The 106,296-nt window shown below is 34.7% G+C and overlaps 8 protein-coding genes across 12 annotated transcripts; 1 reads left to right on the forward strand and 7 right to left on the reverse strand.

The window, feature by feature from the left end:
- Window positions 1–33,621: 33,621 nt before the first annotated feature.
- On the reverse strand, window positions 33,622–39,992 carry LOC112327266 (leucine-rich repeat receptor protein kinase HPCA1-like). The gene is made up of 19 exons (XM_052451968.1): window positions 39,808–39,992; window positions 39,378–39,498; window positions 39,208–39,279; window positions 38,870–38,944; window positions 38,717–38,788; window positions 38,470–38,631; window positions 38,308–38,382; window positions 38,068–38,139; window positions 37,918–37,989; window positions 37,733–37,801; window positions 37,569–37,643; window positions 36,851–36,922; window positions 36,608–36,751; window positions 35,840–36,318; window positions 35,561–35,719; window positions 35,334–35,467; window positions 34,939–35,158; window positions 34,497–34,732; window positions 33,622–34,364 (listed from the first exon to the last, which is right to left on the reverse strand). The coding sequence occupies exons 1-19, from the start codon at window positions 39,878–39,880 to the stop codon at window positions 33,924–33,926; spliced, it is 2,823 nt and encodes a 940-aa protein (XP_052307928.1). The 5' UTR covers window positions 39,881–39,992; the 3' UTR covers window positions 33,622–33,923.
- A 10,756-nt stretch (window positions 39,993–50,748) lies between these two features.
- On the reverse strand, window positions 50,749–58,093 carry LOC18098395 (leucine-rich repeat receptor protein kinase HPCA1). The gene is made up of 19 exons (XM_006385054.3): window positions 57,842–58,093; window positions 57,251–57,371; window positions 57,079–57,150; window positions 56,698–56,772; window positions 56,536–56,607; window positions 56,277–56,438; window positions 56,098–56,172; window positions 55,815–55,886; window positions 55,655–55,726; window positions 55,474–55,542; window positions 55,296–55,370; window positions 54,269–54,340; window positions 54,000–54,137; window positions 53,390–53,868; window positions 53,132–53,290; window positions 52,919–53,055; window positions 52,112–52,331; window positions 51,655–51,899; window positions 50,749–51,404 (listed from the first exon to the last, which is right to left on the reverse strand). The coding sequence occupies exons 1-19, from the start codon at window positions 57,921–57,923 to the stop codon at window positions 50,925–50,927; spliced, it is 2,877 nt and encodes a 958-aa protein (XP_006385116.1). The 5' UTR covers window positions 57,924–58,093; the 3' UTR covers window positions 50,749–50,924.
- A 3,947-nt stretch (window positions 58,094–62,040) lies between these two features.
- On the reverse strand, window positions 62,041–68,397 carry LOC18098396 (leucine-rich repeat receptor protein kinase HPCA1). Its single transcript, XM_052451967.1, has 19 exons — window positions 67,848–68,397; window positions 67,561–67,681; window positions 67,398–67,469; window positions 67,165–67,239; window positions 66,989–67,060; window positions 66,669–66,830; window positions 66,494–66,568; window positions 66,278–66,349; window positions 66,133–66,204; window positions 65,978–66,046; window positions 65,763–65,837; window positions 65,538–65,609; window positions 65,269–65,403; window positions 64,651–65,132; window positions 64,364–64,510; window positions 64,151–64,287; window positions 63,721–63,940; window positions 63,271–63,503; window positions 62,041–62,806 (listed from the first exon to the last, which is right to left on the reverse strand). Exons 1-19 carry the CDS (start codon window positions 67,927–67,929, stop codon window positions 62,321–62,323), a joined length of 2,859 nt encoding a protein of 952 aa, XP_052307927.1. The 5' UTR covers window positions 67,930–68,397; the 3' UTR covers window positions 62,041–62,320.
- Window positions 68,398–70,465: 2,068 nt separating this feature from the next.
- On the reverse strand, window positions 70,466–74,031 carry LOC18098397 (glutathione S-transferase zeta class). 2 transcript variants are annotated; one of them, XM_006385056.3, is made up of 11 exons: window positions 73,884–74,031; window positions 73,674–73,770; window positions 73,514–73,570; window positions 73,306–73,391; window positions 73,136–73,207; window positions 72,780–72,833; window positions 72,581–72,656; window positions 72,027–72,088; window positions 71,700–71,759; window positions 71,072–71,203; window positions 70,466–70,719 (listed from the first exon to the last, which is right to left on the reverse strand). In XM_006385056.3, the coding sequence occupies exons 1-10, from the start codon at window positions 73,884–73,886 to the stop codon at window positions 71,093–71,095; spliced, it is 678 nt and encodes a 225-aa protein (XP_006385118.1). In that variant the 5' UTR covers window positions 73,887–74,031; the 3' UTR covers window positions 70,466–70,719; window positions 71,072–71,092. The 2 variants fall into 2 exon arrangements, with proteins under 2 accessions (XP_006385118.1, XP_024454573.1); XM_024598805.2 differs by lacking the exon at window positions 73,514–73,570.
- Window positions 74,032–81,064: 7,033 nt separating this feature from the next.
- Window positions 81,065–81,655, forward strand: LOC18098398 (F-box protein At5g07610). Its single transcript, XM_006385057.3, has one exon. It carries the CDS (start codon window positions 81,065–81,067, stop codon window positions 81,653–81,655), a length of 591 nt encoding a protein of 196 aa, XP_006385119.1.
- A 1,102-nt stretch (window positions 81,656–82,757) lies between these two features.
- LOC18098399 (putative kinase-like protein TMKL1) lies at window positions 82,758–85,467 on the reverse strand. The gene is given in 3 exon segments (XM_006385058.3): window positions 82,758–83,713; window positions 83,715–84,156; window positions 84,586–85,467. Coding segments are annotated over 3 exon segments (1,089 nt in total). The 5' UTR covers window positions 85,082–85,467; the 3' UTR covers window positions 82,758–83,562.
- Window positions 85,468–92,535: 7,068 nt separating this feature from the next.
- LOC18098400 (acid phosphatase 1) lies at window positions 92,536–95,303 on the reverse strand. Its single transcript, XM_006385059.3, has 3 exons — window positions 94,513–95,303; window positions 93,857–94,066; window positions 92,536–92,866 (listed from the first exon to the last, which is right to left on the reverse strand). The coding sequence occupies exons 1-3, from the start codon at window positions 94,908–94,910 to the stop codon at window positions 92,689–92,691; spliced, it is 786 nt and encodes a 261-aa protein (XP_006385121.1). The 5' UTR covers window positions 94,911–95,303; the 3' UTR covers window positions 92,536–92,688.
- A 2,049-nt stretch (window positions 95,304–97,352) lies between these two features.
- On the reverse strand, window positions 97,353–103,600 carry LOC18098401 (U-box domain-containing protein 35). 4 transcript variants are annotated; one of them, XM_024599955.2, is made up of 11 exons: window positions 102,964–103,600; window positions 102,396–102,728; window positions 102,060–102,270; window positions 101,649–101,770; window positions 101,429–101,550; window positions 100,987–101,186; window positions 100,436–100,752; window positions 99,834–99,935; window positions 99,017–99,445; window positions 97,948–98,700; window positions 97,353–97,848 (listed from the first exon to the last, which is right to left on the reverse strand). In XM_024599955.2, exons 3-11 carry the CDS (start codon window positions 102,268–102,270, stop codon window positions 97,636–97,638), a joined length of 2,469 nt encoding a protein of 822 aa, XP_024455723.1. In that variant the 5' UTR covers window positions 102,396–102,728; window positions 102,964–103,600; the 3' UTR covers window positions 97,353–97,635. The 4 variants fall into 4 exon arrangements, with proteins under 4 accessions (XP_024455723.1, XP_052308456.1, XP_024455722.1 ...); XM_052452496.1 differs by having other exon boundaries at window positions 102,396–102,811; XM_024599954.2 differs by lacking the exon at window positions 102,396–102,728 and having other exon boundaries at window positions 102,980–103,599.
- Window positions 103,601–106,296: the final 2,696 nt, after the last annotated feature.

Raw genomic sequence — 106,296 nt, forward strand, 5'->3', positions numbered from 1 at the left:
TGCATGATCTCATTAAAGGGAAAACGTTGTCTCAAAACATTTGCTCGAGCAAACCGATTAGGTGTGCATCATCATTCCAAATTCCTTCAAGCTCTTTTTGGTACTAGGTGTGACCTTTCATCATTTTCCTTAGTCAAGTGTTGTGGATTCTAGAAGGGGGACCTATGTTTCTAGGTCTGCAGATGCGTGCATAGATGTATAAGAAAATGTATGATATAATGCATGATTATGATAAGAACGTATTTGTATATTGGGTATGGATGCAGCCTTCTTGTGAACGAATAATAGCCACCACCTTATAAACATAGATTCTCTTGTCACATTGCTTTGCTAGGAGTACTGCCTTTCGAGTCATTTGCTTGAATCATATTCACCAAGAGACAGATTTTACATAAGAAGATGGGTCAACGCCCTTTTCATTAATGCTTCATAAGTTTATTACATTTAGAAATAAAAAGGAAATACAACATATTAATCCCTTTCCTCCACAAACTCTCTAGCCAAAAGTAAGAAGGCAAACCCGCGGTTCTCAATCTTCCCTAGAAAGGCATCGGTTTCAGCTAGGCTTCGGCAATAGCGAATGATGTCCGCTCCCACATTTCACGCATTGATTCTAATAATTCGAGCATGTGCAACAGCTTCATCCATTTGCTCATCTATCTTGGTCATCTTTTCTATGAGCAACATATTGGTTCTGTTCAAAGCAGTGTTATTGGCATCGATTTGATCCTTGTGTTTTTCCATTGCTGCTAGCTTCTCGTCTAAATACTTCACCTTTTCACGTTCCTTGTCAAGTTTTATCCTCATAACTTTTATCTCATTCTTCTTAACCCCTAATTCTGTTTCAACAGCCTCAAAACGTTTCCTTTTACTTTCTTCTTTTGCAATCCCCATCGAACGGGTTTCCAACTCCATATATTTCTTATTCAAATCCTCATACTTCCCAATCCTATCCATCAGTTCGAACTAGACTTGTGCAAATTTTTCTTGGAAATATTCTGCACTTCCTTGGCAATCGTTAAAGTCAATCTCCATTGCTTCAAGTTCAGAGCAACTTTGCATCCAATTCAAACTCATCCCTCTTAGCTCCTTCTCACTTCTTTCCCTAGCAATCTTCTCCTCACCTAGCTTTAACTCAAGCTTTGTTATTCGCGCATCTCTAGATTGTATTTGCTCATCTAGAAATGCTCTCCTTTTATCTTCTTTTAGCATCATTTCTTCCAACATTACCTTGTCTTTTCTGCTTTTTGCTCAACTCTGTCCGAAGTTTTTCCACTTGTCTTCTCAACTCCTCTTCATTATTGACCCTTTTCCTTTTAATAGGCTCTTCTACAGTTTGGGGAGATTTGACTCCTACACAAGGCATGGCTGAAGCTGCTAAGTCTCTCCATCTTGCATATCCTTCACTTGCACTTGGATCTTTTAAACCTTCTATCTCAACCAAAACCAGATGCTTCCAATCTTGTTTGATGATCTGCAAAACTTCTTGTGCAATGGGATCTTTGAACAAACCAAAGAACTGAGCAATTCCCATAGTCCTTGGAACAAACTACATGCCCCCAAGTTGCCTTACCACTAGGGCAGGAGCATAACTCACATAACCTGTAATCCCTACCAATGGCACCCAACATCTTTGTCCACAACTCATTAGGACTTCCACTGTCGTTACCCATGGGGCTCTCCACTTAAAATCACTATTAGGCAAACCTTCTAATTTGTCAAACCAACCTTGGTTGTCTAGATCTCCCCATTCTTTTTCTTCTACTAACTTCAGGGGTCTTTAGGTGAACCACCAAAAATTATTGAAGACAGGCTTTTTTGTTTCGATATGGCTAACCATCCAGATATACAACAACTGCGTGTAGCATCTCATTGCTCCATTTCTGGTCCTCCTACAATGATTAAGTGTCAAGATGGTTTCAGCTAAAATAGCAGCCACTGGATTGATTTGTGTATTCTCATACTTTACATAAGCAGCAGCGACCTCCAAACTCACTACACCCGTCTGACTTTGGAACAACATAAGGCCAAATATGCCCAAGGCAATCAATCTCTCTTTTTCTAATCCGGACTTCTTTTCCAGTTCAATTTCTAGCATCCTCCATTTCAGACCAGTAGCATTCTTTTCCAAAAACTTTTCCAAGTTGGAGATTCTGAGCAGTTTTGACAGTTCGGGGATGATCTTGTCAGATCTCAAAGGCAAATATATCCGATACAGATTGTTTGGAAACTCAGTCAACATCCCATATTCCTCCATAGTGGGACATAGATCTATGCTTCCAAAAGAAAAACACTGGTAGTCTGGATCCCAAAAATGAACTAAGGCTCGCACAGCTGGGCTTAAAACTTCTACCCTTGCGATTTCCACCAAACATCCATATTTCCTAAAAAATGCATCTTTATCCACATTCTGAAAATGAGTCGTTAACTTGTTGACCTCATTCATAATGCAATTCAGGTTCTTGATTGGTGACATCTTCTTAGCATCGCTTCTAAGGCAGTCTCCTTCAGTCAATTGTGACAGTTCAGAATTTTTCCCATACTCTATGATGGAAGATTTAGTGATGGTGGCCATTTCGTTCACAAGTCCTGCAATTCAAGATGCTTTAGGGTTAGACTTGTTTTGATGCAAAAGATATTATGGAGCATACAACCTAAGGATAGGTTCTAGTTCCTTTACGTGAGACATACGGTAGGTTTACTACTTGGTCTCTAAAAAAAGGTCTCTTGTTGTCCTAGTGATCGCCCTCGTAAAGGCAATATGGGGGTTCAACAGATAATGAGATGGCACATGTACCCATTACTATCAGTCTAAACACTCAGCAAAGAGTTGGGGTTTACACAAACTTAAACCTTGACTCAAGTCATAAGGCAAGCTGCTAGTTCCCCACTTAACTTAAAGTTAAATGTGTGTGCCCTCAAAAAGATAATAATAATAAAGTGATGCATGATTATACCATGTATGACAGAATGTAAAGATCCATGCTAAAGCTTTTAAACAAAGTATCATTCATGTAAGAAAACAAAAACCAATAACACATAGCATAAACAAAAAAATTACCAAGCCTAGTCCTAAGTCCCTAGTGGAGTCGCCATCCTGTCGCACGATCGCAGCGGAGTGCCGCGTCGCGGCGAACCCTCGATTGATTTTGGGGTCTTTGTTGTTGTTTGTGTAAAGGAGTCGCCACCTAGTATTTTGGTCACTAGGAACCCTTACTGGTCTTTCAGATATTCTAAGGCAAGGGACTGGTTGTGTAAAGGAAAGGTATTAGCACCCCTAGTACGCCCTACCTAAGGTAAGCTGCTTGGTGTTTGGTTTGCTTTATAATTGCTATGGTGTTGGTGTTTTCTAATCACATCAGTTTTCCTAGGTTTGATTCAAACTAAATTTATTAAGATAGAAATCCAAGGAGATTCCATGTGCTTTAAAAGCTTATTTTTCCCTTAGTATTTCAAGAGTTTGCGACTCGTAAATCGCAAGGAGGAGGGACAAAAATCTAAGGAAATTCATGACGCTTTAAAAGCATATTTTTGCCTTAGTGTTTCATACTCTCACGGCTCGTAAACCGTGGAGTAAAAAAATTGAAATGTCCTCGATTATAATCAAGGCTTCTTTCAAGGATGTGTGGTGACTTATTATTCCTAGAAAAATATTTTGGATATTAACCACTTGGGGTTTCTTTATCCAAATATTAACAGCGAATAATAACAAGTTATTCCCAATAATAGATGACTTCCCCCCAAAAAATAAGATTTTTGTATTTTTTGGAATATTGGCCAATACCCTTTGGAGTTTTACAAACATGTTGTAAAATCCAGAAATGCAAGAGAAATAATTTTTTATTGTGTTTAAGAAATCCATGCGAAAACACATTTTCAAAACTTCAAATATTTATTTTTTATATATAAAAAAAAACGTTCAAAACATGTTAGGGTATTGGCCGTATGCATGAAAACATTATATATATATATATATATATATATATATATATATATATATATATATATATATATTTGCCATCTTTGTGTTGAAAACCGGGTATTCTAAATGCGAGATTGATATTTTTTTTATAATAAAAAAAAATACAAACCTTAAAATAAATATGCTAGAAAATTATCAATCTCTCTCCCTTTCTTTTTTTGGAGAAAAAAAAAAGGATGAAACCAGTAGATCCAGTCGGGTCACTTGCCAAAGCAAGTGACCTTGGCAAGTGACCCGGCTGGACAAAAAAAAAAAACTCAGCTACTGTTCAAGTGAATTATAATTCACTTGAACAGTAAACATAAAAGGCATGCACAGTAGCTATGTAATTAAAATGCAAAGTGAAGAGAATGCATGGAAACTTACCTTGCGCTGAAACGGGCAAAGGCGATGGCGCTGAGACGACTGGACGCTGCTCATGAAGGAAGATCCGGCCTGCTGCTCTTGCTTATTGCTTCTCAAAGTGGCTGAGGAATTGCAACTGGTGATGACCGCGCCCATGCTGGTTCTTGCTCCCAGTGCAGAGAAGAAAACACAGCTACTGCTGGCGATAGGGAAGAGATATGGACGACTGGGATCAGCTGCTGGTGCAGAGACGAGACTGGTCGCCATCCTGGATTGCTGCTGCGGCTAGTACCTGCTCCTGGTGATTGAGGGGCTGCGAGTCAGCGATGGCTTCCGGAGCTGAAGACGACACCGCTGTTGAAGCTGGAGACGGCTGCGTACTGGTGCAGGACTCAGAGAAGAGCTGTCTGTTTGGAATGTTAAGCAAAGCTCCTGACGTACGCTGCTTGTGGCTCACGGTTTTGGCTGGTCTTAAGAGAAGTTGCCGGATCGTGGGGGAGAATCTGGTGGTGATGGGGAGAAGCCAAAAAGAAAAGAAGGAGAGGACGAGGCTTTGGTTTTCTTGTTGTTCGGGTGATAGAGGGAAGATGTGTTTCGGTTTTGAGAATGGAGATGGAAAGGGCAGTGTGCAGCTGAAGGTGGGTGGTCGAGAGAGAGTCTGAAAGTTTGTGTTGATGAGCGACTATGGGCTGTTTTTTAGACTGACGGGAAGGGAAAACTTTGCTGAGGGAAGGGGAAGGTCTGTGAAAAGAGAGATGGGGCTGTGAATTTAATGGGGTTCTTTGGTTTTGCAAGGGAAGAATGGAGATGGGGAACTAACAGAGAGGGGAGCTGCTGCGTTTTGGAGGAGAGATGGCGATGGTGGAACGACTGAGAGGGGAATGGGGGTTCTGGTGAAAGGGAGAGGGGACAGTGTATGGCCAGAGAGAGATCCTTCGTTTCCTCAAAGGGAGTGGCTGCTTCGTTGTTTTTATTTTTAAAAGATGAGCAGGGGCTACGACTTCTTTGCTAGAGAAATAGGGTTAGGGTTTTTCTGTGTTTCTCTCAATTTTTGTTTGTCTCTTTGCCCCTTGTAAATTTTTCTTCCCCTTATGCATATGGCTGGATATTTATTTATATAGAAAATCTCTATACGTTCTATTTAAAGAAATATTACAATAATTATTGCAGAGATTGTCTTCTATAACTAGTACCAACAAATCCTATATATATAGTATTTTTTATTGTAGTGATTATTTTCCATAACCAGCACGAATCAAATCATATATCTATGATATTGCAGTAATTATATATGATTCAGTAATTATCTCCTTGACATATTGCTTCCTTAACCCTGATGCTCTATGTTCTCGCCACATGTAAATCTTTATTTTTTTATTTTATTTTTATTTTTATTTTTTTATTTTTTTAAAAAATTATCAAAACATGGGTCAAATTTTGGGTAGCAACAAGTATCATCATCCTCTATAGCATCCAGTTCAATTTGATGCTCCTATTTTGTCCCTACAATTGATGCAGCTTCCCAGTTCCATGTACCATTCTCTGCAACTTTTACATCTCTAGCAATCACAACTTTGTTAGATTTCAAATCATAGATTTTACAAGCCTTAGATTTTGTGCTATAGTCTATAAGAATTCCCATAGTAGCCTTTTGATCAAGTTTTCTTCTCTTAACTTCAGGTTGCAAGACATAGCAAGGGCTGCCAAAAACTTTTAAATGATCAACATTGGGTTTAAAGCCATAACAGATTTTATAAGGAGTCTTATCTCCTAACACTCTTATGGGCATACGATTTAGAAGGTAGGATGATGTGTTTATTGTCTCTGCCCAGAATTTTAATGGCATTTTCTTCTCATATAGCAAGCATCTTGCCATTTCCATCAATGTTCAGTTTCTCCTCTCACTGACTCCATTCTGTTGTGGAGTGTAAGGCATTGTTAGCTGATGTTTGATCCCTTCTTTTGCCAAATACCCTTTAAATTTTCGAGAGGTAAACTCACCCCCATTATCAAATCTCAACATCTTCAGTTTGTTTCCTGTTTCTAGTTCAACTGTTGTCTTAAATCTTACAAACTCAGCAAACACATTAGCCTTAGATTTAAGAAAATAAACCCAGCAAAATGTACTATAGTCATTAACAAATAATATAAAGTACTTTGAACCATTCAAAGATTCCTTGTGCATCGGATCACACACATCTGTGTGTACCAGCTGGTGCTTTGATGATGCTCTAAATGCATTTATCAGGAAAAACAATTCTAGTCTGCTTTCCTAATTGACAAGCTTCACAAATATCATGTTGTTCTTGTATTTTGGTAAACCAGAAGCCATCTACAGATCAGCCATCCTTTTTAAGGTAGCATAATTGAAATGCCCCAATCTTTTATGCCATAAAACAGAATCGGTTCTATTAAAACTTCTTTTATGACACAAGTGTTAACACTCAAACAAGCTTCTTTCCAATCAATATTAAAACTTCTATTCATCATCTTAGCAGAGAGCAATAGTATTCCCATCTTGTCTCTAATATTGCACATTCCATCATTAAAAGATAATGAGTAGCCAGATTCCAGTAATTGTCCCACACTTACTAGATTCTGATTAATCTTAGGTACATAAAGCATATTTTTTAGAGTTTTTGTACCTGACATTGTTTCAACTTCAATCACCCCTTTGCCTTCAACCTTCACATACTCTTCATTGCCAGTTCTGACTTTGGACATGTAGCTTTTATCCAAATCCTTGAATAAACTCAAATCCGTAGTCATATGATTAGTGCAGCCACTATCAATAAGCCATGATGAATTGTTTACCACTGCTGTGTTGCACATCTGTTCTAATGTAGCCATGAATAAATGATCTTCCTTGGCTTTTGAATTTTCTGCAATATAAGCTTGTTTCACTGCTTCTGATTTGTTTTTACAGAACCTTTGGATATGACCAAATTGTTTGCAACTTCTGCATTGTGCATTCTTAAGTCAACACCAAGCTTCTAGATGATTTGTTTTCTGAAAGAATTTGCAAGGAGGGAAATGTTCTCTCTTTTCTTTCCCTCGAGTGATAATGTTTTTGCTGATCTGATGCTAATTATTTGATTGTCAACTTCTCCCTCTTTGTCTTTTTCCTTCTTGATTGTTCCTGTACAAATTCTTAGCTCGACTCTCCTTGGAAACTGCAACAAGAGCTCCTTCACTTGTTTCTTCTTATCTGTAAGCTTGCCTATGCTCTACCACTTGTAATGCATTAACCAATTCTTGAAGACTCATTTCTGAAAAATCTTTGAATCTTTCAAAGAGCAAATCTTATGCTCAAATTTCTCTGGTAGACTTACCAGAACCTTCTCCACTATTCTTGAATCCAGAAAATCTTCCCCCAAAAGTCTCACTTGATTCACAAGTTTTAAAATTTGAGATGAGAAGTCTTTGATGGTTTCAGTTTCCTTCATCTTTAAACCTTCAAACTGTCTTCTAAGGTTTAAAACCTGTATCTTTATTGACTTCTCCTCACCATGAAATTCTGCTTTAATTTATCCCATGTTTCTTTGGCAGATTTACACGCCATAATCCTTATGAAGATTTCTTCACTCACAGCATTATGAACACAGGTAAGAGCTTTGAATCGTTTTGCCTTTTCTTCATTAAAAAACTTCATTTGTGCAATCGTAGGATTGTTTCCTAGTGGAATTGGTTGTTTATCGCTCTCCACTATCTCCCATAAGTCAAAAGCTTTGAGATAAGTTTCCATTTTCACAGCCCACACACCGAAATTTTGCCTTGTGAACACTGGTGTCTTTGCTGGAAAATTTACAGAATCCATTTCTTAACAAAAAAAAAACTCACTTAATCTCTTGTGTTTCACTCACAATCCCTTCAAAGAAAACTGCTTTGATTTAACCTCACTAATCTCTCGTGTTTCACTCACAATCCCATCTAAGATCAATAAATTTCTCTGATACCAAATGTTGATAATAGGTATATAAAGAACTGAATGTTGATGATAACCAAAAAAACAAAGAACAAAGAACTTGCAGCAAAGAACAAAGAGCAGAATGTTTTCATACGTTACTTCCATCCCTTAGCTTTTATTTATAGATGAAATCAATCACAACAAAATTAAGAAACGTAACTAACATAAACTTCTTCATTTAAAGAGCTATGTAACTTATTCTAAATAAGTTTCAAATCTAAAGAAGTAAAAACTGACTAAACAACATCAAGATAATGATGTTACTAATGGATAGACATTGATGAAAGATAACCTCCAGCTAATATATTAATTTCAGCTTTGGTGCCATAACTTCAACATCAATAATAGCCGCTCAAACATCATCTTAGATCTCATACATTGTGATTTATGGGGACCAACACCTATAGCTTCCATTTCAGGATATCGATATTACATCATTTTTATCAATGATCACTCGCGCTTCACTTGGTTTTATCCATTGAAGAACAAAGCTGATTTTTATCCCACTTTCATCCAATTTCAAACCTTGGTTGAAAATCAGTTCTCATCAAAAATAAAAATATTTCAAAGTGATGGGGGGGTGAATTCACGAGTGCAATCTTTAAGTCTCATCTCATTAAATGTGGCATTCATCATCAAATTTCTTGTCCTTATACACCATCTCAAAATGGCAGAGCCGACAGGAAACATAGACACCTCACTGAAACAGGTCTCACAATGCTTTTTCATGCTAATTCTCCTTTTCATTTTCGTTTTTAGGTTGAAGCCTTTAGTACAGCCGTATACATCATAAATCGCTTGCCTAAACCTGTCATAAATGAACTATCTCCATTTGAAATTCTGTATGGTAAGACTCCTTCTTATGTTATGTTTCACACATTTGGCTGCTTGTGCTTTCCATATTTACATGATTATGCTAAACATAAATTTGAACCACGCAGTCTTCCTTGTATCTTTCTTGGATACAATACTTCCTATAAAGGATTCCAATGTTTAGATCCTATATCACATCGAGTTTTTGTCACCATGTATGCACGATTTAATGAAACAGTATTTCCATTTTTATCTTCTAATATGCAGCCTTCTTCAGCTCTTTCAGATTTCATTTTCTTTCATGATCCCTGTGTATCGAACTCTTCCTTGTCTGGCTTTAATTCTTCTGCAGATTCTCAATCCTCACAACACACATCTGAGTCTCCGCAATGTAAATCTTGTGCCTTAGAGTTGGACAATTCTCATGTGTCAGCACTGCCTCTACCTTCTCCAAATACTTCCTCAATTGAAGTTATATCAGATATGCCGCCTCCATCAAATCTGCGCTCCTCAACTCAGAACTCTCATTCTATGATCACTCATGAGAAAGCTGGTATCTCCAAAACTAAGCATTCCAATTATGTTTGTTAAGTTCCGTCCTATCCTTTGCTATACTCTCTTATAGTAACGAAGGAACCAAAGGGATTCAAAAATGCTGCTAAAATTCCAGAATGGCTTGCTGCCATGAATGAAGAAATTCATGCTCTCCAACTCAATCAAACATGGGATTTAGTTCAAAGACCATCTGCCAAAAATGTTGCTGGCTCCAAATAGGTCTTTCGTACTATTTATCATTTGGATGGAATTGTTGATAAGCTCAATTCTCGCCTTATTGCTAAAGGCTAAACACAACTCTATGGTCTTCATTTTAATGATACATTCAGCCTAATAGTTCGCACATCCACAGTCAGACTCGTCCTCTCTATCTCAGTTTCTTGTGGCTGGATCATACATCAACTAGATGTTAAAAATGCTTTCTTACATGGTATACTACGAGAAAAGGTTTATATAGAGCAACCACTAGGATATATTGATGCCTTTTACTATTGACCAAGAATGACTCTAGAAGTAAAATAAAATCTCAGGAGAGTCTGAGTTTGTTTATAGTATCAGAGTTTGTTTACTGTTACTATTTTAATGGCTATCTTTTATTCTATGTAACAGAAAATTAGATATGCTTGGAGAATATCTTGCAATTTTGTTTTTCCTTATTGTATAAATAATCGTGTTGAATTCAATAAAGTAATTGTTCTGCTGCAGCTACAATAAGAAAGTTTTGTTTTCTCTTCAATATATATAACAAATTGGTATCAGAGCTTATTTTCTTGAGGGACTTATGAGATTGAGAGATCCTAAACACAACCTTCAAACACTTGTGAGATTGAGAGAGCCTAAACACAACCTTCAAATACTTTTCATCTAAACACAACATAACCAATATGAACTCAAAAATGCCATTTATTGCAGTGGCACCTCCAGTATTTGATGGGATCAATTATCAAGTATGGGCTATTAGAATGGAAGCCCATCTTGATGCTAATGATCTATGGGAAGCAGTTGAACAAGTATATGAAGTGCCAACTCTATCAGACAATCCAACTGTCGCATAAATAAAAAATCACAGAGAGAAGAAGCAGAGAACATCGAAAGCAAAAGCAACTCTGTTTGCAGCAGTCTCACCCACCATTTTTTACATAATAATGACTCTAAAAACAGCAAAGGAAATTTGGGATTTTCTGAAAGGAGAATACAAAGGAAAAGAGAGAATTAAAGGGATGTAGGTGCTCAACTTAATCCGAGAATTTGAGTTACAAAAGATGAAAGAATAAAAAACAATCAAGGAATATTCTATCTTAGTATTATTAACAATATAAAACTCCTTAGCACTGATTTTTCTGATTCTAGAATTGTTCAAAAAATTCTAGTAACAATTCCAAAGAAGTTTGAGACGACAATCTCATCTTTAGAAAATTCTAAAGATTTGTCAAGCATTACCTTGGTAGAGTTGTTGAATGCACTACAAGCACAAGAGCAAAGGAGGCTGATGAGGCAAGAAAAAACTGTAGAGGATGCATTCTTTGTCAAATCCCAAAATAACAATGATGGTAAGAATAGAAAAAAACAGAACAACAAGTTTGGAGGCTCTGCATTCAACACCAGAAACAATAAGACCAGCAATACTCAAAGCTTTCCACCCTGCCCTCACTGGAAAAAAAACAATCATCCTCAGAATAAATGTTGGTAGAGACCTGATGCACGTTGTTTTAAGTGTGGTCAGTTAGGGCACATGGAAAAGATATGCAAGACTCAACAACAACAAACTGAAGCCAAGGTTGCCGATGATCAACATCAGGAGGAGCATATATTTGTGGTATCATGTTTAGCCACAAATAAATTCACAGAAAACTGGCTCATCAACAACAATTGTACAAATCATATGACTCATGATGGAAAGCTCTTCACAGAGCTTGATAGAAATGTTATTTCCAAAGTTAAGATTGGAAATGGAACTCACCTGAAAGTCGAAGGCAAAGGAACAGTAACTATTGAAACACACTCACGTTTTAAATTAATTTCAAATGTACTATATGTTTATGAAATTCATCAAAACTTGTTAAGTGTTTCTCAACTGCTAGACATAGGTTATAAAGTGTTGTTTGAAGATAAAAGTTGTGTGATTGAAGATGTTGAGGGCATAAAATTCTTCAATATTCAAATGAAAGGCAAAAGTTTTGTACTGGATTTTAAAGAAGAGCTGGTTGTTGTACACAAAGAAGTCAATAATTCAATGCTTTGGCATAAGAGAATGGGGCATTATTGTTATGAAGCATTATTTTTCATGGAAAAGAACAACATGGTGAAAGGCTTGCCTAAATTAGGAAAAGATTTTCCTATATGTGCTGCCTGTCAATATGGAAAGCTGTCAAGACTTCCATTTCAACAAAGCAAAGCCTGGAGATCTACACAGAAGTTGCAATTAATTCACATAGATGTTGGAGGACCAATGAACCCATCATCTCTAAATGGAAGTAAGTACTATGTTTCCTTCATTGATGATTATTCCTGAATGTGTTGGATTTACTTTATGAAATTCAAAGCGGAAGTTGCTAATATATTTGGAAAATTCAAAGCTTGGATTGAAACTCAAAGCAACTACAAAATTCAGGTAATCAGATCCGATAATGGAAGTGAATACACTTCTGAAAAATTTAACAGATTTTGTGAAGATGCAGGCATTGAACACCAGCTAACAGCACCATATTCTCCACAACAAAACGGTGTTGTGGAAAGAAAAAACAGGACAGTGATGGAGATGACTAGATGTTTGCTTTATGATAAAGGACTATCCAAGAAATTCTGGGATGAGGCAACTAATACATTAGTATTCTTGTTGAATAGATTGTCAACAAAAGCCTTGCAGACAAGGACTCCATTTGAAGCCTAGTTTGGCTACAAACCAAAGCTAATTAATCTGAAGATATTTGGTTGTTTATGTTTCTCTTATATTCCTCAAAATAAAAGAGACAAACTGGACAAGAAGGCTGAAGCTGGGATTTTTGTAGGCTACAGTGCTGTTGCAAAAGCCTACAGAATCTACATACCTCAAAGAAACAAAGTAATCATCAGCAAGGATGTTCAGTTTTTAAAATCTAACAGCTGGGATTGGAAGGATGAAAAGCAGATTGAAGATCAAAATCAGAAGAATGAAATAGATGATGAACTTGTGAAAGGAACTAGAACTCTTGCTTACATCTATCAAAGATGCAATGTTGCTGCAATAGAACCTGCAAATTATGAAGAAGCTGCAACTGAGCAAAAATGGTTAGATGCAATGGAGGAGCTAAAGACGATTGAAAAGAGTCAAACGTGGGAATTGGTGGACAGAGCTCAACAAAAAAAAAGCCATAGAAGTCAAATGGATTTTTAGAATCAAATTGAATTCTAATGGTTCTGTGAAATAAATGCAAGGCAAGGCAGGTTGTCAAGGGATATGCTCAGATGTTTGGGGTGGAATTTTCTGAAACATTCGCTCCAGTTGCAAGGATAGATATAATAAGAATGTTGTTGGCACTTGCTGCACAAAAAGGCTGGACTTTACATCAAATGGATGTCAAGTCAATTTTTTTGAATGGTTACTTAGAGGAAGAAATCTTTGTTGAATGACCTGAAGGTATTTCTATTGCAGGACAAGAGAATCAGGTATATCAACTAAAAAAAGCCTTATATGGCTTAAAGTAGGCTCCAAAAAGTTGGTACAGCAGGATTGATGCTTACTTGCAGAACTTAGGCTTTATAAGAAGTCTAAGTGAATCTATTCTTTACATTAAAGGAGCTGAAGGACAGATACTTGTTGTATCTCTTTATGTTGATGATTTACTAATAATAGAAAGCTGTAGAGAGCAAATTGACAAGTTCAAATAAGAGATGAAGTCTGTTTTTTAAATGACAAACCTTGGAGGGATGACATTCTTTCTTGGCATGCAAATATTTCAAAAAAAAATGAAATATTCTTGTGTTAGCACAAATATGCAAAGGAAATTCTCAAGAAGTTCAACATGGAACAATGCAAGCCTACTACAACACCAATTAATCAAAAGGAGAAGTTCTACAAGGAGATGGAGCTGGAAAAGTGGATGAAAAGCTATACAAAAGCCTAATAGGTTGCCTAATGTATTTGACAATAACAAAACCAGACATCATACATGTTGTAAGTCTATTATCTAGATATATGCATTGTGCAAGTGAAATTCATTTTGAAGCAGCAAAGAGAATCCTCAGGTACATAAAAGGCATAGCTAATTATGGGATCAAATTCAGTCAAGTTGAAAAATTCAATCTTCATGGCTACTCTAACAGTGACTGGGCAGGAAACATTAATGACATGAGAAGCACCTCTGGTTATTACTTTAGCTTCAATTCAGGTGTTTTTTCATGGAGCTCAAAGAAACAAGAAATTGTTGCTCAATCTACAGCAGAAGCTGAATACGTTGTTGTTACTGCCTCCGCAAACCAAGCAGTTTGGATTAGGAAACTACTAAAAGATTTGAATCTGAAGCAAAATGAAAGCACACAACTGTTTGTGGACAACCAAGCTGCAATATCAATCTCAAATAATCCAGTATTTCATGGTAGAACAAAACATTTCAAGATTAAAATTTTCTTTCTAAGAGAAGTTCAACAAGAAGGGGAACTGAAGCTGCTTTACTGCAAAACGGAGGAACAACATGCAGACATCTTAACAAAAGCACTTCCCAAGCTCAAGTTTGAGTATTTGAGACAGAAGTTAGGAGTTTACAGCTTCAGAGTCAATGAGGAGAATTGTTGATCAAGAATGACTCTAGAAGCAAAATAAAATCTCAGTAGAATTGAGTTTGTTTACAGTATCAGAGTTTGTTGCTATTTTAATGGCTATCTTTTATTTTATGTAACAGAAAATCAGATATGTTTTGAGAATATCTTGCAATTCTGTTTTTCCTTATTATATAAATAATCATATTGAATTCAATAACATATGTGTTCTTTTGCAACTACAATAAGAAAGTTTTGTTCTCTCTTCAATATATACAACACTTACCCACATCATGTTTGTTGTCTCAAAAAGGCAATTTATGGCTTGAAACAAGCCCCAATAGCATGGTTTCATCGATTCACCACATTCTTACTCACTATTGGTTTTAGTTGTTGCAAATCAGATTCTGGCCTATTTGTTCATTCATCGGCCAATGATATTCTTTATGTGATGTTTTGTATTAAAAAGATAGGAAATGGCAACAAAACCCTTGGAGGCTTAAAGAGTAAGTATAATTAAATGAGGGGTAGTGTGGTAATTGAACAATAGTTGATAAATATAAATAGAAAGAAAAAAAAGATCTGAATATTTTGAGAGAGAACCGGCAGGAGTGAAGGGAGAAGAAAAGGGGAAGAAGAAGAAGAGAAAAGAGGGAAATTAGAAGAGAAATAGAAAGGAATTGAAGAAATAAGTAGTAAGATTTAGGTTGTTAAATGTATAAATGTATGTTAATTGAACTTTAATTTCAGTTTTGATGAATGTTAGGGTTTTGAAAATTTATGTTTTTGGGTTTATTGATGAATTAAATTGAATGTTATGGGTTGATTATTATGGGTAATTGATTATTTAGTTGATTATGGAAGATTGTAGATAAAAATGATGATTTTGAGTTATGATTTTGTTTGAAAGGTGAATTTGTGTTAGAAATCAGGAAAGAACAGTGGGTTTTCTGTTGAAATTCTGGGTTGGAGGTTGAAGATGACAAAATTTCGGTTTGGTCCCTCAATTTTGGAAAATTACAGTTTAGTCCCCAAACTTTGGAAAATTATAGATTGGTCCCTGGAGTATATTCCGAGATTCTGGACAGAATAAAAGATGAATTATGGACAGAATTCCAGTATAGTTATGAATTTTTAACACTTTCAATTTGGTCCTCCAATTTGACAAAAATTACCATTTGACCCTAAAAATTTGGAAAAATTCTAGAATGGTCCCTGGAGTATAATGAGATATTCTGGACAGAATTGAAAATTAATTATGGTAATAATTTCAGTATAGTCATGGATTTATGATATTTTTAGTTTGGTCCTTCAATTTGACAAAAATTACAATTTGACACTAAAAAATTGAAAAAATTCTAGAATGGTCCCTGAAGCATAATGAGATATTTTGGACAGAATTGAGGATTAATTATGGTCATAATTTCAGTATAGTCATGGATTTATGATATTTTTAGTTTGGTCCTTCAATTGGACAAAGTTACAATTTGACCCTTAAAAATATGATAAATTCAGATTGGTCCCTAACTATAATATTACCTTTTGCATATTGGTTTGATGAATAATTGAGGGTTATTTAGTGAATTATTACTAATTTTATTATTTATTTTTATTATGGAATAGATTTCGGGAAAACCGTTAAATTTTGGGTTTTTGGGAAAATTGACTAGTTAGTTTAAAAACATATAGGGTTATGGAATACACTCTTAGATAAGTGTATTAAATAGGTTATATGTTCTTTTGGGTCATTCTTGAATATGTCTCATTTGTATTCAGATAATCCTGATATTCTACCGGCGGGTCATTAGTAGGATTTCCATCGGTATCTGCTTTTGAGTGTGACACAATCAAAGAGTTGATGTCTTATCTCAAGTGCAGGAGTGTCGAAGTAATAAATAACTCGACAAGACCAGGGTCGAACCACAGGGAGGTCAATTATATAAATTACAAATAAAGAGAAAGATTTGAAGAGAATAATAACAGAAAAGGAGTTGAAGAGAGTTTTGGGATGTTTTATTAGTGTAAGGATTAAACAATGATAAAACAGATGTCAAAATTAGAGGATTCACTAATGGTATTTCAAATAAATATAATATAAACTCTTTTTATTACTCAATTGGAAACCACACACAAAAGAGGTTCCAATCGGATGATTTATCGTTATTAGCTCATTATAAATTATTAACATGATCATATTAATCATCTTATCTAAATAACACCATACTTATAAATATCATCAGGCATTCATGTTGCTAGCTTATGTTAACAACAAATCAAGTTCCTATCATAACAACGATGTCGGCCGAAAACTATGAAGGATCAAGCATTTGATGTACCAAGTGTTATACAACACAAATCTAGATTAACCATTTAACAAGCAAGGTATTAAGAATTAGTAAGATAAAAAGATAAGACATGCTAATAACAATTTTTCTTGGATATAAACATTAAAGTCCATGTTGAGTTTATATTATACCTATTCTAACACCATTAGTGAAACCTTTTCACCTTGACATAATTAACTTAGCTAGACATAATGAAGAAGAAAAACATAAATAAACAATACAAGAACATAAACATGATATAAGTTAACTAAGTATAGGAAAGGAAATGAAAAAGCATAAACAAGAGATTAATATAGCATGAAAGAAAACTTGAACATTACAAAGATATAAAGAGAGAAAGCAAGAACATGATTTTGATCTGAAAAATAATATGACTAAATACATGGCAAATGCCTCCTTTTATAGGCTAAGATTCAGAACTATTGATTGGCAGGCAACTATTGATTTGGTGGCTGGTTCTTGACATTGTTGGCTGCTGGTTCTTGATATTGTTGGCAGATTTTTGATATTGTTGGCTGGCCAAAATGTCATTGCTAACATCAGAATTTGAGCCCTTTGTTCCATGAAAGCTGTGGGAAATTGTCTCAGCTTTCCAACAAAAAAAACCAGAGCTCATTTGGACTTCTAGAACTCAAGATATGAGCTGAAAACCGAACAGTGTTTGAGCTGCAAGACAGGTTCCAACTTCTCCGTTGTTGCTAAGATTTGAACTTGTAAATGGCAGAATTGAGTCTTGAACTCTTCATGAAAGTTTTAGGTCTATGTCTTATCTTTCCATCCATATAAAGTGGACCTAAATCCGAGTTCTACAACTCCAGTTATGATCAAATAACCGAATGGTGTTCCAGTTTGAAATTGAACCAGCATCTCTTCTCTTAGCCTAGTCCTCTTTTTGTCTCTTCACTTTCAATAGTTAATCACATCAATCAATCCTTTGAATTGTGAGATATACCTGCATTCAAAACAAGCATTTACCATAAATTAAAGATATATTATATTATTAGACTTGTTATTATAAAACATGCTTTAGTTAGGGAATTTAACGATACTTTAGTGCAATATGATGATATAAAGCCTTAATGAGAATGCACTTTTAAGTACTAATCACACCCCCCCCCAACCAGCTTATTACTAGTCCCTAGTAATCAAAGTGTTAAAATATAAAAACAATTTGCAAGTTCCACAAAGCAAGGTATTCATCATTTAACTTCCATTAATCTATCCAAATAAATAAACTCTCATTAAATTTATATATCTGCTTCATGCTTCTTAAACAAGATATTAATAAACCTTCTTTTTGTGCTCAATAAATCAAAACATAGCTATGGAGCTTTTCATGGAAGAAAACAAAATTTTGTTCTAATGTTTAAGGTTAACTTCCTTGGGTTGGGATTATTATCTCTTTTTTTTTAAAAAAAAAGCAAGAATTTATAACACAATGTATCTTGAACCCATGTAACGAGCTTTTAGCTAATAACTCCCAGACCAGTTGGTCTTAGGGCATCAGGTGTTGAGACACCCCTACGAGCTTAGTAACTCGGGTTGCAGATACTGATACGTAGATAGTGCAATGTTTGATTCCCTTAAAATTTTCTCCGTAACCCATGTAACAAGCACTGGGCCAATAGCTCCCAAGTCAGTTGACTTTAGGGTACTAGGTGTTAAAACACCCCTTCGGGCTTAATTGCTTAAGTCAAGGAGGCTACAAAACCAAACTTATCTACTTTTTTATTTATTCAATTTGTTTTTGTTTTTTTTTTTTGTTTTGTTTTTTTTTGCAAATTATATACTATCCATTTCCCTTAGTTGTTACCTTTAACAAAAGAACATGAATAATGTAATAATCCAATATGCAACCCACAATCATATGTTAAAGTGTGTGTGTGAAAATGAAGGTTTAGGAATACTTGTTAACTGAGTATATCAGCAGAATCAAGTGATAGCAATGCGAGAGTTTGTGAACCTGAATATTTCAAGAAGTATTATGATAGACCTTGTTAAGAATGTTTACTAAGATGCGTCTCAAGAGTCACTAAAGTTCATCCTTTACTCTGCCATCCTAGTAACAACAGGTTTGCAAATGGTTGTAATAATAGAAAACACAGTTAGTTAATTTTTTTTTTAATATCAACTACTACCCTCTCCCCCCAACCAAAACGAGACATTGTCCTCAATGTTCTAAGGCAGAAAGATAGAGTATAGAAGACATCACCTGAAACAGCGACTATTGACAAACCTGAAACACACTTAAACAAATATAAGAAAGAACAAAACACAAATATTATGTGATTAATAAAACCAAAAGACACAAGTTTTCACAAACTAAGGCTCAAATCCAATCTAAGCTTTTTACGACGTTCCGTGATTGACCAATTGAGTCGACTCATAAAGGAATCAACTACAGGGATGAAAGATTGAAGTTCATCAATCAATTGTTCAGCAGTAGCAGTAGAGATGAGGATTTGTCATGCTAAAAATGTTAGAAATTGTTGTTCCACAGCATGATCAAGAAAAGACAGTAAAGTATTATAAAAACCATTAACATTTAGCAAACCTATAGGTTTCTGGTGAATGTTCAGCTGAGCCCAAGAGGAAATATGAAATATCTCTTCTAAAGTGCCCAGACCACCTGGTAAAGCAATAAAGGCATCAGCATAGTTAAACATTACAGACAGTCGTTCAGACATTGTGGAGACCTGTAGTTCCTCTTCGATTGTTTTTCCAATGATGTCCCCTTCGGCTAAAGCTGTGGGGATGACCCCCAAAACTTGACTGCCTCCTAAAAATGCAGCAATTGAAACACCCCTCATTAACCCAAGGTTGCCTCCCCCATACACTAAATGAATCTTTTGCTCAGCTAGTACCCGACCAAGATGATATGCTGATTCTAAAAACTCTTTTTCTTTCCCAGGACTGGATCCACCAAAAACACAAATATTTTTTATTTTAGGAACATAGGAACCTGCCATGTCTACACACTTCTATATTTGTTGAATGAATGGGTTGAGTAGAAATGATGGGAAGGAAGAGAAGATTTTATAGATGAGAAATTAAAAATGCAATCATACCACCTATATGTAGGCTAGCTGGAGTCTCACTCTCTCTCTCTCTCTCTCTCTCTCTCTTGTTTTTTTTTTAAAAAAAAAACATGTGTATGTACAAGCAGTTGTGATTGTGGCTCACATCTTCCCTTGGTTTTGCGTCCAAGAATGACTTAAACGCCCTCTATGGGTCGGGGATAGGCTTCCCATCCAGTTTTCTTAAAAACTGACAAACAGGGTCTTTTTTAGTCAAATTCCCAAGACTAAGTCGATCATGTTCTTTATGAAAATGAGGCCATAAATCATGAATTACACGATGCACATCTCCACTAGGATGCGTCTCAAGAGTTAATAAAAGATTATCTAAAGACTCCTTACTCAGACCATCCTTAATGAATTGTATTTTATCTTCACGGTTTATAGATACCATTCCTGAAGAACGACATTTTGCATTACAAGTCCATCTGGCACATCGGTGACAGACTTTCAGTCGTTTTGCACGATGTTTCCTTGCAAAAGTGCTTTTACCTGTCCCAGGCATGTATGAAATAAAAGTATTGGAAGACTCACCAGATAATCGGACCTTTGCTTCAATTAGCCAGCGAATATCTTCAGGAATTCCATGGTTCATTAACAACCTCAATCTTTCACACCTAGCATGGTAAATTTTTGTAATCGCATTTTGAGGCAGAGCGGGAAAATACTTTTTTAATGTTTCAAGAGTGGTGTCCATTTTTCAAAAGAGAAGTGTAGAAGAGATGCAAAGAAAAGAGAAGGAACAAGGAATTGAACAAATATATACATAGATATCAGTTATCATGGGAAACTGAAAGAACCGACTTAAGAGTCACGGAGTACCGTTATCCGCAATTTGACCAGGGTTGGAGAAAGACTAGCAAAACAAGAGTCACACCAAAAAGAAACACAAAAACAATGTGAGAAAAACAAAATAATCAACCTTTATATACAGGATCATTCAAACCAATGGATTCATTTTCACTAGGAAAATTATCAAAGTAAGCTTTCAAGCGATGTCCATTTACCTTAAAAACATTTTCATTCTTTGGATTCTCAATATCAAGGGCCCCACAAGGATACACATGTTTCACAATAAATGGACCGCTCCATCTTGATCTTAGCTTTCCAGGAAATAAATGGAGTCGAGAATTATAAAGCAAAACTTTTTGACCAACATCAAATGTTTTTCTCAAGATTCTCTTATCATGAAACTCTTTGATTCTTGCTTTATGAATTTTTGAATTTTCATATGCATCATTTCTTATTTCCTCAAGCTCATTTATTTGCAACTTACGTAGATGGCTAGCATCATCCAGGTTTGAATTGAAAGCTTTAATAGCCCAATAAGCTTTGTGTTCAAGTTCCACAGGCAAATGACAAGGTTTTCCATAAACCAACCTATAAGGTGACATACCTAATGATGTTTTCAAAGCAGTGCGATAAGCCCAAAGTGCATCATTAAGTCTTAAAGACCAGTCCTTCCGATTAGGGTTCACTGTTTTTTCCAAGATTTGTTTGATCTCCCTATTAGCAAGTTCTACTTGTCCATTTGTTTGAGGGTGATAAGGGGTGGCAACTTTGTGTGTGATTCCATATTTCTTCATTAAAAACTCAAATGGCTTGTTACAGAAATGTGTTCCACCATCACTTATCATGACCCGAGGGATTCCAAATTGACTCAAAATATTTTCTTTCAAAAACTTGATCACTGTTTTATGATCATTGTTACGACTTGGAATTGCCTCTATCCATTTTGAAACATAGTCTATTGCGACTAATATGTACACAAAACCAAATGATGGAGGAAATGGACCCATAAAATCTATACCCCAACAGTCAAAGATTTCAATGACAAGAATAGTATTTAAAGGCATCATGTGACGTTTTGAAATAGATCCTAGCTTTTGACAATTTTCACAAGTTTTGCAGAATGCATGCGTGTCTTTGAACATGGTGGGCCAATAAAATCCACATTGTAAGATTTTTGCAGTTGTCTTTCTTGATGAGAAATGACCACCACATGCCTCAGAATGACAAAATTTAATGACACTACTTACCTCATTGTCGGGAATGCATCTTTGAAATATTTGATCAGGACAATATTTGAATAAGTAAGGGTCATCCCAATAAAAGTTCTTCACTTCGTTCAAGAACTTTCTTTTATCTTGGGTACTCCAATGAGCTGGCAAATATCCTGAAACAAGAAAATTAACAATATTAGCAAACCAAGGCATCGTAGAGACAGAAAGTAAAGATTCATCAGGAAAGTAGTCATTGATTGGTGTGATGTCAGATCTCGAATCAGTTCTCAATCTTGACAAATGATCCGCGATAATATTTTCGATGCCTTTCTTATCCTTGATTGGGATATCGAATTCTTGAAGTAACAAAATCCACCGTACCAATCTAGCCTTAGAATCCTTCTTAGAAAGAAGATATTTCAACGTTGTATGATCGCTAAAAACAATAACAGGTGAGCCAACAAGATAAGATCTGAATTTTTCACATGCAAATTCTACTGCAAGTAATTCCTTTTCAGTGGTAGTGTAATTCATTTGAGCACTATTTAAAGTTTTACTTGCATAGTAAATCACATAGGGTTTCTTATCTTTTCTTTGTCCTAAAATAGCACCCACGGCATAATCACTAGCATCACACATTATTTCAAAAGGTAATGACCAATCAGGAGGTTGAATGACAGGAGCAGAAGTAAGCAAGTTTTTAAGTTTAACAAAGGCTTCTTCACAATGTTCAGTCCATTTAAAAACATTATCCTTTGTTAAAAGGTTACACAATGGCTTAGATATTACACTAAAATCTTTGATGAACCTTCTATAAAAACCAGCATGTCCTAAGAATGATCTAACATTTTTAACAGATTTTGGTGTTGGCAAGTTGGCAATTAACTCGATTTTAGATTTGTCAACCTCAATTCCTATTGATGAAACAATGTGACCAAGTACAATGTCGTTTGTTACCATAAAATGACATTTTTCCCAATTCAGCACAAGATTCTTCTCTTCACACCTGTTCAAAACCTTTTCCAAGTTAGTTAAACAATCATCAAATGAATCACCAAAAACAGAAAAATCATCCATAAAAATCTCAAGAAAACGTTCAACCATATCACTGAATATGCTGAGCATGCATCTTTGAAATGTGGTTGGTGCATTACATAATCCAAACGGCATCCTACAGTATGCAAATGTACCAAATGGACATGTGAAAGTAGTTTTCTTTTGATCTTCAAATGCAATTTCAATTTGGTTATTACCTGAATAGCCATATAGAAAACAATAAAATTCATGACCTGCAACTCTTTCTAGAATTTGATCCATGAAAGGTAAAGGAAAATGATCTTTTCTAGTCATTGAATTAAGTTTCCTATAGTCAATGCACATGCGCCAACCAGTAATAGTCCTAGTTGGAATTAACTCATTCTTCTCATTTGTTATCACAGTAACTCCAGACTTTTTAGGTACAACTTGGGTAGGACTTACCCATTTGCTGTCAGAAATAGGATAAATGATTCCATTATCTAGAAGCTTAATGACTTCATTCCTCACTACTTCTTTCATGTTAGGATTAAGCCTTCGTTGCATTTCTCTAGAGGGTTTAGCATTTTCCTCCAAATAAATCTTGTGTGTGCAAATCAAAGGACTAATTCCTTTTATGTCAGCTATGGTCCATCCTAATGCATTTTTCTGCATTTTCAGAGTTTGTAATAACTTACCTTCTTGATGAACATTAAGTTTGGAAGAAATTATTACTGGAAAAGTTTTATTTTCTCCTAAAAATGAGTATTTGAGATTAAATGGTAATGGCTTCAAATCGGGTTTTGGTGGATGAACACTTGAAGGTATGGACTCAATTGATCGTGGTGGCAATTCCTTAATTTTTGGTCTCCAACTATTTGCCTTTGATTCTTCCTGAAAATAAACCATTTGCAAATCTTCAGATTCATTAAACTCAGTTTCACTGGAAGAATTTTCAAATTGATCATAAATTAAATTTTCAATAAAATCTACTTCCTATAAATCATTATCATCTCCAGGTTGCTTGCAAATGTTAAAAACATTCATCTCCAATGTCATGTTTCCAAAAGATAACTTCATCACTCCATTCCTACAATTAATCAATGCATTAGAAGTTGCAAGAAATGGACGTCCTAAAATAACAGGAATTGAATTGCATGCTTCAACAGGTTGTGTATCCAAGACAATAAAATCCACAGGAAAGATGAATTTATCAACTTGTACTAACACATCTTCAACTATTCCTCTAGGCACTTTTATAGATCTATCAGCAAGTAAAAGAGTTACAGAAGTAGGTTTTAACTCACCTAAATTGAGACTTTGAAAAACCGAATATAGAAGTAAATTCACACTAGCTCCAAGATCAAGTAAAGCTCTATCAATTTTATGTTCTCCAATAAAGCAAGAAATTGTAGGACAACCAGGGTCTTTATATTTCAAAGCATTATCGTTCTGAAGAATGGCACTTACTTGTTCGGCTAAAAAGGCTTTCTTTTTCACATTCAGTTTTCTCTTCACAGTGCACAGATCTTTCAAAAATTTAGCATAAAACGGTACCTGTTTAATAGCATCTAACAAAGGTATATTGATCCTTACCTGTTTGAAAGTTTCAAAGATTTCAGAATTGTGATTGACTTTTCTTTGTTTGGTCATGGCATGAGGAAATGGAAGTGCTGGTGGGGAATCAGTCTCCTCCTTGCAATGTTCAAGTTCAACCATTTCCTTACCCTCAGAGACTAACTTATCTTCTTTCTCACAAGGTTCAAGAACGAGTTTTTCAATAACTTTACCACTGCAGAGAGTAGTGACTGATTTGACTTGATCCATATGTTGGCTTCCGGAACTGCTTGCACTTGAATTGTATTGCCCTTTGGGATTTTGCTGGGGTTGAGATGGAAACTTACCTTTCTCCTGAAAACTAAGAGCAGATGTGAACTTTGCAAGAGTATCTTTTAGATCTGCCATGGTTTGAGCATTTTGAGTGTTAATTGTCTCTTGATTTTCAATGAATGCATGCAGTGTTTCCTCAAGATTTCTTCTAGGAGGGGGAACATAAAGAGGTGCATATCCATGAGAATTTTGAAAATTATGTTGTGCTTGAAATGGTGGCTGTGAAGTTTGTGCATTATTGTTACCACTCTTCCAACTGAAATTTGGGTGATTTCTCCAACCAGGGTTATACGTTTGCGAGTATGGGTTATGACTTGGCCTTTGGAAACTATTTAAAGCATTGGCTTGTTCATGGAGACATTCCTTAAAAGAAGGCAAAGTTGGACAATCATTGGTTGAGTGTTTATTAGTTTCACAAATTTGACACACAATTTCTTGAACAGATTTTAATTGTCCACTCTTTTTTAATTCTAGTGCCTCGACTTTTCTAGCTAAAGATGCAAATTTAGCTTGGAGGTCATGATCTTCCCTAAGGTTGTACATGCCTCCATTAGATGTATGAGGTTGAGTTTTACCTGGTGCCTCACACGTACCTGTGGTGTCCTAATTTTGAGCATTTTCAGCTAGCAAGTCTAGGTACTCCATTGCTTCATCAGGGTCTTTATCTTCAAAAGTTCCATTGCACATCAATTCCACCATTTGCCTATCTTTAGGTGTTAACCCTTCATAAAATTGTGAGACCAATCTCCATGTTTCAAAACCATGAAGAGGACAGGTATTAAGCAAGTCTTTATATCTATCCCAACACTTGTAAAATGTTTCTCCTGGTTTTTGAGTGAAAGTGGTGATTTGTCTTTTGAAAGAATTTGTTCTGTGAGACGGAACAAACTTCTTTAAAAACTGTTGTTGCATTTCATCCCAAGCACGAATGGATCCTGACCTAATATTTTGTAGCCATGTTTTAGCTTTATCTTTTAATGAAAAAGGAAAAAGCTTTAATCTGATGGTGTTCATGCTACAATTTTAAGTCATTATAGGTGTTACAAACTTCTTCAAATTCTCTTAAATACAAGTATGGATTTTCTAATTCTAAGCTATGAAAAGTGGGTAAAAGTTGAATAATACCTGGCTTAAAATTAAAATGAGAAGCATCAGGAGGAAAAACTATACATGATGGTGCACTTGTTCTTGTTGGATTCATGTGATCTTTAAGTGTTCTCACACGATTATTCTCATTATTCTCATTATGAATTGACTGGTTATCTTCTTCGGCCATGTTTTCTAAAGAAAATGAGGATTTCCTAGAAAGTCTACCACTTAATGTACGTGTCCAAACTCTCATGCAAGTGCAAAAGAAAAGAAAAGAAAAAGAAAAAGAAAAAGAAAAAGAACAAAAATTAGAAAAACAAATAAAAGTAAAAAACAAAAGAAAATAAAAGAAATATAAAATTTATACAATACTTACCTCCCCGGCAACGGCGCCAAAAACTTAACACGATCAAAGAGTTGATGTCTTATCCCAAGTGCAGGAGTGTCGAAGTAATAAATAACTCGGCAAGACCGGGGTCGAACCACAGGGAGGTCAATTATATAAATTACAAATAAAGAGAAAGATTTGAAGAGAATAATAACAGAAAAGGAGTTGAAGAGAGTTTTGGGATGTGATATTGGTGTAAGGATTAAACAATGATAAAACAGATGTCAAAGTTAGAGGATTCACTAATGGTATTTCAAATAAATATAATATAAACTCTGTTTATTACTCAATTGGAAACCACACACAAAGGAGGTTCCAATCGGATGATTTATCGTTATTAGCTCATTATAAATTATTAACATGATCATATTAATCATCTTATCTAAATAACATCATACTTATAATTATCATCAGACATTCATGTTGCTAGCTTATGTTAACAACAAATCAAGTTCCTATCATAACAACGATGTCGGCCGAAAACTATGAAGGATCAAGCATTTGATGTACCAAGTGTTATACAACAAAAATCTAGATTAACCATTTAACAAGCAAGGTATTAAGAATTAGTAAGATAAAAAGATAAGACATGCTAATAACAATTTTTCTTGGATATAAACATTAAAGTCCATGTTGAGTTTATATTATACCTATTCTAACACCATTAGTGAAACCTTTTCACCTTGACATAATTAACTTAGCTAAACATAATGAAAAAGCAAAACATAAATAAACAATACAAGAACATAAACATGATATAAGTTAACTAAGTATAGGAAAGGAAATGAAAAGGCATAAACAAGAGATTAATATAGCATGAAAGAAAACTTGAACATTACAAAGATATAAAGAGAGAAAGCAAGAACATGATTTTGATCTGAAAAATAATATGACTAAATACATGGCAAATGCCTCTTTTATAGGCTAAGATTCAGAACTATTGATTGGCAGGCAAATATTGATTTGGTGGCTGGTTTTTGACAATGTTGGCTGCTGGTTCTTAACATTGTTGGCTGCTGGTTCTTGATATTGTTGGTAGATTTTTGATATTGTTGGCTGCTGGTTCTTGATATTGTTGGCAGATTTTTGATATTGTTGGCTGGCCAAAACATCATTGCTAACATCAGAATTTGAGCCCTTTGTTCCATGAAAGTTGTGGACAATTGTCTCAGCTTTCCAACAAAAAAAACCAGAGCTCATTTGGACTTCTAGAACTCAAGATATGAGCTGAAAACCGAACAGTGTTTGAGCTGCAAGACAGGTTCCAACTTCTCCGTTGTTGCTAAGATTTGAACTTGCAAATGGCAGAATTGAGTCTTGAGCTCTTCATGAAATTTTTAGGTCTATGTCTTATCTTTCCATCCATATAAAGTAGACCTAAATCCGAGTTCTACAACTCCAGTTATGATCAAATAACCGAATTGTGTTCCAGTTTGGAATTGAACCAACATCTCTTCTCTTAGCCTAGTCCTCTTTTTCTCTCTTCACTTTCAATAGTTAATCACATCAATCAATCCTTTGAATTGTGAGATATACCTGCATTCAAAACAAGCATTTACCATAAATTAAAGATATATTATATTATTAGACTTGTTATTATAAAACATGCTTTAGTTAGGGAATTTAACGATACTTTAGTGCAATATGATGATATAAAGCCTTAATGAGAATGCACTTTTAAGTACTAATCAGAGTGCTGTTTGCTTTTAAGTCAAGTGAGTGGATAATTTTCCATATGCATGAGAAATATTATAAATAGTTGATTTGTTAATATGAATTGGATCATGCTTCTTGATAATATATATGTTGATTATTATTCTTATTATGATAAAGCATGATCAATTGTTGAATCTGGATTCTTGATATGAACCAGTATATATTTTGAATTGACTTCTGGATTGATAGCTCCTCATTTGATTGATGTCATGAATTGAGCCTTGAGATATGAATATGTCTGTTTGATTATGATTATGAACCTATGGTATGTCAGTCAGAATACCCATGCTAACAGGGTAGTGTTAGTCTTTGTGCACATTGTATCTGAACCCTAGTTGGTCGGGGGAGTCACCAACCTGTGTGGACTGATCATCCCACAGTACGGAGCCTCATGCTCATTGCATTTTGATTTTCTAACGAGCTTTACCTTCTGATATTCTTGTTATGGCCTATTTGAGAAACTTTCCTATAAGAACCTAGAGCCATACTTGTATATATATTTCTCATTGTTTTATTACCTCGTGTGTGTATATTAAACGTTATCTACTCACTGAGTTGTTGAACTCACCCTCTCATTATTTATCATTTTCAGGCTTATAGCTTGATAGCAGGTTACTTTTGTTGGACCTTCAGAACTTGCTCTTTTGGTTGTAATTTGTACATTTTCCTTTATGTCTAGTTAGTGCTCCTAAACTATGAAATTATATTAACTCTTGTATTAAGACAATTAAATTATTTTATGAAGTTAGTTTGTTGTTAATGCTGCGTTGAACTCTGATTGACTTATTTAAAGGATAAGTTTGTATGTAAGTTTGGGTTCGCATAGGTATGGAAACTTGGAGGGGAACCTTGCCTATGTGCCGGTCATGGATCCAGGAATCGGGTCATGACAAACTTGGTATCAGAGCTTTAGGTTAAAGAAACATTAGTATAGTTAATTTCATAATAAGTGGAGCATTAGGATATGTATCGTTTTATTTGTTGTTTTTGAAATTTTAAATTCTCATCAAGCATGTCTTCTTCCTTGTGATTGATATGCTTTCCTATAATTCTGTGATAATGATCATGTTATTGTTCTAGAATGACTTAAGTGCTCTAATTTCTTAGAGGATATGCCAAGGAATAGACATAAAATTGATACTATTAGAGTAAATGACAATAAAGATGTCCATATTGTGAAGTTTAGAAATGCAAGGTATAGGAGGCGGGGCAGTACATCCGCACCTCAACATATTCTTATTGTTAGCTCTTTTAAAGCAAAAATATTATTTAATACAAGTGCAACTCATTCGTTTATGTCTTTATATTTTGCCATGAGGCTAGATAAGCAACCAACTCTGTTAAGATCCCCCATTTCAATTTCTACTCCCCTTGATGAATTAGTGTTGGTGAAGTATGTGTATCCGGATTGTGGAATAGAGATTGGAGATAGGATCTTTATAAGAGATTTAAATGTCTTAGATATGGTTGATTTTGATGTGATTTTGGGAATGGATTGGTTGGCAAAGCATAGGGCTTTGGTAAATTATTGGGGTAAGAAAATAATGTTTGATTTAGATGAAGAAGTTGGGTTGGTATTTCAAGGAGATAAGATTGGGTCTCCATCAATTATGTTGTCGGCTCTCTCGAGGAAAATAGCCCGAAAAGGGGTACAGTGCTACCTAGCATATATAGTGGATATAGAGAAAGAAATTCCTCAATTAGACCAAGTCCCTATAGTTAGGGAGTTTATTGATGTCTTTCCCGATGACTTACTTAGATTGCCTCCATATAAGGAAATTGAGTTTTGTATTGATTTGGTTCTGAGTACCGAACCAATATCAATGGCACCATATAGAATGGCGCCAGCAGAATTGAGGGAGCTAAAGGAGCAACTGCAGGATTTGTTGGATAAAAAGTTCATCCGACCGAGTGTGTCCCCTTGGGGAGCCCCGGTATTGTTTGTGAAGAAGAAAGATGGGTCATTGAGGTTGTGTATAGATTATAGGCAACTGAATCGGGTGACAGTTCGAAATAGATACCCACTCCCTCGCATAGATGATTTGTTTGACTAGTTGCAGGGAGCTCAATTCTTTTCTAAGATCGATCTTCGATCTAGGTATCATCAGTTGAGGATAAGAGAGGAGCACATTTTGAAGACAGCTTTTAGAACTCGGTATGGTCATTATAAGTTCTTAGTGATGTCTTTTAGATTGACGAATGCACCAGCATCTTTTATGGATTTGATGAATAGAGTGTTTGGACAGTTTATTGATTGATTTGTGATAGTTTTTATTGATGATATTTTGGTGTATTCGAGGTCTAGAGAGGAGCATGAGCAGCACTTGAGAATGGTGCTTCAAACTCTGCGAGATCATCAGTTGTATGGCAAGTTCTCAAAGAGTGAGTTTTGGTTGGAGAGTGTAGCATTTCTTGTGCATGTAGTGTCAAGGAATGGGATTGAGGTTGATCCTCAAAAGATTGAAGTAGTTAAGCAGTGGCTTAGGCCTACTTCGGTGACAGAGATTGGAAGTTTCTTAGGTTTGGCCGACTACTATCGGAGGTTTGTAGAGAACTTTTCTCGGATTTCTGCACCATTGACTAAGTTAACGCAGAAAAATATTAAGTTTCAGTGGTCTGAAGCTTGTGAGAAAAGTTTCTTAGAGTTGAAAGAGAGATTGACTACAACACCTATTCTAGTGGTACCATCAGGTTCTGGTGGTTACACAGTGTATTGTGATGCTTCGAGAGTGGGGTTAGGATGTGTTCTAATGCAGCATGGCAAGGTTATTGCCTATGCTTCACGGCAGCTGAAGAAGCATGAACAGAACTATCCTACACATGATTTAGGGATGGCGGCTGTAATTTTTGCCTTGAAGATTTGGAGACACTACTTGTATGGTGAAACTTATGAGATCTTCACAGATCACAAGAGTTTGAAATATATCTTTCAGCAGAGGGATCTAAATCTGAGGCGGAGGAGATGGATGGAACTGCTGAAGGATTATGATTGTACCATACAGTACCACCCGGGTAGGGCAAATGTAGTTGCTGATGCTTTAAGTAGAAAATCATCAAGGAGCTTAGCTTATATTCAGGAGGTACGAAGACCTCTGATTAGGGAGTTGCATGAGTTAGTAGATGAAGGAGTCAGATTTGATCTTAGTGAAGCTGGAGCAATGATTGCTCACTTTCAGGTTAAGTCAAATTTGTTTGATAAGATAAAAACAGCTCAGAAGAAAGATGATTCACTACTCAGGATCAAAAATGAGGTTGAGCAGGGTAAGGCTGCAGGTTTTGTGATAGGTGATGATGATGTGCTGAGATATAGGGATAGGCTTTATGTACCTGATGTAGATGATCTAAAGATAGAATTGATGGTAGAGGCACATCAGACAGTTTACACAATGCATTCAGGTTCCACCAAGATGTATAAAGACCTTAAGGTGTGTTATTGGTGGAATAGGATGAAGGCTGATATAGCAGATTTTGTTTCTAGGTGTTTGACCTGTCAGAGGGTAAAGGGTGAACACCAGAAACCTCCTGGATTGTTGCAACCATTTTTTATTCCGGAATGGAAGTGGGAAAGGATCACAATGGACTTTGTGACAGGATTGCCTAGGAGTCAGGAGGGTTATGATTCAATTTGGGTGATTGTTGACAGGTTGACAAAATCAGCCCATTTTCTGCCAGTTAAGATTAGTTATGGATATGCAAAATTAGCAGAATTGTTTATTAGTGAGATTGTACGGTTGCATGAAGTGTCAATCTCGATAGTGTCAGATAGAGGTCCACAGTTTACATCGCGGTTTTAGGTGAAATTCCAAAAAGCTATGGGTACTAAAGTGCAGTTGAGTATAGCTTTTCACCCTCAGACCGATGGTCAGTCTGACAAGACTATTCAGATCTTGGAGGATATGTTAAGGGCTTGTGTCATGGATTTTGGAGTTAGTTGGAGTAAGTTCCTACCATTAGTGGAATTTGCTTACAACAATAGTTATCAGGCTAGCATAGAGATGGCACCTTATGAGGCTTTGTATGGTTGGAAGTGTAGATCACCAGTTTGTTGGTTTGAGGTTGGTGAGAAGAGGCTAATGGGACTAGAGTTGATTCAGATTACCTCAGAGAAGATAGAGGTAATTAGAAATAAGCTTAAAACAGCTCAGAGCAGACAAAAGAGTTACGCGGATAAAAGAAGGCGTGACTTAGAGTTTTTAGTGGGTGATTGTGTGTTCTTAAAAGTATCACCGACCAAAGGAGTATTCAGGTTTGGGAAGAAAGGCAAGTTGAGTCCTCGATTCATTGGACCGTATGAGATTCTGGAGAGAGTTGAGGCAGTTGCTTATAGGTTAGTATTACCACCAAACTTGTCTACTTATAGTTTATTGCAGAAAACATGAATATCATGATAATTTTGTATTTAAAGATGGAATTGGGCTTTTCAATGACTATGTTGTTCTGTATAATAGAAAACTTTTAATGCAGTACAATGCACATATAAATGTTGAGATATGCTGTCAATCACTGTTGATCAAATATCTATTCAAATACGCCAGCAAGGAGCTTGATAGATGTAGAATGGTGCTTCAGAATGAAACTAATGATGAAATACATGCATATCGTAATTGTCGATTTATCTGCTCCTATGAAGATGTTTGATGTCTTTTCCAATTTCCAATTTATTCAAGAACCCCTACAATTGAAAGGCTTCAAGGTCATATATTTGCCTTCTCAGCAAAATGTTATCTTCTCAAGCAACAACTCTCTTTGTCCTGTTCTTAGAAGGTCAGGTATCAATAAAACAATGCTTACTGAATGGTTTGACTGCAACAAAAAATATGCTCATGCACGAGAGCTTTACTAATCACAATTTCCAAGCAAATATGTATGGGATGGCGGGCTGAAAGAGTGGGTTGTCATATCAAGGAGGTTTAGCCTTGGACGTATAACATATGTGCATCCTGCTGCTGGGGAACTTTATTTTTTAAGAATACTTCTAAACCATGTGAAAGGGCCTACAGGGCTTGATGATTTTAAAAACGTTGGCGGCATTGTTTGTCCAACATTTCAGCTTGTTTGCAAGGCATTGGGTCTTTTAGATGACGACAAAGAATGGTCCAAAGCTTAGTGATCTCATTCGACGTCAGTGTTTCTCAGAGGCTTCCATTCTTTGACAACACTCTAGACATAGTTCATTCGATGCATGTTCTGAGCAACTGGATTCCAGATGCGATGTTGGAATTCACACTCTATGATATATACAGAGTGTTGAGGCCAGGGGGACTCTTCTGGCTTGATCGCTTCTTCTGCCTGGGATCACAGCTGAATCAAACATACGTTCCAATGTTGGATCGTGTTGGATTCAGGAACCTAAGGTGGAACGCTGGCATGAAGCTTGAACGAGGGATTGACAAAAACGAGTGGTATTTCTCTGCCCTGTTGGAGAAACCAATGACCTGAGCAACAATTTTTAACACCATCAAATCATGCAATGCAATGCACATGCATGCAGTTTAGGAAGTATTTAGTTTACAAATTTTATTTTTTTATTCAGTTTATACCTATGATTAGTATAAATAAGGTTGTCTAAATGAAATATTTTAGATGTTTCCCCATAGCTATGATATTCATGGTTTTTAAGGGTTTCGACTTTGTAATAAATTCTGTTATTCAGCGTCGTGATAATAATAATTATAATATTCACAACTTAAAAGATTGGATACAGGACACAGAAAATGCTCATCATTTTACTCTCCTTTGATTCAAGTGAGAGGTCGAATCAAGAGAAATAGATCAATAAGTTCAACTGGCATAAGTTTAATTTCTAACATAATTAATGCAAGAGCACACAGGATTTCTTTCACCCAACATACAAAGGTTTTGCTAAATATATATTCACAAGTAGTTGACTCTTACAAATCTGATGCACCTCACGCGGCAAACATCGCAAGAAAATATTGTAAAACCCAGTACCGAAGCAACTTCTCATCTTTCCCAGCTAAACAATGCTCATCATGGTTCTAGACTCAAGATAATGAAAGCTCTTCTTCCTTCAAGGATGGTGGAAACTCGTCCTGGCTTGCTTCCTCAAAACTAGCTGAAGTGGATTCTGCTTCAGCATTGGGGTTTGAACCAGCAAGATGCAAGATATTCTCAATCTCTTTCACCACTTCACCCATTGTTGGCCTGTCACTTCCTTTCTCTTGTACACATTTCATTGCCAGATCCACTATCTTATCTAGACCTTTCGGCTTCGTGTCTAAACCAATGCTTGGGTCAAGAAGTTCATGAAGGTTATATAGATCTTTTTTTCTATCCAATGAGCTACTTACCTCCGCTACAAGGTATTTCCCTCGCTCTAAAGGCTTTCTTCCACTTACTAGTTCCAGCAACACAACTCCAAAGCCATAGACATCACTCTTCTCAGTCAAGAGCAGGGTCTTCTGATATTCTGGATCTATATAACCCTAAGCAGAAAATATAGTAATCTTGTCAATTGTAACCCTTGATATATAATGGCTTTAATCATAGACCAGCCGGCGACCTGCATTTAATGAAACTAGATAGTCTTAAATTAATGATGTTTTGGAGGTACTGACCATTGTCCCTTTAACTTGAGTGCTAGCAAGAATAAGCTCACTATTGTCCATAGGCTTGGAAAGACCAAAATCACCAACTTTAGCATTTAAGCATTCATCCAGTAATATGTTAGCTGATTTTACGTCCCTGTGGATAATACGAGGGTTGACAAGCTCGTGCAAGTAGGCAAGACCTCTTGCTGCACCAAGAGCCACATTAAGTCTCCTCCTCCAATCCAGCCAGATCCCGCTCAAACCTGCTTACATGAGAAGAGGATATATAATTGTGTAGACTTACTACAACTATAGAATGCGTGTGCTTATTTTCGGAACAAAGGCACCAAAGGGTTGTCTCCATTGGATGCGAGAGTTGTCATGAAAAACTCAATGCTTGTAAGATTGAAAGGTTCCATGCGATTCATGAAGCATCTTGTTGAATCATTTATAGGTGCCAGTGCAATACCTGATAGGCTGTCCCTGAGACTACCATTGCGAACAAACTCATAAATTAGCATCTGTTCACCTCTCTCAAAGCAAAACCCAACAAGGTTTACAACATTTTTATGATGAACTCTCGATAAAACTTCTATCTCTGCGTTGAATTCAAGCCCACCTTGCACCGATCCTTGACGACATCGTTTGACGGCAAACAGTTGTCCAGTAGGAAGCATCCCTCTATAAACCTGTACACAAAAATGTTGAAAGGTTACTTTCAAATACTCATTCTTAAGGTTTGGTATTCCATGCCAGCTCAGAAGTTAGATAGTTCGAAGGCAAATTGTAACCAGCAACACCCACAATCATTGTTTATGCAAATGAAACCACCATGGCAGGACAGGAAATGAGGGAGAGACTTGCCATTCCGTAACCCCCTAACCCAATATGATTGGCTTCCGAAAAATTATTCGTGCACTTCGTAATCTCATTAAAAGAGAAGCATCTGGCTCCCTTCAACTGAGGAACGCTGTTACTGTTCCTTGAATCCAAGTATGCTGCAATTTGGCAAAATGAAGAAAAAGAAATAAACACAATTTTCAATGATGAATGGGAAAATATCAGGTCTAAAAACTAGAACCTTAAAGTACCAAAATAATTCTTCTGTTCACTGGCTCTTTCTCTTCTGTTCTTCTGACGATAAGCACATACCCCTGCAAGAAGCAATAGTAGCAGGAAAGAGGCTCCTCCAGCCGCAGCCCCAATGATCCTTCCAGTGCTTGATAACTCTTTTGACATCGTAGGTTTTCCTGCATGACAAAGAGGGAGGGAGGGAGGGAGGGAGGGAGGGAGGGAGGAGGATGTGTCATCAGAAGAAAGAAAGAACAATGCAAACCAATCTCTCACTTGTGCATGAAATGTGTAAGTACCATCGAAGTATGGATATGCAGAACCCTTAAAATATGTAGGTCCAAAGATATCTGAATTCTCATAAGTCTGAAGGGTTAGCACAAATCCAATATCAGAAATCGTAGCTGTGTTAAAATGATTTTGGCCCGACGGAAACATAGATAAATTTGACTCAAGATACCCAAACGAATCCTTCGCTGGAAAATTTACATCAACTGAATCCACAGGAAGTTGATGGAACTTGAAGGAACGCATCAGAGACTCTTCTTCCAGATGTACATAATAAGTTGAGTTTCTTGACTCTAAAAATGGAGGTTTGAAGACTAGTACTCCCCTGTATGGATACGAGCATTTGCAATTGGGACTGGAAATCTGGTCTGAAATGCAGTGGAGGGGAACACATTTCTCTGGTAGCCTCGTATACGAAGAATTGGCTTGAGGAACTGTGCAGTAATTTTCTGTTGCTTCTGGATGCTCACAAACTGGGTTACCCACAAGTCTGCAAAATATAACACATCAAACACTCTTATGCAGGCAAGTTGTATAGCACATCTCCTCAGGATTTAACTTTTCCCACTACTATCGTTGTCACATTTTAGCAGTCAAGTGGACAAAATTAAGGAAAAAAGAATTACAGAGACATCTCAAAAGTTTGAAGATATTATAAAAACTTTTGTACGAAAAATGCCGTTAACGTTTGATATATATTGAAGGGATGATTTTCTGTAATATCCGAGAGGGACTATTGTAATTCATCCAAAAAACAGGAGGAGGAGAATGCCTCTTACATTACATCCACGTTATTCCTTCGTTCTGGTGTTTCTGAATAGAATGAAGAAATGAGATTGTTTCGCATATCAATGACTTTCAGTTGGCTGCTAGAGCTTGTTGCAATATCCAATGTGCCATTGAGCTGGTTGTTCCTTAGAATCCTGTAACCATTTGTGAATTTAGATATCCATCAGTTTCCATGAGATGAAAGAATCTATCAATATCCATGAAGTTGAAGAAACAAGGAGAAGGATGCTCACAAAGTCTGTAAACTAGGAAGATCGAAGAGTGTAGGAGGAATCCGACCTTCAAGTCCAGTGTTTTCCATCATTCTGTTATTCACAGGAAGTGAAGAAAGCTTCACTATGTTGACAGCGTGAAAAATCATAAATTGTAAACTTTTATACACAGGAATGCATAGTCAATAAGAGGTTCCATGGACAAAAATGTCTCTGTCAAAAAACCCAATGACTGCTTCATATAACACTTGCTAAACATGGAGACAATTATAATCTAGCATGTAAAGTCATGATGCCTGAGCAAAATTTTAAGGGCTAATTTTAAAGTGGGATGGTGGAAAGGGTTTGTGATTCTTGAGAGAAAACAGTTTAGTTAAGGCTTCATTGAGCTGGTCGAGTGTGTGTGACGACAGAGAGAAAAGTGTCAAGAAACCATCTCAACCCAATAGCTTAAGCTATTAGATGAGGTTCCAGGATATGATTTATATTATTCTCTAATACACCCCCTCAAATAAAAGCCCTTTGGGCTTGAAACTTGCATAGGCTCACATTACCTTATACTTAATTTTTATCAAATAAATGGGGATGGTGAAATTCGAACTCGAGACCACTTGGTCATCAAGGCTCTGATACTATGTCAAGAAACCATCTTAACCCAATAGCTTAAACTATTAGGTGAGGTCTCAGGATATGATTTATATTATTCTCTAACAAAAAGAAGGGAGGAAGGGAGACATACAGTGTTGTCAAAGCCCGTAAGTTTGAGAATGACAACGGAAAATCTGAAGCGTCAAAACTATTATTGCTCAGGTCCCTGGAGAAAAGATTTTGGTCAAAGTAAGCATTTGGAGAAAAGTCGAATTGTATTTCATACTTAGATACCTAACAGACTGGAAATCTTACAAGTAGCTGAGATAAGCCATGCCAGTGAGATTAGGAACAGGCCCAGTAAATTTATTGTTGGACAAAATCCTGAAATTTATCAGCAAAAACACTCTTAACAGAGTGAGAATTCGCACAAAAGACTTAACAAACTAGCCAAACCATTGTGATATCTTTACTGGCAATGTCGTTTTCTGTATACTTACAACGTCTTCAGAGTGGTAAGATTGTTGAGGTTTGGAGGGACAGGTCCAGTTAATGAATTCCCTTCAAAACGTCTGCAACAAAGATAAGGCATTCAATACAAACTAGATCAGTGTAGATTAATCACTTCAGTTTGCCATGTAGATGCTTACACAGCCTCCAAAGTGTGCACAAGTCCAAGGGTAGAAGGAATGCTTCCCGTGAGATTATTGTCATGCAAAAGCCTGCACAAAAGTAATGTATATAGAATTGTAAACCTTTTAAAGAAGCATATTAAATTAAAAGGAATATTGTTTTCTTTTAAATTAAATTAAAATCCCACTTCCTATTTTCTCCCCTATTCCATTGGTGAAGTAGTTTGACTTCAACATCCAAAGCATATACAAACTTACACATGAATGAGAGTCATGTTTGATCTGAAAAGCTCTTTCGGGATTGTGCCTGAGAGCTGATTCCCTCCTAGATGACTGAATAATTTTCAGACCAGCATAAACAGATGTCAATAACGCCGAAGCAAGAGAGCACACTAATCAGCACAAAGAGATTTGACATACAAGTGGTTTGCATTAACTAGCATATCAAGACCAGATGTAGTTCCACTGGAGACAGGGATGGCTCCATCGAGCATATTATTAGATAGATCCAGCAGAAAGAGTTTCGAAAGGTTTCCAATTGAATGTGGAATTGGTCCAGTGAATCTATTAGAATTCAGGTCTCTGCGGGAAATAGCAGTTTCAGAGTGGAAATATGTAGGCTCGCACAGGAAAGGTTTAGTCCACAAGAAAACAGTAAAACACTCACAGAGACTCCAGCAGCTGAAGAGACCCTATCAACTCAGGGATAGGACCAGAGAAACGACAACCAACCAACTTTCTAGAATGGAAGAAAAGAAAATTCTGTCAGTTAATTAGAGGACTGGTCTCAGTTAATACTAACATTATATTATTCCCTTACAAGATTTTTAGCTTCTTCAAATTCACAATTGATGCCGGAAGTGTACCGCTCAAACCCGTGTTGTACGATAGATCCCTATAACCAGACACTGATAATCAGCAAGGAATCCTTAGAATGGAAAACAATCACTATGTTCATATATCAAGAAAAAGGATGAAAGGAGCTCTGGGAATGAGGCCTTTTCTCAATATGTGCCTAATGCCTTGAGATCCGGATGCTAGAGCAGCCCAGCCTAGACATCTGGAAAGCCAAAGAGTATCGTAGCACTACATCTTTGAGGCTGTGACTACTTGTAAGTTGGGATCATTTATTACGTGAAGTGAAAACTCAAGACTTACAGAGACTCCAATTCTGATAAGGAGGAGATGTCTCCAGACAGCTCACCCGTCAATCCCACAGCTGCCAACGTTCTGCAGTTGAAAATAGTCAGCTAATCTCGAAACTTGGAGAGGGAAGAAGGTGCGAGGCTTATTTAACATTTGAAGCTGAACAACTGCCTATAACTTACATCGAAGTCACACGTGAATTGTGACATGAAATGCCTTCCCATTTGCCTCCACAGGGATCTGCACCCACCCAATTACGTGGTGTGTTTTCCCAGGCATCCTTGAGAATACTCATTACTGTAACTGCATCAGGAATGGGACAGAACAATAAAAAATTTCCATGATTCAATCACCATCAGAGTTGTCTAGTTACATAGAGTATGGAGGATCCATTAAAGCTAGCAAAGATCTCTACTAAATCTAATCTAGCCTCGAACTTTAATGAGTGATTTTTGGCCCAAGTGCAGGCAATTCAGAATATTCATTCTGCAGTTCATCTATAAAGTTAAGAAGACCCTTAAGCACTTGATTCTGATTAGCATAAAAAGCTACATCCTACATGAGACATGGCTCAAAAACTCTTTGCAGTAAATATTAATTTATTGAACTTACAATCATCACCATAGGTCTCTGTATAAATCTGAAAGGAAGCAACCAGCAAAAACGTGAGAACTTTGGGACACATTTCTCAACCAAATTGCAAAGCTCTTTGTTAGCAGAAATGATATCTAGAAGTACAGCTCTTAATATGATAAAACATGGAAGGAAGATCTTTACATATCCCCATCGTTTACTTATCTCAAAACTTATATCGTGAAAAGGACATGAATGGGACACTTTTGTTCGTATGAATCACATACTACATACAAAGACAATTGACCTCCCATCTCTAGTCATTTTCAAGTTTACAGTCATGAAACTCTAAGACTCCTAAAAATACAAGTAGAGAAACAATTTACGAGATACTGTACGTGATAAGAATGAGTTGTGAGAGTGATAGAAAGAACCCACCAAGTGGTTTCTTGCATGTAGTAAATGTTGATTCTAATAATAAGCATCCACTCTGATTGCATCCACATACACTTCAGAATACAGAGAGCATTTCCACATTTCCTACAGTACATACAGCAAGTGGTCATGATTGTCTGCTAAAGTCATTTTTTAAGCAATCAATACAAGGAGTTATCAATTGTTAATGAGATGTGTGGATGATTTTACTAAGTCTACTAATTAGACTAGTAGAAAGAAATGCATTTGGCAAACCTTGAGGGGTGTAGCTCAACTGGTCAGGCTTTGAGTTTGCTCCCCAGAGATCACCAGTTCGAGTCCCACAAACCTTAGGGTCACTTAAGGCTTACATGATCGTTAACTTCAGGGCCCGTGAGATTTATCGAGGTGCATGCAAACTAACGTGGACACCTACGTTAATCTAAAAAAAAAAAGGAAAAGAAATGCATTTGGCATATTTAATGTTTCAAATGCTCATATGAATGGAATAAAAAAAAAATGTAGGATAAAGCTAAGCCTAAAAAGAGATATAATTACATAGAATAACTAGTCGAACAAAAAAGCTTGTAATTTTTTATCTAAATGTAGAATTGGACTCAAATTTGACTAGAAGGATTTATATGCCTAATTCTATAATAAGGCCTTCAAATTACACTCAAAAGATGTTTTTTGATTCAGTTAAATCGGAGCCGTACATACACATTGAACTTCTTGAAATAATTAGATTTTAGTGTATATATATACAATTGATTTTTATTAAAAAGTTTCCCAATTTTATCACACAACATCTCAAAAATCCGAAAGTCACATTCCATCTTCCTCCCACTATGTTTCTTTTGAAAAGATGCTTTTGAGCCTGTTGGAATTGGATGGGATGTGCTTTTTTGAAGGATTTTTTTTTTTAGAAAAAGGAATTATATAGTTTAAAGGTTTGGAGAACATTTTTTTTTCTTTTGAAAGAATCAAATTTGTAAATTCACAAGTATTCACAAAGCAAAGAATTACAGTTCTGATGCATCATATGCTACAAAGTGCAAACAACACAAGATAAATGGCAACTCGTACTCTCAACTAAGAAGTATCATTGAAACATTTTCCAAGCTAAGCTCATACCAAGTATTCTGAGCTAACTCATAGTGGCTGTACCTTTGAAACTCGGAAGCCCCCACTGTAATCAAATGCATCCTTGATATAAATGCTCGATGTTTAGCAGTTCCCTTGCTTACATCATCGTAGTTATTTCACTACTAGAAAATTAACAAATACAAATAAAAATACTTACAAAAAAATTCTATAGATAAATTGTGATGATTTTTACCGGCAGAATTTTCCATCCCTATATCCATTGGTAGACGCTGACAGAAAGATTTTCTTGGCATATTTCAAGAAAATAATTGAGGGTATTGCAGTGGGATTCAAAAAAACAAATCATATGATGACATGGCATTTTTACCAACAAAATTACTGACGAAATAATTCTATCTGTAATGACATTGATAATATTTAATTTATGACCTGACAATCGACCATCCTCTCCCCCTCTCCAATTTTTCCTTCTTCCTTATGAATTTTTTTAGCTAACGTAGTTAATTAATACATGTTGTCATCATTATTTTAAATAATTACTTTGCATGTTGTCATCATTATTCACCCTAAGGGTTGCAGATGATGGATTATTGTAATGAGATTCAGGGTTTTATTAATTATACACTATCTAATCTGAGAAATATTAGTGAAATGGGTATTAAATGTTCATGCAAAAGGTATAAAAATAAAAATTTTCTCGATTCATATGTTGTAACAATACATCTTTTACAAAAAGGATTCATGGAGAAATACTTGTATTGGTATGCAAACGGAGAACCATATGTTCCTCACGATACCATGGTAGAAAGGATGATTGGGTCAACTTCTACTTCTAGCAACGTGCATGGAGTTGTAGATGACAATAGTAATCTTTATAGGAATATGGTTATGGATGCAATGGGAATGAATCACGATCATGCTAGTCAATGTCTAATCGTAAATGAAGAACTTAATGCAGATACGAGTAGGTTTTTTATGTTTTAAAAGATTTTAACGAACCATTATGGGATGGCTACATAAATCACTGTAAATTATTGGTCGTTGCACAGGTGTTCAACATCAAATGAGATCATAGGTTGAGTGATGCCGGTTATGATAGAATTTTTGAATAGCCGAGAAGCATTTTACTTGAAGGGAACAGGCTGAAAGAGAATTTCTATGCTGTTATGTCCATGATGAAACTCCTTGGTCTAGGATACCAGAAAATTGACATGTGTTCAAACTTTTGCAAGTTGTACTACCTTGAAAATGTAGAGGTGGCCGAGTGTAGAACATGTGGGCATTCTCATTGTAAACTCATGACTGGCAGGGGAAGGACTCTTGTCACACATAAAAGAATTAGATATTTTCCAATCACACCTAGATTACAGAGGTTATTCATGTCACCAAAGACTGCTGAGCACATGACATGGCACCAATCACATGATGCAGTGGATGGAGTGATGATGCACCCTTTCGATGGTGAAGCCTGGAAACACTTTAACAATATGCATCCTTATTTTTTAGTGGAGATAAGGAACGTGCATCTTGGGTTATGTATAGACAAATTCAATCCATTCGGGTCATTTCCTGCTCCTTATTCTTGTTGACCGGTGATACTCATAGTTTACAACTTGCCATTAGGGATGTGTATAAGGCCGGAGTTCATGTTTTTATCTACGATCATACCCGGTCCTAATAGTCCAGGTCGGAATATAGATGTTTGTCTTCAACCGTTGATTGATGAGTTGAAGTAGTTGTGGTCATCCGGGGCTTTGACTTATAATGTATGAAGGAAACAAAATTTTATGTTGAAGGCAGCTTTGATGTGGACTATCAATGATTTTCTAGCTTATAGAATAGTTTCCAGTTAGAACACGCATGAAAAACTAGCATGCCCATACTATATGGAAAATAACAAGGCATTCACACTAATAAACGGCCTTAAAGTGCTTTTTTTACTGTCACCGTCGGTTCTTGCCAACAGATTGCAAGTTCAAAAAGAACATAAAGGACTTCTTAGTTGGTATGGTTGAAAGGGATGTTGCACAACCACTTCTTTCAAGTGAAAAATTGTATAATGTGGTATCAGAGTACGGTGACATTGTGTTTGGTTTTCAATCCGGTAAGCAGAAGTTTCTTGGTTTTTGTTTAACCCACAATTGGGTAAAGCGAAGTATTTTCTGGGAGCTTCCTTATTGAAAGACCAATCTCCTCTGCCATAACCTTAATGTCATGCACATGGAAAAGAACGTGTTTGAGAACATTTTCAACACGATTATGGACGTGAAGAGAAAGACAAAGGACAACATCAAGGCTAGAATGGATATAGCTTTGTTTTGTCACCGTAAAAATATGGAGTTAGTTTATGTTGGGTCACGGGTCGCAAAGCCCAAAGTCAGCTTCACCTTAGACAAGAATGCATAGTTTCTTGTTTTATCAATGGCTTAAAAGTCTGCGTTTTCCTGATGGACATGCCTCAAACATATCAAGGTTGGTGAATTTGAAGGATTGCAGATTGTATGGAATGAAGAGCCATATTGTCATGTATTTATGCAAACATCCATTTCATTAACTTACCGGGATTTATTGTTGAAAGGGATATGGGATGCACTCGTGGAGATCAGTCACTTCTTTAGAGATATATGCTCCAACAAGTTGCAGACACAAAACATAAAGAGATTTAAAATGAATATCGTCCAAATAATATGCAAACTTAAGATGATATTCCCTCTAACATTTTTCGACTTAATAAAGCATCTACCCATACATTTACTGTTTGAGGCAAAAGTTGGACGCCCAGTACAATATAGATGGATGTATCCATTTGAGAGGTTAGGGTTAACACATGCATCGTAATTAAAAATTTATTATCTTCCTTTGCTTATTTCAAAACATTCATTTAATTTCATGCAGGTCTTGTTCAACCTTAAGAGAAAAGCAAAAAACAAGGCATATGTTGAGGCTTTGATATGTGAGGCCTATATTGTTGAAGAGATCTCAACATTTATCTCGTACTATTTCGAGCCTTAATTGAGAACAAAAATCAACTGTATTCCAAAGTATGACAATGGTAGGGATGTGCCTTCGAGTAGGAACTTGTTAATTGATGAAGTAGAAGAGAATTCTGATGAATTTGCGCAACACAAATGTGTAATGTCATAAGCTATAATGTAATATTTATGGACGAGATTCACTTCAATGTAATAACAATGATGTTAATTTATTATTGAAAGACAAGAAAATATTTATTTTCTTATTGTGATGTGAACTAGTGTTATTGTGTTGTATGTGCAGCTATGAATTTAAGTATTTGTAGGACGGATAAATAAGGAATACATATGCAATTTAGCATCAGACACCGTTTTACACTGATAAAAATACTGACAGACTATACATTACATATAGGTATATCGACAAAATGTATCTGTTGATATATTCTAGAAACCATAGGAATTGTTCCCCTTCACCCTAGCACTATTCATGGTGTTTATTACATACAGGTTTAGCGACAGAATGTGTTTGTCGGTATATTCCAGAGACCATGGGAATTGTTCCCCTTCACCCTAACATTGTTAATGATGTTCATTACATGCAGGTATACTGACAAAATGTGTTCAACGATATATTTCAGAGACTATGGGAATTGTGCCCCTACAACCTGACACTATTCACGGTATTCATTACATATGGGTATATTGACAGAATGTGTCTGTCGGTATATTCCAAGGACCATGGAAACTAATTCACTTCTCAATGCGAAAATAATTAATGATGTTTTTACTGTTCACTTTTTTTCCTAATAGAATCACCGACGGAATGAAAAGTCATCGATAACATATGGAGGGGCTTTCTAAAACTTTTCGCACAAGTTGAGAATTTCCATTTGACTTTATATTATCGATTAGGGCTTTCTAAAAATATTAATATTTAATTTCATATCGGTAAAAACTAAAATAAAAGACCTGAATCATGATAGATTAGGGCTTCATCTTCTTCTCTCTTTCTCTTCTCTCTCTCCTTCTCACCTTAGATCAAGCATTCTCTTTTCTTCACATCCTAAGTATGTTGTATTTCTTCATTTTTCTTCTTTTGTTTCTTTTTTTTTTTGGTTTATTAACAATGTATTTTTTTATTGTTTTTCTTTTTTTTTAATTAGGATCTTAAATAAAGCACGTCATTAAGGTAATAATTTTTCATTCCTTTTTCTTTCTTTTTGGTGCTTTTTTTCATTATGTTTTTTCAAATTTGTTGTTCTTAATTAAGAGCTGAAATGAGCATTATTTTTGTTCAATTTTGTTTTCTTAATAATTTTATTAATTAATAAATGACATGACTATTAGTTGTTATTGAAATAATTTTTGCATTATTTTATTGAAATTTAGTTATTTTTTTTAAATTTGTTGTTCAATTTCAATTAAATGTGTAGAAATTATTTTAAATACTATTTTGTATTTATTCCATTTAGAATAAATTTTTATAAATTTAGGATTAAAAATATTATCACTTAGAAATAATTGTGTTTAATTTTAGGTGTTATTGTAATATATTTTGCATTATTATTTTGAATTTTTTAAAATTTAAAATATTTTTTTGTAAATTTATGATTTAAAATATTATCACGTAGAAAATGAAAATTTTCTATGAAATTGAATTATGCTAAATTGTTAGAAGAAATTGAATAAAATCAATTGGTTTGTGGCATATATATTATGTATTTCCAGGTTTAAAAAATTTAGGTAATCTCCCATATAGGGTAGATGTTTCCAAAAATTTTTAAAAAATAGGAATCTCTTAAAAAAATTTATCCATTAATTTGTGTAGATGTCTAGGGGAAAGTCTATTACACGTTGAGAGGACATAATCGCTGCTAGTTCTTCTAGAAGTGATGTTGACGACCATGAGTCATTAGGAGCCGACCAAGAACAGGCACTTGAGGCACACACATCGACTCATGATGAGGGCTTGTCGAGTGTGATGCCACAACATCAAGGGGCTCTCTTCATACAGGATCCATTTACCCGCAAGTACGAGGCTAGAGAAAGGACGACCTTTCAATATAAATTTGTTTTGCTTTCATAACGACATGTTTAATAATTTTTTAAAAAAATAATATCATTTAACGAATGCAATTTCAAGTTTACAAATATTGAGGTTGCTAGAACAATAATATTGGCCTTTAAATCGTCGATGGAAATTCAATTATTTCAATGAAGACAGGTTTCCAAACATCCTGAATAGAAACCGCAGGTTGATGTATGGTTTTCAAGGTTCAAGATTAGTATTAGTTTAAATATTTTTTAATGTTAATTTGAACCATATATTGAAATTTTCCTTTTATAAATTTTTACTTCAGAGGAAATTTTGAATGGGAGAGAGTTGATGATAATTTTGCGAGGAGGGTTTCAAAGAATCACTCTACAATTAGATAAAATTGAACTCAGGATAAAAAAATTTTCTCAAATATTAAAATTTTATTTTTCATTTGCTAACAGATAAGTAATTTGTACCATATAGATTGCGTGATTTTTTGTACGAGGCGCAAAAGAAATCCAAAAAATATGCAAAAGAAAGAGAGCTTCTAAGTTGGAATAATATGGCGGTTTGGAAGAATTTCAAATCGCCATATGTCTCAGAGGCTGTATGGGTGGTATACATTCAGCACATGATGTCTGCGCGTTTCACTCGACGGTCATAGTCCGATATGGATAACCAGAACCGACATGTTCATGGTTCTGTTGTCACGCACACCGGTGGCTCAATTCCATTCGTTTCACATGCGAAGTGGATGGTAGGATTTTTTTTTTAACATCCATTTTTTATTGGTTGTTTTTTTATAAATATGCTTAACTGAAAACATTTTTTATTGCAGGCTATGATTCTTAGACTCGAGCCAAGCCCAATGGAGTTTTTTGTTGAAACCCATGTGTAAGTTATTATTTCCTTGAATTTGATGAATTTATTTTTTCTTTCCATGATACATATAACAGCAGTTGAAGGAGAGATACAGGGACGATCCTTTGACCTATCTAGATATCGATCTGGATTTGTGGTTGAAGGCAAGATCATCGTGGACCCGATAGAAATTGGGTGTACGGACTCTCTAACACTATAGCCAAACTTGCAGACAACCCATAGTGCTTTGACAGTTGGATGCAATCGATTCTGAGCATTCAGACTCTTGATTTCACAGTGATATTAGACCAACGGGTACAGGATCGAACAACCCATCTTAATGATAAATATGAACGACTCGCTACTGATTATAAAGAACTCCGTTTATTGGTAATGGAGATGAGATCATAGATGAGTGGTTCATATGCAACCCCTAATTGGCCCTACGGTTCCGGCGACCATCAGCCTTCTCCTCCAGCGTCGCCTCTATTTTAGATTTATTGTATTTGAATGTACAAATGTTTAAATTTGTAATAAATATTTTATTTTTATACTAATTGATTTTATTTTAATTATTTTTCTACTTTTTTTCAAAAAAAAATTAAGAAAATATTTTTAAAATATTACTGACGGGGTTACCAACAGCACAACTCTGTCAGTATATTCTAGAGGGTTGAAAAAAGAATTACTACAAATGTCACTATTACTAATGGGGTTACCGACAGAACTAGACTGTCGATATATTCCAGAAAGGTGAAAAAGAATTACTGCATATGTCACTGCTACTATTAACGCACCGATGGAATTACAGAAGGTATTCTGTCGGTGATATGTTATATTTATCGATGGATATACTGACAGAATAAAGCGGATAAATTTGTTTTTGACGTGCTGTATCAATTTGTAAATCCATTGATATATTTATTGTTGACGGACTTAACAACAGTCCATAAATTACCAACATGAGTTTTTCCAACTGACTGTTTATGTCTAAGACCTCTGTTAGTAACATATGTAAACACCATAAGAAATTTCTATCAATAAAACTATTAAGTCTGAAAGTCGTTTGCTAGTCATTTAAATTCACATAAATAAATTCTGGTCAGTCAAGAGATAAGAGGCAAAGAAAACTCCAAAAAATATTTGAACTCACTCGTGGAAAGAATGCTTCCGTCAGTCACCAGCTTGACCCATAAAGATATCAGAATTTCTTCCAAACGAATCTGTCCCTCTAATTGCAAACACACGGGTCCCCTCCGACCACTCCCCTCCATCAACCCTTGCAAGAATCCATTCTCTCTTGGACTTGACAGCACCTGACCTGAGAAACAACTAGCACAGCATGCGAGAAATGTATTGATCCTTGACGGCAGTACTGCGGTTTCTCATGTGATGCAAACAATCAGTGAAGTGCTAGCTGGAAATTTATTTAATTAACATGAATGAAAAATTCATCTAAAAAATTTCTTGGTTTTTTACTTAAATAATTTTTGATTTTTTTATATTTAATTCCTGATTTATAATGATTAATCAGAGGTTGATAATGGTAGGAATTAATTCTTCATCCTTTTACCTTCCAAAACTCACTATTAAAAACGAAGCGAAGAAAGAGTTTCCAACTTGAATTTTTCAAATTCTTACAGTACTCTTACTTGCCTCATATTTTAGTGTTTTATTCTCATTTTAATCTTTGATTTTTCTCTCAAATTTAGAGATTAGGTTCATCTTAATTATTAAAACACATTTGAGTTTCATATTTTTTTTTGTTCAAAAAAATTGTTAAAAAGTACATCTAAACTAAAGTGGTATTGTTAGAGTCTTGAAAGATATATTATAAATATCCTAATTGCACAGGTGAGAAGCAGTAAAATCTTAAAGACAAATGATTCATCTTTAATAATAACAAAAATTTCATTACCTTAAACTACTTCAACAAATAAGTACCTTTTAGTATGCATGCTAGAATTTTAAATTAATATCAATTGCAGGTTAGATTATATGCTAAGTATGCATACTAGAATTCGTTTTATTATATTTATGTTGAACACACGCTTGTCATGAGTTATGTTTTTGCTTGCTTGTAGCTAGTTTTAAACATGTATAAACTTCTAGGTTTTTGTTGGATGTTTTTTTTTAGGATGCATTTGTGATGATAAACTAAATATATTTGCTCACTAGTCTAATATATTTACAAATTTTTAGTAAAATTTATTTGCTTTCTTAATTATTTTTATTTCTTATTTAGTTTAAAAAATAAAATCTTATGTTTAATAATTGGATCTTTATTGTTTTTTTTTCTTCAGGTTTTCAAGATTGTTTATGTTAGTTTTTGAGTTTATTTAAAAAATTATAAACTTACAACATACTACTTATAAAAAATATTCAATTATAAAATTATGAATTAGAATTCTCTTTTCTTTTAAAAGTTTTGTATTCCTATATATATATATATATATATATATATATATATATATATATATATATATATATATATATATATATATAGAAGAGCTCTCCATCAACATACTTACACTCCATGATAACTATAACATAAAAAGAAAAAAAGAATGAAGAACATTGTCAATAAAAAATTAAAAAAAAAAGTGGAAATTAACCGTCAACAAGAACATTATTGACCACTACAGTAGTTCATTTTGTCCTCTAATATTTGATAGCCCATGTGATTATCAATGTTATGAGACAGAGAGAGTCTTCGTAATTCTTCTACCATCTTTACTATTGATAACAATTGAGATTGAGGGGTTTAAGCTACCAAGTCTTCCCATTATCTATCAAATCATTAGATTAACCTGGATAAAATTATTTTTATTAAAAAAATTGTATTAATTAAACTGAGTTTAGCTAGGTTAATCAAATTACTAAAATTTTAATTAGAGCCATTGGGTTTTAATTAAATGTCAATATTTTTTCTATTTCAATTTAAAACTTAATCCAAAACAAGTTTTATATTGCAATAACTATAATATATATCACTCTCAAATGGTTGTTTATTATAAAAAAATAAAGAGGTGAGGAGTTCACCGTGAATTCGAGTAGTGAATTGTTTTTTTATTTTAATCCTTAATTAAATTTCTTTAATTTTCGATTAGATGTTAATTTCTATGCCTAAATTGAAAGTTAATTATTCTAATTTATTGAGCAATAATAAAATTAAAAAACAAGTGATCAAACTTAAAAACATGGGCTCAACCAGGTTAGATATGCATATCATTTTGAATTCATTATTTAAATTTCTTTTTCCTTCTAAAAAATACATGACATTAAAAAAAAATATCTGAATAGCGGCTAGCACAAGCCACATTGGGTTTCTTGAAATAATTAAATTCTAGTGTATATACAAATATTGATTTTTATTAAAGTTTCCCAATTGTATCACACCACGTCTCAAAAAACCCCATAGTCACATTCCCTCATTCTTCCTCCCACTCCCTGTTTCTTGCTCTTGAGCCTGTTGAATTTGGACGGGATGAGCCCTTTTTTGTTATCTTTTTTTTAATTATATATATATATATATATATATATATATATTAAAAGAACAAAGTTTGAAATTTGTAAATTCACAAGTGAAGAATTGCAGTTCTGGGAATTAATGTGCTAAATTAAATATTCACAAAGCAAATAACTACAATTCTGATGCATTATATGCTACAAAGTGCAAACAACACAAGAAAAATGGCAACTCGTACTCTCGAGCAAGAAGTATCACTGAAACATTTTCCAAGCCAAGTTCATACGCTCACTCATAGTGGCTCTACCTTCGAAGCTGGGAAGCCCCCACTGTAATCAAAGGCATCCTTGCTAAAAATGTATGGATGTTTGGCATTTCCCTTGCTTGCATCGTCGTAACTTGCCGAAGTGGATGCAGAATCCGCATTAGGGTTCAGACCAGCAAGATGCAAGATATTCTCAATCTCTTTCACCACTTCACCCATTGTTGGCCTGTCACTTCCGTTCTCTTCTACACATTTCAATGCAACGTCCACAAACTTATCTAGACCTTTCAATGTTGTGTCTAAACCAATGCTTGAGTCAAGAAGTTCGCCGAGGTTGTACAAATATTTTGCTCTATCCAATGCCGTCTTTACCTCTCTCACCACGTACTTCCCCTTTTCTATCGGCCTTCTTCCGGTTAATAGTTCCAGCATGACAACTCCAAAGCTGTAAACATCACTCTTCTCTGTCAGCTGCTGGGTCATGTAATATTCTGGATCCATATAACCCTGGGGAAAAAATGCAATAATTAATACAATCAGTTCTATCATCCAGTCCGGTCGTGCCAAAACTGCATTTCATTTTGTAAAATCAATCGTAGTTTATGTATTCTCGTAATATAACATATAACGAATCGGCCTGTTTGCATGCAGACACAGAGCCAAGATGATGATTTTTTTCATTTTAATTCCATATACCATAAGAACAGTAAGAAATAATGGTATGACGCATATGGAGTGGAGGTATGGAGGCACTGACCATCGTCCCCTTCACTTGAGTTGTAACATGAGTCAGATGACCCGTTTCGCTGTCTCCCATAGGCTTGGAGAGACCAAAATCGGCAACTTTTGCATTTAAACGCTCATCTAGTAGTATGTTGCTTGATTTTATGTCCCTGTGGATAATGGGAGGGTTGGCAAGTTCATGCAGATAGGCCAAACCTCTTGCTGCACCAAGGGCCACTTTTAGTCTCCTCACCCAATCAAGCCTGATTCCTGTCTTCCCTGCTTGGATTGGAAAGAACAAATAGGAGAGTGTGAGGGGTTAGTGTAGTTTTATCTACATTTATATTTTAGCTTCATTACGCACAAGAATTAAAGCAATAGAGTTTTGTTAGATGGCATACACTAAATTTTCATGAAAAAAAGATTGTATGGTAGCAAATTCCAAGTATCAAATCGAAGCATTGATAGCTCATAGGTGCCGATGAAAGTACCTGATAGGCTTTCCATGAGACTGCCATTTGGAACAAACTCATATACGAGCATTTGTTCACCTCTGTCGAAGCAAAAGCCTATAAGGCTTACAACATTTTTGTGGTGGACTCTGGATAAAAGTTCAATCTCAGTCTTGAATTCTAGCCCACCCTGCATCGATCCTTGTTGAGCTCGTTTGATGGCAATTAGTTCTCCAGTAGGAAGAACTCCTCTATAAACCTGTAAGGATGTTATCATATATTAAATTCCATGTTTTTCAGAAACCAAAAAAGAACAAAAAAACATCAATGCGAGGGATTCTTCTTCTGGCAATGAACTAGAGAAAGCGTTTGGATCCCTTCAACAAGACAGCATCAGGGGAAATTTTTTTTGAAAGAATCAGTAAATAATTGAAGTGCAGAACAAAAAAGCATTTCACTGGAAAGGTAAGAACATCAGCAAGTGTATTTTGAAAATATACTATGATTAAGCAAACATTTTCCATGCTAGTGTGAGAAATGAGCCCAGTAAAATTGAATACTAACAGGCCTCTTTTTCACAGGTTTTTGTCGGGTGGATTTAGGACAAAATTGGCATAGTTTACCATGTAAAGATTTTAGGAAACCAGACCAGATGTAGTGAAGTTGTAATATAAGAATCATGATTGACAAGAATCAAGTGTTGTGCACCAGTTCCGAAGAGCTTGAGATTAAGGGTTTTCTTGATTTAAATCTTTACGTGCATCAGGAACATGAATATTTCAAATGCAAATATCCATGCGCAGATACATAAGATGTGGCTAGGCTTTCAGAGAGAATCAGACTTACGTTTCCATAACCCCCAGAACCAATGTCATTGGTCTCTGAGAAGTTATTGCTGTATTTCCTGAGCTCTTCAAAAGAGAAGTTTCTGGCTCCTTTTAATTGAGGAACACCTCCGATACTCTTGTTTGATTCCCACTGTGCTGAAAAAGAAACAAAACAAATCCATGATATTCCATAACTGTAAATACCAAGTAAATAATCAAAGCCTTTTCATACCAAAAGGATTGTTTTGTTCAGTTGCCTTTTCTGCTCTCTTCTTTTGGCGATGAGCATAGAGCCCAGCGCCCAGCAATAGCAGCAGGAGGACAGAGCCACCCGCCACAGCTCCAACGATAACACCAGTTTGCGATGATTTTTTTGATCCTGTAACTTCGTCTGGATGAGTAGAAAGAGGGAGGAGAGAGATGTTACAATAAGAAAGGAGAAACAGTAGGATAAGTTTTTCTTGTAGCTCTGTATCAGTTATGAGACTACCTGCGAAATTTAGATACGCATCACCAATAAAAAAGAAAGGTCCGAATTGCGGTGGAGGCTTGAAAGTCTGGTTGCTCAGCGCAAAACCAATACTTGAAACTCCTGTTCGATTGAAACGATCATGGCCAAATGGAAACACTTGCAGATTCAAAACAAGGTAAGTAGATGAATCTTTTCTTGGATGACTTAGATTAACTGAATCCACAGGAAGTTGATGTAACTTGAATGAGTCCATCAGAGACTTTTCAAGAACAGTGTAATAAGTGTTGTTTCCCAGGTTCGAGAATGAAGGAGCTCTGAACTTTAGAAGTCCTGTGTATGGAAGTGCACATTTACAGTTCGGACTGGAAATCTGATTAGCAAAGCACAAAGAAGCTACACAGTTATTTAGAGGCGTTGAATAGGAAGATTCGGTTTGGGGAACACTGCAGTATCTTTCTGTCACTCCTGATTCCTGACAAACTGGGTTGCCTACAAGTCTGCAAAATTTTAACAGGTAAACAAGATAAAGCTAGAAACAAGCATATATCCTGGCAATTCGACTTTCTCAAGAGTACTGAAATGGTCTTGTCTAACAGTGTAATGGATACAAACAAAGAATCTGGCTTACATTACGCCCACTTTTTCTACTCCTGGTCTGTTTGTGAAGCCAGAAATTTGATTTTGTCGCAAATCAATCAATGACAGTTGGTTTATAGAGCTTGTTCCAATATCCAATGTGCCATTGAGCTTGTTATTTCTTGCATCCCTGTCACCAGAAGTCAAACAGTTATCAACTAGCCATGTCATAGCATGGAAATATCTATCTAAACCCATTTTTTATGAATCCAAGAAAGGAATAAGCTAATTTTCGTTGAACAGCTTGAAGCTGACTCTTACACAGTCTGCAAATTGGAAAGGCTAAAGAAGTCAGAAGGAATCTGTCCTTGAAGTTGTGTTCTCTCCATCACCCTGCAATGAGAAGGTAATGGTATCATACTAAGACTGGGGTCTTAATCTCTTTTTACGTTTTCAAAGTTCAAACAGCAACTAGGCACTCATGCACTTGATCATTGTGAGCTTTGCATGCACAAAGAACCAAGGAGATATAATATGGCAAGCCCTATAACTGAAGCTAGAGAAACTTGCCAAGATTTTCCAGCAATGTAAAGGCCAGCACACACATCAATATTAAGAGAATGGATGGTGAGAAAGATAAGAAGGCTGCATTATGTCAGCAAAAGCATGAGAAAAATCAAGTCTTGTGCCTTTATGAACAAATGCATATGAAATACGAGGTTTCGTGAAGTGGATGCTAATAGTATTGTTTACACAAACAAATCAAATAGCACATTTTATGAAAACTACAAAGAGAAAATAAAGCTTAGGATGAGCAAAGCTAAATACAAAAAGAGGAGTTATGAAAGAGTATAAAGTTGTGATAAGCTTAATGTACTGGTTCATTCATCTACAAGTTAGAGATTACTCAAGCAGATATTACTTACTCAGATTGGAGGTTAGACTCCCAAGTTTTTATGAGTTCAACAGGAATTTGTACCAAAATATAAATAAAAAATCAATAAGAAGATGGTACAGAAAGCCACATGTTACAGAACAGCAGGACGAATATACAGCCCAAATTAACATTATGCTGCTTAAAGGTGCATGTGGAGATAGGTGATTAGAAAATAAGAACTGATAATTTATAGAGAAACTTTCTTGAGTTTAAGAGAAAAGAAAACAAATGATTGATATGCCAATAGCATTTCAACACGCACATGGCTGTAATCTGTCAAGTAAGTTAATATAAGAGCTCATTCAAAGCAAGATGATGGAAAGCGTTTGTGCTTTCAATGAGCTTAGGAATGTATATGTCATAGTTTAGGAAGAGCAGATTTAGACTGAGAAAGGAGGCAGAGAACCATACAATGTTGTCAAAGACTGCAAGGTTGAAAACCATGGAGGAAAATCTGTAGCGCCGAAAGTATTATTGCTCATGTCCCTGCAAACAATATTTTCGTCAAAATACACACAGAGAAAAAAGTAGAGCTAGAATTCATCTCAACAATTGATTATATGTACGTCTAAACCATGTAAAATCTTACAAGTAGGTGAGATGATCCATGCCAGTAAGGTTGGGAAGTGGCCCAGTTAAGCCATTGTTGGATAAAAACCTGAAAATTGGTCACCAAGCAACACACTTAACATAGAAAAAACTCCCAGAAGAGATAGTAATGACTTCAATAAAACCAGTTGTAATGGAAGGTCTCTCCCCTCCATACTTACATCTCACTGACACTGGTAAGATTATTGATGTTTGAAGGAACAGGTCCAGTGAGCGAATTATTATCAAGACGCCTGTAACCAACATTGCATGTTCAATTACAACATTAAGCATCAAGAATCTCAGTACAAAATGACTTGAGTCTCCAATATCGATACTTACACAACCTCCAAAGACTTCACAAGGCCAAGGGTGGAAGGAATGCTGCCTGTCAGCTTGTTGCTCTCAAGAAGTCTGCCGGAAGAAAGACAAAGAAACCAAAAGAATTAATCAAAGAAATGCTTAAACGGACAGATATCTGTGATTATGAATTATGCAATTCCAAAAGATTCAAACAAAAGTGAAGAAATCTTAAAAATTCGAGAACAGAAATATGATCTCATATCCAATCTATAAAGCAGTTATTTAGCATCATCCAGCATTTGAACAACTGAATGGAACTTACACATGTATGAGAGCCATCCCTGAGCTAAAAAGTTTAGGCGGGATTTGGCCTGAGAGCTGATTAAATCCAAAATGACTGTAAATAGGTTTTAGAGGAACATTAACACATGGAAAACAGAATCGTTAATTTATAGTTAGAAAGAAGCAATGAGATGGATAGAACAAAGAGAATCGACATACAAGTGTTTTGTATGAACTAGTAGGTCAAGGCCAGGAGTAGTCTCTGTAGAGACTGGGATGGTCCCAGTAAGCCTGTTATCAGCAAGATCCAGCCAATAAAGGTTATCTAGATTGCCAAGTGAAGGGGGAATTGTTCCAGTGAAGCCATTCGAATTGAGAGATCTGCAGGTAACACCAGTGAAGAGCTTTAGAAATGCTGCCACGGGCATAAACTGAACTTCAAATGATGAAAGAATATTACAAGTTGAAAAATACTTACAGATAGGTGAGCCGTGGCAAAGATCCTATTGAATCGGGGACAGGACCAGAGAAACGACAGCCAACCAGTATTCTAGAATGGAAGGGAAGGGAAAATCAGGACTGAAACCAGGAAAGAAATTGAGCATCAGATACATTATAGCGCAATAGAGTATCCCCTTACAAGCTTGTTAGCATCTTCAAATTCCCAATTGCTGGAGGAAGAGGGCCACTCAATTCTGTGTTGTAGGATAAATCCCTGTATAAAGATGCAATTATTAGAAATGTATCATAGCAATCCTTTCCAAGGAAATCAATCCCTTTTTTCTATCATTTAATCGCTATATCTGAAATCAATCCCTTGGCAACAGTTATTCTAAGCGATGCGCTTCTCGAATACAAAAAGAAGCTCTATACGCGAGTGAGGCATGAGCTTAATCAGTACTTAACGCATCGCATCAACCTTTAGAACAGTAATCCAAGCACATTAGTTGTAAATTGGATGCTTGGATCCTTTTCATAACATAAAGAAAAAAAGGTAACAGTGCACAGAGTGATGACATACAGAATCTGCAATTCTGACAAGTTTGAGATGTCTCCAGACAGTGTTCCTTTCAATCTCATGCTTGCCAATGTTCTGCAGATGAGAATAGTCAGGTTAATCTAAAAAAGCAGAGGAAGGAATGATCTGCAAGCCTCAATAAGCTGTACAAGATGAAATAAAGCCAATGACTTACATGGAAGTCACACGCGAATTGGTGCACAAAATGCCATCCCACCTGCTTCCACAAGGGTCAGCCCCCACCCATGTTGGTGGTACGTTTTCCCAGACATCCTTGAGAGCTTTCAGTGCATTAACTGCATCAGGAATCAAAAGAATATACATATATTGAGGGTCTATATATGGAAAGCTAATAACAAATTTACAATAACTAGTCTTATTCCCCAGATTGAACGAGCCTAATGGACAATTCTGGGGCCTGGCACCAGTTCCAACAATCATCATATAAGAACAGGAAAAGGCATCCAGTGAAGACTGGATACACTGCTGAGTTTGACAAAGTATCTCCCAGCTCCAGCTTCTACTTTACAACCAGAATTACAGAATCAAAACCAAGTAAATCATAAGCCAGAAATGATTCCCTGACTCTTGGAATTGCAAAAGCAAGTGGAATCTGGAGTCCTAAATCTACAGTTCATCTTAGTATATGTTAGACAAGAGGTCATTAGACAGCTGATACTAATTGGATCAAAAGAGTGCTAAAACAACATGCATGTTCTAAGTAATTTACCAAAAACAAGAAAAAAACTAACTGTAAAGAACTTACAATCATCATTGTTAGTCACTGCTGGTGTGGTACAAACTTGAATTAGAGCAACAACCAAGAACACAAGAATTCTTGAACCCATTTCTCAAGTAACCCTACAGGAAGCTCTTTGTTTTCAGTTGGTGAAGTCGAAAAACTGAAATCCCATTTAGTATCTGCAGTTAAATCTCACACATGAAGGTCTTCAATTCAAACTGTTGAAAACTTGGCCTTCTTTTATTTCCAAATTATACCATGTCAAAACTCACACACAAAAAATATTGTCTAGTTGAATCATCTCCACACGCTATTATACCATGTCAAGAGGATTTATCTTCAAGTTGAGTTGCACAATTTTGTCCGTTTCATGATCACAAGTCTAAAGAAAACAAATACACAATACAATAGACTTCTCACCAAACACCTTCATTGAATTAATAATGAAAGGGACACCTTGGAGGCTGGCTGGCGTGCTAGAGCAAGTCAAGATATCAAAAATTTTCAAGCTTTTGCAATTTTTAATCAAACACAGAGATTTCTATAAAATTAAATTTGTTAAATTTAAATAAAACAGGCTTGTGTGAGACATGGGACCATCCAGCTAAGGAGTTGGTGGGTTGTGGCATTAAATTTATGTAATAAATCCCACAAGAAATAAGGTCAAACGAATTTAATAAAGTTCCTTTAGACATTATGAGATAGGTCCTCGATGACCCAAGAAGGATCATATACCAGCAGCATGGTTCCATGATAGCATTTTTATTGTGTATATATTGTGGTAAAAATAAGATTATATAGTATTATAAAAAAAATATAAAGTTATTAAACCTAGTTTAATGTAAAGATAGGTTAAAGATTCACATCATGCGTCAAATCAATTTAAAATAATATTATTTTAAAAAATAAAAGGTCAAACCAATTAGTTTTGTTAGGATTTGATCTTTTTGACCAAGTCAAGAGCTTCCCTGCAAGGTCAGACTAGGTCCAAACCCCCCTTCGAATGAATGGGGGAATTACGTTGATCGTTGATCTGCAGAATAAGGCCTACGTACGAGCTCTCTGTTTAGTTTTATGGCAGAGAAAGATAGCTCCTGCCTCCTGAGGTCCTTATTGGGACGGGTCAAAAACTTCTTTTTTTATTGAATTTACGCGGGGGAAGAAAGAAATAACTTCGCTTCTGGCTTTCCTGGTTCGTTCATCAATTCAAAAACGCTTGTTTCGTGCCTTTAAAAGCAAATTTGCTGTTCGAAGAATAGAAATCAACTCTCATCCGATTTATAAAGTGTTTGTATTTGTAATTTAACCAGATGTTTTAAATGTTTTTCAAACTATTTTTCTCTTAAAAAATATTTAATTTAAAGCTCAACCAAGCTCAACCAAGAATATATATATATATATATATATAACTCCTTAAGTCTCGTGGAAGCATGTAAAAGGGATGGTAATTTTTTTTATATGTCAACTTAGGGATAAATTGGATAATTAGCACCTAAAATATAATTAAATACTAAAAAAGCATTGGATAAAAATGTTTTGGTAAAATAGCACAGTTTGAAAATATTGTTGTTAAAAAATGCGACATTTTAATAATGTTACAGTTTAAAAATGGCATAATTGTTACATGTCGTGTTTCTAAATAGCGACAACTGATGTTGCGGTTCACAACCGTGACATAAATAAAATATCGTGTTTCTGAACCACGACACTCTCAAAGAGACCGTTTTAAGAAACGATTGGACATTTGATAAAATGGTTAGACTGTAACCAAAACGGTTAAACCGTTTTGGCTATTGTAAGGTTTTAGGTTATTTTCATGTTTTAAACCTGAAAAAAAATTATTAAATCATTGTTTTTATTAATTTGAAATTTTAGTTACTTTATGATTTTAGAGAGTTAAAATATTTATAATTTTATCAAAATTTGGACAGAGTTTTCTTTATATAGAAACTATATCTAAAATTTTATCCCGCTTAAAAAAACTTGCAAAAATCCATCATGATCATCATCCAAATGTGAATGCTCAACATAAGCAGATAATCTACCACTTTGAGTGCATGTCATCCTTTGTAATAGTACTTGTGATTGATGTGAAATTATATAAATTTAATATGCTTAAAACATGTCATAATATATTATAACATGATCTAATAAATTGTTATACATACGTTGTCGATTATGATATATTTTCCTATTATGTCATGTGTCATTGTATATCCCACACCTATAATGTGCATGACCTTCTCTTGCATTCATCTCGTTGTGTAAACAAGTAGACATTCGTTGACTATGTTTTAATTTCCATCTAGATGAGTTTGCTTCAACTCGAGGTCCAATGTAATTAGTCCATTGTAACTCGTCTAGTAATGGACATAATGGCATTCCATATGCTGACTTGTAGCTCTGAACCGTGTAATAACCATCAAAATCTAAGTGTTTAATGGGTTTTTGAGGAGAGAAGCGAGGGCGGCAGTGGTTTTTTTCGTGAGAGAAATAATATTATATTTTTAATCTATTTAAATTTTAATTAATACCATACTTTAAAAAAATAGCATATAATTTTCGTGTTTTAAAAGTGCAATACTAAGTGGATATCACATTTCAAGAACACAAACGATGCAGTCTTACCAAATCTTTTTTTAAGCGATATCAGTCCCTCTAATTTTAAAGTTAAAAAGCCCTAGAGATGCTTTCAAAGAAAGACTTTTTACCTATCTGACTCTTCTTTAATGAATAAAAAAATATCTAAACAGATAGGCACCAGGACGTTGCTGCTACCTACGCATTTACCTCAATATTCAAAGAAATTATACCCTCTCAGCCCCACCACTTTGAATTTTTCAGCAATGAGCTGCTACTGCTTCAATTATTTTTCTTAATTTTTCCATTGAATTTGGTAAAATTAACATTAATTAATTATAACTTTAAATTATTGATTTTGTGGTTAATGACGACTGCTTCATTCTTTTAACTTTCTACCACTCTTTAAGTTTTGATTTTAGGGATTAATTGTTTTTTTAAAAAAAAAAAATGTTAATTGCCGTTGTGCGATCTATTTTTAACTTGAAAAATGCTTTATCTTGATTAATGTAAGAATTAATTCAAGAATAAATAAATGGGATAACAAAATTAATTCGAGAATATTCTTATTATTATAGTATAAAAACAAAATATTAATTAATTATTCCTGAATAAACAAAATGAGAAAAGGTTGGCTTTTGAGCGCAGTCACGGTGTCCAAGCTTTCTGATTAAATTTCTATATTTCCTCCCGAGACCGAAGGAAGAACATGGCTATGAGCTTGGAGTCTGGATAGGAATTTTGGACGCGAGCATCTTTGACACGTGGCTACTAGGGCTTGTTATGATTGGACAAGAGAAGGCTTAACGGAACCCTAACCTTCTAGGTCCTCCAGGACTGGGGCTTGTTAAGATCGGAGAAGAGAAGGCCTAGCTAAACCCTAACCTTTTAGGTCCCTCCGGTTCTTAGAGTACTGGAAAATTATTTGATAAGCTGGTGTTTTTAATTGTTCTGAGTCATTAGTTTGCAGAGCCATTTTTGTTTAATGAGAAAGTAAGTGAAAACCAGTGCTTATTGCTTGTGATTTACTTAATGGAATGATCGAAGGCAGGTTCAAAGAATCTGATAGTTTTGGATATTCAATTGAAGATTTGCCATCAATGGATCATGCGGAAAACTTAACTTCTGTTCGTATAAGAAAAACAGTACAAAAAAGGTCGTAACTTTTGTTATCTTTAATGGATTACACTCAAATTTACTCGGGAAATTCTACAATCTCATTTCTATCAGTATACTTCTTGTGCCAACTGATTTTTATACGAATCCTTTCATATTTACTGTTCATTAGTGTTGTTTTGCAGTATCCCCGTGGATTACATGGATCTGAAATGCACCCAGGCAAGCAAAAGACAGCAACAAAATCCTAACTCGACTCCATGGATCAGGTTGCAATTTTTAGGGCAACATAATGTCTGTGTTTTTTTGCAGGCATAGCAAAGATAATTGATCTCAATGGACTTTGGGGAATTAATGGTAATTAGCTGTGGATTAATGGGAAATTAAACAGTTTCCTTTGGTTAAGTATACAGAGCATGTTCTGCAAATCAAAAACTCGGTGCCTTCATATTTCGTATCTGCTAAAGATCAGAACCTGTCCAGCATCATAAAACATTCAGCACCAAGTGAAACAAACAGGTTGGAAGTAGAAAAATAAATCCTAACATGATTTTCTTAGGGTAAATTCTTTGGAAATGTGAAAAAATCTCAAACTTGACTTCATGCAAAGGTACATTCTCCACATGGAGACTGGCAAACTACAGAGATCTATGCTTCTGCATGCTTTAACAGAGAGGAAAGGTATTTGTGTGTTCTCATCCCGCTATATACAACAACAGTATCAAAATGTTGAAGAAGGTAAGTGATGTGCTTGATCAAAAGAAACTGCAAGAGGTTTATGTTCAACACTGTGAGTGTAATGAAAAATTATTTCTGAAGCTCTATCTCAGAATGTGGAAAGGTTCCACTGTACTCAAAGAAGGCGTTTTTGTTATAATCGTGGTAAAAACTCCCTTCTGTTGTCTCACTGTAAGTTTTTGAGGTGGATACCATTTCAGCATTGCCATTGAAACCAGCCAGCTGCTGGATGTTCTCAAGCTCTTTAACCACCTCATTCATTGTAGGCCTGTTGGCTGCCAATTCTTCGACACACCTAATCGCCAGATCAATAAACTTCTCTAAGCCTTTCAGTGGTTTGCCCGGATCAAGAGCGGGATCAAGGATGGCATCTAGGTTGCTTGAATCTTTTGTCCTCTGGTTACCCATAGCTGTTTTCACCTCTCTCACAACATAGCTCCCGTGTTCTATTGGTTTTCGACCAGTAACTAACTCCAGCATTACCACTCCGAAGCTATAAACATCACTTTTCTCAGTCAACTGTCCGGACATGAAATATTCAGGATCCAAGTAGCCCTGCAGAAAATTCAATCTCAGGCACATTTTATAGTAGTGTTACGAAATTCATTAAACTTTAGCCTTTAGTCTTTATAGCTTGTTTAAATTCATTTAATCTTTAACTTCTTTAAAGGGAAAGTCAGGATATTTTCTGCAAGGGTCTGCCTGAATAGTGGAACGGTGGAGGTGATTGAAAATAAGCTTGTCCATGCATGTCTAGCCTTGCCTGCAGGCTAGGCCTAGAAGTACATACAAAATTAGGGAAAATGATAGGTGCCTTGCACCATTTCTTATTCTCCTATTCTTCTAAAACAGTTATCAAGGCTCCATTATTAATATTTTGAGGAAGCTGGGGACTTGGTCCTGAAACTACTGCTATGAATCCTTTGCTATCACTATTTGAGCAGATAAAATAGATTTAGCTGTTATTGCATTATATTTCTCTATACTTCAAATAAAGATTTGAAAGATGCTATACTGACCAGTGTCCCTTTGACTCCAGTAGAAACATGAACTTCATTATTGTCCACGGGTTTTGATAGACCAAAATCAGCAACTTTTGCAATTAGCTGATCATCCAGGAGGATATTAGTGGACTTAATGTCCCTGTGTATGATGGGTGGATTGGCAAGCTCATGCAAATACGCAATACCTCTAGCTGAATCAAATGCTATTCCGAGTCTCTTCGTCCAACTTAACTTGAAGCCTGACTTACCTGCATAAATCATTAGGATATTGTCTGATGAGAAACTAGGGAGAATTTTCCATGTTGTCTTTAGTGTTTTTAGGATTATATTCTTCTCATATAAGTAAAGGGTGATGGGCATTAAAAGTCACATACTCTAAGAACTTCAACATGATTTAATTTCTATGAAAAGAACAATAGAGGATGCAGCAAGCTATTAGTTTTGTATTAAGAGATGTGAAAATACCTGAAATACAGTCTGTAAGAGTACCATTTTTAATGTACTCATAGACCAGCATCTGTTCACCTAACTGATAGCAAAAACCTAACAGGCTGACAAGATTCTTGTGATGAACCCTTGATAGAAGCTCAATCTCAGTTTTGAACTCATGACTACCCTGCAATGATCCTTGTTTAGCTCTTTTAATGGCAACTAGCACACCAGTGGGAAGAGTTCCTTTATAAACCTGAGAACACATAGCAAATTGAGTGCAAAGAAAGAAATATAGAGATTGTCATAATAGTGTAGTGAAGTACTACTGAAAGCTTTAGAAATGCTGCCATGGTCCAACATGGACATGTCCTCTTAAGAAGTGGGTAAAGCACCTCTATGAAGTATCCTAAAGAAGTGAATCTATGCTGATATATTCTCCAAGTTACAGGTATAGTCAACTTACCGTCCCATATCCCCCAGATCCAAGGGCGTTGTCCTCAGAAAAATTGTTGGTGCATTTTTTAAGCTCCTCAAAAGAGAAACTTAGCACTCCTTTTATCTGGGGAGCGGCTCCATTGGCTTTATTTTGGTCCCATGATGCTGCATTTGTACAAGGGAGTGATGAGTAATTCCCAGGAGTTCAAAACAAAAAAGGGAAGTGTTGGGTTTTGTTTACCGAATGGATTCATTAGTTCAGTAGCTTGATCTGCCTTTTTCCGTTGATGGAAAGCATAAACTCCAGCCATGAGTAAGAGTAGCATAAGTACAGAACCACCTACGGCTGCTCCAATGACGATCCCAGTATTTGATGACTTGTTCGAACCTGCATAATATTTATGATTACATTGAGGTAGAACTGTAGGCTATTTTTATTGGTGCTACTATAGAAAGTGTCCAGGGAATGAGGCCTCTGGATTACAAGTCAGTATCAAGCACAAGTTTCTGCTCAAAGTTCTGCTTTACCGGTAAAGTAGTTGTCGGTATTAAGAGTGAAAAAGAATGGTCCAAAAGCATCTGGGAGTTTGACAAAAGTTACGTTGTTGAGCTGAGATGTAATGACAGAAAATCCTGTCCGGTTGAAAACGTAAACGCCAGATGGAAAAACATCCAGCCTTACTTCAAGGTAATCATAAGCATCCTTCAATGGAACACTTAGAGAAATTGAATCAACGGGAAGTTGATCGGACTTGAAAGATTCCATCATTGCAGCCTGGAGAAGAGTATAATAGCTTCCATTTTGAAAGTCTGAGAAGGAAAATGATCTGAAGTGTAGAATTCCTGTTATTGGATTTGCACAGTTACAGTTTGGACTGAGAAGTTGCTGGGCATTGCAAGAAAGAGCCACACAATTTTCTGTTGGTGTAGCATATGAAGAATTTGGCTGTTGGGGAACTATGCAGTTTTCTGAAGACGGCATCTTCTGACAAAACGGATTACCAAGAAGCCTGAAAAGTTATGACAGTTGCACAACATTATATCTGAGTTGATACAATTATGATAGATACCGGATTCCGTGTTCTAGCAATAAACCAGATTCAGTTCCTTGCCTAGGAGATAAAAAGATTCAAAGAAGTCACTTACAATAATTCTTTGCTGTATCCTGTTCCTTGTGCAAACTCGCTAATGGAATTGTTCTGCAAATCAACGAGTAGCAGTTGGCTCCCATAGTTGGTGCCCAAATCTAAGGAACCATTAAGCTGGTTGTTACTTAATACTCTGTCAACATAAGTCCGAAGAATCAGCTTTAAACATCACTGGATTTTATCAGGTTTTTACTAAATATGTCACTGTATTGATTCCAATCAATCGAGTATAAATATAATGCTTTTTGAGAAGAAGGTAGTCCTTACATAGACTGTAACTGAGCAGGACTAAAGAGGGTGGCATTTATTGGTCCTTGAAGCTGCGTGCGCTCCATTATTCTGTCAGCACAAAGTTTACCTATTAGGGTTACCAGAGATCTACACTTTCTCATTATCCAAGAGAGCAAAAGCGCAAGGTATGAATATTGTTATTTTGCCTCTTTGCTTTGTGTGTGTTTGGAGAAAGATAGAGAGAGAGAGAGAGAGGGATACAATGATGTCATGGATTGTAGGCTTGAAAACCATGGTGGGATTAATGATGCGTCAAAACTATTGTTGCTCATGTCCCTGCAAATAAAAAATGAATCTGGGAATCAGATATGACACTGAAACTGAGACAGCACCGAGCTGTGGAAAAGGGAATACTGGAGTCCCACTTTAGCAATCTGAAGATAGATTTAGATTTTGCATAATCAAAGGCTACTTACACATAGGTGAGGACCTTCATGCCACTGAGGTCAGGCATTGATCCAGAAAATTTATTGTTAGACAAGTACCTAAAAACAAATAGCAAGTTATGCTTGATCCAGTAGAGCGGGTAACATAAAATTCAAGGAAATTTGAAGAGAAATTGTGTTCTTACAGCTCGGAAAGACTTGGGAGACTGGTGAAGTTGAAAAGGATGGGCCCGGTTAATGAATTCCTATCTAGACGTCTGTTGACAAGACAAAATATTTAATATCAAGTAACTGGAAACGTTCCAGTCTATGAGCAGGACATATACTCACATCGCCTCCAAGGTTTGTACTAGTTCCAGTGTAGAAGGAAAGTTGCCACTAAGTTGGTTGCTGTCAAAAAGCCTGCTCAAAGTAAGATATTCAAAAGGATTAACTATTCTGTTTGAGTTTTTGGATTTTCTAATCTCAAGGATTCTACTCTCCTTGTTCATGTCTAATTACATGTACAGTCAACAGAAAACATTATCAGGTTTTCGGATAACTTACACATGTATGAGACTCATATTTGAGCTGAAAAGGTTTGATGGAATTCCGCCGGTTAACTGATTTTTCCCCAAATGACTGCAATTAATGGATGCAATTACAGAACATTATTCTGGAGAAATAGATCAACTCCAAATGACTGCTTCAAAGAGATACAGAAATGATCTATAGTACATACAAGTGCTTTGCTTTTAGCAGCAAATCTAAACCAGGCGAAGTCCCATCAGATACTGGAATTGTCCCGCTGAGTTTATTGTCGGTTAAATCCAGCAGAGAAAGATTAGACATTTTGCCGATGGAAGGTGGTATTGGTCCATTGAAGTTGTTGGAAGCTAGAGATCTGCACAGGAAGAAATTTGGGAAATTGCATACAGGAATTGAAGAGCAAATATTGCACACCATGTATCAACGGACTAGGCAGATGATATTTGAAGTATTGTCTCCAGGTTCTGTTTTCTACTAATCAAATTCTGAAATGGCGACGACAGAAATTCTTACAATGAGACCAGCTGCGTTAGAGATCCTATCCCGTCAGGAATTGGTCCATTAAAATTGCAATCAACAAGGAATCTGGCATCCAATGTAAAGTAACCAGTAAAAGATAGTTTCTGGGTTTGTAGCTAAGAAAAGATAGGTTGCTCAAGAACGGCATAGAAAAACTTCAATTTGCTTACAGATTTTCAAGCTTCTTCAGATTTACTATTGCTGATGGGAGAATTCCTGTCAAACCATTGTTTTGAGACAAATCCCTGTATGCAGAACTGATATCAGATAACTACATGGTTTAATTGCCACTTATCTAAAAGCTCAAGTCGCATGGATCACTGCAGTATAGAGAACTCATCACTGGATTTTCAAGCATGAAAGTTGAACTAAGAGGGGACAAGAGAACATAGAGAAAACCCACAGAGTTTGCAGCTCTGGAAAATTGCCGATGTCGCCAGTCAACGTGCCGGACAATCCCATGCCTGAGAGTACTCTGAAAATAGAAACGCGTGCTCTATGTTCAGATATACCGAAGATGAGCATGAAAAAAAACAATCAAAAGCAGTTAGCACTGAGTTACATACATGGAGGTGATACGAGAACCGGTGCACCATATTCCTTCCCACCCACCGCCACAAGGATCAGAACCAATCCAAGTCGGCGGTGTGTTCTTCCAGTTACTCTTGAGAGAATTTAGAGCAGATACTGCATCAGATCGACACAACAGTTGCCATGGTTTAAACATAAAGAAAACAAGGAACAAAGGCTGAAATAAAATTTGAGGTAAGTTGGCACTTCCACACCAAATAACAAAATAATATAAAACACTCTCGAGGGTTAATTCTGCTTAGAAAACCATAGATGAACTTACAGTCATTAGAGTCTGTCACTGCCGCTATAACTAGAACTTGAAGGCAGGTGATCAGCAGGAAAACGGGAAGTCCTGAACCCATTTCTTACAGACTGCTGAGCTCCAACAGAAGGCTCTCAAACCTCAAAATATTTCTCTCAGCTGCCTCCTATAGTTGACGAACACTCGCTAATTGTATTGTTTTCCAACGTCACCGGCTTCCGGCGGACGAAAACTATATCAAAAGGGGTGATGCTTACAACGTCAACTGCTCCCTTGTGAGATGTTGATGGTAGAAATAAACTTCGATAAATAGAACAAAAAAATATGAAAACTAAATAGGCCAAGTCCTGTTGAATGATCTCAACATGCAATATTGAAAATCATAATCAGCAACAGACGACTAGTACAGGTTTTACTTTGGTCATCTAAAGTTTCTTTCGTGAGAGTCTCAGATGTTTTTTGCTAACCATAGTTTTCAGACAGGGCGGAGACTAACCTTGAAATTGACTTGGGTTTATAACGAAGATAGATTTGATCCACGTTTACCGGGTCATCTAAGATCAATTTATTTTTATGGCTTCATTTTTCTTATGTCTTGGTGTTCGCCCGGCAGGTTTGGACAGGGTTTGGATAGATCAATCAGGATTCATATTTTTTTTAATTTAATTTGAAACTGGACCAGAAGTTTCTCATATCAACCTGTCAAACCAGATTTATCGACTAGGTTATGTCGTGACACAAGCAAGCTAGCAGAATCCAGCACCATATAAATAATTAAACATAATATGGTGAAGAAATTCCAAGAAAGTGGTGTTTGGACCCGATCTCCATCCGAATGTTCAACCCTTTAAGAAGACTCGTTCTTCCTTCTTCTTTATATGCATTCCCATTTGGTTTACCAAATCCTGTTTTCTTGTACATTTGGCTTTGCATCCTTTGTCAATACATCGTGCCAAAGCAGAAAGTGGTGACGTGGCTGGTTTGGTAAGAAATGGGAGCCACTGGCACAACAACTCTAATATATTATTCCAACTTGGACCGATCTTTTTCCTGTTCTATTGTATGATATATGCACAATTCAAGTGAATATTCAAAGATTAATTTTTTTATTTAAGAACATTAAGTTGCATGATACTATATGTTTTTATATACTTTCAAGGGTTTTTCTTTCTTTTTTTCTTGTTTCTTCTTCTTTTTATTGGTGCCCTTTCACATGGTAAGGCTATAGAAGAATTATGCCTGCCCTTTTCATATAATTCTTTTTATAAATTTATTGGTGCCCTTTTACATATAATTTTTGCATATATATATATTTTTAAAAGCCAAGAAATAAGTGTATTTTATATCACGCTTGAAAAAAAATTGATTAAAAAAAATAGCAAATCAAGCATATTTGATTAGAATCCAGATGAAATATTTCTAAAAATAAAAGATTATTAGAGATTTTATATCATGCTTGAACATCAAATTTTCATTGATATAGCAAAATGCTAAGCATTTTTTCCCTTTTTTTATAAGCAAAAAAATATAATTTAAGAAATTAGATTAGAAAGTAAATGATATATAGAAGTCATTCATGAAAACTATATACAAGGATGCCTTAACTGAACATTATTTTAAAATAAATTTTATATATATATATATATATTAGTATTTCACTCATCCAAATAGAAAAAGATTGAGATGATAATATAACACCAAGTTATAATATAAATAATTATATTTTCTGTAATATGATAATGATATTTTTTTTAAAGTGTTTTTAAATTGAAAATACATCAATATAATATTTTTTTATTTTTTTTATTATCAAAATCATCAAAATATATTTAAAATAATTATAATTTAATACTTTTTAAATAAAAAGTATCAAACCACTACAAGAAGCTTGATCTATAATGAGTTCTCCTTTTATTGGACCAAGCAATGGCTTATTTGCCAAATATTCCTAAGAGCCTTCTCCAGAAACCCAATTTGAATAGACTGGCTTCTTCTATGAACCAAATAGTTTTATTAAAAAAAAAAAAAAAGTCAAAGTTGAAAAATAGTTCCTCAAGACTTTCTTGAACTTTTTTTATGGTCAATCTTGCAAAGCAGTGATTCATTCTTCTTCTTCCTCCTCCTCCTCTAATCAGGGAAGGTTCATTTGTTCATTTGCAAATGAATGCCCTCTAGATAGGAATTAACTGCTCCAATTGTGTTCTTGTAGTCATAGACTACAACCTATAAATCTATTGGTCAACTCAAGCCTATCTCAAAACAACATTGTTTTATTTTTAAAAAAGAAAAAGTTTTGGAGAAAAAAAATTGAAACAGTCAGTTTAACCAGGTCAACTAAGTTGTAAATTAACTTAAAGGTTCACTTGGATTTAAATAGGCCAATATCTATCTGGACTAAAAAAAAAAAAAAAACCTAACCCAAGTCGGACTCTGTACTTTAGATCTGCCAATCATGATCAACCTTAAAGCTAGACAGTTGCAGGATTATAATTGCTTGAATGAATAACATGAGGGTGGGTTACATATGAAAACGAAAATTACAAGGAATAATTGAGATTGGATTTCTTTTCAGAAATTAAGTTGTCAAAGCATGGAATTCAAGGCCCTCCTCCTGAATGCTATAAAATTCAAGAACATTGATGAAACTGATCAAATTGATTATTAGAGGGAATAGACAAATGCAAGATGATGAAGACAGGATGATTCAGGCATGCATCATATCAAGATAGTTACCTTCGCTGTGCCATTACTATTCTAAATCTGCATTGATACATACATGTTTGGTACAACCAAATCCTTATTGTAATGTCATACTAGAAATCACAAGCTTTACGTCGATATCTCACTGATTGTTGCTTTACATTGATATTTTCCGATGAGAAAATCTGATCTGAAAAGGAAAATGAACCAAACCAATTTCAGTAGAACGATAAGCAAAGACATAAGCATGCTGATATGGGAAGAACTAAAGGGAAATTACTCAAACAGATCCTGAATCGATTACTTTCCCCTCCTCCATTCCCCATCAACAGAAAAATAAAAAATAAAAACAAACAAGCTTGAGCTTGAGCAAGGCTCGACATTATCTTTAACTCTATTCAATAGATTATTGGTGGATAAATTATTCTGGCAAGCACATTAGTGAAAACAGACATAAGAAAATAAACTTGAAGAACATCAGAACAATATGCACAGCAAAGTATTTATCATTTTGCTTCCGCTATGTTACTGGAGACCTTTACCTTCAGGATATACTGGTTCAGCTAAGTGACAGATGAAGGTGAGGCATCTGGCTGATTTTCTGGCATGGCATTCTGGAATGCTGGCAGCTCACTATATGCTACATGCAACCTTGATAGAAGAGGGAACTGAGTCTGCACAAATGAGAAAGCAAGAACACAGTTGTCAAATTGGATGTTAAATAATGAACAGAAAACTAAAACATAGAATTAAGAATCTAGAGAGTAGTTGTCATATCACTTTGCACACAACAATTCAAATGCAAGGGATTTTGAGGGGGGGGACGGAGAGAGATGAGCAATACATAAATGATGAAAAAACAAAAACAAAGTTATTTTACTGTAACAAATTGTGGCTACAGGTTAAATAGCGTGATTCATAGAGGGATTACACTTTTTTTCTCAACTTTAGTACTGTTACATATTTTCATTAAACCTAATATTCTACCATAACAAATTCAACACAGACTACAAGAAAAAATTAAAGATAAACATGTTAGTGCTGACTACAGATGGATATTATAAAGCACATGTTTGTTTGATTTGTACCAATTCAAACTGAACAGATGAACTACATGCAAAAATAAGAATTTAATACACAAATAAAAAAAACTCAGGGAACGGTAATTACCATGTCAACATTGAACCTTTTAATTGCTCCATGAATCTGTGGTTCTATAAACAGATCTGCCTGCAAGGTGAAATAATGTATCGTAATTTATTCTATGCCATAGAAGTGAGGATTCAGCATAATGTGTCACAAGCACTTCAAAAATCCACCATCTTATAGCATTTGGAGCTCCAACAACACCATTTCATATCAGTAACCCAGATCCATGGTTTGGGAGCAGAGTCAAGCTAGATCCAGATTGTTGTCCCATAAAAGGTGTATATTATACATGAAAGTTTGAGTTTCAAGGAAAACAAAGACGAAGCGAAAAAACAATAGAAAACAAACCATGGATACTTCATTTCCAGTTGCATATTTTCCAGCAGAGTCTTTTAGCAGCTTCTCTAGTGCTGAGACACACAATACATCAAGAAAAATTCAAATAAGAAGCACAAACACGCCTTAACATGTCAGCTTATATTCATATTGAATCTGACCAGGCAAACTCAAATGGTTATCATCCATTGATTTGCATTTAAACATAATTTTACTGAGTTTAACACAAATGTTGGCAAATACTGAACATGACCAAACAAGTAGTTAATGATGAACCTGTCAGATGTTTCTTGTTATTACAAGTCTTGTGTGACTTTTCTTGTGAATGAATTTAGACCATAGCAGAAACAGGTCATATGACTCATATCGACGGAGAACATGAGAAGCAAGGTCTGTATGTACAAGTTGTCAGTGTTGACAGCCTATGGCAAATGAGAAGTGAAAAGCTAATTGTCTAGCTTTTACACTGAAAAAGAATTCAACATGGAGGACTGATCTGGATGTTATTTTTTGCGAATGGAATTTCAACTTTTCCACGTAGTATTTAAAGAAAAAAGTTGGTTTACCTGCAAACCCTTTGTTAATATGACTCTGAACCCAAGGAATCACCTCATCTGGACCAACTTTTTCCTTAATATACTTCTGTAAATAGAGTGCAGCAAAACAGCATGAGGAACATTAGTCTGACAATGTCAGATAAACATCATCTGAATTCTAACACAATTAACAGATTAACATGAGCAATGATCTCAATAAGATACTTACTAGCACAGCCAAGTTTTGAAGAGGCTGTATGCTAGAGCAGACAACATTTGCAGCCTAAAATGGAAGAGATTAAAGAGAGAGAGAAAATCAGTATTTGACACTCGGCACAGAAGCTGTTGGTAAAACTGAATGTGATGGGAAAGAATATATATAAAACAGACAGTTGTGCCCAATATATATAAAACAGACAGTGTGCCCAATTAAATCAGGAACTCAAGATTATGATCAGAGGAACTCATATCAAAACTGCAGCTTCCAATAATGAACCCAATTGTGTTGGCTGATGAATTGTTGGTATAAGTGGTGCGCAAACAAGATATAGTAGTTAAAAAGCACGGAAGGATATGCAATGCAACCTGATAATTAAGGGCTTTTTTCTGAAGATCACTAGGCAACAAAGGATGCTGAGGGTACTTCTCTTCCAAATACTACATATTTCGAGAGAAAAAATTGAAAGATTAAAAAGGGAGTCAATCGATGAGCACCATAAATAACAAAGAAGCAAAAAAAATAGAAAATGAGTCACCATTAAAATGGCAAAAGAGTCAGAAATTACAATCTCCCCATCTACCAGCGCAGGCACATATCCGAGAGGATTCAGCTTTAAGAAATCTACCCAACACAATATGTATTAAAAGAAAATTCTACATTTAATACAAGATTGAACACAAGAATAGGAAATAAAGAGTGAAAGAACAGAAAAAAATAACTAGTAGCAAGTAATTAGTTATCACCAGGACTGAAATGTTCTCCTTTAAGCAGGTTAACAGGTATATACTCATATTCGAGCCCTGTAACCAAGAAACTAAAAATCAAGACGAGAAAATGAAATCCCACCAAGAAAAACCAAAAGAAAAATCCAAACTTTAAGCAAAGCAAAAGAAAAGGGAAAACCTTTGAGGTTAAGAGCAATGCGAACACGTTGAGAGCAAGAACTCCTCCAGTAAGAATACAGCTTCAATTTATTCTTATTGCTCTCTCCACTTTCTGCCTGTACATCACATATACCCAAATAAAACAGCAAAATTAACCTAAAAAACTCGGGCCACAATCATATCATGTAAGAGGTAAATGGAAGAGAAACAGAGGGGGGGGGGGGGATACCATCGAACTTCCTGCCTTCTCCTTCTCTCTACCACATCACAGTTCCTTTTTTTACTTTGACAAACGTATGAACAAAAATACAAAAAAAAAAAAGATAGTTTTTTTATAGTGTCAGCAATAAAATATTAGATGGCACCGTAGTTTTAAGTTTTTAACCCGTCTTTGTTTGTTTTTTACTTCTTCTTTTTTTTCATTTTATAATATTAAAATGATAGAGTTGTGGCTGTGGCCCAGGTCTTGCAACGTGTACAGATGTCTCCTTCTCTGGGCCCACCTTATCAAAGTAGCTGACAATTTAGATAAATTGCGCACATCGCGCTCAAAGTATAATTAAATATTGAAATAGGTTTTAACGTATAGTTTGAAGATATTGGAGTTTAAAAACGCGATACTTTAATAATATTATGGTTTATAAATGTATTTTGTTTTAAAATTACGATAATTGGTGTTGTAGTTGTACTGTAATATTTTCAAGGAAATCAATTTAAAAAATAGCTAGGTAATTGATAAAATAGTTAAAAAAAAATAGTCAAAACTCTCAAACCATTTTAGCTATCATAAGATTTTAGGTTGTTTTTGTATTTTAAGCCAGAAAAAAATTTATAAAATTATAATTTTTTTGTTACTCTGAAATTTTATTTACTTTATGATTTTAGAGATTTAAAATATTTACAATATTTTTCAAAATTTGAACAAATTTTTCTCTATATAGAAATTATACCTAAAATTTTATCTCGCTGAAAAAAACTTGTAAAAAACCATAATAACCACAATCAAAAAATTCTAATTAAACTCAACATATTCTCATATTTCATAATCACAAGTAGCCCCATGAATATAAAAGAAAAAAAACATATATACATGCAAAATAAATATAAAATAATTTAATATTACAATATTAAGTAATCCCAAAATATTCAAGTAATAATTTATCGTGTTATACTCATGTATCAAATCATATACTCCTCGTCTGTAATCATAAAAATGGTTGGGGCAGCCATGGCAACGGTGGTGGCAGCAAAGGGAGCGATGGATTTTCAATACAAAAACATCAAAGGATTTTTAGAGACCAGGATGAGTTCGATTTTTGATTGATTTAAAGGAAAAATATAAGTGTTTAACAAGTTTTTTATGAGAGAAGTGAGGGTGTCGCTAGTTTTTTTCGTGAGAGAGAGACAACATTGTGTGTTCAATCTAGTCTTCGATCTTTTAAAATTTTAATTAATAGCGCGCTTATGAAATACGACATCTTAAGTTGTCGAGTTTCAGAAGCGCGTCATGTAGTTGTCGCTTTTCAGAAGCGCGATATTTAGTGGATGTCGCGCTTCAAAAGCGCGACAACATCAAATTATGTCATTTCACCAAATCTTTTTCAAACGGTGTCATTCCCCAAAAAAATTTTAAGTTTGTTGTGCTAATTTGACAAAAAAAAAAAAAAAAAAAAAAAACCTCAATTTATGGTATGATTATGTTACTCTCTGTTTGGGACTGCGGGTTCAACAGAACTGGGTTAAAATTTTAATTATTTTTTTATGTTTTTGAATTTTTTGATGCGCTAATATCAAAAATAAAATTTAAAAAATAAAAAAATATTATTTTAATGCATTTCTAAATAAAAAAACACTTTAAAAATAATTATTATCACACTTCCAAACACCCACTAGTATGTGTTAGATTTAAGATAAGAATACAACCTATGTGCCTTGATTATCCATTCTAAACGTGTGATAAAAGACTGGAAGACAAAAGTCACCTATTCCTTGTATTTTGTATTTTAAAAACATAAAAATTCACTCAAAAGCAATTTATTTTTATCTCTCAGACTTTGCTTCTCCAATTACTATTTCATCTATTTTGGACAAGTCTTTTTCAAATTTGAAATATATTTTTTATGTTTGAATTCATTATCTTTAGAGCCCGTTTGTTTTTGCGTTTTAAAAGTGCTTTTCAAAAAATTTAAAATTGTTTTATTTTTTCTTTGCTTCAAACTATTTTTTTGTGTTTTCATATAATTTTGATGTGCTAATGTTAAAAATGAACTTAAAAAATATTATTTTAATGTATTTTCAAGCGAAAAGCACTTTAAAAAATAATCATTATCACAACACCTAACGAGCTTTTAATATAAGAAAAAACTATAATAGATAGATAATTCATTGTTTATTCTTCTACTATGTATTAACACATAATTGCAATATGGATTTGCATATTGTAAAAAACAAAATTCAATCATGTACTTTTATTGGAGACTAGCAGGGACGGATCCAGGATCCAACTTCAGTAGGGACAAAATAATATAAATATATAAATAAATTAGTTAAGATTCAAAAAGTTCAAAAATTATAAGTTTCTTGTATAAAGCTCAAAATTTCACATGTTTTATAAAAAGTCGCTCCACAAAAAAAATCGTATATAAGACTTCATATATTAAAAACGTTGTAAGATCTTCTCATTATCAACACTTTCAAATATCTTTTTTTCAATATAAGTAATCAAATAATCATTTAACCAATCATCCATAATTTGATTATGTAACCGACTTTTAACCAATTTCATCATTAAAGATATTCTCTCTACTAATGCAATGGCCACTGGTAAAATTAATGCTAATTTTACAAGTAAAAAGACTAAAGGATATACCATAACCTTATTTACCTCCACCAATATTTGAGCAAGATCATTGATTCCTTTTAGCTTCAAAAATTCTTCACAAAATCTCATGTCAAAAATGTAAGTTTCAGGGTGCTCCAAGCTCAGCCATAAAGAAGTCAAATGGATAAAATTGAGTAAGATGAATCAACTTTTGCTTATCAAAAGTATAATAAGACTCACTTGGATTCAAACATGAAATGCAAAGAAGCAACTATGTGTTTACCTCAGTAAAATGATTATTAAGCTTTTGAAGTTACATGTCAATTGTTGTATATAACAACTCAGCTTCGTAATGATACAAGTTTGTTAATTGTTAAGTATTATGCCTTGATCGACCGCGAATGATAAACATATCAACTATTTTTGGAATATCAATGTTATATCTTTCATAAAATGAAGAAATGTCATTAACTAAAGATTCTCATCCTCTATCCTTCATCATTTGAAGTCGTTGTTTTGAAACTTTAACCAAAGACATTGCATTTATGATATCTTGATCTTTCTTTTTTTACAATGCTTGAGATAATCCATTTATAACTCTTAGTATATTTTTCATCAAATGCAAATTGTAAAGAAATTCATAGGATTATACCAAGTCAAGAAGTGCATAAGCTTCGTCTCTTTGCTTTGAATTTACACTAATTTCAACAATGACTTCAAGCATATCAATAACGGAGGCAAAAAAACATAATTAGATTTACCAAAGATCCATAATATGAGTTCCAATGTGTATCATTGGCTCTTCAAAGCATAGTTTCTTAATGTAAACCTCGACCACTTAAAATGTCACCATCATTAAGTGCTTCAACTATCTTGTTATATAACTTTTCACGAAAAAGATCTATTCTCTTGCATTAAGCTCCCACAACATTTGTCAAACTAGAAACCATATTGAATAACAAAGCAATATGAACATGGGTTTTTGCCACACCAACAAGAGCTAGTTACAATTGATGGGAAAAACAATGAATATAATATGTGGATGGATTATCCTTCATTATCAAAGCTTTCAAGCCATGAAATTCAACTTGTATGTTACTAGCTCCATCATAGCCATGTCCAAGTAGATGTGATATACTAAGCCTATGTTTGGAAAACAATGCTTCAATTGTCTCTTTAAGCGATAGAGCGATTGTGTTCTTAATATGCACAATACCAATAAAGCATTCAATAACACATCCCTTCACATCTACACAACGTTGAACAACAACCATTTTCTCTTTAACTAATACATCACGAGACACATCAATTAAGATAACAAAGAACTCATGACCAAGATCATTTAAGATGATATTGGTGGTTTCTATTATAGCAGCACATACAATAACTTTTTGAATGTTATAAGCTATAATTTTTAGATTATCAGGAAATTTGTCTAAAACAACATCTGTAATTCCTTGATTATGTTCAGCAAGAAATCGTAGAAGCTTAATAAAGTTTCATTGATTCTTTGAGTTCTTAGATTCATCACAACCACGAAAAGCTAGTTCTTGACACAAAAGAAAGCAAATACAATCAACAGTTGCAGTCAACCGAGTTCGATAATATCTTCAAGATTGATTTGAAGTTCCAACATAAGCAACTTTAATATGTTGCCTTTGATTCATCAAATCGTGGCATTTCCTCCCAGTTTGGTTGTGAGCACTATTAGGATCTCCAACATGAATCTTGAATGTTTTTTTATCCTTTCAATTCTTAAATCTCATGCCAACAAAATAATCACCACTTGCTTGATTTTCCATATCCGACCTATAGAGATAACAACATAAGAAAAATAATGAATCGTCATCCTTATTATACTCTAACCAATAACTATGCTCCTTAAACCAAATTGAGACAAATCGTCGATATATAATCCCAATCTTTCTTTATGAAAAATTATAATTATAAGGTTAACACAAACCTTTTTACAAGTAGGATCTTTAAACTTTGTCTCTATCATTGGGATGATATTCAGAAAATTTCTTTCTTAACCCCGGATCTAGAGGAAGATCATCTAAATTGAGTTCCATGTAAGTTGTTTTTGATAAAGTGTCTCCATTATTTATAACATTAACATCATTAGCAATGGGTGTATCCTCAACATTTTGCTTTTTTTAATGACAAACTTATCCATGACTAAATAAAATAATCTAATTAGAACATAATAAAAAACCTGAAAATACACATATACTGAAATACATCAAAACATCCCTAAACCATTTTCACACCATCCTAACATCACAAACATTCATTTTGTACATCACAACCTAGCACATAATCATAAATTATTTACATTGTCAATTTTTCATGGTCCTTTTTTTAAGTTATATTGAAAATTAAACTACAACAAAAAAAACATAATTAAGTCCATTTTAATCCTCATCAATACAAAAACACATACTAAATACACATAACTAACAAACATTTATCTTATTTCCAAAAGTTCTCATTTCTCCCCTCTTAAATGGTTGGCTTTACTTTCACCATAAATACCAATTTTTCTTCTTGAATTATGCTTTATTTAGAGTCATTTATATTATACTACATCCCAAGAACATCACATTTTCACAATTTAACATTTAATAAACCTAATTTAAGATTTAAGATTTTTTACATAAACTTTATTAATCTTTACTTAAACTTGTACAATCGAGTTTATAACGTCTTACACGATAATGATATAAACTTTGAATGTTAACAAGTGAAAGTTTTCTACTCCTCTTTTTTCTCTTTAATAACATGAGTTTCCTCTCTCTACTCCCTTTCCCTCACTTAATATTAAAAAAAAAGATATTATTTTAGTTTTTTTAAGTCAAATTATGTTTTAATTGGTCACCCGAGTTGCCTTTGAATTCACCAAATCAATTGAGTCATGTCAAGCCAATTCTCACACGTTCAATTTATAGCTTGATCTGGATAAATAGTTGGGTTAAGAGGTTTCAAGGTTAACTTGTTAGGTCAGGTTCAATGATACTATTAAAGAGTTTTCCATGACTTGAATATTTTTTATTTTAAAAAAAAATATCACTTAATTTTTTTTATAAAAAATAAAATCAGAACAACATCATCTTAATTTTTATTAATTAAATCAAGTTTTGATTGGATTATCTTATATATGTTATAAATTCACGCCTGTAATTTAAAAAAAATGCTAATAAAATTGTTACCGACACATATGCAAGCAACAAAACTAATTTTATCTATTTAAGTTATTATTATTATTTTAATTTTAGTGTTTACCGTTAAATTATTTTGTTGAGTGGTAATGTATCCTTATTTTGTGATAAGTGACAAAAAAGGGGCTCCAATATAAACAAAAATTATGAAAGAGAATTGCATGTTGAGTGTACAATTTTCTTTATTTTTATTTGAGTGTCTCACCTTTTTCGTTATTTTGTTTTTAGTCCTTTTGACTCTTGAAGACTGGCAGCAAAGCAGCATCTCTTGTGGAATTTTTCCACCCAAAACATTGCTTATGTAAGATTGGTGTTAAAAAAAAAAATCTGCTCATCAGTAATGTTTATATTATCTGATTTAACATGTTAAAATTAAATAATATAAATATTATTGATAATAATAGATAAAAAAAATAAAGAAATAAATATTACAAGTCAAGTGATGGGTTAAAATTTTTGAAACTCAATTAACCTGAAATGACCGCTCTATACCATATATTTCTTTATCTTTATATTTAATAGTATGTAGATTGATTTTTTATTTTTATTTTATTTAATATTTTTTCAATTTTAGTGGATTTCTTATTAAATTTCTATACAACATAAAAGAGCTATTTTTTATTTTTTGCTTGATGGGAAGGGGAAGATAAACAGAATTTAATGGTGGTGTAATTTATGATAATTAGACATAACATTAAGGGTGTAGTCTATGCTATAGGTCCGTTGTTAAATACAAACCCATGAAAATTAGCAATGTAATTTTAAGCCTAATTCAATGGATATCTATAATATCTACAAAAAATCTAGCCCAACCCACTCGAATCCAAGAAAAATTAAATGAATCGGGTTTATAATTTGTAAAATATTAGAAGTTGGGTTTAGTGTGTGTTTGGCATTGCGGCCAAAACATTATTTGTCAAAAATCTAATAAATGTTTTTTTTACTTAAAATTAATTTTTTTTAGTGTTTTTAGATCATTTTAATGTGATGATGTCAAAAATAAATTTTAAAAAATAAAAAATATATTTTAATACATTTCTAAATAAAAAATATTTTGTAATCTGTCCCAACATGACCCTACCGCAGTTTAATATGATTATGGGTACAAATTTGATCTAATTATATCCATCAATACGCCTTACATCAGCTTCCGTATTATATATATATATATAACTGAAAATCATGATAAATCTCTAAAATAATTGAGAAACATGCCTGCTTTATCGCCTTCATCTCCATATGGTCTATTCCAAGAAAGCAACCCAAAGCTGCTTCATATAAAGACCAAGAAAACAACTATAAACTTGCTTGAGAATCAGCTCCAAGATGGCTTGTTAAAGAATCACCAGACAACATCATTATCAGATAGATATGTATTCATCAAACAACGTTCCATGGAGGGTTTCTGGTGGTCCTTTTACCACAGAAGACCGTATGCTATTCGAGGGTAGTGTCTTCTGTAATGGAGTTATTCACTGGCTCAATATTTCAAGTGGTTCTTCTTTATGTTTCGATGTTGACGGAGAACAGCTTAAGCAAATGCCAATGCCTCCGATTCCTCAAATCGATGATGGTATGGAACAGAGAAATGTTAGGTATTTCGGAGAATCTCGGGGGCGCTTGCTTCTTGTTGAGATTCATGGCCCTCCCCCTCAAGCTAACACACAACTTGATGTTTATGAGATGAGGGCAGACTACTCCGGATGGTTTGTGAAGCACCACATCGATCTTAATGCAATTGCTGGTGCATTTCCAGAGATGATTATGAGCTCATCTCTGGAATTTTGGGAGTTGACTAGTTATGCTTTTGAGATACTGGCTTTTGTTAGGGGAGAAAGTGACGAGGACTCATTTTCAGTGCTGCTGCACATACCAGGCAAAGTGATACCCTATGACTTCAAGGAAAAGAACTTCGTAATGTTCAATGTTTATCAGTATGTTGAGAGTCTTGCCTGTGTTTGACGTTGTTTCTGTTAGCGAAGCTCAGTTGTTTAATTTTGGCTATGTTTGTTTGATTCTGACGTGATGAATTTGAGTTCCATTTTCACATTTTATTTCTTGTTTTGATTTTTTGAGCTCTGGTAAATTTTTAATGATTCAAGTGGTCAAAATAAAATGCCTAACCGAGCCCAAGAAAAAAACAAAAGAGAGAGAGAGAAAAAAGAAAGCTCGAGCGGAATCCAAGAAAGAAAGAGGAGAGAGAGATGTCGTCAAAGTGCTATCAAAGCCTCACTGACCAATGAGGAGGTGCAACTCGTCGAGATGGAGCCGGCCAACGCCACCAAGAAAGGCTACTATCGGACAAAGGTACCTTTCTTCACGCGCTAGACAATTTTCTTGCCCTTTTCATTTCAGTTTCTAAATCTTTGCCAAACTAAACCCAATAAAGAAGACGAGAAGGAAAGGAAAGAGAGAAGAATGGCCCAAAGAGAAAGAAAAAAGAAAAGGTGGCCAACAAGCGCACTTACTCTTTTCGTGATGGGCAAATTTTAGATTAGACATGTTATTTTCTTCCTGTACATTGCTAACCGGAAATGGCCCTGAGAATGGAAGTGTTTCGCCTGTATTTATTTACGAAGATGATGGACCATCAGCTTTCATAGTAAATAATAAATATCATAGGACGCATATATTCAATTCAAGCAAAGCACGCAAGAAGAAGTCCAGGTGGCATTTATGGATGGTGACGCTAGTTGGGAAATATTTCAAGGTTCATTAGAACATATGCAAACATCAAAGTCCAGACCAGGGCTTAAGTTTACTTGTTACCAAGTTGGATGAGCAGTGGTCCACCTACAGCTGAGAAAGTGCCGCACCATGTTAAAGAACTGGTCCGATGGCCCAGAGCGATGGATGATGTGGGAAAGCACAGACGGCCATTGACCAAAAGTGCCATTATTATCAAGTAGTTGAAATTGCATTATGAAATTAAAGCTGAGTTATTGCCTGACTCAACCAGAAAGTGATCTCTCAATTTCTCATGGTTTAGACCAATCAATATTCAAAAGCTACCCACCACAATTCAATGCCAGCTAACAGGAAATGCTATCAAAGGAGAGGCACAGAAAAAGAAACGTGAAATGATAATTGATTTTCTATACAAATTTCCCACGTCAATTTTGGTTTAATATACATGTAACCATGTGAGCAATACTGGGTTAATCAAGTAGTAGAGCAAGAGTAAAGCATCTAACTAGCCCAAAGCATCAGTATCTTTCATGTGCTGCCACTGTTTCTTGTCCAAGGAATAGGGCAGAGAGTAAATGTTTAGCTACCTCTCCACAGAATTGTAAAAGTGCCTCGTTGCATTGCAAATTTAAGATGAACTTACCATTGGATTCTGGAGAGGTTTGCAGGTACAATTGATGGGGTAGTGGAAATAAGCATGACACTTTTGCTGTTGATATGTGGCCCTTTCTCGTAAACATATATGCATCCACATAACAAAGCGGGGGACCATATCAGATTCATAATCTTGTGTCGCTGGTGCTTTTTAGCAACAAAGTAGTCTCGGAATCCGACAAAGCCAATCACCAATTCCACATTTCTTGTCTGATGGCTGGAATGTGCAAGACTTTGCTTCAAGTTAGAATTCCTGCTTCAAACTTTCTCCACCACAAAAGATAGCATCGCAATTCACAAAACCCCACTTCTTGTTATGTGCTGTAGCTGAAATTGTCGACTTTTTTGCTTGAGGTGGACATCCATTTCAACTTTTCCCACGCACGTTACGACGATATCATCCTTGTCATCAACTTTGTCATAACCATTGAACAAGATCTTGAAAGAAATGAAAATGTAAAAATTTTAGCCCGAAATCAACTGCACAGTGCCCTGCCACCAAAACCCTGTTCAATTTTTGAAAGATGTTATTGTCTTCCAATTTCTTCAAGTTTCCAAAGGACTTGCTTGATGTTTGGTCGAAGAGAAGGCGAAGGAGAACAACAGGCCATAGCCAGCTGAAAGTATTTGAGTACACATTCTTCAGTTACAGGTCTTTCATTATCATCGCCATTGCTAAAGTATGTCTGGATGGTATAAATCAGCAATTCTCCGATCAAGGACTGCATTTCGCATGAACGTTGGCAGATAAAAATCCTCATCAGCGGTTGGATTCTCATTGATCGGTTCCTTCCCTGAGAGTAATTCAAGCAGAATTATTCCAAGACTATATATATCAGTCTCCAAAGTGACCTCTTTCATTTTGATAAGTTCAGGAGCTTTATATCCCTCAGCTGCAGAAGCTTCAAGCATTTCCTGGCCAGCAGTAAGATTCAAGAGGAGATGAAGGCCAAAGTCGGAGATACACGGATGGAAATTGCGATCCAACAATATATTCTTTGACTTGAGATTCCCATGAATTACTGGCTTCTGCAATCCAGCGTGAAGATGATCCAATCCTTTGGCTATTCCAATAGATATCTTATAAATGACGGTCCATTTGTGAAACTCAGACTTCCCATCTGCCAAAAAAACACAGAGTTGGTCCATTGAAGCTAAACATTTTGCAGGCCAAAAGTACGAAAATGACAGGATTTTACTTGAAACAGCTAGAAAAAATATGGTTGTACAAGCTGAAAAATGGCGAGCATTATCGCAGGCAAGGCTAGATGACAAAGGTAGGTGTCGACAGCAACAAATTAGGCAGCATTTAAACCATAATTAGCTGGCAATGTGCCCAAGAAGAGATCTAGAATGTATCCTAAATATTTTTAACAAGATCTAAAAGGAATTTGATGGTGCTGAATCAAGAGAACATTTCAGCAGAAAACTAAAAGACTGGAACTATGGAGTAATGAATATAAAGCAGAAATTGCAAATTCCAATAATAGACTATCAAGTCCATGTATTTTTCTAAATAAAACTTGCAGAAGAACACACAACAAACTTACCTCTAATGAAATCAGACAGGTTGCCACGCCTGAGAAATGGATGAACAAGGAGCTTTTCACCTCTAGGCCCTGCATAGAACCCCAAAAGAGGCACTAAATTGGGATGTCTAATGCACCCCAGCAACTGAACCACATCACCAAAATCTTCAACCCTTGCTGTACAAATTGGCCTCAAGAACCTAAGCAACCTCACACAGTTACTCCTCTGCAACAAGGCCTTGTACAAAGTACCATAGTTGGATTTCCCTATAACTTCTCCTGGTGCATCAAGAATGTCACTTATTGTTAAGTCTTGACCACCTTGAAAAGTCACCAGGTCCTCTGTCGTCTCAGCCCCATGATCTCCATGCTTCTCCTCAGTGTTTTCTATGTCATTACACGTCTTTCTTTCTGCCTTTCTTTTAAAGAAAACAAAAACTACAGCTACAACAACGAACAAGAAAATAGCTAAAGTTAGCCCTACCACAAGTTTTAGCCCCTGCCTGGTATGAGACATTGTGATAAAACTAGCAAGTATATGTTAAAGAGCAGAGAAAGAAGATCTGGGAAGCAGAGAGATTGAAAGAGAGGACAAGAAGATGAAGATAGAATTGAACTTTGCTGTGGAAGTGTGGAACCCAAGATTTATTATGTGAAAAGAAGTAAGAGAAAGAGAAGAAAAGGGCTAAACTAGAATGAAAATGGGTTTTGGCTTTGCCTTTGGATCAAGATTAAAAGAGGCACTTGTGTACTGTATCTGTACAAGTACTTGAGGAGGAAGAGAAATGGTGGAAATGTAAGCTCTGCTGTTACAGAAGTAAATCTAATGAGAGAGAGTCAGCCAGATCTAGGCTAGCCATGTGATGTTTTATCTGTGTTGTAGCGGTGAAGGTCTGCCCTTTCAATTATACCATTGTGTATGGATTTTTCATTTCATAATGACAGGCTTTAATTTCATTATTCTATTTTATTTCTTCCTTTTTCTTTTCCTGGAAAAGTCTAAATAGTTTTTTTCCCAATAGTACATTGTAGAAAAAAAATTCTCAAACTGGTAAAGTGATAAAAATAATTTGTAAACTAGTCAAATGTACAGATTTTATATTCACATCTCATATGATTTTATTTTTATGTGTGACAGAGCATAAGTATATTAGAAATTTTGTTGTTGATGCGTGTATTATAGGCACCGCGAGTGTTTAGGAGTATGATTGTGATTGTTTTTTAAAATATTTTTTACTCAGAAATGTATCAAAATAATATATTTTTTATTTTTAAAAATTATTTTTAACATCAGCGCATCAAAATGATCTAAAAACATAAAAAATTAATTTAAAGTAAAGAAAAAAATAATAAAATTTTAAATTTTTTCAAAAATATTTTTGAAACATAAAAACAAACAAACCTTTAAAATGAAGATATTATTGATTTTAAGTGACGTGTATAAATTACCTTCAACTTTAAAGTTGTTTTTTTTTTGTTAATAATTCATATCTTCAAGATTTTTTCAATTATACTTTGATATCAGAACTTAATATGTTTTAGCATCTTATTTGTTTTTTTTATCTCTCTTTTATTTCGGTTGTTGTGCTAGCTTATTTATTTTTATTTCTTCTCTACCTACTTAATATGGTCCCTCAATTTTTATATTTAGTTAATTTTAGTTCCATCATTATATAATTAAACAAATTTTGCTAAAAAGTACTGGAATAATCTTCTATTTTTTTTTTATAAAAAAGAGTCATTTTTTCCCAAATTAAATAAAAATAAGTTTAATCTTTTTTATATTAAAAAAACAACAAATAAAATGATAATAATAATGAGACTAAATTTAGCTAAATACAAAAACTAGGAACCCAATACATTTCGAGTGGAGAAGAAAGAAGAAAAAATGTTCAAATTATAACCAAAAAAAAAAATGCCCGTGTGGTATTTTTGTGTATGAAGTTGTGCAAGTTAAACCTGTACAGTTTAGAAATTATTTTTATAATTATTCTCTAGTTTGGAAAAAAAATTCTCCACACTGCTATTGCTGGAAAACACTCAGAGTCCAGAATACATATGAACAATATAAATGATCATTAAAACCATTGAATTTAAATAAAAGAAGAAAATAAGTTGTTTTGATAATCATCAACATCGAGTGAATCGAGATCTAACCAAGAAATCTTTCTCTTGACGAACACAAAAAATAATTAAATAAATAAGTTTGAACGGGAAAATAACCAGCCAGAGGAATGAAGACTGTGAAAAGATGACAATTAGCGGTAAAGCTGGGAGTTTCCTTGATTGAAGGTCATGGGTTTGACTTCCAATTTTGTTTCTGGAATAATGCTTTTGATTCAACCAGTTTATGACTTGTGGTAGAACACACCTTCAATAAGCATCTTTAGTTACATCCTGTTTGTTTTTATGTTTCAAAAATAATTTAAAAAAAATAATTTTTTTTACTTTAAATTAATATTTTTTTGATGTTTTTAGATAATTTTGATGGGTTGATGTTAAAAATAATATTTAAAAATTAAAAATATATATATTATTTTAACGTGTTTTAGAATAAAAAATACTTTAAAAAATAACTGTTATCGCACTCTCAAACATGAAAATATATTTTTCTAGGCAGGTGAGATCTCGGAGGCAATCATCCTATAAAAACATAAACATGAATGTAACATGATTTCTCACCATCCGATTAATCTCAAATTTAATCATGGCATCGAAATCAAACCCTCGTGTTATACATCGTAGAGCTTCTTAAAAATAAACAAACCAATCATGTCCCTGCACGTTAGAGAAAAATAAAGCATAAATATAACGTTTTTGTCATTGCAGTTTGATAAATTTAATTTTTATTTTATAATCTATAATTTCTTCTTAATCAAGATTTTAATAAAAAAAATTTCAATTAAACCATGATATATATTAATTAATTAAATTTATAATTAAGATAAAAGAAAGAACGTTCCACACCTCGTAAACAATCTACGAGAGTTGGTTGAGAAAAAGAATGTAAATCAACGGCGGAGATTGATGAGTTTGGTGGTAAGGTAGGCCCCACAGAAAACACTGAAGCTCTAATTTGATGCTCTTGATCATCAAATTTGTGGGACCTACATATGGGCCCACACAGTTCTTTTTAACAATTTTGCTCCAATCTCTCTCTCTCTCGCCCTCTACTTTATAAAAATCATAAATCAAAAGATACCATCAAATATGAACCGTTTATACTTTATACTACAATAAAAATTCATAAAGATTTTATTTCTATCATAATTAAATTAAGAAACATGAGTCAAACTTTGATCGTGGAGCATTGAATTTAAAGGTTTAACTCCTAAAATCAATTAAAAATTAGATATAATATTTTAGATCTAGAAATTATGTTTGACCCTCTTGCTCTTAGCATATTCCACATTAATTGATTGAGAAATCTCACCTAATTCGGCTATGTATCTTATAACAATCATGCGATATTATTCATTCTTTTTAAAATAAAATTGTCATTTTCATTTGGTGGAAAACATAATTAAAATATAGTAAGCATGCGTCTCTTCTATATATCCGAAGGGAATTGTGAGTTAATTAAACCTCACCCGTCGTGCTTGTGTTCATCCTAAATGACAAGAGAGTTATTGCAAGGTATGGCTTTCATTAGCTTAAAAAGATGTTTTTGTTAGGTGTAATATGTGATAGGACATGCAAGTATACTTACGTGGATGTTGATTTTTTTATTTTTTATTTTTGTATATATTTGTCTAAAATATTGGTTTTTAGTTGGAATCCATCTAGAAAAGCTATATGCCAACAAAGGAGAAAAACAAATTTGGAAAGAGTAAATATTTATCCCCAAACTATCTCCAAGTAAATTTTTTTTTATGATCTTAGAGGCAAAAATATTAATGAGAGCATAGTTTTGAAACCCGGCCTAGCGGATTGACTCGGGACCTGGTCGACCCGGAGTCGGGTTAGAAAAAAACATAGGGGAAGGAAAAACCCGGCAAGACCCGGTTAAAAACCCGATTGCGACCCGTTGACTTTTGTTTTTTTTTTTTTACTAAAACGACGTCATTTTGATTTTAAAAAAAAATGACCGGAACGATCCAGTGACCCGGTCAAAACCTGGGACCTAGGCCTTAGACCGGGCCGGCCACCGGATCGGATCTGAAAACTATGAATAAGAATAATAATGCTCGATAAATAGAGGACCCAATTGGGAAAATTAGTTTTGTTTATGAACACAACTGAGAGGAGGTGATAATTGGAATAAATACATCGATTTTCCTATGATAATTGAAGGGGGGAAAAAAACAAGGGGATTTTTTTAGTAAGAAAATAATTGATTTTTGGGGATTTAATAATTGGATTCGTGGAAAGTGATATTATTAAATAGAAGGAAATAGCTGTTACTGTGGTTTGGAAAGCACATTATATTTTATATGGACAATTGGACATACCGACGAACTCAATTCTATCTCCAAAAACAAGTAGTAATAACCACTCAATCAACTTTACGTGTTGTCTAATTTATTTATTTGATCAATAATGTCGTGTGATCAACCTCAGAACATCAAAGAATAAAACATGCCACACGAGGCCACGAGCCCACCACCAAACACAGACAAGGGGAATAAAAAATAATTTATTTTTATAAAACCCGCCCAGGATTAGAGACTCAACTAATATATGATCTAGATCGATTCAAGTTTTAAAAAATAAATTAAAAATCTAACTTGATCTAATTAAAAATCCAGGTTATCTTGTTATTCATGCAATTCAATTAATTTATGTTTTTTTAAAAAAAAAATTGATCAAAACAATGCATTCCCACTCAATTCTGACTAATTCTCTGACCCGTAACTTAAGCTTTGTCGCGAGCCAAAACCCGGATCACTTAGAGGAAGACATATTTGTTTTCAACCGAGCCATGATAAATTTTTAGAACAGAAGCCAGGTTGCAATTATAATGCATTTCCACTTGTAGTCAGTAGCAATAAGTGGAAGCTGTGAATCTGCTTGGCTTTGAGTGTTATATGTGGGGGGAGGGGGGGAATAACTATCCTTTCTTGAAAGAAAAAATAATAATTTCATGGACTAGTAAAAAGTTTAGCCTATCATAATTATATAGTTATTATACAACTACTGTGTGGAATCATGCAATTGGTGGCCTCAACCTTCTATTATCATTGAAGTAGTAATCTCAAACGGCAAGGAGATCATGAAAAAAACTAGAGGTGAAAATTGAAAAAATAATAATTGAAAAAATTGAATCATGAAAAAAAAACCGATCAGAATATTTAAAAAAAATCGGTTTGATTTCAGAAACCTGAAATCAAAAAACCAAACCGAACCGAAAAGAATCCATCAGAAAGTCCAAAAAAACCCTAAAAAACAATATAATTTTTATTTTTTAATATAAAATTACTAAAATCGAACCGAAACTGGTAGGTAGGAACCAGTTTCGGTTCAGTTTTGTTTTTTTATATATATTTTACAAAATTTCGGTGTAGTTGTTTTTATAGGTAAAAACCGAACCGAACCGAAAATGATCACTCCTAGAAAAAACCATAGTTATTGAATCTTGTATAATTTGATAAATTGACCCGAGAAATATAGGACTTGAAGCTTCATTTGGATCGGATTTCTAATTAAATTGAACAAGATATTGACATAGATAAATTTGTTTATCTCGATCAATCTTTTAATAACTTAATTGAACCATTCAAATCTAACCAATTAAATACCAAAAAAATAATAAAAATAAATGATCCGAGTTTACCGATACCTTAAACCCTTTTTGAGGTCGCTCTTCAAATATTGTTAATACTTTGGTATTGTGGTAGCTGTTGTGGTTGTGGTTTGAAAAAAATTATTTTATAAAAAGTACTTTTGGTTGAGGTTGATTTGGTATTTATACATGTTTGGTTAAAACTGTGGTTGAAATTGAGGTTGAACAAAAAATAGTTTAATGTGTTTGGTTAATAATGCTTTTGAAATTGAGGTTATAAAATAATTTTAAAAATATATATATTAATATTGATGGTTTTTAATTTAAATATTGTAGATTTAACTATTATTATTACATTATGAAATAAATAATACTTTATATAAAATATTTCTTATTGGTCCATTAAACTATTTACATTTCCATCACTTATGAAATACATCCGACAAGGACTACAGTTTTTTTGGTTTCTTAAGCACGCAACAACATCAGGTAAAATATAATCAGTAACAAAATTGGGATTGCGATCAAATTCTACAAATGCTACGTCATCAAGCGATCTCTATCTTATTTATGTAGTGTCATTGAATAATGTTAAACACTAGTTTTTCGAATAAAACACAATTAAAAAATAAAAAATAATTTTTATTTTTTATTTTACTGAGTCAGACCCAGTTCAATGCATTTTGAGCTTTGGACTGGACCCGGTCCGGCCGGAACAGCATGCTACACTGTTCATCTTGCGCAGTGTTCATAGAATGAATTAATTAGCATGAACAGTGTAGCATGCTATTTAAAATTATATGAGTGCGCAAGAAGTATGAGAGAGGCAGGAACGCAACGAGAAGAATGAAATTTTAGCTTCAACAAAACAGCGTTTTCAACGCAGATAATTGTAGGACCCACATATAAAAATAACGGCTGATTTTATAACCAAACACTTCAATGCAATTGTTACACAATAAACACAGCCACAAACGTTTAGCCAAACGGCTCTTAATCTTAGCTATCTTACCAAGGGGTGGGTCTACGCATTGACCTACATGATAGCATCTTGAAATGTATTCATAATTTTATAAAATATATTGATATTAAAAATAATTTTTTAAAAATAAAATAATTATTATTTTAATATATTTATAAATAAAAAATAATTATTATTACATTTATGGAACAAGAAGAGACTAGTCTATACCACCACCATCATCATCCCATTGATAAGAGTCAGGAAGCCTCTATTTTCGGCCATAAATGACACAATCTAATTGTAAGTCTGGCTTTTGGTTGATAATGACCGTGAAAAGCAAGCATATCCGTTGGTTACTAATCGCAGACCTAAGAGCTGGGTCTCGAAGTGCAGATGGGGTACCAAACAGTGCTCCTCTTCAATAATACAGTTGAAAATTAAGACTCTTTAATGGCTTCTTCGGCTCTATATTTAGCTTCAAAAAATATAAAAATATATATATTTTTTCAAGCCAAACATTGAGAAGATTCCTCCTTGTATTCCCTCGAGCACAGAAAAGTGTTGCGAATATTAACTTATAATTCTTAAGAACTTGAAAAAATCTATATGAAATATGATTAATTACAGAAAATATATATAGAAAGGAAGCAGCGCTTCATATTAGCATGGAAGCCGACCTCCCTCTTCACCATTTGATTGCATCTTGCTACTACAGATCTTCGATGGAAAGAATCCATGAGATAAAATTAAAAAATAAATAAATATTGCGCTATATTATTAGTAAAAAATCAAAATATAAATAGCTAGAAGCAAAAAAAAAAGAAAAAAAAGAGAGGAGCTAGATTAGAAACAATGATGATATAATCACGAGCATGTTCTCCTATAATTAAGCATTGCTGATCTTATTTATCGACAGGCTTAAACATCTATTAGCGGTAACGTATGTATTCTTAAGATCGTTAACACTAGAATTGAAAGGAGAAATAAAATAAGATTTATTAAGAAAATCCTATTTTGTCCAAATTTTCTTCTTTATTAGCATTGATTATGCAGAATAACAATTAAATAAAATGCATAGTTATAAAACCGATTTATTTGAACTTTTTTTTATTTTATCAAAACCACATAATTCCAATGAATTTTGCTTCAAACTAGTCTTTTTTTTTACAAAAAAAAAAACCCAAGACATCATTTCAAGGTTAACCCACCGATCTATATATCAACCCACCCAGATTTGACCCGGGCTGACTCCCGGGTTGGTTCTTATATGTTATGGCTAAGAGGCTTATCCGTAACAGTAGTGGCATTCGCGTAGTAGCATCATAAATTACAAAGTAAAAGAGAATTTAAAAGTCATTACAATTCACAGCATCAGATTCTTGCATATTATACAGTTACTTATACAGGGCACAATGATTTTAGAAGAATTTTGGCCATGTCAAAGAATATAATACATAGGATTCGGAAGCTTGAAGGAGCGATTTGACATGAAGGATCCCAATAAATCACTCCATTGATCTCCGGAGTTTCCGAGAATCCTAAATCCCTCTTTCACCATCTCGCTTCTCTTATCCGACTTGAATATTGTTGCCAATTTCCCATGATCCTCAGATCCCCTGATGAACACAAAGAAGAAGACTTCATTAGGCTATAGGCAAAAGCACAGTAATTAACTCGAGTTATTACAGAGCCAACGCTAAAAAGTAGTGCATGCTTGTTCGTCGTGATGGAAATTTCAACGTGTCTCGTGATTTAAACGAAGAACAGGAAAAGGAGGAGAATTAATATGAAAATGTCAAGCTATCAGTACGGAAATCTCTATGATGAGTCATCGAAGGTACTTCATCCTTCTCTGTTTGTCGTTGATGATTAAACATGAAAAAATCATGCACATGCACAATCATTATTTCAAGTTCCTAGCAGAAAACAAAACACTGATGAAGGTCACATGGATAATAATTGTAATGGGAGTCTCTGCTATGTAGCTCACTGTTCATATATAAAGTTGCCAGTTCATTAGCCTAAGATTAACCCACAGAATTTGGCGCCTTTACCAGTTAGTGAACTACATTAGCCCTAGAAATGACAAAAAGGCAGCCTGGATCATATAATTCACAATTTTAGGCTTGTTGGTTTGCTTCAAAAGTGGTTTCTTGTTTTCAGACAAGCATGCAATCCAGATCTTTTAAAGCACATTGCAATCCATACTCTTTTGTAAGAGTATAACTTGAGTGTTCTCGCAAAAGAGATTCATTTTTCATTATTATCCCTGGATATGTTGCGAGATTTCTCCTCCAATATATAATGGATTGCTAACATGGCCTCCCTTGTAAAGATTCAATCCTTCCATAAACAATCAATCCACAAATACATATGCATCGGTGTGCTAGTCGAAAAACTATAACATATGAACAAACTGGCAGAAAACGGCATAGTGAGGCAACATTCATATCCATTTTCACTTATAGCACATACATACCAATCAAAGTTTCCGTACTGGCAGAAAACGGCATAGTGAGGCAACATTCATATCCATTTTCACTTATAGCACATACATACCAATCAAAGTTTCCGTACTGGCAGTCACAAAAGGCCTCCATACTCACCTCAAAATAAGCTTATCCCAATTCTGAAACCCTGCATTGATCAAGTTCTCCTCTGTCACGCTCCTTTGCGTCTCGCTGCGTCCAGTCAGCAAGAAAACCTTGAAGCCCAGATCCATGACCTCCTTATAGAGCTTCAAACTCGGCTCCAGAGCAGGTGCGATAGCCTTGTCAACCCATTTATTAAACTCCGCTGGATCAAATATCTCCAAGCTGGAAAAGCACACCACAAGAACTATTTTCTTAGAAAACTCTACATTAGTTAACTATTTGTTTCAAGAAAAAAACCCCATAACAGAGAATCAAAACAAGATGAATAAAAAAGCTACTAATCCAATCAACCTGACCCTTACTAGTTACACCTAGTCTGGATCCTAAGGTGCCACCAATAAATCGAAAGAAAATTTCTTAAAAATCAAGTGCTCTACCATATTCAGTATCCAAACACTAATTGTATCGATTAGACCTCATTCATTTTTTAGATGTATTGCTTTCTCAAGTCCTACACAATCCAAATTCAAACAGAATTCCATAAAATTATCCAAAAATTCAAGTCATTCATGTTTATACAACTTTCTCAACATCCAAACAAGTACTCGACAACACTAAACCAAAAATCCAAAACCCAAAAAAGAAAAGAAAAATAAAAGGAAACTTACCCGTAACCATGATCAGCATAATAAGGCAGATGAGAAAGCAAAGTCTCATCAACATCAAAAACCCAAATATCTTTCCCATCACCACTCAATTTCAAACTCTTTGCATAAACCCCAGATTCATTAGACACCCTTTCTAAATCCAAACTATAAGCTCTTCCAAGCATGTAATCTTTCACATACTCTCCACACTCCAGGGGAACTGTTTTCCATGGATTCAAATTATTAGCTTCAACACCAAATCTCCAGCTTGTACATTGCAATTTGACTTCATTGTCAACTTCCCTCAACTGGGTTGTTTCTAAAATCAAGGGTCTTGGAAGAATGTGAGGATTGAATTGCTCATTGCATAAAACAAGAGAAAAAAAGAAAACAAAAAGGAAAAGTCTTGGTAAAATCATTGCTGGATTTGATCAAATCAAGAAAAAACAATTTGAAGGGCTGTTTTATGAAATATAATTGGATTTATAAACAGTGAAAAGTCTGATTCGTTTGAGGAGTTGAATTGATGGTCTGTTTTGGGTTTAGCTTCTGAAACATAAAGTTGATGTCTTTTCCTTTTCTTTTCTTAAGGTTTTGTTTGGAGATAAGGAAAAAGATTGCTTCTTTTTGGATAGAAGGTAAGGGGGAAAAAGCTGTGGAGCAAAAGGAAACCCAACAGGAACAGTAATCTCTCAGAATTTTGGTTGGTCGGTGGCGTGAGGGAGGAAGACAGCTTTGTTGGCTTTTGAATATTCGGGTTTTTGCAGTTTTCGAAGGTTTTTTATATTGTTTTCTTGGTTGCTGGATGTGGAGGGAAAGGTAGGGGAAGCCAATGAGTTTTGGTTTTATGTGATGTGGCGTTGCTTACGTGGCTGTGTGTGATTGGGTAGAATACGAAAAGCACGGGACCTATTTAATGAAGAATTTAATATTGTCGGAGAACTTCTCCCGGCTGCGGTTCATCCACATTTCCAAACCAATATTTAATATCTATAGTTTATTATAAATAATTAATTATTCTTTATAGTTTCATAAACTATGTATTTAATCCTTTGATTGTGGATCCATTCATAACTTAATCCTTTTCATTATTTTCATTCATTTTTTTTTTGCATTTTTTAATAAACATGAAAAAAACATCAATTTAATATTTTTTATAATAAAATTGAATTTCAACCGCAAACCAAACATATTCTTACTCCTTAATTGTTAGTAATCGTTCCAAAATTCAAGATATTGAAGAATAAGATTAATGTATTGGATAATTGATTAATCTCTTACTTCGAGAAATGTGATATGTTTTTTCTAGCTACGATATCTAACGACTTGATATGAAAAGCTTAGGTGGTTGGTAGTAGCATGTGATGCCTGATAAACCATGATAACTGACAGCTAGTATTCGTAAAAGGTCTCATTCGAAGGACGTGAAACCCTTCTAATGGTAAAGTCAATAATTTTATAGAGAAAGAAAGTACGATGATATTTTAAAAAGATAGACTTTGAAATTATTAAGAATGAAGAGATGGTGAACCTTAAGTTTGAAGGATTTATGGTGTACTTATAATCTATTAATCATGTTTCTTTTTATGGAAATGAAGGGTTAATGTATAATTTTATTTTTGTGATATTTTAAGTTATATTTTACTAAAAATAATACATATTTTATCAATAAAAAAACTTTAAAAGACTCGTATAGAGTACAGGAAAAATTCTACATGGATCCAATTTATTTTACATTACCCTAAAAAATTAGATGCTGACACGTACAACACCTCAATTAAATGGACGGTCCATCAAGCCTGTAAGTCCTTATAGTGAAGGCCTACCAATTATAAAGCATATAAAGTTTTTACTTCGTACCTTCAACAAGAAAGCTCATGGCAATAAGAGGAAGGCAAGCTGATTGTGATGTGTTTGGTTGCAAAGATGTTTTAAGAGAGAGGCCATTCTTGGTGTAGAGAGGCAGCCGAAGCTAAATGGTTGGAAGATGAACACAAGAAGAAGGAATTGCCTGGAATCAAAATGATGCTTTTGGTTATCATCGCAGCCACACCGGCATTCCCAACCATCCCTGGATCGTCATTAAAGCGGTGGTGCCTCAATCTTCCTCCAAATTCTGTCCAAAATTGGCGTGAGATGCAAAATAAGTTCCATCAACGGCTGTACAGAAGTGAGCCAGATTTTGAGAACGATGATTGTTGCGGCATTTACAAGAGCTTGGTATCAATGTCGAACCGCATCCTTCACCAATTACATTCAAGAATCCTTATCGATTGACCATTTTTCACAAATATCATATTGATTTACATTGTTTCCGGAGAGGGTTCTATGGAGTCAGTCGACAATTGAACACATAACCCAGTTTTCAATTTAGAGTGGGAAGGCCGTACCCGATTATCATAGCTGTCAAACCCAATCCATAATAGACTCAGAAATCCATAATGGACTCAGAAAAAGCATGGGTCGCTGTGTTATCAAGTTAACCCGTTGATTTGTTTTTCTTGGTGTTGATGCAGACTCGATTAGGTCCACTAAATCACTAAAAACCTAGTTGAGTGTTCAGCTAGAAATTCAATCCGAATTCTGAATTTCTCCAATCAACCCATCATACCACAAGATTGATCATTTATGTGATGCAAGAAGATTTTTAATGAAATTTTTTTTCTTGGTTATTATTATTTCCTATTTAATTCAGTAAAATATTTTCATTTATGGTGTTTAATTTTTTTTCTAATTTTTTTTTTTAAAATCAAATATTAAGATTGATCATTTTATTTTTCTTTTTTAGCTCACAAATCCCTAAAATAACTATATTTTGAACTGCTTTATTTTGCATGCTTGTAAATATTTAAGCTTGGATATAATAAAACAAGATTGGCATATGATCCATTAATTGTTGCTATGGCCAAAGTGAAATAATCAAATAATATTACACTTTCAATATCCTTATTAACAGCTTGCAGCAAACTACTATCAAAACAACTCAAATAGCTGCACGCATTGTCGTTGCAGTCTGAATTTTACGTGCAACTGTGGTAACTTATGTATATACCTACGTTGCTCTAAATCAGAAGCTCTACCGATGACATTTACATGCGAAACAAATGGTTTTTTCAAAGGGATTCTAAAAGCAATCATTCTGTGCTAACCTGAAGAACGAATGTGGAGGGTGTCGGATGGGGTTTTGGACTTCCACTCCATTATAGCAGATAGAAGCGTGTAGCTGGGTAAGAGATCCTTATTTGGCAATGGCAAATTCGTCATTGGTGACTTGTCATTCTCTTCAAGCCACTTCTGTATTGCTTTGCGGTCGTAAGTGTAACCGTCCGCCGCAACGCAGGGATCATCCATTAAATCCTGTAAAAGAAACAACATAAGACTAGCCATTCTGCACACTGTTTCCCGTGTCAATCTCTTCTGTTTTTACTTGAATAATAAGCATGTGGGAACATATACCTTAAGTATTGGGCAGATTAAGTGCTTAGGAGGTGTCAATTGTAGACTGGAAACTGACTCTTGGGCCCTACGAGCAACCTTCTTCAATCTCTCCAATGCAGGAAGTACTACATCTTTCAGATCAGGCCGGTCTTTGCGTCGCATCTCTGTACAGCTTAGTCCCAATATAGCCAATTCTTTTGTCTCTTCCAATGGCCAGTTCCCGGCCTCTGAATCTAAAATCTCCACCAAATGACCCTCCTCCATTGCTGTTTCCATCACATGTGCTAATGCTATAGCTGGTTTTGCAGTCAGCAACTGCAAAATTATCATCCCAAAAGCATAAGCATCGGATTTTGGAGAAATCACCCCAGTTCTTTGATACTCGGGATCTATGTAGCATAATGTCCCAACAGGTCCTGTGTTTTTGTACATGGTGGATAAAGAAGAAACATCTGAACAAAGCATTGTTGAAAGGCCAACATCACCAATCTTGCTCACAAAGTTATGATCAAGTAAGATGTTGGCTGGTTTCAGATCACGGTGAATAATTGGCTTTGGCTTGGAGCTGTGAAGAAAAACAAGTGCCGAGGCTATTTCCCAAGCAATTCGATACCTCTCAAACCATGGGATAGGGGGTGTATTGTTCACCCTCTGCAGTCTATCCTCCAGGCTCCCATTCTTCATATACTCATAAACAAGGCAACCATGATCAGGACAAGCGCCAAGAAGAATGAGCAAGTGTGGATGGTGAATTTTACTCAGGATCTCAAGCTGAAATCAATAGGAAGCACAGTAAGTATTTACTTGAATTATCGGTCAAGTACAATCATAAAGAGTGAATTCCCAAGCGTATAACAGGGAAGCTGAAACTAAAAGATGTTTGTGCATGCCATTTGGCAAAACAAATTGCCTTGTTTTGCAGGTGACGAGGTGGACATGCCTCCAAAATACATTGACTAAACTTTCAGGGAAAAAAAAAAAAAGATGGTTAGCACTAAAATGCTTATTAATGAAACATTTTAAAATGTAGATTTGTTCGAGTATTTGTGAAGTTTACAGTTTTAATTAATCTCAACAACTTGCATACCTCCTGCTGGAATTGCTTAGAATTTTTGTCCTCTTTTGAATGAAGAACTTTCACTGCTGTGGTTGTATGGTGCAAATTACATTTATAAACAGTTCCGTATGCTCCCATTCCAATCTTAAGCTCTTCTGAGAACGATAAGGTACCAGAAACAATCTCTTCCCATGTGATCTCCTGGTATTGCTGTACAGAACCAGCAATAGCTTTCTCAAGCTTTTCCTTTTCTTTGGCGTCGTGCATGGCTTTAATTTCTGCTTCATTCCTTTGTGAAGCTTCTCTTTTGGCACACTCCCTTAGACATTCAGCTTTCTGGATTGCAGCTTCACATCTTCCCCTCTCTTGCCTTGCCAGTTCCCAGGCTTTTTCCTCTTCATGTTTTATTTCCTGGAGTCTTGTTGCTTCTTCCAACCGACGTTTATGAAGATCATTCAACTGAGAAAAATAGTAGCTCAAGCTCATTAATCTAAATAAATAAATTAAAAAAGGATAGAATTGATTTGCAACTGTAGAAACAGAACAGATCTCAGTGGAATTCTTATAGGAAGTCATTATTGATTAGACTATGGCCAAGGTCAATTCTTTGACAAGAGCTCAATGAGTTTTTCTTTAGAATTCTGATAGCTTCTGAAGATATTGTCAATACTGTAGCAGTCATTTTGTCAGGAAGACTATAGTAGAAGAGAAATAATATGAACAGCCAAAAAAAATTAGTGGTCACCCATTTACGCTAACTAAATTTGGTAGATGTTGCTGAAATTACATCAGCAATTGGCTAGCAGAATCATCACAGAAAGAAACCAATACATTTACTCATACTAACCTTTCGAGAAGCATCAAATGTCTCACTTCGAGCTACTGCGTATATTCCTCGAGCATGTCTTAGTTCAATCCTCAGCTTTTCTAGCTCAAAGTTGATATTTGCCTGCATGAAAGATTGCAAAGGAAAACATAAGGTGGGGTGGGGCATTTAGATCTCACATTCACCTCCGAGTACCACACCAAAGGCTACAAGTCTACAACCATATTGTCATTGCTGAAGCACTGGCACACAACTGAACTGTTGCTTCAAAAGAGGAGTACTTTTTTATGATCAACATGTGAGCTTTTCTAATGAATATAGCACATTCTCCTGAAACATCAGTTCTTTAATAACAACATATATTTGGCAGAGACTATTCTAGTAGTGCAGATTTTCAAGAAATTTATGGTGCTGTACAGATTTCAATAAGCTTGCATGAAGAAGTTGAACCTTTATATTTACACACAGTTCTGTATAATTATGATAGAATGTCAAAGCTATTTTAAATAGAAGATTTCACTACTAGCAGGTGAGGATTTTGCAAATAAATGATGCCAAAGAACACCTCAAATAAATGTCTTGCAAGCACCAGAGGACCGAAACAAAAAAAAATGCAAAACTACCTGGCTGTCAGATGAGGAACAATCTGTAAGCACATCTGAGGTTGAAGCTTGATCAGATCTCCATGACGGGTGATCAGTTGACAAGCTTTTGAAGCTAGAACTCTGAGTGACTGGGTGTTCTATTTCTGAAATACTCGGACAAGAACTCCCTATAACCTTTTCTTCAAAATCCAGAGACAGGCTTCTTGACGGATTTGTCTCACAGGAACTTGTTCTGGTATAAAGAAAGCCCTGGTTTATTGATGAAAGAGCTTGAAATCGCTGAACTGGCAGGGATGGAGATTGGAAATGAGAGAATGGAGAAACTGAGTTGGAACCTGCATATTCAAGAAACAGAGGAAGAGATGGATTAAAAACTTGTTTCTACACAATTTTCTGGACAAATTTTGCAGCGCGGACAGTCCTAGGCTTGGACAGTAGAAACCACAAGGCAAGGGTAGTGCTAAGTCCATGAGACGAACTCATATGTCAGTTATTCTCCACAAATTACACATTCATGCTTGTGGTCATAAGTGGATGGACCTCAAATCTTCACTACAACTGTAGATTACCTGTTTGAGAGCTCGAAGTAGAACTTGATGAGGAGTTAGTAGCACGACTGGTGATACTGACACCATCTCTAAAGCTTCCACTTGTCTCTAAATCAGATGGACGAATAGATAGCAATTTTCCTTTTGAAACAGCATAGACTGTGCAAGTATTTGGAGCGCAAACCGAGATTCTTGAGGACAGATTATTTCCCTTATGTTTCCTGAAAAGATTATCATGCTAATAAGTAACAAGTGCATGTGAAAAAAATAAAAAGCTATATAAGAGCATCCGAGGCCCGGATCATTTTCTCTAATCAAGTCACCAGTGATCCAAATTATTATTCAAGCTAATAGGTATTCTTGATATCCTAGAATATGGATCGATTTATTAGTTTGTCAAGCATTCATGTTTAGATAACAAACATCCGATAACTTAATGTCACTTCTGAAACCATGGGCATACCTTGTAAACATGCGACGAGAAGCTGCTCCTATAACAAGTTTATTGATATTGCACTTGGCAACCTCCTCCGCAATTGCCTTCGCCACATCATCCAATTCAGTTAACACAATATCTACTTGCACCTGTGTTGAAATTGAAGTGCATTTTAAGGTCAGCATTCCCAGGATCACTTCATGAACTTTATTTGACTACAAACAGTCTTGCATGGAACAAGACTGACCTTTTTCCTGGTACAAATACTCTTGAAAGGGAGAAGCATTTGGAGTGTCTGCCACTCCTTTTCCTTCTTATAAGCTGCTGCTACATCATCTCGTACTTGTGATATAGGAATAAAATTCCCCACTGGCATGTAAACAAAATCAGATGGCAAGAGAAGAGAGTTTGGTTTTCATTAATAATATCAAGCTTCTTGATGATTGAAAGCATTATTTTTTCAAATTTGTTAAATTGTGTTCTCCTTTTGAAAATAACCATCAAATGCAACACCGGCATTGTCTTCCCCTATATTTCAATACCAACATAATAATCTTTCATAAACCAGATCTACAAGCATTTTGGTGAAGAAACTAGAATCAAACAACAATTAGTAAGCAGGCATTTCTGCAAGTAATTTTAGAGAGGAGCTGCTTACTTGGCGTAGGGACTGCTGTGATCTTTGGGCAAACATGTAATAACTTGAATGCAACCTTTCCCTGAGGCATGAACTTCTCCAATGCCCATTGCACCAAGTACTTGCTGCTTCCTTTTCCATCTATAGCTATCCCAACAGTTAGAGGAGGTGAAGGAGGCAAACCAAGAACATGTTCCTCTTCAATTATCTCACTTTGCTCCATCATAACCATCTGTGCCAGCAAAAGAATGACCGCAACAACTCGTGTTAGCCCCACAAGCATGTCAAAATCCAAGAACAGTAAGAGATCTTCATAAGTCAATAGTATTTGAAAGACGCAAGGAAAAAGGCAATCACTTCTCTTTTGTTGGAATCAGAAATTAAAGCGTCATGCTTTTAATAACAACAAACGCAAAAAAGGGATTCAATGTAAGAGATCTAACACTGCAATTCTACTTCCTTTTATTCCAAAGAAACCATAAACAGTATCTATTCAGAATCAGATTATAAGAATCTAGAAAGTGAAAACCAAGAAAGTTAATTCAGATAAGACACAAGGGGGATAACATGCATCAGAATTGCTGGTGCTTCCTCCTTGGTCCTATATGTCAATAAGTTACTTGTCCCCTCCACATCTTGTCTTAATTCAGTTCCCTTGAAATTAACAGTGCCATTGTAAAATCTCCAAACCTAAATTCCATGAACAATCCTCACACATCAAATAAGAGAAATTTCATTTCAGGAGTCATAACAACAACCAGAGAAACAAGGACCTGCAAAAATCTCTCAGACATCAAACACTTACATATGAAGAGTTTCTTCTTTTAGACTCCAAACAAAAAGAAAAACTCTCAAAAACCCAGAAACATATACACAAGCAAATTACTAGAGGAACTGTCAAAACAAGAAACGGCGAGAAACTTACATGCATGCGTGCATACCAACAGTTTAAAGCACCAAGCTTTGATCTTTCTTGACTCTTTTGAGAAATAAAGAGAAACCCACCATTTCAATCTCTCTAACAAAACAATTCAAACTTCGGTCTTGGAGGCAGCATGTACCTGAAGTAGAAGAATTTTAAAAAAGACCAAACCTTTATTAGCTTAGGAGAGAGTAGGTGACCTCAAACAACCTAGGCTACCCCATAACAAGTACACCTTGTTTTTTTTTTTTTTTTGTGTAAAATCAGAGGCAACTTGGCCGTGAGGCATTTACTTATCCCTGAGAAAGACCTTCGTTCTTGGTTCTATCAACAGTTTTTTTGAAGTAGACTTTGACAATACAAATAATCACAAGTTGTAAAAGATCAATTTGTTTAATGCTTCTGTTTTTTTATAGTAGACGAAAGATTGTTTAACTTTGACTGTCTTATTTAGGAGACATCAAATCGATTGTCGAGATGTGCAGTGAATCTTTTTCCTTTGGGTAACTGATGATTAATCATCATTAACCACCATTACTGTTTTGTCTGAAGAGGAGAGGACCCATCTTGAATACAATCAAGGAATTTTTGAAAAGATTTTTCTAGAAGGATGAACACTTGTGCTTGCAACCACTGTAAATCTTCTCACGCTTTGAATAGTCATGTGTCTATTGCAACTACTTTCAACACGAGAAGTAAGAGGTTGCTAGGAAACTCCCTGGAATTTTACTACAATTCAATTGTTTTGGACTCTATAATTTAATTGCCATGAACTTGGCTTGCTATTCTTGATGCATTGATTGGATGATGAAAGATAGAGTACATGATGAGATTTCTTGCAACCTTAGTGGGGCTCCATTTAAAGAACTTCACTAGAATTGCATGAGTATTTGGAACTGTTTTAATCGTGTTTTTAAAAATTAATTTTTTTTGTTTAAAATATTTTTTTTATATTTTTAATTTGTTTTGAAATGTTAATATCAAAATTAACATTTAAAAAATATTTTTTTTAAAAAAAAAAACTTAAAAACACAACCACGAACTCACTCTAAAAATCTGTCCTCCTGGCCATTATATAATAATGAACCAGACAAAATATGATTCGTGAATCACAAGAAAGCAAAGTTCAATCTACATCAACGCGTTTTCCGTACTGAAATTAATCTATTTCTTTTTGTTTTTATATTTTAACTGCAATTTTTAATTGTTCTTGAGTAACTATTTCTTCTATTTTTATTAGTTTTCTAATTTATACTTTTAATAAATAGCTTCACCTTGAAATAAGCAAGCCCTACTTGGAGGCTTTTTTTAGTTTTTAATGTTTGGTGTGTTAATGTTGTTAATCGTGTGGTTTACCGTAATATCTAATATATTCTTGATTTATTTGAAAATAAATAATTTTTTTAAAAAATATTATTTTTATATGATTTTAAATTTTGTTTTTCATTGAAACTTTCCCATGTAAAAAATGTCTTCATCCATTTGAATAAGAGTATATAAAACAAATATATGTTAAAAAATGATAATTTAAATTGAAAGATAAATTAAAAGATTTATATAAAGTATAAGGAGCTAATTCTGCAAATGAGGAGAATTTGGCCTCTCAGAATTTTGTTCTCCAGCGAGTCAACTCGAGGAAGATGATGGCTGGCACGCACGAGGTTCATGAATTTGGTGGATGAAAGTCTTTTAATGCAGGATAGATATTAGATACGGTATCTTTTACTTGTTAGAGGAAAAGCACGAGAACTGACCTCGTCAAAAGTCTTCTTCTTCTGCTTTTTTTTTATTTATTTATTTAATTTCAAGGAAATCTTTCAAAGAAGGGTAGTAATCGCTTTATAAAATATTTTTTATTTAAAAATAAATTAAAATAATATTTTTTTTATTTTTTAAAAATATTTTTGACATTAACACATTAAAATGATATGAAAACACTAAAAAAAATTAATTTAAAATAAGAAAAAAAATAAATAAATAATTTAATTTTTTTCAAAAACATTTTTAAAACGTAAAAACAAATGAATTCTAAATTATAAAAGGAATGTCTATTGTAACATGGATTTTTTTTTTTATCATCACTTTCAAAGACCAAACCATGAAGAAGAGCGCATCAACTTGAGATTCCTAACAATCACACACTTACATGCGAATTGAAGTGCAAGTGATAGAACTCAAATAAGAGATATTCTATCTCTCTAATTGATTCCTTATCATTTAACTATTGTCGGTGGAGCTAATAGCTCACTTGCAAATAGATTTTTTTTTCTAATTTATAATTTTAATTTTTTTTTAATTTGAAAAAAGCTCCTAAAAATTAAAATAGTATTAACCAATAACTTGGATGAAGATGATTATCTGATTAAAAAAACTAGTTTCAATGAAGAAAAAGTAATTTCTCAATAAGTTTTGACATTATTAAAAAAAAAACTTTGATATGTCCTTATATATTTTAGGTATAGCCTTCAATATATTCTTGTAAATCTAATTGCTTTTAATTTGTCCATATATCATCGTTCTTTTTCCAACATATCCTTGTGGTGGGTATTTTTATACAAATGGAACAGAAAGTCAAATTTAATTTAATTTATTAAAAAAATAGTCATGAAAAAAGTAAATTTGAACATCATATGATAATTTATTTTTTTAATAAATTCGGTGGGGGGTTTGGATTTTTTAAGCATATCAATTTGTATGGAAATATCTATTAAAATGATAGAATGGAGAATGGATGAATAAAATATTAGCATGAGAAAGAAAAACAGAAGAATAGATTGAAGACTAAACCTAAAATATATAATAATATATTGAAATAATTTTTTCAATTTTAAATAATTGTTGATGTGATGATTCAAATAATGCACCACAACCTACCACAAAAACTTTGTTTAACAATGATCATGGACCATCCATCGTTGTCATGGACCGTTTAACAATTCATAAAAAAAAAATTTCAATTTCACATTTCAATTTGATATTTTTATTAAATAATCGATGATAAAAATTATAGTTATTATAACTGTAAAGCGGAGGAAATTTCAGTTTTGATTTGGGTGTGCAATAAAACAAGCTAATTATTTAATCCTCCTAGTTTAGAAATTATATGTTTTATCCTTATAGTTTTAAATTTAGTCTTTTTATTAATTTCATGATCTCTTTCAATACATTTTATTTTTTTTTATTTCTTAGAAATTAATAGAATAAAGAAAAGAGAAGTAAGTAGTTGAGGGAATTTGAATAAAAAATAGTAATTAAATTGAGGATGATCAAGTCGAGTCAAGGGATTTTTTAATTATTTCAATATAATAACATTGACCAGAAAACTCCTTGATTATT

This window comes from Populus trichocarpa, chromosome 4 (assembly GCF_000002775.5).
Source record: "Populus trichocarpa isolate Nisqually-1 chromosome 4, P.trichocarpa_v4.1, whole genome shotgun sequence".
Classification (NCBI taxonomy): Eukaryota; Viridiplantae; Streptophyta; class Magnoliopsida; order Malpighiales; family Salicaceae; genus Populus; species Populus trichocarpa.

Excerpts from the sequence above, each read along its gene's own strand:
- LOC112327266 (XM_052451968.1), bottom strand. The coding sequence starts at position 39,880 with ATGTGTCCCAAAGTTCTCACGTTTTTGCTGGTTGCTTCCTTTCAGATT. Across the intron at positions 39,280-39,377 it reads AATTCACGTGTGACTTCGAT|AACGTTGGCAGCTGTGGGAT; the intron begins GTAAGTTATAGG and ends TTTCAACTGCAG. Across the intron at positions 36,923-37,568 it reads TTACGGGCTTTGACAACACT|AATGATGGAAAACACTGGAC; the intron begins GTATGTCTCCCT and ends TGTGAATAACAG.
- LOC18098395 (XM_006385054.3), bottom strand. The coding sequence starts at position 57,923 with ATGGGTTCAAGAATTCTTGTGTTCTTGGTTGTTGCTCTAATTCAAGTT. Across the intron at positions 54,341-55,295 it reads TTGCAGTCTTTGACAACATT|GGTGATGGAGAGAACACAAC; the intron begins GTATGGTTCTCT and ends TTCTCATTGCAG. Across the intron at positions 53,869-53,999 it reads GTAGAAAAAGTGGGCGTAAT|ACTTGTAGGCAACCCAGTTT; the intron begins GTAAGCCAGATT and ends AAAATTTTGCAG.
- LOC18098396 (XM_052451967.1), bottom strand. The coding sequence starts at position 67,929 with ATGGGTTCAGGACTTCCCGTTTTCCTGCTGATCACCTGCCTTCAAGTT. Across the intron at positions 67,682-67,847 it reads AGTGACAGACTCTAATGACT|TATCTGCTCTAAATTCTCTC; the intron begins GTAAGTTCATCT and ends GATCTGATGCAG. Across the intron at positions 66,350-66,493 it reads AATATGAGTCTCATACATGT|GCTTTTTGACAGCAACCAAC; the intron begins GTAAGTTATCCG and ends TACTTTGAGCAG.
- LOC18098397 (XM_006385056.3), bottom strand. Across the intron at positions 73,392-73,513 it reads AGGAGAACATTTCAGTCCTG|ATTTCTTAAAGCTGAATCCT; the intron begins GTGATAACTAAT and ends TGTGTTGGGTAG. Across the intron at positions 72,657-72,779 it reads TTCAAAACTTGGCTGTGCTA|AAGTATATTAAGGAAAAAGT; the intron begins GTAAGTATCTTA and ends CTCTATTTACAG.
- LOC18098398 (XM_006385057.3), top strand. The coding sequence starts at position 81,065 with ATGTATTCATCAAACAACGTTCCATGGAGGGTTTCTGGTGGTCCTTTT.
- LOC18098400 (XM_006385059.3), bottom strand. The coding sequence starts at position 94,910 with ATGATTTTACCAAGACTTTTCCTTTTTGTTTTCTTTTTTTCTCTTGTT. Across the intron at positions 94,067-94,512 it reads TATGCTGATCATGGTTACGG|CTTGGAGATATTTGATCCAG; the intron begins GTAAGTTTCCTT and ends GTGCTTTTCCAG. Across the intron at positions 92,867-93,856 it reads TGGGATAAGCTTATTTTGAG|GGGATCTGAGGATCATGGGA; the intron begins GTGAGTATGGAG and ends TGTGTTCATCAG.
- LOC18098401 (XM_006385060.3), bottom strand. Across the intron at positions 101,551-101,648 it reads GTATTTGTACCAGGAAAAAG|GTGCAAGTAGATATTGTGTT; the intron begins GTCAGTCTTGTT and ends ATTTCAACACAG. Across the intron at positions 97,849-97,947 it reads TAATCTGCCCAATACTTAAG|GATTTAATGGATGATCCCTG; the intron begins GTATATGTTCCC and ends TTTCTTTTACAG.